The following is a 144,179-nucleotide window of genomic DNA, read 5'->3' on the forward strand; positions in this document are numbered from 1 at the left end:
TTTATAATACAAAAATGTTATTTGCCTTGTTCACACTCATTCTCTCTTGCCTGTTGGACAGAATTTTCCAGCAGCTTCCTGATAGACCGAATATAGATACAGATATCACAATCTAGCTGCCTTCTATTAAGTCAGAGAGAGATTTGCAAAAGTGCAAAAATAATGTGATTCTTCTCATCTTTTGAAAAGTAAAGTTAGTTTTTATTAAAATGTTATTGATGTTGCTGTGTAGTGGCTTTGTTATAGCTATTTTACATGGATTACTACATACTGTTAAAATTTCTCACTTCTAGTTCCTAATTTGCTGACTGTTGATAGATAAAACCCACATAAATAAAAGCTCTTTGGGGTCAATTTTTAAGAGGGAACTTAAACCAAAAATTCTGAGAACTGCTGGTGTCAACGGAACTCGGAGCCAGTGTATAAGCCAAGGAACATCAACACACATATCAGTGACAACCTTTCTGGCCAAACACCTTGTATCCATGGAAGGAATCCCTGGTGAACAATGTGGGCTGGGATGTGAGACCCTATCTCACCTCCTGCTGTCCAGGGGCATGATGACGGTGTTCGCTCTTCACAAGGAGGGAAGGACCATCTCATTGCAGAGCTTTGGTGCTCCTGAGTGGGCCAAGAAAGAGTGTGGCTGAGAGTGGAGGTGTTCAGGCTGGAGGGAGGAGCCGGAGGAGAGGAGAGGGGAGAAGAAGGGTGAGAAGGAGTGGGAGAGGAGAGGGGGGAGCTATGGGTACAGAAAGGGAACATAGGCCAGTCTGAAGAGGATGTGGGGCTGTCCTCAAGGATTGAGGGGTCACCTCCTCCCTCCCCATTGTATTGTTCACCCACATAGGAGAAGTGGCTTCTTCCTTGGAGAAGCCCTTCATTCAGTCAGTCAGTTCAGTTGCTTAGTTGTGTCCGACTCTTTGCGACCCTATGGACTGCAGCATGCCAGTCTTCCCTGTCCATCACCAACTCCCAGAGCATGCCCAAACTCATGTCCATCAAGATGGTGATGTCATCCAACCATGTCATCCTCTGTCATTCCCTTCTTCTCCTGCCTTCAATCTTTCCCAGCATCAGGGTCTTTTCTAAGGAGTCAGTTCTTCTCATCAGGTGGCCAAAGTATTGGAGTTTCAGCTTCACCATCAGTCCTTCCAATGAATATTCAGGATTGATTTCCTTTAGGATTAATTGGTTTGATGTCCTTTCAGTCCAGGGGATCATCAAGAGTCTTCTCCAACACCACAGTTCAAAAGTATCAATTCTTCAGTGCTCAGCTTTCTTTATGGTTAAACTCTCACATCCATAGATGATTACTGGAAAAACCATAGCATTGACTAGACAGACCTTTGTTGGCAAAGTAATGTCTCTGCTTTTTAATATGCTGTCTAGGTTGATCATAGCTTTTCTTCTAAAGAGCGAGCGTCTTTTAATTTCATGGGTGAAGTCACCATCTGCAGTGATTTTAGAACCCAAGAAAATAAAGTCTGTCACTGTTTCCATTGTTTCCCCACCTATTTGCCATGAAGTGATGGAACCAAATGCCATGATATTATTTTTTTGAATGTTGAGTTTTAAGCCAACTTTTTCACTCTCCTCTTTCACTTTCATCAAGAGGCTCTTTAGTTCCTCTTCACTTTCTGCCATAAGGGTGGTGTCGTCTGTACGTCTGAGATTGATATTTCTTGAAGCCCTTCAAGGATGCTGTAAAGGAAACCCAAAGCCACCCTATGGGAGGACTGCCACATATGATTTCAGTTAAAACACCTGGAAGGTAAAATGATTGTTTCCCAAATCCAGCCAGTGCCACAGTTCTGAGCAGGGATCAAGAATTCTAAGAACATTCATAAAAACAGATGCCACCAAGGGGACAGTCATCAGATGCTGTCACTTCTGTCTGCATTATTTTCTGATGCGACAGCTCTGCCCTCCATTAAAACTGCCTGAGGTCCTCTGTGACTATATTTTACTGCATCTGTTTACCCACAAACCTAAACAAGCCCTCTTAAAATGAAAAGCTCATGAATACTCATATTAGATGGAGTCAGGAGTTTCCTGAAGGACAAACCTTAATTAGACTCGGTTTTTAAAAACTTCTCCTGGGCTGTTTAATTATTAGAGCAAATGTCTCTTATATTGAACTTCTGTGTCACGTAGCCCGTGTGTCAATGTCCTTAATAAATTTCATGGTTTTTTTTTTTTTACAAGGTTACAGTCTTTGGAGAGCTGTCTCTATGTCTTTTTGAACCCCTCAAGACAGGACACTGAGGAGTATAAATAATCATTTTTAAAAAATTACACTTCTCCAACCTTGAATTTGAAATGTGAATATATGAATATAATAGCTCTGGAATCACTATGCAGATTTATGAGGAATATCAACTTAGGTTATATCCCAGGACCCAAACAGGCCTTTCTTTGTGTGGCCAGGGATTTGTTAAAGTTGGGATATAGTTTGGGAAAAGTATGATTTATAGTTAAAGTCATCTGAAAATCAATACAGCTGAAGATCTCTGACATAAGGGTCCCTTGCAGAGCTAGACATGAGTCTAAAATTGAGAAGATAGGAATAAAAATCAAATCTTGAGTAGCAGTAACTGAAAGTTGCAGGGAGGAGGGAAGATTCCTCCAACCTCCCCACTGTTTAAAGATGGGCTTGTTTGTTTTTTAAAAAAACAGCCAACATAATTCAGCTGGAGGAGGTAGAAAGCATTGTCTACTCCCCGTTTCAGTAGAAATCGATGGACTTCAGCTCGTGTAATTGTCCCCCCTGCGTTTAATATTTAAAATAAAATCACTCTGATCGCTTGCATTACTGAATGCATTTCTGGGTCTGCCTTGGTGTCTGTGGCTAAACAAGTATTAATTAGACCATCAGCGGAGAGCTTGGGAGAAGCGGGAACGGGAGGGATGGAGGCAGAGCTGTAAATTCAATGGCCCTGATTTTGGATGATGACTGCAACTTGCCCGGTGGAGTGAGGGAGTCCTAGGGCAGGTGAAGTGCAGCTCCTAGCAGCATCCCATCTGCATTACGGTCGAGCAGGGGGCAGAGAAGCCCAGGCTCAAAGCCAGCTGCGGACGCCACCTCCCAGCCGAAACGCTGGGCGCAGGAGGACCGAGGCCCGCGCAGCTACAGCAGCAAGAATCCCCCCCCCCCCTCCCCGCCCCGCCCCACCTCCCCCAGGCTTTTTAGGGGGAAGTCTCCAAAGCTCTCGCGTCCTCGCCCGGCTCTCCCAACCCTCGCCTCTCCCAGCCTCCAATCAGATCTCGTCAAAATCATTCAGGGGCCCCAGAAGTGGGGATGCAGAACGCAGGTTGGGGGTGGGGGTGCGCAGTGCACGGAAAATGCCCCGAGAAGCAGCCGGGCTCCGGGAAGGCTGAAAGCCTGCAGGGACGGACTTGGCGAGGGGAGGCGCAGACTCTTAAACTCCTTGAGATGCTCGCTGCGTTTTTACGATTCCCTGCACTTCTCTCTGACCCCCACATCACCCTTGGCAGCCCCCACCACTGCGGGGCTGGGGAACACCTGCGGGGCACCTGGTGCGCGGGGCCAGGGAGCCCGTTCAGGCCCTCGCTGCCCCTTTAAGGGTTCCCGAAACTTTCCCCTCTGGTATCAGATGAGCCTCGTCACATCCGTTGGCCGCGGCAGCGGGGCGCGTTCCGAGGAAATTGGGGACTCGAGTTTCCCGGGAAAGAGGCGCCGCCCGAGACGAGCGAGGGTGAACGGGGCCAGCCTGAGGGGACCCGGGCGCACCTCGTGCCTCGCTTTGACCTTGGCCGGGGCGGGGAGGGGCCCAGCCCTTGTGGGGCAGCCGCCGCCCGCCAGAGGGGGCAGCGGCGACCAACTTGCAGAACTTGGCGCGGGCTGGGGCGGCTCCGGCGCCTCCTCCTCCCGCTCCGGCCGCGCCTCCTTCTCGGTCCTCCTCCTCCGGTCCGCCGCCGCCGGCCCCGCTGCGCGCCCAGCCCTGCCCCACAGTCCCGCACGCCGCCGAGTCGCTGAGCCGCTGTCGCCGGACGGGACGGGCCCGGCCCAGCGCGCCCCCCGAGCCCCGCCGCGGGCATGGGCGCGCTGGCCCGGGCGCTGCTGCTGCCGCTGCTGGCTCAGTGGCTCCTACGAGCGGCCCCGGCGCTGGCCTCCGCGCCCTTCACGCTGCCTCTCCGGGTGGCCTCGGCCACGAGCCGGGGGGCTGTGCCTACCCCGGGGCCCGGACCCCCCGCTGAGCCCCGCGCGGACGGCCTGGCGCTCGCCCTGGAGCCCGCTGGGGGTGCGGCCAACTTCTTGGCCATGGTGGATAACCTGCAGGGGGACTCCGGCCGCGGCTACTACCTGGAGATGCAAATCGGGACCCCCCCGCAGAAGGTAGGTCGGTGCGCGCTCGCCAGCCCTCTCCGACCGGGCGCCCTGCAGCCAGAGGCTTCTGGGGGACTTTTGGGGGCGCCCAGCTGTGCCTCCCCCGCAGCTTAGAGTCTCCCATAAAGCAGCAGCAGCTGTCCCCGGAGAGAAGATCTTGGGGACCCAGCGGGGCTCCAGGTCGGGAGTCGGGGCGCGCGCACTCGGGATGCGGAGCTGCCCAGCCCCGGCGCAGCTGGGGTGCCTGCTTCCGAACTTGATAGCTCTTCCTCACCATGTGCCTGCAAGGCGAGAGACCTATAACTTGCCTCTAACGGCATTGCCCCTGGCGAGTGACACCTCTTTTCAGCGAAGAGACTGTTCGGTGGGCCCAGGGAGCGATGCTGCCGATCCGGGGGAAATCACTTTGCGCTAATATTCCAACCCCCACCCCCGTGCTGTCTCATCGCTCAGGAGGCTCGTGGCCAGCCTCCAACGGCGCAGTACCCCTTACAAGGGATTCTTGCTTTATCTCAGCTCAAAGTAACGCTGTCTTAGCAGGCTGGCTCGCTGGCTGCCGGTGGAAGGAGCCGTGCTTCCACGGCGCCACTTTGCTCTCTCCGAGTTGGCTTGTCAGTTTCCTCCAAGCTGCCCAGCGGCTCCAGGCTGCCTGGGCCCTCAGCACCGATGGAAGAGTCTATGCACGTGTATGGAACGTGCTAAATGCAGTAAAGGGACTGGGAAGAAAACATGGGCTGAGTCAGGCTCCCGGAGACCAAGTGGTCTCCCAATGACAAATTAAAATCAAACTGCGATCTTATCCTGATTTTCAGTTATTAGCACTTTTTTTGTAGCAAGAAACCCATGTGCCCAGGCCCGGTCATTTTAAGAAAAACCAAATCCTAGGAGTAGATTTGGCTCCCCTCCTCCTTCCAAACTACTCAATCTGTGTTTTCAAGTCAAGTTTTTCTTATCGATCGAATATGCTGTCTGAAGATGCTTTATTTTTATTTTTAACATTGTCATTTGGCTTTTAATTCAGCTGTGATTCCTCCATAAATAGCACATACTCATGACTTCGGTGTAATTCTAATTAAATTATTCAAGACTTTCTTAAGAGGAAAGACATGCCATGCTAATCTCTTTAAAAAAAGAAACCCCACTGAATAACTTCTATACTTGTTTAATTAGTTGAAAAGAAAAAAGCCTTCAAAAATGTATTGCGGCTCAAAACTTTGATTCTGGTTGCCTTTCATCTAAGGGCTGTTTTTGGCATCTCCGGTGGAGGGTGGTTGGGGGGCAGTGGGAAGTCGAGGGGGAGGGAGTCAGCTGACAAAGCTTAACTTGGCCAGGAGAGGTTGGTACTGGTGAAGGCCACCACGTGAGATCATGCGCTGGCAGTGAGAGTCTGGTACATTTCATTTTTCAGGAGATTTCGCTGAGATATTGAGGGTGAACCTCTCTTGTGGCCCAAGGATAATCTTTTGGAACAAATAATCATTACCACCTGGGAATATGTGTCTTGATGTTTTGAGTGGAAGAGAATTTTTTCAGCTATAGCAACCTACTCCAGTATTCTTGCGTGGGAAATCCCTTGTACAGAACTGAGTGACTCAACAGCAAAAATTAATCTGGGCAATGTGGGTCCTGACACCCAAAGTTAAGTTCAGTTCAGTCGATCAGTAATATCTGACTCTTTTTGACCCCATGGACTGCAGCACACCAGGCCTCCCTGTCCATCACCAACTCCCAGAGTTTACTCAAACTCATGTCCATTGAGTTGGTGATGCCATCCAACCATCTCAACCTCTGTTGTCCCCTTCTCCTCATGCCTTCAATCATTCCCAGCATCAGGGTCTTTTTAAATGAGTCAGTTCTTCACATTAGGTGGCCAAAGTATTGGAGTTTCAGTATCAGTCCTTCCAAAGAATATTCAAACTGATATCCTTTAAGATGGACTGGCTGGATCTTCTTGCTGTCCAAGGGACTCTCAAATAATAGTTTGTCTTTATTAATTAGTCCAATCACCTTTACTCTAAAATGACGAAGTTTATTGAATTAAGAAGAATGCATTGAGTATCTTATGCTGCTGTCTTTACTGAGGCCAAGGAAGTAGTTCATTCAAGGTTACTTCTCAGTTATACATTCTCATGTTTCCAGGGAAGGCTCTTTTTAACAATCCAGATTTAATTTTTACATTTGATGGGAAATGAAATATTCTGTGCCTTTTCCTTGGCCTGATTTAGTAATAAGCTGCTTTATAGCAGAATTCATGTGTGCTCATTCCAAATGCCTACTGTAAACTCTTAGGTGTTAATGACAAGTAAATCAGAATTCATTCTGTCTGCCTCCTCCTGAAACATCTCAGACCACTAACTGGGGGTCTATAACAGGCAAGAGGGGGCAGCTGTGGGGTGACTTCTGAACTTAATGGAAGTTTTTCTGCTCTGTTAATTGCCAAGAGTCCTGCATATGTGCTCTGCTGATTTTCTGAAGCCTAAAATAAAACTTGCTTAGGTGGAGAGAAAAATGGAGTTGTAGATTCAAGAGAATCTTTTGAAAATAAAGGGGTAGTCATGGATCGTGTGGAGGGCTCCCCTTGTGGCCAGCACCCTGTTACATGCCTTACAGGTGCCTTCCCCAGGAATCCTCAAAAGGGCCCCAAGTTCTTACCCCCATCTAGTAGACAGCACAGCTGAAGCTTGGAGTTGAGTGGCTTTCCCACGGCAGTGGGACAAGGCAAAAGCAAAGCTCTAGAAAGCACCACAAGTTGAACCCAGGCCGTTGGACTCCAGAACCCAAGTTCTCAATGACCTGGCAAACACTGGGTCCCTTCCCTTCCTCCCTTCTGACTTATTTTCTTTGGTTTTGGGCCACTTGTTTTTCTCATCAACCAGAGATCCCCGAACTGTGCACCCTCAGGTATTAGGAACTTAACATATGACCCAGACTGGACTCTCCCAGCCCCAGCCACCTCTCCGTTCACCCCCTTCCTTCAGGGTGATGCTCAAGCCTCAGCATCCTGAATAATTGGATCCAGGTATGCATGGGAGAGACCGTACAAGAAGATTCAGCAGGAACCAGAGCCCCATGCTCCTTGCTCTCTCCTGGGAAAGGCTGGGAATGTGCTCAGTCCCTGGGTGCATTAATCAAGAGCTGGGGTCCCTCTTTCGGCCTGACACCCTTCCAAGACATCACAGGCGTCCACCCGGAAGCACGTGGGTGAGCAGCCCCACGTTGGCATGGAGATGAGAGCTGGGGCTCTGATACCATTACATGACTTCCTTCTAACAGGAGAGAACCAGCAGCTGCTTGAACCATGTAATTTGGTCTTATTAATAATAATAATGGTGTTCTAAAGTGATTATAATTACAGCAATTTCCATTATTTTTTTAAAAAAGACTTTCATGCTGACACAATAAATCCAACCAGAGAAGCTAAAGGTCTGAGGCTTTGTACCTGGTAATGGCTTCAAAAAGGCTTTTGGGTTTCTGTTGAAAGATTTTCTGTCATCTCCACTAATATGGATAAAACAGACAGCAAAGTGATTTTGGGGTTTAAACATTTGAAGGTAAAGAGCTCACGAATTATTAGGGGATGCACATTTCAATCATAGCACATGGGCTCATTGGCTTCTCAGTTCACAGTTACCTGAAAGATTTTGGACTGAAGATATGATATATCCTTCATATACAATTTAAAGGTTTGCCTTTTTCAGAATAAGCCACCCAGTGTCCCCAAATTACATTAAACTCACTTCAGGGGAGGCTGGAAAAAGACCAGCAAGAAGAAATTTGATGGAGCAAATTGAGAAGGTAAATGACTAAAGACAATGAAGCCAGGATGGATGACTTGCCTGGAAAGAGCCAGAAACCAAAACCAGGTTCCCTCTAGCTCCTTGAAGTGGGGGAAGTTGCCCTTCCTGAGCTTTGGAATAATAATTCAACATCAAAGTTCTCATTACAGAGGACTGTGAAATACCCAGCCCAGGAATCTGCTCCAAACAACTTGGAGAGGCAGAATCTGAGAAATTGTTAACAACTGTGTATTGATAGCTAACCTTGATTTCAGGCTGATTGGGTGCTGAACACCACGCTAAGCATTTTGCCCAGATTACCTCATTCTCACTTTCAACAGCCCTGTGAAGTACGTACAGTTGTTTGAGTCGGTTTTCAGACAGGGAAACTGAGGCCCAGAGAAGCCAGGTTATTTGTCCGAGGCCACGTTGGTGAACAGCTGGGCGGACTTTAACCATCAGGTCTGCCTGGGTCCACAGTCTGAAGATTTCGCTGCTCTGCATGCTGCTATTTGAAATGCAGTGACTCCCCACCCCCCCCACCAAAATGTTTGTTTGTTTATTTGGCTGCACTGGGTCTTGAGGCATCAGGGATCTTTAGTTACAGCATGTAGTTGTGGTGTGCAAACTCCTCGTTGTTGCATGCAGGATGTTGAGTTGTAAATCTAGTTCCCTGATGAGGAATTGAACCTTGGCCCCCTCCAATGGGAGCATGGAGTCTTGGCCACTGGACCACCAGGGAAGTCCCTGCAATGACTTTTATTTTTAAAGAACCACCTTCATTTGCCTGTGAATGACTTGGGCATAGTGGGAAGCACCCTGGAGCCACTGCCGTGTCCTGGGTCCTAGTGGTGTTTCATACGTGACGATAGGCAGGTGACAACCTCCCTGTGCTTACCCTTTCCCATTTGTTGATAATATTTTAAGTTTTCTGCAGCTTCTGTAATGGAAGAACACAAACTAGGTGACTTAGAACGATAGAAACGTACTCTCTCACAGTTCTGGAGGCCAGGAGTTCAAAATCAAAGTGTCAGCAGGACTGCACTCCCTCCAAAGGCTCTGAGGGTGGATCCTTCCTGCCTCTTCCAGCTGCTGGTGGCTCCAGGCAGTCCGTGTTGTTTCTTGGCTCCTACTTGTATCCTCCCATCCCTTCCTCTGTCTTCCTGTAACATCACTCCCCCACCCCAGACCCCTTGTGTGTTTCTATGTCCAAATCGGCCTCCTCTTATGAGAACAGCAGTCATTGGATTAGGACCTGTCCTGACCCAGTCCAACCTCATTGTGACTTGATTTTAACTCTCAAGACAGGTCATGGGTTCAGGGTTTTAACATTTCTGTTTGGTGGTGGTTCAGGGGGACACATAATTTAATCCACTCAAGTTCATTCTAAGTTTATCATTCTGTGGATCTTTTTTCTTTCATTCTCTCCCATCTTTTAATTGCCTATTATTTTAATTTGGAATTCAAGTGTAATTTTCATCAAAGGCTGCAGCACATGGTGGTTTTGGCGCTATGTTGACACAGAGTCTGTGACACGATATTGCACTGTGGGACGGGGCAGGAGGTCGAGGAGGGGAATGTTTGGGGTTATTTTCTGTATTTCATTGTCCGTTTCCTCACTAGAGAGTAATCACTTAAAATTTTAAAACGCCTCTTGTCATGTTGCATTAATTCCAGAATTGCTGGAATCATTGCATAACCTGGGAAAAGCCCACTTAGGCAGGCTCCGATTACTGGTGTTTAAATACCTATGACTCACAGATACTCATGCTGTAAGCTTGCATTTCATGTCATAAAGACTTTGGAAGGCATCTGTCCTCCCCTTTCAATGGAATCTATGGGATACGAAATACACATGCTTTTCCGTGAAGCATCCACAGCCCTTTCTTGACTTCTGCCTGACTTGCTGTGTTGTCAGAAGGTGGCTTGACCTCCTCTGGGCTTCCTGTTTGCTCCTAGAATGATCGCTGAACCCAGTGTAGCTAAAACCAAAAGAGGAAGGTCTAGTTGAACCACTGCTAGGGTTGATTTCTTCTCCACGGTGGGCTGTGTCCACAGTGGACTGTGTTGGACCTGAGGAGAGGACTTTAGAGGTGACACAATTTTCCCTTCCCCGTGGGGTGGAGCAGAACACCTTGGGGTTTATTTTATGTCTCAGACACTGAAAGGAGCAGGTCAAGCCTTTGGATTCAGGGTCCACCTGGGCTGAGGTTGGGGGTCATGGCTGCTGACTCTCACCCCGGCCCCAAGCAGAGGGCAGCAGAGGGAGGCATTGGTCTTATCTGATGGTGAGCAAGCCACTGCTCCCTTGAGCCTAAGAGCCCCCATTTAGGATGAACAATGGGCCTTCTGCATACACTTGGCTCCCCTGCCATCTGTCACAGGTCCCTCCTTACACTCTCTCTGCTCTGCCTGCCCAGCCCAGGCTGGATGTTGACACTGGAATCATTGTTCGATAGTGACACTAGATACCACCTGGGAAATGGAACACACCTGTGAGGCAGGTGGGTGGCCCACCTGGGCTTCCATGCCTTGTGCATACATCGTGATGGTGCAGTGTGAGTAGGGCTTCCCAGGCGGAGCTACTGGTAAAGAATGTGCCTGCCAATGCAGGAGATGTAAGACACGCAGGTTCAGTCCCTGAGTTGGGAAGATTCCCTGCAGGAGAGCATGGCAACCCACTCCAGTACTCCTGCCTGAAGAATCCCATGGACAGAGGAGCCTGGTGGGCTACAGTCTATGGGGTGACAAAGAGTTGGATTGCACACACACACGCAGTGTGAGTAAGGGTGTGTGTGCCATATTCTGGGCCATTTCCCAAGCTGTGGGAAATGTGTGTGTGGCACATGGTTGGACTGGCTGTCACGTGGCTTCCGTTCCTCATCTCCTGGCCCAGATGGACTATTTGACTTTTTTTTTTTAATCTATCACTACTTAATAAAAAAAATAGTATTTTTTTTTTTTTTTTTTTGCTCTTGGAGTTCTCAAAGAGTAAAGAGACTATTGGAGGGATGACATCACTACAGGGGAGAAACAAAGCTAGTAGGTTTGTTTCTGAGTTAATGCTTGCTGCCCTGCACAGGTATCAGGTTGCGTGTTTCCGAGTTTTATTATATGGTGCATCATATACCTGTATGTGGAAACACACAATCTCAGTCCTGCCAGTTTAGGAAGATGAAGAGGACTGTCTGCAGTGTTAAGGGGTGGTGCCCTGGGCTGGCTTCATCGTAAAGGGCAGTGGGAACCTCTCACTCCATCTCACACTCGTCTGAGGACACATGGGAGGATTTATACCCGGCCCTCCTAAGGACCCTGTAGGCTCAGATGGTAAAGAATCTGCCTGCGATGCAGGAGATGCAGGTTCAATCCCTGGGTCAGAAAGATCCCCTGTAGAAGGGAATGGTTACCCACTCCAGTATTCTTGCCTGGAGAATCCCCATGGACAGAGGAGCCTGGTGGGCTACAGTCCATGGGGTCACAAAGAGTTGGACAGGACTGAGCTACTAACACAACAATAGCAGGGACCCTGTAGACCTCCAGCCCACCTCAGCCCTGTGCTGGATAAATGGCCTTCTTGGGAGGGGGTTGAAAACTGCTTCAGTTTGTCTGCCCTGCCAACCCTGTGCCAGAAGCCCAAGAGAGCAACCACAAAGCAGCCCCTTCAGAAAGTGGCACCATGGGGGGAAAGGGTGGAAAGCATCGAATCCAAGTTTTCCAGGCAGCCTCAGGGGAGCGGGATAATCAGCTCTGACTCCCTTTCAAGGCAGGATGCGCTGCCGGAATGCAGTTGGTAAGCTGCTGCTTTGTGAAGGAGGTGTGGATTCCCCAAGCCGCAGAGGGAACGTTCAGAGCCATCTTCGCTACATTGAGCTGTCTCCTGGGGAAATTCATTAGCTTTTCTCAGCCTGACAAGCCACCGTCTCCCGCTTGTCAGCCTTGGGGAATTAGGCGTTTCTGGTGCTGGTCCCGGAAAGTTTGCTCGCCAAATACGGGTGTGGATGAGCAAGTTCTCCAGCTGCTTGGGCCTCAGTTTCCTCACCTGTAAATTAGGGGATTGGACCAGAGGACCTGAGATGCCTTCTAGAAGCCCCAACACTCAGTGATTACAATCTGTTTTGTTTGTGAGCCCTTCCGATAGCTCTAATTTTCAGCAGCTGCTTACAGGTGCATCACGTGGGGTCTGTGAGGATGTGGAACCTGGTTCAGGCCGTGGGAAGCAGGCAGGCCTCGTGGTGCTGGTTGGAAAGCCAGAGCTGGAGTCCTTGCTTGTAAACCAGCTGGCCACGGAGGGTGGGGTGGGGACCAAACACACCTGGCTGTTGTTTAGTCACTCAGTTGTGTTCGACTCTTCTGCAGCACCATGGACTGTAGCCCTCCAGGCTCCTCTGGCCATGGGGCTTTTCAGGCAAAAATACTGGAGTGGGTTGCCAGCTCCTACTCCAGGGGGTCTTCCCGACCCAGGCAGATTCTTTACCACTGAGCCACCTGGGAAGCAAGCACACTTTGTAGAGTTGGTTAAAAATTCAGATTCCCAAGACCCAGTCCAGACTGACCGGACAGGACAGTCTGCACCGAGGCCTGGGAGTCTGCCCTGGATTGCATCTCCCACCCCCACCCCTTCAGTGGCCGGCCTGGTCTCAGCCCTGGGATGCTGTTTGCAGGCCGTGACAGAGACAGTCTCCTCTGCCATGTGATTTCCTGAGCGGAAGCAGCAGGTTCTTTCTTCTTCCTGAAGCCTGGTTGTTTAAGTGTGAGGTAGCGCTAGTAGTAAAGAACCTGCCTGCCAACACAGGAGATGTAAGAGACATCCCTGGGTGGGGAAGAAAAGCCTGGGTGGGGAAGATCCCCTGAGGGAGGAAATGACATCCGACTCCAGTATTCTTGCCTGGAGAATCCCATGGAAGAGGAGCCTGGCAGGCTATCATCCATAGGGTCCCAAGGAGTCGCATATGGCTGGTTACTTAGCACGCATGCTGACTGTTTAGGAAATCTCTACCTCCAGAAAGTTGTGTTCCAGACGCTTGCTTGCATTTGGCAATTTGGAAAGGTGGTATGCACTTTCTGCAGAGCAAGAGCTCTAAAGCCCTGCTATTCAAAATTCTCTGTGCTGACTGCGTCCTTTTGAAATTTGCAGTCTGTCCTGAGCAGTAATTTGTAAATCAATGAAAATGAATTACTAGGAAAATGAAAGTTTAAGAGACATTCACATCTAAGCACCATATTTTAGATGATAAGATTCTGCAAACTTTTCTGTTTGCCAAAGTTTCTGGGGCTTCCTCACCCATCCTGTGGTTACCTTGTTGCCAACACGTATCCTTTCGTTTGTTTGATGGGTGCCACCATCTGGGCACTCTTCCAGCACAGATAAGAAGTTGTTACAATTGGTTCTAGTAACACTTGTTTTGCGGCCTGCTGTCTTCAAGAGGATAGTGGTCATTTTCACTAAAGCAGAAACTTCCTGGGCAGTCCAGTGGTTGGGGATTTGCCTTCCCATGCAAAGTTTGCAGGTTTGATCCCTGGTCACCAAGCTAAGATCCTACATGCCCTGGGGCCAAAAAGCCAAAACATAAAACAGAAACAATACTGTAACAAATTCATAAAGAGTTTAGAAATGGTCCACATCAAAAAAAATCTTTAAAAGAAAAAAAAAAGAAATGTGAGTGATGTGAGCATTGGCTTCTGGGCTTCCAGCCCTCTCAAAAGGTGCTGGTATCGAGCTTTATATCAGAGGTAGCAAGTAAGTCTAACTCAGTTCAGTTCAGTTGCTCACTCTTGTTGGCTCTCTGTGACCCCATGAATTGCAGCATGCCAGGTTTCCCTGTCCATCACCAACTCCCAGAGTTCACTCAAACACATGTCCATCAAGTCGGTGATGCCATCCAGCCATCTCATCCTATGTCGTGCCCTTCTCCTCCTGCCCGCAATCCCTCCCAGCATCAGAGTGTTTTCCAATGAGTCAAGTCTTCGCATGAGGTGGCCAAACAAAGTATTGGAGTTTCAGCTTTAGCATCAGTCCTTCCAATGAACACCCAGGACTGATCTCCTTTAGAATAGACTGGTTGGATCTGGCAGGTCAGGTCACAATCTGGGAAACTATGTCCTGCAGGGGTCACTGGGCAATCCATGGAGATATTTTTAAGTGTAGTCAGTTCAGTTCAGTTGCTCAGTTGTGTCCGACTCTTTGTGACCCCATGGACTGCAGCACACCAGTCTTCCCTGTCCATCACCAACTCCTGGAGCTTACTCAAGCCCATGTCCATCAAGTCCATGATGCCATCCAACCCTCTCATTCTCTGTTGTCCCTTCTCTTCCCACCTTCAATCTTTCCCAGCATCAGGGTCTTTTCCAATGAGTCAGTTCTCATCAGGTGGCTAAAGTATTGGAGTTTGAGCTTCACCATCAGTCTTTCCAATGAATATTCAGGACTGATTTCCCCTAGGATGGACTGGTTGGATCTCCTTTCAGTCTAGGAGACTCTCAAGAGTCTTCTCCAACACCATGGTTCAAAAGCATCAATTCTTTGTTATCAGTTTTCTTTATAGTCCAACTCTCACATCCATACATGACTACTGGAAAAACCATAGCTTTGACTAGATGGACCTTTTTTGTCAAAGTAATGTGTCTGCTTTTTAATATGCTCTCTAGGTTGGTCATAGCTTTTCATCCAAGGAGCAAGCGTCTTTTAATTTCATGGGTGCAGTCACCATCTGCAGTGATTTTGGAGCCCAAGAAAATGAGGTCTCTCACTCTTTCCATTGTTTCCCCATCTATTTATCATGAAGTGATGGGACCGGATGCCATGATCTTAGTTTTCTGAATGTTGAGTTTTAATCCAGCTTTTTCACTCTCTTCTTTCACTTTCATCAAGAGGTTCTTTAGTTCTTCTTCACTTTCTGCCATAAGGGTGATGTCATCTACCTGTCTGAGGTTATTGATATTTCTCCTGTCAATCTTGATTCCAGCTTGTGCTTCATCTAGCCCAGCATTTCACATGATGTACTCTGCATGTAGGTTAAATAAGCGGAGTGACAATATACAGCCTTGACATAGTCCTTTCCCAATTTGGAACCAGTCTTTTGTTCCATGTCCAGTTCTAACTGTTATTTCTTGTTCTGCATACATATTTCTCAGAAGGCAGGTAACGTGGTCTGGTATTCCCATCTCTTTAAGAATTTTCCACAATTTGTTGTGATCCACGCGGTCAAAGGCTTTGGCATAGTCAGTAAAGCAGAAGTATATGTTTTTCTGGAATTCTTTTGCTTTTTCAATGATCCAATGGATATTGGTAATTTGATCTCTGGTTCCCCTGCCTTTTCTAAATCCAGCTTGAACATCTGGAAGTTCATGGTTCATGTTCTGTTGAAGCCTGGCTTGGAGAATTTGAGCATTATTTTGCTAGCATGTGAGATGAGTGCAGTTCTGTGGTAGTATGAACATTCTTTTCATACTGTTCATGGGGTTCTCAAGGCAAGAATACTGAAGTGGTTTGCCATTCCCTTCTCCAGTGGACCACATTCTGTCAGACCTCTTCACCATGACCCGCCCATCTTGGATGGCCTCACAGGGCATGGTTTAGTTTCATTGAGTTAGACCAGGCTGTGGTCTGTGTGATTGCCTTTCTTAGGGATTGGAATGAAAACTCACCTTTTCCAGTCCTGTGGCCACTGCTGAGTTTTCCAAATTTGCTGGCATATTGAGTGCAGCACTTTCACAACATCATCTTTTAGGATTTGAAATAGCTCAACTGGAATTCCATCACTTCCACTAGCTTTGTTCGTAGTGATGCTTCCTAAGGCCCACTTGACTTCAGACTCCAGGACGTCTTGCTTTAGGTGAGTGATCATACCGTCGTGGTTATCTGGGTCATGAAAATCTTTTTTGTATAGTTCTTCTGTGTATGTATTCTTGCCCCCTCTTCTTAATCTCTTCTGCTTCTGAGATGTTTTTGGCTGTCACAATTTGGGGGGTGGCACTGGCATCTGGTAGGTGGAGCCCAGCAATACACAGGACAGAGCCCCTCCCCCAACAAAATATTATCTGCTTCTAAAAGCCAGGAGTACCAGGGATCTGAAATCCTGGCAACTCAGCACTGCCGCTCAGCAGGCCTGGTAGTGACTGCTCAGAGCAGTAGGGAGACGGTCCGTCAGAAGCATCCGTGTGGGCCGGAGCGGGCTGTGGCAGCAGGCCTGTGCTTGTGGGCCTCTTGATTGTTGCAATGCCATCTTGTTCCTAATGTCCTAGTTCTTCTTGCCAGATGCTGTAAGGCACTTCTAACTCAAGTGCCTGGGGATTGAAGAGATGAGAGAATCTTGAACTAGATTCAAAGGATGAGCATGATTTATTCCTTCATTTGGCATATTTATTACACACCTACTGTATACCAGGCCCTATTCCAAGCCCTGAGATGTGACAGTCAACTCCACCAAGACAGCCCTTGTTTTCCTAGGATCTATGTGCTTACTGAGAAGATAGATTGTAAAGACAGTAAACAGAATGTTTGGTGATGGGCGTGGATAAAGACCCCTTTTGAAAGGGGGCCCACGTTCCAGGATGAAACCAGACAGGTGAAGGCTGTGGCCGGAGAGCACACAGCACCAGCGTCCTGGGCCGTGGGGAGTCACTCTGATGTGCCCGGTTTTTGATGCAATTCCTCATTCATCTGTTTTTTTGTTTTTTTTTTTTTTAAGAGAAATTTCTTGTTTTCTTTATTGTTAACAAAATTTCCTCAGAAACATAAAGTTTTGTTTTTTTAATTTTAATTTTTTAAAAGTTTTTAATTGGAGTATAATTGCTTTGCTGTATAGCACAGGGGGCTCTGCTGGTAGCTCTGTGATGACCTAGAGTGTTGGGATGGAGGAGGTGAACTTGAGAGGGAGGGGATATATATATATATATGGAGCTGATTCGAAGAGCCGACTCATTGGAAAAGCCCCTGATGATGGAAAAGATTGAGGGCAGGCGGAGAAGAGGGCGACAGAGTATGAGATGTTTGGAAGGCATCATTGACTCAATGGACATGAGTTTGAGCACACTCTGGGAGATAGTGAAGGACAGGGAAGCCTGGTGTGCTTCAGTCCCTGGGGTTGCAAAGAGTCAGACACAACTTGGCAACTGAACAACAGGAAGAGCTGATTCACCTTCATCTGTTTTTATTTTTTTTAATATAAATTTATTTATTTTAATTGGAGGTTAATTACTTTACAATATTGTATTGATTTTGCCATACAACAACATGCATCTGCCACGGGTGTACACATGTTCCCCATCCTGAACCCCCCTCCCTCCTCCCTCCCCATTACCATCCCTCTTCATCTGTTTTTTAATTGTGCTTTGAGATTCAATTTTATTAGAGCAAAGGCCTTGCAAAGTGTGAAAACGTTACTCTACATGCTTTAGGCCAAGGGTGTGCAGGGTGTGAGGAGTTGGGGGAGGGGAGTTAAATATGTGGAGGAGAGTTTCTGAGTTAGAAAGGGAAGTTAAACTCGGGGTGCCTAGGAGGAGGCAGGGTGCAGGCAACCACTTAGATGGTGCCTTGGGTTGGGTTCCCTTGGAAACAAAGAAAGGATGTGAGGTGGGCAGTTCACTTGAGAGGTGATTCCAGGAATGGTGCACAGGGGTTGGGGCAGTGCGGAGAGGGGAAGTGTTGGGAGGGAGAGGTTACAGGTGTGGGTGGTGGGCTCAGTCCCCCAGGATCTCTTGAGAGGGAATGGTGCCTAGACTCAGCTGTTCCAGTTGAAGGGAGAGGGAGCTGGGCATTTATCGCCCACTCCTGTGGGTCCTGGGTAAGGGCTAACAGAGGTTGCGTTTGTGGTCCTGCAGCCACTGGCAGAGAGGCTGTCAGGCCGCGTCCCAGGAGGCTTCAGGGGCACAGAGCCATTGGCATCAGCACGGTGTGCTGTGGCCACTACACCCCTCCTGCCTGTAACCAAGGCTGGCCCAGGCTGGGCTAATATGTGAGGAATAAAAAAATGATTATTCTCTACCACCAAATGCACTTAAGAGCATCATTTTGGCTCAGGAGTCACAAAGCAGAGTTTTAAAGCTCTGCTTCCCAAATCCTAACTTCCTGGAGCGTTCTAGAATCTCACTCACGAAAGCCTCTCTGAGTCAGTCCGGAGTGAGCCTCTGATTGCTGTGTGTACTTTGAACTTTTTTCTGGAAGAGGAAGATGTGACTTGTAAGCACTGGGACAAAATGGTTGGGGGGCAAAGGGAGATTTTGTTTGAGGTTAAAAACAACCACAAAACTTCCTTTGAAGATCAAATGCTCTGAACATAAGGATTTTCAAAACCCTTTGAGTGGCCGACGCCTTGTGATGTGGAGGAGTGGGGCTGCCAAGGTCACGAAACTGCCAAGTTCCTGGTCCATGGACACTGACATGTCATCTAACCCATAACCACGCTCACACAAGGGTGGCCCCCATGTGTGTTTAAGAATTCCCTATGTGACCGTTTGCTTATGGTCTCTATAACATCAATTGTTTAGTATACACAAATTGCAAAAAATATCAAATGTTTTCTGTCATCCTTTGATCAGCAAGTGTATGTGCATTTTGGCTCATTCATCCTGTAAGATGTGACTTCCATTACCCCTCCTCCTTGCTCACTCCACCCAAACAGGAGACACTGCAGTGCCCAGTGGCTGGGCTGTTGGTAGAGGTGGGGTCCTTACCTTCCCCTCCATATCTGAGTGGGCGCTGCAGTCGGAACCAGCTCATCTCTGCCTCTTTGAATGCTCACTGTCCTAGGCTTATGAACCATGAGGCTGGCTGCAGAACAGAAATCCCAGTATTTATGTTCAGGCCTCCAGGGAGGAAGGGACCTGCTGAACCTCAAATCTGGGCCTCATGCTCCAACCCAGATTCACCAGAGCTCTGTGGGGCGATTTCTGGGGGTCAGTGCAGCCAGTGGTCACTGGTAGTCACTTCTCATTTCCTGTGGCTCCTTTGGTCAGCACCACCTCTGATCTGTACCTAAAAGTGAGTAGAGAAACTCCACTTTTTTCTTTATTATTGAAGTATAGTTGATTTACAATATCATATTAGTTTCAGATGTACATCATAGTGATTCAGTGTTTTTTACATATTATACTCTGTTAAATGTTATTATAAGATAATGGCTATAACTCCCTTTGCTATACAAAATATATCCTGTTGATTATCTATGTTATATATAGTAGTTTTTAATCTCTTAATCCCTTTCCCTGATCTTGCCCATCCCCACTTCGCTCTCCCCACTGGTAACCCCTGGTATGGTTTCTGTATCTGTGAATCTGTTTCTGTTTTGTTATATATATTCCTTTGTTTTGTTTTTTAGATTTTACATCTAAGTCATATCATGCACTGCTTGTCTTTCTCTGGCCTATTTCACTAAGCATGATAGTCTCTAGGCCCCTCTGTGTTGTTGCAAATGGTCAACCAAATTTCATTCTTTTTATGGATGAATAATATTCCAGTGTATGTGTGTGTGTGTACGTACATATGTATACACACATACCACATCATCTTTATCCATTACTTTGTTGATGGACATTTGAGTTGCTTCTCGATCTTGGCTTTGGTAAATAATGCTGCTATGAACATTGGGTGCTTGTACCTTTTCAAATTACTGTTTTTGCTTGCTTTGGACATATGCCCAGGAAGGGGATTGTTGGATCATATGGTAATTCTGTTTTGTGTTTTGAGGAGCCTCCATACTGTTTTCCATAATGGCCATACCAATTTACATTCCCACAACAGTGTACACAGGTTTCCTTGCCTCTACATCCTTGCCAATATTTGCTACTTGTAGACTTTTTGATGAGGGCCATTCGAGCAGGGGGCTTCCCTGATAGCTCAGTTGGTAAAGAATCTGCCTGCAATACAGGAGACCCCAGTTCGATTCCTGGATTGGGAAGATCCACTGGAGAAGGGATAGGCTATCCACCCCAGTATTCCTGGGCTTCCCTTGTGGTTCAGCTGGTAATGAATCTGCCTGCAATGCGGGAGACCTGGGTTTGATCCCTGGGATGGGAAGATCCCCTGGGGAAGGGAAAGGCTATCCACTCCAGTATTCCAGCCTGGAGAATTCCATGGACCCTATAGTCTACCAAGTGGCAAAGAGTCAGACACGGCTGAGCAACTTTCACTTTCACTTTCATTCTAGCAGGTGTGAAGTGATATTCATTGTGGTTTTGCTTTGCCTTTTTTTGATGATTAATGATGCTGAGCATATTTTCATGTGCCTTTTGGCCATCTATATGATTTCTTTGGGTAAATGTCTATTCAGGTCTTCTTCTCATTAAAAAAAATTTATATTGAGTTGTATGAACTGTTCATATATTTTTTATATTAACCCCTTGTCATAGTATTGACAAACATTTTCTCCCATTCTGTAGGTTGTCTTTTCATTTTGTCAATGGTTTCCTTTGCTGTGCAAAAGCTTTTAAGTTTAATCAGACACTATGTGTTTATTTTTGCTTTTATTTCTTTTGCCTCAGGAAATAGATCCAAAAAAAAATACTGCTATGATTTATGCCAAAGAATGTTCTACTTGTGATCTCTTCTAGAAGTTTTATAGTTTCAGGTCTTACATTTACAAAAACAGTCTTACAAAATAGTCTTGAAACTATTTTGAGTTTATTTTTGTATATGGTGTGAGGAAATAGTCTAATCTCATGTTTTACACGTAGCTGTCCAGTTTTCCAAGCACAACTGGTTGAAGAGGCTGTCTTTTCTCCATTGTGTATTCTTGCCTCCTTTATCATAGTTTAATTGACTATAGGCATAGGTGCATTTGTTTATTTCTGGGCTCCCTATTCTGTTCCACTGATCTGTGTGTCTGTTTTTGTACCAGTACCACACTGGTTTGATCACTATAGCTTTATAGTATAGTCTGAAGTTTGGGAGGGTGGTTCCTCCAGCTTTGTTCTCTTCTTAAGATTGCTTTGACAATTAGGGGTTTTCTGTGATTCCATCTGAATTTTAGGACTATTTGTTCCAGTTCTGGGGAAAATATCAAAATATCATTTTGATAGGGGTTGTATTAAGTCTGTAGATTACTTTGGGGAGTATGGCCATTTTGACAGTATTAATTCTTCCAATTCAAGAACTCTGGATGTCTTTCCATTTCCTTTGTATCATCTTCAGTTTCCCTCATCAGTGTTTTATAATTTTCAGAGTATAGGTCTTTCACTTCCTTGGTTAATTTTTTCCTAGGTATTTTATTCTTTTTTATATAATTTTAAATTGGATTTTAAAAACTTTCTGCTAGTTCATTAGTGTGTAGAAAAGCAGCAGATATTTGTACATTAATCTCATATCATTCAACTGTGCTGAATTCATTCATTAATTCTAATAGTTTTTGTGTGTGTTTACTTTAGAGTTTTCTACATAAAGTACCCTCAGAGTCTTGAAGCTAGCTTTACATTACCTTTTGCTTTGATGCTGTTAATAAGCCTAATTCAATTGTGATTTCTTATTTTTGTATGTGAATTAAATAAGAGATAAGCAAGAGAGTTTCAGAAAAATATCTATTTCTGCCTTATTGATTATGCCAAAGCCTTTGACTCTGTGGATCACAATAAACTGTGGAAAATTCTTCAAGAGATGGGAATACCAGACCACCTGACCTGTCTCTTGAGAAACCTATATGCAGGTCAGGAAGCAACAGTTAGAACTGGACATGGAGCAACAGACTGGTTCCAAATAGGAAAAGGAGTACGTCAAGGCTATATATTGTCACCCTGCTTATTTAACTTATATGCAGAGTACATCATGAGAAACGCTGGGCTGGAAGAAGCACAAGCTGGAATCAAGATTGCTGGAAGAAATATAAATAACCTCAGATATGCAGATGACACCACTGTTATGGCAGAAAGTGAAGAGGAACTAAAAAGCCTCTTGATGAAAGTGAAAGAGGAGAGTGAAAAAGTTGGCTTAAAACTCAACATTCAGAAAATGAAGATCATGGCATCCAGTCCCATCGCTTCATGGGAAATAGATGGGGAAATAGTGGAAACAGTGTCAGACTTTATATTTTTGGGCTCCAAAATCACTGCAGATGGTGACTGCAGTCATGAAATTAGAAGACGCTTACTTCTTGGAAGGAAAGTTATGACCAACCTAGATAGCATATTCAAAAGCAGAGACGTTACTTGGCCAACAAAGGTCCATCTAGTCAAGGCTATGGTTTTTCCAGTGGTCATGTATGGATGTGAGAGTTGGACTGTGAAGAAGGCCGAACGCCGAAGAATTGATGCTTTTGAAGTGTGGTGTTGGAGAAGACTCTTGAGAGTCCCTTGGACTGCAAGGAGATCCAACCAGTCCATTCTGAAGGAAATCAGCCCTGGGATTTCTTTGGAAGGAATGATGCTAAAGCTGAAACTCCAGTACTTTGGCCACCTCACGCGAAGAGTTGACTCATTGGAAGAGACTCTGATTCTGGGAGGGATTGGGGGCAGGAGGAGAAGGGGACGACAGAGGATGAGATGGCTGGATGGCATCACTGACTCGATGGACGTGAGTCTGAGTGAACTCTGGGAGTTGGTGATGGACAGGAAGGCCTGGTGCGCTGCAATTCATGGGGTTGCAAAGAGTCGGACACGACTGAGCGACTGAACTGAACTGAAGTGTGATATTATTAGACCTGGTATTCTGAAACTTCATGATGGCGCGTCTTGTTTATGCTGGAATTCTTGGTGCGTCTCTTCAGTCTAGAATTTCATGCCATTCAGTTCTGAGAAATTTTTTTGTAACTATTCTCTCTTTTGGACCTCCTGTTATCCAGATGCTGCTCCTTTCTGTGTGGTCTCTCCTATTTCTGATCTCTTTGTCTTTTGATTCTACATTCCATATTCATTTCTGCTATCTTAATTTTCAAGAGCAGTTTCTTTTCCTCTGAATGTTTCTCTTTTGGCTGTGTCCTATTCTTGTTTCAAAGTTGCATTACTGTGAGAAAAATTGTGATTTTTTTTTTTTTTTGAAGTTTTCTTTCGTCTTCCTGCCTTGCCTCTGTTTCTCCTGGGCTCCCTCTATCAAGGTGTTTGTCAGTGTCTCTGTATCTCACCTAGAGGCTTTCCTCAAATATCTGGTGGTTGTGGCTGTCTTTTCATATTTAAAATAGAAACATTACGAGCCTGATTGGAAGTTAAAGTTTGTGTGTACACAGAGTATGGGGAATATTCCCATTATGTGCATCTGTGTCTAGTTTTTGAAAGATGGCAATGGTCATGATTCTGTTTCCTGACCTGTGGCAGATATTTTCAGTTGGGTGATCAACCTGAAACACCTTCCCAAGTCTTCTTTCTCCAGCCTGAATCTTTTCACTGTCACTTGCTTTGTGACTAAGGACACAGCTATGGATAGTGGGACTTAAAGTGGTTTCCTGGGGGATTTCAGGGGCAGTGTGTGTTTTCTGATAAGGGTGGCAGGTGTGGCCGGGATTATAATTTCTCCTCCTTCCTGCCTTTGATAAAAATACAAGACTTCTAAAAGGGTTAGCCAAATTCTGACTTTGAACAAGAGGTCAGGGGTAAAAAAACAGAGATCTGATACTGACTTTCCCTGGGATGTTGATCTACTACCAACTATTTCAAAAGACTTCTTGATTTGGAGAAAAATAAACCCCTACTTGTTTGATCTGCTCTAAATCTATAGTTTTCTGTTTACTTGCAGCCAAAAGCATTCTGAATGATGCATCATCATCATCTTACATTTTGTTATTGTTGTTTAGTTGCTAAATCATGTCCAACTCTTTGTGACCCTATGGATTGTAGGCCTCCAGGCTCCTCTGTCCCTGGGATTCTCCGGGCAAGAATACTGGAGCGGGTTGCTGTTTCCTTCTCCAGGGTATCTTCCTGACCCAGGGATTGAACGCTGGGTCTCCTGCTTGGCAGATAGATTCCTTACCATGAGCCACCAGGGAAGAAGTTTGGGGGGTGGTAAATTGTAGCTTAATAATAATTAAAAACTAGTTTAAGACAATTTGTCCTTCTTTTCCTTTCCTTGAACTCTTCAAAGAAGAGAGGAGCAAGTCTAAAAGTCTTGTCACTACCGTCTTTATTGCTGGTATGGACGAGGTGCTTATTTTCAGTGGGCACGGTGTGCCCCTGTTACAGGAATCTAGACCTTGGTCACCGCAGAAGGACCCCACCAGAGAGGACCCCCAGAGGGAGTTTGTATGTGGTGTCCCAAGGGTCAGAAACTAAGGCCTGTGGACCAGATCTGCTTTTTTCTAAATAAGGTTTCATTAGAATGCAGCCATGTGATTTGTTCACGTGTTGTCCAGGGTGCTTTCATGCTCCCGTAGCAGACTTGAGTGCATGAAATGGAAAGCATATTGTCCAAGAGTGAGATGTTTACTACCTGGCTCTGTGTGGAAAATGTTTGCCAACCTCTGTGTCAATTGTCAAGTGCTAGAGACTAAGGAGGGAGTAGTAAGTGGCCAACGGGCTAACAGTGGCCCTGCCTACACCAGGAAGCTGCAGGTGGGAGTCCATGGTTGGGGTGGAGAGGAGGAGACAGTGGCTCTGAGGAGACCCCTGAGTGTCTACATCAGCCACATTCAGAATCTGCCAACGATGAAGCCAAACAAGAATGTTCGTGCCCATGACCTCGCCACGGCCTCTGTTTCAGTCCTGGAAAAATCAGAGGCACCGTTGTAATCAAGATGGGGAAACAGAAACGAATAGAGATAAATCCAGCCACACCTCCCCTCCCCTTCTAAACCGTGAGCCTAAGGCAGGCCCTTAAGGGTGCCAGACAGAAAATTCGATGTTAAACAGGACAGGACTTATATACCTAAAAATAAATGTATTGCCACAAAGCTCTTAGAAAAATATAGCTTTGGCCAAGATTTCATTCAAGGATGGGAAAGAGCAATTTACAGAGCTCATTTGAAGGCATTTGTGTTACAAGAGAAGTTTCTATTAAAATGCTACTCCATCCTACAAAAACCACAGAGGGGAGTTTGGAAATGACTAGGCAAATTCATATGTGTTTGCCCTTTGACTCAGAAACCCACTCCTAGGAATTTACACAAAAGATGTTGTTGTTCAGTTGCTAAGTTGTGCGACCCCATGGACTGCAGGATGCCAGGCTCCTCTGTCCTCCACCATCTCCCAGAGTTTGCTCAAATTCACGTTCATTGAATCGGTGAAGCTATCTAACCATCTCTTCTTCTGCCTACTTCTCCTTTTGACTCCAGTCTTTCCCCGAATCAGGGTCTTTTCGAATGAGTCGGCTCTTTGCATCAGGTGACCAAAGTATTGGAGCTTCAGCATCAGCACTTCCAATGAATATTCAGGGTTGATTTCCTTTGGGATTGACTGGTTTGATCTCCTGGCAGTCCAAGGGACTCTCAAGAGCCTTCCCCAGCACCACAATTTGAAAGCATCAATTCTTCCACACTCAGCCTTTTTTGTAACACAAAAGTTACCTTCGGCAAAACTATGAAAAGTAACTCACAAGGCTGTTCTTTGTCATGTTGCTTGTAAAAGCAAATGATTGGAAATGACCCAAATGCTCCTGGGAAGGGGGCTGGGGGTGTGAACCATGGCACTTCTGTCCATGGAATGGGAGGCAGCAGCAAGCAGACAAGGATGCTCTTAAAACCTCACATGAGGACAACAAGGTGGAGAAAAGAGAGGGCAGGGCGCATCTAAGCAAGTGGGTCCAGATCACGTGGGTACCTCTCTCTCTAGAGATTGCCCAGGACAGAAATCTCCAGTGATGGGCAGACTCTGCAGCCAGATGAGCATGCACTCTGCTCTCTGGCATGTGCTGCTTACAGCTGCTGCCACCGTTTTCAGGCTGTAGTACATCATCGGTCTGGTTTGTTTATGAAAACAAGACCTCTGACGACAAATTACTTGCTTTTATTTCCCAGAAAGCCACAGTTCCAGATTTCCTGACTTTTATTGCAACTCCAAGTGTCCATCAGCAGCATGCCTTTAATAGATATTGAAAGAAATAATGAATATAATTAATAAATGTCCTTTAAGGGATATTTTAACCCTGAGTTGGAAACAACCTTTCCACAGGAGCTCCTGCAATGGAGAGTCTTTTTGAAGATGATTTTTCTTTTTATGGCTGTGCTGAGTCTTTGTAGTTGCTCGAGGAGGTCTCTAGTGGTGGTGCATGAGCTTCTCATTGCAGTGGTTTCTCTTACTGCAGAGTACGGGCTCAGAGCACAGGCTCAATATTTGAGGTGCACGGGCTTAGTTTCCCTGTGGCATGTGGAATCTTCCCAGACCAGTGATAGAACCTTATTACCCAGGCATTGGCAGGCAGATTCTTATCCACTGTGCCACCAGGGAAGTCCAAAGATAATAGTTTTAAATGTTTCCATCATGATTTGATTTCTACTACCAAAAGTGATATGTTTGCTACCTATAAAAATAGTTTGGAATAGTTAACCTAGAAACTGAATTTCCTACCTGGGTAAAAATCTTGCAGAGAATTTCAGCTGTTAAAAGAAAAAACGACCCACTAAAGATAGATTGTATGTTCTGGTTAGTTTGTTGGAGCTACTGACTGCTGTTAGGGAAGATGAAAGTTTACCATTCATTGTCCCCATTTTACAGATGAGTAAGCAGAGGCACAGATATTCCCAGTGTTGAGGCAACACACTGCATGAGGCCAGAGCCAGGATTTCAAAAGTGGTGGGCTATTCCCACACCCTGTGCCCTGAACCACTTTACCAAGCCGCCTCTTAGCATGTAAGTTAGAGGTATATTCACATATAGGGGTTGAGTACTCAAATATTGGGCTTCCCTGGTGGTCCAGTGGTAAAGAATCCACCCGCCAATGCAAGAGAGGCAGATTTGATCCCTGGATTTGGAAGGTCCCCTGGAAAAGGAAATGGCAACCCACTCCATTGTTATTGCTGGGAAATCCCATGGACAGAGGAGCCTGGTGGGCTCCAGTCCATGTTGTCATGAAGAGTCGAACACTACTGAGTGACTGAGCATGCAAGATCAGATATATTTTCCTGGATGGGGTGGTTTATCCAAAACTTCCCAGAGTCACTAGTCTAAGTATTCTGGAGCTTTGTAAGGGACAGTGGACCTGATTTGATTCTAGAGGAACTGCCCATTGCTGAGCTGAGCCAAGGTGTCTGGTCCTCAGCCAGTTCTTGGAAAAGCACAGATGCTCAGAAAATAGCCTTCATGCGTCCACTGACACTTGGCCTTCTGGAGAATGGACTGGCTGCCTTCTCTAATCAGCTCGTCTGCCAGGGCAGTCCCAGAATAGAATTATACAATTGAAAGCTTTATCTAAACCATAAATATCAACTCCCAGAGGCAGTCTGTGTGTGCTTATTTCCCCCACTTTTCAACTAGCTGGGAGGAGTTACACCTCTTGAGTTTCAGCAGTGCCCACTTGTTTTATGCAGTGCTGAAGAATTGATGCTTTTGAACTGTGGTGTTGGAGAAGACTCTTGAGATCAAACCAGTCCCTTGGACTGTAAGGAGCTCAAACCAGTCAATCCTAAAGGAAATCAGTCCTGAATATTCACTGGAAGGACTGATGCTGAAGCTCCAAAATTTGGCCACTTGATGTGAAGAACTGACTCACTGGAAAACACCCTAATTCTGGGAAAGATTGAAGGCAGGAGGAGAAGGGGGTGACAGAGGATGAGATAGTTGGATGGCATCACTGACTCAATGGACATGAGTTTGAGCAAACTCTGGGAGATAGTGAAGCATGCCACAGTCCATGGGGTCGCCAAGAGTCAGACACAGCTGAGTGGCTGAACAATAGCAACAACTTTTTCATGGGCCAGTCTCAGAACTCAAGGTGGCACCTGCTCCTCTTCTTCGGCCTTTGTGTGTGGGGAGGTGGGTTGGCTCCACAGCCCACTCACCCCATTCCTTTCTGCTGCCAGTCCTGCTCTCCCCACACCTTCCTCCAGTGGAAGCCAGAGGAAGGAGGAGGCAGAGGAGGCCAACAAGGAGCAAGGTGCTGGGGATGCATCTTCGAGTGGTGGGGGTCCTGCCCAGTGCACAGCACGAGGCATCTGATGTGGACACCCAGATGAAAAGGCATCACCCAGGGACTCAATGGGCAGGGAGTTTTCCAGGGATGGTCCTTCTCTCCTTCATCAGGGTGGCCAACATCCATAACTGTGCCACTCAAACTCCCCTTTCTTCTGGCTTCTGAGTGGGCTCCTGACTTGCCTTCAAGCCCAGATGGGAAGGTGCCCCTGTCCATCCTTCCAGGCTGGCCCTGCATCCAACCTTCTCCCAGGAAGCCTGAACCAGAATCCCCTTTCTTCCTGGGCTCTGGTGGCCAGGATATCAGCATGGCTGGTGACGATGACAGTGAGAGCGAAGCTTTGTTTGGATGTCTGTTGAGTGTTTAAATGCAGGCCTTGGTTTGGTTGGTTTGTAGTGAACAGACTGAGCTACAGAGACTTAGCCAAGTTTCCCATCCGTCTTCACCACCATCTCCTCCTCTTCTGGATATCAGCGTTCTCATGCCCACAGGGGCTCAGATCGACACTGTGAGAACTGCAGGGTCTCGGGGCTTTATGCACAAACTGTGCTGGCCCAGTCCCCTGTTATTAGCTGAACAGTGTCCCCAAGACTCATACATGGGAACCCTGACCTCCAGGGACCTCAGAATGTGACTGCACGTGGAGATACAGGGCCTTTAAAGAGTGATAAAGTGAGGCTGTCAGGATGGCCTTGATGCCCTCTGACTGGGATCCTTTTAAGATGAGATGAGGATACACAGATGTTGGGGAGCCCATGCATAATGGGATGACCATGTGAAGGGGTAGCAAGAGGGCTGACATCTGTTAGCCAAGGAGAAGGGCCACAGGAGAAACCAGCCCTGCTGGCATCTCAGACCCCAGCCTCCAGGACTGTGAGATCAGGAATTTCTGTTGTTCCAACATCCAAGTCTGCAGTATTTTGTTCTGGGTGCCCCAGCAAACAAATACACTTTGCTTATGTCCAGCTCCCAGTGGGGGCGGGATGCACATGCTCACTCAGATTCTACGGGCTTCCGGTGTTCCTGGCCTCCCACGTTCCCCATCCCGTCAGGGAAGGTCATCTTCTTTTGGCAGGAACAAGTTGAGGGGAGGGCTTTCTGGGATAGAATTGTCCCTGTGCAGTAAGAGCCCACCTGCCATAAAAAATACTTGTCCTGTGAAGTTGTTTGTTCTTCAGTAATTGAATGTTAATATGCCAGAAACAAGCTGAACACTCACTGTGGGCCGGGCACCACTGGACTCTCTTCTCACACTGAAGGCAGAGAAACGCATTTAATAGAGTTAAGTTTGTTTTTCACAAATCAAGACACATCCACTCGGGGGCAAAATCGTGACATTTGTGTGAATCAGAAAATGACGGCTTCTTTTATAGCCAGGTATTCGAAGGCTAAGATCATCTCACTGCCTGCCCTTCTGAGCACTTGAAACAGAAAGGATTGGGATGTTCTGAACAAAACCTGGCACTTAAGAGTCTGAGGCTTTCCGCTGTGACTCTTACGGTCTCATCTCTGTCTGGGCAGTTCATTGATTTCCAAGCCTGGCAGCCTCCTCGGGGAGAGGAGATTTAAGACTGAGCAGTTCAAATCTCCATTCTGTCCAGAAACCAAGAGGTGTGGCGGGCAGGCTCCTTAGGCACGTGCTAATGCTCCGCATTGAGGCTGCTAAGACTCTTCCTATAAATCAGAGTTCAGGAAATGGTGTGGGAATGTTTTTTCCGAAGTCTACACTCACTCTCATTTCTTCATGAAATCCATTTTGTCAGTGAAGGAGATGAAGTTTGAGTTAATTTTGGCAGTTGCAGACCGTTGCCCATATTTTCCAAACTCGCAAGCCCAGCATTTTTTAAGGATTATTGTCAGGGATGAAAACCTGATTGTTTTAAAACTTCAGTAGGATGCTAGCAGTCAGAGGCCCTGATTAGACAAAGCAGGGTATACTGGAGTGCCAAGAAAAATCTTTATCAAGTGCATATCTCATTGTATGATGTTGGCTTTTCTAGAGTTTTTAATGTTTTAGGGAACTGTGAAATCATGTAATACAAGTTTTACTATGAGTTATTTTCACAGGTCTTTAGGCTTCCCTGATGGCTCAGATGGTAAAGAATCTGCCTATAATGCAGGAGACCTGGGTTCGATCCCTGGGTTGGGAAGATCCCCTGGAGAAGAGAATGGTAACCCACTCCAGTATTCTTGCCTGGAGAATGCTATGGACAGAGGAGCCTGGCAGGCTAGAGTCCATGGGGTCACAGACAGTAGAGCATGACTGAGCGACTAACTCTTTGGGCTAAATGGGCAGGTGTGGCTGCAGTTCAGCGTTTGCTGTGTGTATTAAGACGTGAGTAATGCTGATATGTATGGAAATTGATAATTAGATGGTTGATTGGTGGATTGTTGGAAGATGGTATGAAGGCTGGATATTAACTTTCAATGGGACCCTGAGACGCTCCCATGGTGGGGAAGTCATGTCATATGACCAAGGCTTAGAGAATTCCAGGGGGATATACTTCCAACCCACCCAGCATCCCAGAGGAAGTATGCCATGGGCTCCATATAGAGCACACTCTACCATACTTCAGATATTTAATAAGCGGGTTCATGGGAGCGGGCTTTCCTGCCAAGATCTGGCAAGGTCTCCTGGGCAGCAGTGAGGACTGTGAACTATTTAGTTGCCTGGAATCTCCCTGAGGACAGGCACCGAGTTTTTCTGGCTACTCCTTCATCCTAGGATGGAGCATCATGCCTGGCCCAGGGTAGGTCCTCAAAAAGTATTCCCTGAATTAAACCGAGAAAGAAAGAGCATTCCAAAATGAATGCCCTGAACCTTGGACAATTCAGAACCTAAGGTAATGAGCTGCTGTCACTGAAGTGCCTGGCAGACACATGACTACCTGTCAGCATGGTTCTAGACAGCTGTGCTACATTACAGAGAGGCTGTAACACCTTGTTGGTCCCCATACCTGGCTGATTGTTACTCACCTGGGTCCTTGTTAAGAGTATTGAACTCCAGGCTCCATTCTCTGAATTGGAGATTCCATATATTTAATTCCTGGAGTGATTCCAGTGGACAAAGCAATGGCCCCTGAGGTTCATTTCAATTCTTCAATTTTGTATTTCATAATAAAAGCTAGTAACCGAGTTTGGTCATTGTTTTGTTAAGGCCGTTGCTATAATTCACAAGTGACTAAACACATTCAGGAAATACATGATGTCCCTGTTCTGGGCATGGAGGATACAGTAGTGAGCCATGGTAACAGCGAACTTGCCTCCTCAAATATCACATTTTAGTGCAGAAAGGCAGACAAATCAAGTAAATGCTCTGTATTTGGATGGTGTGGTGGTGGAGGTTTAGTCGCTAAGTCATGTCTGACTCTTGAGACCCCATGGACTGTAGCCTGCCAAGCTCCACTGTCCATGGGATTTTCCAGGCAGGAATATTGAAGTGGGTTGCCATTTCCTCCTCCAGGGGATCTCCCTGACCCAGGGATCAATTGCTATGCAAAATATTAAAATATGGGCAAAGGCACACAGTGGGTGGGAAAGTGTTGCTAATTTGTATAGGAGAGCTGGGGAAGGCACCTCGGACCAGAAGGTGAGACCTAAAGAAAGAGGGAGTGAGGTTCTGGGAAATCATGTTCCCGGCAGGTGGAGCAGTCAGTGCAAAGGCCCTTCTTGAGAAGAGTGTGTGCTTGCATTGGGAGGAACACCACAGAGTCTCCAGTCAGGCGCACAGTGGGTTGTGGGAGAGGAGGTGAGAGAAAGGTGGGTTGCATGGCCGTGGATGAATGTTACATGGCTTACTAGGTGAGTTAGGAGTTCAGTTTTGGAAAAGTCAAACTGAGATGCCTTTTGCAACATCCAAGGCGAGCGTCCAGTAGCAGCTGAATCTGTCTGGAGTTTAAGCTAGAGGTTCCAGATAGAGACCTAAATTCGGGAGTCACTTGGCCAGAGGAGATGTGTAGTCTTGAGACTGGACGCAATCACTGTGGGCTCCAATGACTGGTGCTGAGACACCCCTAGACTTTAGAGACTGGGGAGGTCAGGAGGAATCAGCCAGAGCCCTGAGAAGGAGCAGCCACGGAGGTGGAAGCAGATTAGAAGATGGTCTGTCCAAGGGAAGCAAAGCCTGGGACAGGGAGGGAGTCTGATGGTTGACTTAGGCACGTGAGGGTAATGGTTAATGGGGAGAGGATCTGTTTCCATGAGTGGTGGGTCCAGTGAGAACTGGAGGAGAGGATTTGCTGTCAACTCTTTTAGGGGCTTTATTGTAAAAGAAGTGCAGAGGAATAGGACTGAAGTGGGAGGAAAATGTGGGGTGAAAAAAGTTGCGTGTCATTTTTATTGATGGGAAATAATCACAACCTGCTTGGAAGTGGGTGGGAGTGGTCCAGGTAGAGGAGAAAAAACCTGAGGATGCAGAGAGAGTTGGGGGATTTGGGAGTGTGTTGTCGTGAGTGGGCGATAGGGTGGATCCAATGTCCATGGAAGAGGCTGGAATTAGGAAGACATGGATCTGTCTCTACTTTTTCAACATCTGTCATAGTGAATGATGATACGCAAGAGCTCTCACTTGTGTGTTGGAGATTTTGCCAAGGTTAATATGTTGCAATTTCTTGCCAAGTCTTTGTTTCTTTGTCATCTCTAAAATGTTCTGGAATGTTTTCGTGTGTCTGTTCTGTACCCTAATTAGGAAAACATCTGTATTTCACTGGCACAGATTGCAAAAGAGGAGTGCATCCGTCATTTCTCTTCTGGGCTAGCATTCTTTCAAAGTATCTGGACACCACAAAAAATGTGGAAATTTAATGTCTTTCCTGAAAGGAATTTACTTGGAAAGGCTTTAAAAAATCTTTTTAGCAGAGAATGATATCTTTGATCACCATATGCCTATTAAAATACATTTTTCTCATAGGTTTAATAAGGGGAAAAAAATCAAAGCCTTTGATGAACCACATAGAAATAGACTGTTTCTTAAATGGCTGGACTGAAATTAACAAAGGGTAGCGAATCTGAAAACAATGGCTTTTTTGTGTGTTATACATTCCAAGTTTGGGCCAATCAGATCAGCATGCAAAGATGTTCTGCTAAGTGGAGATAACATTTTAGATTTTAAGAAGACATTGTAAAGGCTAGGTCACAGCATTCCACCTGGCGATGAATATGAAGACCCTTAGATTATCAATCATTACTGTTAACATACCCACATACAGTCATCGCTGCTGCTAGAAGGCGCCGTACCCTTGTGATACTTAAGACACAAATCACATTTCCTGCTTTCAAAGCACTTAATGATAGCATTGCTTAATGCATGTACTTTGTGACCCCCATGGACTATACAGTCCATGGAATTCTCCAGGCCAGAATACTGGAGTGGGTAGCCTTTCCCTTCTCCAGGGGATCTTCCCAAACCAGGAATTGAACCAGGGTCTCCTGCATTGCAGGCGGATTCTTTACCAACTGAGCTATCAGGGAAGCCCATGTTCACAGAGTTTATTTCAAGTAAACCTGGAGAGGATAACCTCACAGGACCATGTGGCAGGTCTGTTTTAGATCCAGTGAAGTTTTGATGTAATCATCTGTATGCATAATGAAAATTAATAAGATTGGCAGTCCATTTCCCTACTAGGAAATTTACTTTCCTAATTCTTTTGTGTTTTACACACTATTAAAATTGATTATAGTATCTTGATAAATATCATCATAAACAGAGGGAATTTTTTTTTTCCTTTAAGAGTATTGATTGGCATGAGAAACGACTTAGACAGTAAACATTTAATTCAGGGGAAAAACCTCTAATTAGTCATCTATAGTTCCTTGTGCTTTATTCCTCTCCAGTCCTATAGCCAATTCAACAGACACTGAAAATCATTATAAAAGAGAAGGCTGGTCTTTGGTGTGAATGTTAGGTGATGAATTCCATAAGGAACCCCATATCTTCTGTCTTCATCCCCAGTCATATGGTCACCACTCATTAAATATTCATTGGGGAAAAAAAAAAGAATCTTCCCAAGAGAACTGAAACAGGATTTCAAGGAGATATTTGTACATGTATGTTCATAGCAGCATTATTCGCAATAGCCATAAGGTGGAAGCAACCCAAGTGATCGCCGATGGATAAATGGACCAAAAATAAATGTGGACTACATATGCATGGGAATATTATTCAACCTTAAAAGGCGCTTACTCCTTGGAAGGAAAATTATGACCAACCTAGATAGCATATTGAAAAGCAGAGACATTACTTTGCCAACAAAGATCCGTCTAAGTCAAGGCTATGGTTTTTCCAGTGGTCATGTATGGATGTGAGAGTTGGACTGTGAAGAAAGCTGAGCGCCGAAGAATTGATGCTTTTGAACTGTGGTGTTGGAGAAGACTCTTGAGAGTCCCTTGGACTGCAAGGAGATCCAACCGGTCCATTCTGAAGGAGATCAGCCCTGGGATTTCTTTGGAAGGAATGATGCTAAAGCTGAAATTCCAGTACTTTGGCCACCTCATGTGAAGAGTTAACTCATTAGAAAAGACTCTGATTCTGGGAGGGATTGGGGGCAGGAGGAGAAGGGGACGACAGAGGATGAGATGGCCGGATGGCATCACTGACTCGATGGATGTGAGTCTGAGTGAACTCCAGGAGTTGGTGATAGACAAGGAGGCCTGGCGCGCTGAGATTCATGGGGTCGCAAAGAGTTGGACACGACTGAGTGACTGAACTGAACTGAAAGGGGAAGGAGATTCTGACACTTGCTGCCATGTGACTGAACCTTGAGGACATTATGCTGAGTGAAGTAAGGCAGTAGCAACAGAATAAATACTGAATTCTATTTACACGAGGTCCCTAGAGTAGTCCAATGTATAGACACAGAAAGTTGAGTGGTGGTTGCCAGGGACTGGAGAATGGGGACTAGCGAGTTAGTTGTTTAGTGGGCACGGAGTTTCTTTCTTTTTTTTTTTTTAAATTTTTTATTTATTTGTTTTTGACCATACCACTTAGCATACAGGATTTTAGTTCCCTGACCAGGGACTGAACTGATGCCCCCTGCAGTGGAAGGACAGTCTTAACCTCGGGACCACCAGGAAAGTCCCTAGTGGGAACAGAGTTTCTGTTTGAGATGAGGAAAAGTTCTCGAGATGGATGGTAGTTATGGCTGCACAGCGATGTGAATGCTGAACCGTACTTTTAAAAGTGGTTAAGATGGTAAATTTCATATTATATGTACTTTGCAATTTAAAAAATTAATCTAAATGCCTAGAATAATAGTGAGTGCTAACCACTTTATAATAATAGTAACTTGAAAATCTTGCCTGTTGCTGCAGTGAGTATACATGCTTTATTTTTTCACATTTACTGAAAATTGTAACAATATTTGAATGTCAGGAATCAGAAGGAAGTTAATCCTTTTTCTTTTTTCCTGAAAGTTCAGATCTGAAATGTCTTTCTTTCTTTTTTTTTTTTTTTTTTGAAATGTCTTTCTATTTGCAGTTATCAACTCTTGAGCAAAAGTGAAAATTTAGTGAAACTCCAAAAGTGTTTTAAGAGTTAAGACATTACACCTTTGATGAGAATCAGTTTAAACTTCTTTGGAAAATGTGCAGAAAGAACCAACTTTTAGCTAAAATGATGTCTCCTAAAATCCTTAGCAATGTATAATGGGTTGAGGGGATGGCTTTAGTTATTGAAGGCAGGAGGAGAAGGGGACGACAGAGGATGAGATGGTTGGATGGCATCACCAATTTGATGCACATGAGTTTGAGCAAGCTCTGGGAATTGGTGATGGACAGGGAAGTCTGGCGTGCCACAGTCCATGGGGTCTCAAAAAGTCAGACACGACTGAGAGACTGAACTGAATTGAACTTGAGGAAAAAGGATTAACTCACCCATTATTAGTAGCTTCCCTTCTTGGCCCCTCCCCCCACAATCACCAAAATATGGAGACAGATCTGCTTTTGTCCTTTTTAATAGTGCTTTCTGAGAAACCGTTCTGCATGAATTTTCCTTTCTGTGGGAAAAAGGATCATTATGTTTGTTGGCGTCAGTGAATGAGTTCCATCCAGCCTTGTGACTCTCATCTATGTCTGTCTAAACATCCTCCTTCGGTGTTCAATCACTGGGATTGCATCCTTGTGTGACCTCAGAGGCTGAGGGAAACTCCACAGCCCAGGGAGTTCCCTGGGGCCACAACATCTCCGTAGAAAAGGGGCCCCCTCTGTTCTTTCTCTGCCTTCCTAGCCCCGTCTTGGGTTTGCCTGCCAAGAGGGAGGGGCTGGCCAAGCAGCTGGAAGTATCCAGCCTACCTGTCTCTTGAGTGAGAGTGCATTCTCAGTCCTAACTAATGTTGGACTCTATCACCCTGTGAACTGTGGCCTGCCAGGCTCCTCTGTCCATGGGATTCTCCAGGCAAGAATACTGGAGTGGGTTGCCATTTCCTATTCCAGGGGATCTTCCTGACCCAGGGACCGAACTCGTGTCTCTTTCGTGACAGGCGGATTCTTTACCGCTGAGCCACCTGGGAAGCACCCATCTCTGAATATCCTCTTGCAAACATATAAGCACTTTCTGGCTTCTGGCTCCTACTTCCAGAAGCTTAGTGGACATGAGGCTGCTTGCAGCCCCTCCCCTTGTGGTCCAGGTTCTCTGTCCAGGAGGCAAAGAATCAGGAGCTGGCTGTTTTGACCATCAGAGACAGTGCCACCATGTATAGCCTCTCAGCAGACAATCAAGTGCCTTCTTGAGGTATGACACGAGCTACTCCAATAACTCTGAGCCCAGGGGCGAAGTGGCTCTGGGTTCTGGCCCTGACTCTGTGGACCAGGGGCAGCCTTGGGTGTGTAATCACGCCTCGACTCATGTGCATATGTTGTCTCGATTCTCAGCAGCATAAATGGAGGCTGGAGCCTTGGGATATTAAGTGAAATGGTTTCAGGAAGGGCAACCCCTTCCAGGGCCCAAGAGTGGGCTCTTATCTAACACTCAGAAATGAATTGTTGAAGGAGACACACGAGCTGACAAAGCAAGAGGTTTTATTGGGAAGGGCACCCGGGTGGAGAGCAGTAGAGTAAGGGAGCCCAGGAGAATGGCTCTGCCACAAGGCCCACAGTCTTGGGTTTCATGGTGATAGGATTAGTTTCTGGGCTGTCTTTGGCCGATCATGACTCAGAGTTCTTTCTGGTAGCACCCACGTTGCTCAGCCAAGATGGATGCCAGGGAGAAGGATTCTGAGAGGTAGTCGGACGTGTGGTGTCTCCTTTTGACCTTTCCCAAATTCTTCAGGTTTGTTGTGGCTTGTTAGTTCCAAGCTCTTTGCCAGGACCTCCTGATGTCAAATAACTCACACGGATGGTTGCAATGGTTCCCAGGAGGGTGGTTTTACTCAGTGTGCTTCCCCTAACGAAACAAACCCAGGGTTAACACTCACGTGTAAAGATTATCAACTTAAAAAATATTCACAACCTAAAAGTCAAGAGTTATGATTTATTCAGTGGGAATGTTTAGAACTTCAAGCCCAGGAGACAGCATCTCAAGGAGCCCTAATATAATTGCTCTGTGGAGGTGAGGGGAAGAGCCAGGTTATATAGAAGTTTTGCATCAAAGAGCAAGTATTCTGAACATCAAAAGATTATTGTTAATTAAAGAAGATCAGATAGCCCAAGTTAAGGAATTTAGTGCTTTTCTATGTTGGGAAGATCCCCTAGAGGAGGAAATGGCTACTGACTCCAGTATTCTTGCCTGAAAAATCTCATGGACAGAGGAGCCTGGTGGGCTACAGTCCATGGGGTCGCCAAGAGTCTGACAGGACTGAGCATTCATGCACACACCTCTGTATGACAAGATACAAGAGTCTAGGCTCACTGAAATCTTTCCTTTCTTCTGCATCTCAGCTATCCCAGGCCAGAATCCTGTATTTTTCACATCCTGAGCTCCCTTGGGGCTCCCCATAGGGAGTGGCTACAGCCTGGTGGCTGCTGATTCACAGTTATTCTTCTCCTTCTTGAGTGCCCTCTGGGCTCACCAGCTCACATAGGAGGGCTGCAATAGCTGATGACTGTGACATCCTTGTTTGCTGATATGGCAAGAAGTATTCCACTTCTCAGGATGGAACCCAGAAAGGGAGACCCCCAGATGCAGCTTTGTTAGGGAAGCAGGCTTAGAAGATGGTCTTCTCTCCTTTCTCAAATGTACCTTACTGCTGCCACTACACCACTGTTAAAATTTGTCCTTGGAACCTGGGAGATGGTGTGACTGGGAGACCCAGAACTCACTAAAACCCCTTGAGGGGGACTTGGACCGCAAGACAACCCAGATCAGAAAGCAGAAGCTAACCTCACTTAAGTCTTTTGGGACAGAATGGCCTCAGTGATGCTTGGGCATCATTCATGCCTTCAGCACCCTCTGTTGAGCACTTACTGTGTGCCAGGTCTCAGAACTCGGGACACAAAGCTAGGAGTGAGCGGGCCGGAGGAAGGGGAGAGAGGAACATGATCAGTTTTAGGAACATTCTGGAAGTAGAATAGAGAAGACACCCAGGCTCCTGGAAGTGGAGGCAGGAGGGAAAGGTGGAGCCTGTGCACTCAGGTGATGGAGTGGCCGCTCGCCAGGGTGGGGCAGAAAAGGCAGGGTGAGAGAAAACCACACTCCTGGCCCTGGGATTAGGGCGTTCCTGGGTGTATCTCTGCCTTGTTCCAGCTGAGGGCAGGTGCTACACACACCAAGCACCCCCAGATGTTTTGGGTTATGTGCGTGTCAGCATCACCTGCTGCAGGACCAGCGCTGTGCGTGGGGGTTCTGCAGCTTGTGCTTATCACTTCTGGGCCACATCCAGACTCACTGCAGTGCAGAGACGTGGAGAGAAAGCCTGGTGAGGAACTGGACGCCTGTCATGTTTGGCACAGTGGTGTATTTGAGAAGTCAGCCCTGTAGCAAGAGAAAAACAGCATCAGGCCACCCTTCTTTGAGAAACTGAAACACCCCTATGTGCCAGCCACTATTTTGGATGCATCACATATGTATGAGGGGCATCTCGTGTGCTCCTCATAGCAACACCTTTTCATCTTACCTTGGATATCATCTGTCCTTGGATGAGGACACCAAGGGTCAGAGGTTAGGTGGTTTACTTAAGATTCTGCAGCCAACAGGTGTGTGAGCTGAAAAAAAGCACAATGTATACATTGAGAGTTATGTTTTATTCAGCAGACAAAACTGGGGACTTAAGTTCTGGAGAAGACTCTTGAAAGTCCCTTGGACAGCAAGGAGATTAAACCAGTCAATCCTAAAGGAAATCAACCCTGAATATTCATTGGAAGGACTGATGCTGAAGCTAAAGCTCCAATACTTTGGACACCTGATGCAAAGAGCTGACTCATTGGTAAAGACCCTGATGTTGGGAAAGACTGAGGGCAGGAAGAGAAGGGGACAACAGAGGATGAGGTGGTTGGATGGTATCACCGACTCAATGGACATGAATTTGAGCAAGCCCTGTGAGATGGCGAAGGACAGGGAAGCCTGGCATGCTTCAGTCCATGGGGTCACAAAGAGTCAGACATGACTTAGCGACTGAACAACAACAAAGCCTGGGACAGAGCATCTGATGTCACTCTGAGGGACTGCTCCGAAGCGGTGTGGGGGAGTCAGGATAAATAGGAGTATTTACAACAAAGACCAGATTGTCAGGACATCAAAAGATTATTGTTAATTAAAGAAAACCAGGTATCTCAAGTTAAAGAATTGAGCACTTTTCTATATATGGGAAGGTGTAAGAGTCTGGGCTCATGGAAATCATTGCTTTGATATGCACCTCAGCTATCTGGGCTTCCTTCATAACTCAATCAGTAAAGAATCTGTCTGCAATGCAGGAGACCCGGATTTTAACCCTGGATTGGGAAGATCCCCTGGAGAAGGAAATGGCATCCCTGGAGAATCCAATGGACAGAGGAGCCTGGCAGGATACAGTCCATGGGGTTGCAAGAGTCAGACATGACTTAGCGACTAAACCACCAGCTACCTGAGGTCAGGATCCGGTCTTCTCTCATCCTGAGTCACCTCAGGGAGCACTGCGGGGTCAGCTGCCACAGTTGTTGGCTTGATCACGGGCACCATCTTCCATCATGAGTTCCCTCAGGGCTCACTGGTGGGGTGGCTATAACATGATGATCTGATGGCCACAGCATCATTTGTTTACTGATATAGTATGCATGCGTGATAAATCATTTCAATTGTGTCCTACTCTTTGTGACCCCATAGCTCCTCTGCCCATGGGATTTCCCAGGCAAGAAAACTGGAATGAGTTGCCATTTCCTTCTCCAGGGGATCTTCCTGGCCCAGGGATGGAACTCTCATCTCTTATGTCTCCTGCACTGGCAGGTGGGGTCTTTACCACTAGCACCACGTAGAAAGGCCTCCTGATGTGACAGGCAATAGTTTTCACTCATAGGAGGCTAATCTAGGGTTCAGATCCAGGTCTACCAGAAGCTAAAGCTGATATTTTTCATGTTATTCTCCTTTAGAGAACATGTAGGGTGTTTCCTGGGACCACAGGTCAGAAGTGAACTGGAAGCCCTCCTCCTGTGAGTGGGCATAATTGCAGCATATTTAAGGGCATCTGCTATGGGTGTGTGATGAAATCTCCCCCAACCTGAGAAATCCAGCCTTTCCACTCATCCTAACAGGGATGGGTTGTTCAAAAAGTTAAAAAATTCAATCACAGAGGAGGCCCTCCCTCTAGGAACTGCCACATTTCCTCAGCGACAGATTTCAGCTGCAGAGGTAGTGGCAGCTCCCGCGTCCAGGAGGATTCTGATCTGGGGGTGACTTTTCGTTTCCTAAAACAGGGACCCTCACACCAAGCTCCCTTCATCCTACCACTTCCTCTGCCAGTCTCAGCCTGCCAAGCCCGACGCAGTCAGTGAAAAAGTGCTGCTCTATTCAAATCAGCGCAGGTGATGCCCTGTCCCTCCCCCAGCATTCCCTTGGAAGTTAAGAGTTTCCCAAAAGGAGCCAGGGAATCCATCCACAGGACTCTGGACTGTGTTTGTCTAGGAAGAGCCCCGTCTGCAGGAGGGAAGCAAACACACATACACGTGCATGCGTGTGCACTCACACACAGAGCCTGAATAGGTTGATTATCAAGTCCCTCGTAGCTTCTATAACATCTGTTTGTGTTAAGTGGATCCCTTTGAAAATGATTTTTTTCCCCTTCTCTATAAAGGCAACCTTAATTTTAGAACATGGAGAAATGGTGAGTGGCAATTATTTTTGCTTCCTTCAACAAGACGTGTTTCAGTAAATGAGCTTCATTTCCAGAATTGAAGCCCTGAAAGAACCTGATTAGCAAGATCGGCACCCACAATCACGTGTAATAACTGTGGGCAAACAGCCCTGCGGAGCCGGGACGGGAGGACCCCACTGCTGTGGGTTCTGCTTGCCGGCAGACTTCAGCAGATGGGCTGCTAATGTAATTAGGAATCGTTGTGTGAAATGAGCCATTATTTAAATTATCTGCTAATTTTCCTATCTATTAACCTGCTGAAAAAGAGGCAGTGGTATCTGAGGAATCTCAGGCTGCTAATCACTAACGAGATGAAGAGCCCATTCTTCACTTTAATGCAACCTTTCACCTTATTACAGCAATTAGCAGATGGCTTTCTGGGGGGTTATTGCCCAGAGCATCAGCCGAAGATTGAGAAGGGACATTGGGAAGACACGCACAGTCTACATGTTTTCACAAGTGGAGATATTTGGTCTCTGGGGTACGTGAGGCAATGTTTGTGTGAGCCAGCCTTCCCTGTGTCTCTCTACCCCAGACACCAGTGGGAGCAGAGCATTGAGGCAGGAAGGAGGAGAAGACTAGTAATACAGAGCAGACCCACAGGGACTCCCCGAGGCACAGGGCGCACTCAGAGCTGTCCACCTGGGGAGCAAGGAAGTGGAACCTTCATCAGCTGTTGTGTGTTTGGGTTCAGGGCTGCTCCCAGGAGTGAGCGCTCATTCTTGTATTTCAGATCTCTCCTGGAAGCTGGAGAGCTTTTTGGGGGAGGGTGGGTACAATTAAGGCTTTCCTGGGTCCTTCTCAGTAAAGGAAAAGGACCCACACTGTACCCTGGATGTTGGAAGAGCCCCAGCAGCTGAAGTGAGTGTTGGGGCACACAGAGAGTGCCAACACCACCACCATACCCACCACCCCCTGCCCTTGGCCACCATCTCATTCCTAACTCTGGTTAGTCTTGGGTATTTAAAAGGAAACGTGTGATTATTTTATATTGTTGTTGATCAGTTGCTCACTCATGTCTGACTCTTTGTGACCCCATGGACTACAGCATGCCAGGCTTCCCTGTCCTTCACTATCTCCTGCAGTTTACTCAAACTCATGGCCATTGAGTTGATGATGCCATCCAAACGTCTTATCCTGTGTCTTCCCCATCTCCTCCTGTCCGCAGTCTTTCCCAACATCAGGGTCTTTTCCAATGAGTCAGTTCTTTGCATCAGGTGGCCAAAGTGTTGGAGCTTCAGCTTCAGCATCTGTTCTTCCAGTGAATATTCAGAACTGATTTCCCTTCAGATTGACTAGTTTGATCTTGCAGTCCAAGAGACTCTCAAGAGTCTTCTCCTGCACCAGAGTTAAAAAGCATCAATTCTTTGGTGCTCAGCCTTCTTTACAGTCCAACTCTCATATCCATACATGACTACTGGAAAACCCATACCTTTGACTAGATGGACCTTTGTTCTCAAAGTGATATCTCTGCTTTTTAATAGGCTGTCTAGGTTTGTCACAGCTTTCCTACCAAAGAGCAAGTGTCTTTTAAGTTCGTGGCTACAGTCTCCATCCCCAGTGATTTTGGAGCCCAAGAAAATAAAAGTTTGTAACTGTTTCCATTTTTGCCCCACCTATTTTCCATGAAGTGATGGGACTGGATGTCATGATCTTAGTTTCTTGAATGTTGAGTTTTAAGCCAGCTTTTTTGCTCTTCTCTTTCACCTTCGTCAAGAGGTTCTTTAGTTCGTCTTCACTTTCTGCCATAAGGGTGGTGTCATCTGCATTTCTGAGTTTATTGATATTTCTTTCAGTGATCTTGATTTCAGCTTATGATTCATCATATATCAACTGGGAAGTCAAGTTAGCCACCTTTGCCAGTTCTAGGAAAAGCTCAGTGAAGTCTGTGCACAGACGTATCAGGAGTTTGGCCTGGCAAACTCTCTCCAGCTCCTTGGCAGTCTCCCCTTTTTCATCAGCTTTCCACTTCTAGGTGGAGCTCGTGTGAGTCCCCTCCCCATCCTATGGACCAGGTGATTAGCAAATTCCCATTATGGAGATGACTCCAGAGACTAAGGAAAAGGGGTCTGCCCTCAAGCAACTTACAAGCTCCCTGAGAGAAAAGACGTGGGCCTGGGAGAAATCAGAGGCCAGTAGAAGGCATCAGAAGAGTGAGGGGCCAAAACTCAGGGCCCAGTGGTCAGAGGGGAGAGGGATGGATCAGGGCTGGCACTGAAAGACCTTTCAGAGGATGCAGGACTGCCTGGGTCTCAAAGGCAGCCCTGTGTGTGGATTGTGGTTGAATTCTGCCAGCTGGCAGAGAGTGTGAGAGGTGGCATATTATTGTGTCAGAACAAAATGGAGGAAAGTAAAATCCCACAAGATATGCCTTTTTAAAAACAAGAAAGCATTGTCTAGGCACAACAAGGCATGGGGATAAAGTCCTGACTGTCCCCAAGAACGTCCCTAAAGGAATCTTCCTGGAGAGTCTGTTGGCTTCAAAGTGCTCCAGGACCAGCCCTCGGCCGGCAGTTCCTTGGGATATCACAGGGTTTGTGTCAGTGGCCACCAGTGACTGACCTGACTCCCCACCTCCTGTTGAAAGTTGTGTGTATAATTACCATGTGTGTTCAGTCATGTCCAACTTTCTGTGACCCCATGGCTGCGGCCCACCAGCCTCCTCTGTCCATGGAATTTTCCAGGCAAGAATACTGGGTTGCCATTTTCTTCTCTGGGGAATCTTCCTGACCCAGTGATTGAACCCTCATCTCCTATACTGTAGGCAGATTCTTTACCATCTGAGCCACCAGGGAAGCCTAAAAACAGGTAGTTTGACTATTTTAGAGTCTTCATATGAGATCGTGTAAGATTTGTCCTTCTGCGTCTGGCTTATTTTACTCTGCATAATGTTCTCTAGGTTCATTTATTTGGGTACATATGGTAAGATTTCCTTCTTTTTTTAAGGCTCAGAGTAGAATGGTGGTCTCCAGAAGGGTGGAAGGAGGCAATATGGGTGTTATTAGTCAAAGGTATTGGAGAAGGCGATGGCACCCCACTCCAGTACTCTTGCCTTGAAAATCCCATGGATGGAGGAGCCTGGTGGGCTACGGTTCATGGGGTCACTAAGAGTCGGACACGACTGAGCGACTTCACTTTCACTTTTCACTTTCATGCATTGGAGAAGAAAATGGCAACCCACTCCAGTGTTCTTGCCTGGAGAATCCCAGGGACAGCAGAGCCTGGTAGGCTGCCATCTATGGGGTTGCACAGAGTTGGACACGACTGAAGCGACTTAGCAGCAGTGAAAGGTATGGCTCAGACTAAAAAGAATCTACCTGCAATGCAGGAGACCTGGGTTTGATCCCTGGGTCAGGAAGATCCCCTGAAGGAGGAATAGCAACCTACTCCAATTCTTGCCTGTAAAATTCCATGAACAGAGGAGCCTGGCAGACTACAGTCCGTGGGATCACAAAAGAGTCAGACATAACTGGGCACGCGTGCGCACACACACACATCTGCCAGTGAAAATCTCTGAGTCCCTGACTTTTTCATTTATTCAACAACTGTTCACTGAGCATCTAGGAAACGCTGGGCACTGTCCAAGGTGCTGGATGCATGAAAGATGATGAACCACAGGGGGGCCCCTGTGGTTGGCTCACTCTCATGGGGGTGCCCCATGCTTGGACGCTCTCTGGAGAAGATATACTGGAGTGTGTAAAAGATGCACAGTGGGGACCTGCTTCCTCCGTGAAAGAGCCCCTGGAACCCCAATGTTGGCAAAGAGATTGGAGCAGTGAAAAGCCAGCGACTGTCAGAATGCTAGACCCTTGCTCTTTGAGAAGGCAGATTTTTGTCCTCGTTGCTATATTCTGGAAGAAGTGGAATGTGGTTCTATAGGAGGCTGCTTGGTATAGGGAAGGAGCTGGGGACTTCCAGCTCTCAGCAGCATTTCTTCTAAAGCAGGGATGATGGTTCATACACGCTTCTGATTCATTTTCAGTTGTGCTTCGAAAGTGCAGTGCATTTCCCATATTTGTGTGTGTTTTCTGCATCCATTTATGGGGTTGAATAATGTCCTCTGGGGTAAGACTATATTTGCAGTTTGAGTTGAACCCAAGGAGACCGGAGGTGATGCTGGAAGTTCTGCAGATAAGGACACAGCAGGGGATGTTGTGTGTGTGAAGTGGGGCAAGGCGTTCGGGGGAATGGTGCACTAAGCCTTTGACTGTCCATGCTTTCAGGGTGGATCCTATAAAATTTAGAGGACAAGTGACTGTATTTTTTTTCCTTTGTGATTAAGACTAGGAGTTACAAAGAGAAAGTCATGGTCCTGGCAAGAATTCAACGTGAAAAATGTCTATTTCCAGGTCATCACACAGAAAAAGGTGTTGGCGGCTCAGAAACATTACTTGAAGCCCCACTCAAAGTGTTTACTGCTCCCTAGAAATCCATTCCTTGCCTGACTCTGTGGCTGCCTTGTTTACTCTCCTCAAATCCTGTCCTCTAACAGCAGCCAAAGTGATGACCAACTTGGCCGAGCTGTGACTCCAAACTGAATTTTCTTGAAGTCTGGCTTGTGCTGACACAGCTGGGGAGTATGACTGTGCCCAACGCCTGGGCAGTTAGAAGTCATCTGTGTAAGATAATGCTGTCTGTGTTTTGCTGTGACTTTCTCTGTTTTGTGTCGCCCGCCTCTGCAAGGGGGGACCATGTGCTGCGAGGCAGAAGTAAGGACGGGGGTGTGTGGAAAGGACGTGCTTCTAATGTGATGCAGAGGCGGCGGGTGGAATTCCATACCCGGCAAAGCAGAGTGAAATGTCTGTAGAGCACGTCCCTGGTCACTGGGGCCATTATGCCCAGGAGAGTAGTCCTGGGTCTGCTCTGCCTGTGGCTGGCTATGTAGGAGCATTGGTGTGGATGTGGGATGCCAGCCTGGGAACCTGGGCTTCCAGGCAGCTGGTCTTTCCACACACGTCCTGCTGGGCTTTTGGGTGTGTGTTTTTCAGAGAGACCCAGGAAAGACTTGTAAAAATGGCATGCTTTCATGAGTTGTCGTGAGCCTGGAATTCTGGGTTTGTTTTTGTTTTTTTCTTTCTTGTTCATCTCTCTACTAGTTTCACCTAAGCAAATTAAAAGTTCATCCTGCCTTCAGGAACCATTTAAATCCAGGATGTGAAATCAGAGCTGAGAACATAGGCCATGTGGGTTACATGTATTATTAAGTCAACTTGGACTGTCTGCCGTCAGGACAATGGGCTTCAGTCCAATGAAGGGTGAGATTCTGGACCTTGCTGACTGCCCATATGTGATATTATGATTTATGTGAAGAAATACATATTTATACAGAGAAATATGTATTTGGTCTTTGTCTCAGTTCCTGGCACAGGGCACCCTTGGAACTTCCTCAATAATAGGGGTGATAAAGGTGCCTTTGTTTTCTATAACAAGTCCCTTTCAACCATACCTGAGGTGTGTCATTGAGATGGCTTTTGGAAAGTCCCAAAGGATGGGGAGCCAACCCTGAGAGTAGAGAGCTGGAACTTTCAGCCTCATTTCCAGGGAAGGGAGAAGAGTTGAAGGTTGAATCAGTCATCAGTGGCTCATGATTTAATCAATCAACCCAACAAATGCGTGTTCAGTTACTTCATGTTCTGTTTAGTTGTGTCCAACTCTTTGCAACCCCATGGACTATAGCCCACCAGGCTCATCTGTCCATGGGATTTCCCAGGCTAAAATGTAGGAGTGGGTTGCCATTTCCTTCTCCTATATACTTTTAATTGTGTTCTGTCTGAAATCAATGCAAACACCTATGTAGTGAGACCCTTCAACTTTTATAGTGACTATGTGTTCATAAATGGAATTAAGAGAATTCATTTCCTAAAGTTGCAGTGCATAAATGGGTATTTACTGTCTCTCAATTCAGTATGAGAAGCCCAAAAACATGTTGAGGAGAAGAAGCCAGAACCTCCTGCCAAAAATCCCACATGATGCCATTTATATAATGTCCAGGAACCAGTGAAACTTGTCCATGGTAATAGGCATCAGAGAGTGGTTGCTTCTGAGAAACAATGGGGATTGACTAGAAAGGGGCATAGAGGGGCCTTTGGGGAATAACAGGAATTTCTGTGTCTTGGTTTGGGAGAACACCATGTCAGAACTCACCAGTGGAAAATCCAAGATCTTTCATTTTTATTGTATGTAAATGATAATTCATTAAAACTTAAAAAAAAAAGTGATGCCTCTGACAGTTGTTTCCAGGTCCTGTGCAGCAGAGATGAGGGAATACCCACTGCCAGAAGGTGTCTGGGGAGGTGTGCTGGGTGCGTGGGGTGGAGGTGGAGGTAAATGAGGATTTTCAGGTGAGATTGGAAAGGCAGGAGGAGGGCTGCCCAACCAAGTGACAAACCAGCCGACAGTCCAGGGTGAGAAAGGGCTCTGCCTGGTTACCAAGTACTGCTGGCTGGAAAATGAAACCCCACTTATTCCACTGAGTTTATCTTCTTTTAAGGTTTGGTGGGTATCTGAAGTTAAACTGATCTCTGCCCTTGCAAGCTTCACAATGGACTGTGTTTGGAATTCAATTTTTCTAGCAGCTTTTTAAATATATTTCTAATCCATACGATTTCTCCAAGTAACAAATTGTTCTCAGCACTTAAGGTTTAAGAGAAGTATTCAAGAGTGTTGCCCTAAGCAAGTAACCTAATGGTTTCTCTGTTTTTCCCTTAAAAATAAAAGCTGCAGATACTCGTTGACACCGGAAGCAGCAACTTTGCCGTGGCCGGGGCCCCACATCCCTATATCGACTCTTACTTTGACGCAGATAGGTGAGTGATGGGTCTGTGCCTGGTGGGGGGCGGGCTTGGGGGCACCAGATGGATGCTTCAAAATACACTGGGAGATGCAGCCGAAAGCTGTTTCATTTTAGGGAGGACATGTTCATGTATATATCTGTGTATGTATGTGTATGTACAAGTATCTGTGTGTATGTGCATATAGTGGTGTGTATATTTGTGTATGTATGTATGCATAAGTGTATGTGTGGGTATCCATGTGTACATGCATATGGTGGTATGTATATTTGTGTATATATGTGTGTGTGTGTTTGTGTATATGTAGATATATGTGAGTACGAGCACATTTGCTGTTGTTCAGTTGTTGTCATGTCCGACTCTCCGACCTCATGTACTGTAGCACAGCACCAGTTTCCTCTTCCTTCACTATCTCCCAGATGTTGTTCAAATTCATGTGCATTGGGTCACTGATGCTATCTAACCATCTCATCCTCTGCCACCCTCTTCTCCTATTGCTTTCAATCTTTCCCAGCATCAGGGTCTTTTCCAATGAGTTGGCTCTTCACATCAGGTAGCCAAAGTATTGGAACTTCAGCAACAGTCCTTCAGTGAATATCCAGGGTTGATTTCCTTTAGGATTGACTGGTTTGATCTTCTTGCAGTCCAGTGGACTCTCAAGAGTCTTCTCCAGCACCACAATTTGAAAGCATCTGTTCTTCGGCACTCAGACTTCTTTATGATCCAACTCTCACATCCATACGTCACTCCTGGAAAAACTGTAGCTTTGACCATGCAGACCTTTGTCAGCAAAGGGATGTCTCTGCTTTTTAATATGCTGTCTGCGCTGTCATAGCTCTTCTTCCACAGAGCAAGCGTCTTTTAATTTCATCACTGCAATCATCATCCACAGTGACTTTGGAGCCCAAGAAAATAAAATCTGTCACTATTTCCACTTTTTTTCCCTCCTATTTGCCATGAAGCAATGGGACCAGATGCCATAATCTTAGTTTTTGACTGTGGAGTTTCAAGTAAGCTTTTTCCCTATCCCCTTTCACACTCATCAAGAGGCTCTTCAGTTCCTTTTCACTTTCGGCTATTAGAGTGGTATCATCTGTATATCTGTGGTTGTTGGTATTTCTCCCAGTAATCTTGATTCCAGCTTGTGATTCATCCAGCCCAGTATTTCGCATGGTGTGCTTTCAATTCAGCTCAGTCACTCAGTCGTGTCCGACTTTTTGCAACCCCATGGACTGCAGCATGCCAGGCTTCCCTGTCCATCACCAACTCCCAGAGCTTACTCAAACTCTTGTCCATAAAGTCAGTGATGCCATCCAACCATCTCATCCTCTGTCGCCTACTTCTCCTCCTGCCTTCAGTCTTTCCCAGCATCAGGGTCTTTTCCAATGAATCAGTTCTTTGCATCAGGTAGCCAAAGTATTGGAGTTTCAGCTTCAGCATCAGTCCTTCCATTGAATATTCAGGATTGATTTCCTTTAGGATGGACTGGTTGGGGCTTCTTGCCGTCCAAGAGACACTTAAGAGTCTTCTCCAACACACCAGTTCAAAAGCATCAATACTTTGGTGCTCAGCTCTCTTTATAGTCCAACTCTCACATCCATACATGACCACTGGAAAAACCATAGCCTTGACTAGATGGACCTTTGTTGGCAAAGTAATGTCTCTGCTTCTTAATATGCTGTCTAGGGTGGTCATAGCTTTTCTTCCAAGGAGCGAGTGTCTTTTAATTTCATGCCTTCAGTCACCATCTGCAGTGATTTTGGAGCCCAGAAAAATAGTCTTTCACTGTTTCCATTGTTTCCCCATCTATTTGCGATGAAGTGATAGGACCGGATGCCATGATCTTAGTTTTTTGAATGTTGAGTTTTAAGCCAGCTTTTTCACTCTTGTCTTTCACTTTCATCAAGAGGCTCTTTAGTTCTTCTTCACTTTCTGCCATAAGGTTTGTGTCATCTGCATATCTGAGGTTATTGATATTTCTCCTGGCAATCTTGATTCCAGCTTGTGCTTCATCCAGCCTGGCATTTTGCATTATGTACTCTGCATATAAGTTAAATAACCAGGGTGACAATATACAGCCTTGATGTACTCCTTTCCTGATTTGGAACCAGTCTGTTGTTCCATGTCGAGTTCTAACTGTTGCTTCTTGACCTGCATACAGACTTCTCAAGAGGCAGGTCAGGTGATCTGCTACTTCCATCTCTTTAAGAATTCCCCACAGTTTGCTGTGATCCACACAGTCAAAGGCATCAGCATAGTCAATGAAGCAGATGTCTTCCTGGAACTCCCTTGCTTTCTCCATGAGCCAATGAATGTTGACAATTTGATCTCTGGTTCCCCTGCCTCTTCAAAACCCTGCTTGTACATCTGGAAGTTCTTGATTCATGTACTGCTGAAGTCTAGCTTGAAGGATTTTGAGCATAACCTTGCTAGAATGAGAAATAAGCACAATTGTACAGTAGTTTGAACATTCTTTGGCATTGTTTTTCTTTTGGATTGGAATGAAAATGGACTTTTCCAGTACTGTGGCCACTGCTGAGTTTTCCAAATTTGTTGGCATATTGAATGCAGCGCTTTAGCAGCAGCATCTTTTAGGATTTGAAATAGTTCAACTGGAATTCCATCACCTCCACTAGCTTATTTCATAGTAATGCTTCCTAAGGCCCACTTGACTTCACATTCCAGGATGTCTGGCCACACCATCGTGATGCACTTTAGATCAGATCAGATCAGTTGCTCAGTCGTGTCCGACTCTTTGTGACCCCGTGAATCGCAGCACACCAGGCTTCCCTGTCCATCACCAACTCCCGGAGTTCCCTCAGACTCACGTCCATTGAGTCAGTGATGCCATCCAGCCATCTCATCCTCTGTCGTCCCCTTCTTCTCCTGCCCCCAATCCCTCCCAGCATCAGAGTCTTTTCCAATGAGTCAGCTCTTCCCATGAGGTGGCCAAAGTACTGGAGTTTCAGCTTTAGCATCATTCCTTCCAAAGAAATCCCAGGGCTGATCTCCTTCAGAATGGACTGGTTGGATCTCCTTGCAGTCCAAGGGACTCTCAAGAGTCTTCTCCAACACCACAGTTCAAAAGCATCAATTCTTCAGTGCTCAGCCTTCTTCACAGTCCACCTCTCACATCCATACATGACCACAGGAAAAACCATAGCGTTGACTAGATGGACCTTTGTTGGCAAAGTAATGTCTCTGCTTTTGAATATGCTGTCTAGGTTGGTCATAACTTTCCTTCCAAGGAGTAAGCGTCTTTTAATTTCATGGCTGTAGTCACCATCTATAGTGATTTTGGAGCCCAGAAACATAAAGTCTGACACTGTTTCCACTATTTCCCCACCTATTTCCCATGAAGTGGTGGGACCGGATGCCATGATCTTAGTTTTCTGAATGTTGAGCTTTAAGCCAACTTTTTCACTCTCCACTTTCACTTTCATCAAGAGGCTTTTGAGTTCCTCTTCACTTTCTGCCATAAGGGTGGTGTCATCTGCATATCTGAGGTTATTGATATTTCTCCTGGCAATCTTGATTCTAGCTTGTGTTTCTTCCAGTCCAGCATTTCTCATGATGTACTCTGCATATAAGTTAAATAAACAGGGTGACAATATACAGCCTTGACGAACTCCTTTTCCGATTTGGAACCAGTCTGTTGTTCCATGTCCAGTTCTAACTGTTGCTTCCTGACCTGCATACAAATTTCTCAAGAGGCAGATCAGGTGGTCTGGTATTCCCATCTCTTTCAGAATTTTGCACAGTTTATTGTGATCCGCACGTCAAAGGCTTTGGCATAGTCAATAAAGCAGAAATAGTTTTTTTTCTGGAACTCTCTTGCTTTTTTGATGATCCAGTGGATGTTGGCAATTTGATCTCTGGTTCCTCTGCATTTTCTAAAACCAGCTTGAACATCAGGAAGTTCACGGTTCACATATTGCTGAAGCCTGGCTTGGAGAATTTTGAGCATTACTTTACTAGCGTGTGAGATGAGTGCAGTTGTGCAATAGTTTGAGCATTCTTTGGCATTGCCTTTCTTTGGGATTGGAATGAAAACTGATCTTTTCCAGTCCTGTGGCCACTGCTGAGTTTTCCAAATTTGCTAGCATATTGAGTGCAACACTTTCACAGCATCATCTTTCAGGATTTGGAATAGCTCAACTGGAATTCCATCACCTCCTCTAGCTTTGTTCATAGTGATGCTTTCTAAGGCCCACTTGACTTCACATTCCAGGATGTCTGGCTCTAGGTGAGTGATCACACCACCGTGATTATCTGGGTCGTGAAAATCTTTTTTGTACAGTTCTTCTGTGTATTCTTGCCATCTCTTCTTAATATCTTCTGCTTCTGTTAGGTCCATACCATTTCTCTCCTTTATCGAGCTCATCTTTGCATGAAATGTTCCTTTGGTATCTCTGATTTTCTTGAAGAGATCCCTAGTCTTTCCCATTCTGTTGTTTTCCTCTATTTCTTTGCACTTAGTGGTGTGTATATTTATGAATATATGTATATTTTTGTGTATGTGTAAGTATCTGTGTGTATGTGCACATGGGGGTGTGTATATTTGTGTATAGATGCATATATCTGTGTAAGTGTAGGTATCTGTGTATATGCATATGATTTCACGCTTAGTATGCATATGATTGGAGAAGGCAATGGCACCCCACTCCAGTGCTCTTGCCTGGAAAATCCCATGGATGGAGGAGCGTGGTAGGCTGCAGTCCATGGGGTTGCTAAGAGTCGGACACGACTGAGCGACTTCACTTTCACTTTTCACTTTCATGCATTGGAGAAGAAAATGGCAACCCACTCCATTGTTCTTGCCTGGAGAATCCCAGGGACAGGGGAGCCTGATGGGCTGCCGTCTATGGGGTCGCACAGAGTTGGACACAACTGAAGCGACTTAGCGGCAGCATGCATATGTACATACACACAGTGTGTATATAAACACAGTGGTGTGTATATTTGTGTATACAGGTACATATCTGTGTAAGTGTGGGTATCTGTGTACATGCACATATGGTGTGTATATTCGTGTATACAGGTACACATCTGTGTATGTGTGCGTATCTGTATGCACATGCACACTGTGGTATTTACATTTGTGTGTGGTGTGTGTGTGCGGCATGATGCACTGAGTGTGTGCATCCACTCCAAATGAATCCATTGCAGGATTCTCCTAACAGCTTTGGTATGTTCTCATGAGCTCTGCTTTATAGACATTCAAGTCAAACTTGAATATTTTGTGGTCAGACCTGAATTGCAGAAAGCTCATGACCGTCTGACATTTGTTGAGCCCCCCTAATCCTCTCGAGGAGGTGGCCTGAGCAGGGCAGGGCTCTGAGTGTGAGATCTGAGTATGAAACTGTTCCAGGCAGTAGTCTGGCATTGCTTGGAAAGCCACCTTTGTGTCACCTGAAGTTTGGTGGCATCAGTCAAGGTGTGGTTTGGTGAAACCATGTCTGTGCTGGGAGGTCTCTGTGGTGAGAGAAATCCGTGACTCACTTGGAAAGAACACACTGTGAGCTCAGAACACTCAGGCCTGAGACGGGGCTCTGAGCTGGCAGCTGTGGGCGGGGCTGTGAAAAGGAGCAGAACCTGGATGGAGATCTGGATCCAGGCCAGCTCTGTCTGTCCAGGTCCCTAGACTCAGCCCTAGGAAGCTTCAGGCGGTCCTGATGTGTGTCACTGTTCATCTCTGGAGGAGCCCACGGGGTCAGAGTCACTCTGCCCCAGATACTTGTTGCTGCCCTAAATGTATGCACGTTTTAATTTCATATCCATTTTTTGTGACCCTAAAATTTAGACCCAACAGATAAAACCAGTAAGCTGCCACATGGTTTGCAGTTTAGGCTCGTGAACAAGCGTGTCACATTTCCTTGCTACCAGTGCTCTCTGTGTCTTTCCTTTCCCACTTTCTTTTCCCATAGTCTTTTGTTTCAGGGAATAAATCCTATCTTTTTTGAGGGGGAAAAAAAAGAAAGGAAACACAGGAGAGAAAGTAACAACTGGGGAGGTTTAACAAATCCCCAGCAGCATTAATAAGGCAGGAGTGCCCATCTCTTCCCCCATGCATCTTGGTCTTTGTTTTGGTGGGACAAAGAGACCACCTGTGTGTCCAACTGGAGGGAGGGATGGCTGGTGCTTCATGGACTCCTCCTTCAAGGACCTTGGAGCTTAGGTTATGACTCAGTGTGTTGATAACCTTAGATCACTGAAATTCCAGGTGCACCTCCAGGCTCATGATGCTTTGTGAAGACAGATGTGAGCCCTGGAACTATTCTTGGGACTTCAGATGCTTGTGAAGTGGGGCATGGGCTGTGCAGCCAGGGAACAAAGGCTGGCTGATGAGCCCCCAGCTACCCTTTGCCCTTTCCCCACTCAAACTGTGATCCATCCAAATCCTCTGCCCCAAACAGCCCCCTCCCCTCAACTACTCCATCATGTGACAGATTTTGGAGTCAGTCCAAACCTGTCATTTTTATTCACATAGCACAGGAGGTCTGGGAACCAAGAAAGTGGCCCAGGTTCAGGCTTCTGGGACAAGAGGTCTGCAAACTTCAGCCCTGGGAGCACCTCTTTATAGTAAGTGTTGTGTTCGCTCTGAACCAAAATGCAAATGTAATAAAACTTATCTTCACGTGTAATTCTAAATGCCCTGACACAATCTCCAGGGATTGGGGGTGAGTAAAAGGAATTAATTTATTGCAGTGATCAGCACCACAATATGTAAACACGGTCACATGAAGCTGGGTGGTGCAGGAGGCTGTGAGCATCCCTCTGGCCATGCAGTGCCCTGTGCAGACTGACAAACTGAATTAAAATAGAATCAGACACTCAGAACAGCTTGGTTTAGTCATGTCAGTTTTCCAGATCAGTGAAGAATCTTGGTATAGTTTCCTCTACAGGATTACCTTCTTCAATCTACATAGTAGCTGCATACCTAGAAAATGCAAAGTATATTAAACTGTGTAGAAGATGTTGATCTTGGTGGTGAAGCAATCCTAGCCCCATTTTTTCCACTACAAGATTCTTCCTGGTCCATACATTCTCCAAGTTTCTCCATGCCTACTGGGGTTCTGCCTGCCATAAGACAGAGCGGACATCCTTGGAGCTCAGATACATCTTTAACAGGTTTCCTCCCCAGAGCAGTTTTGTTTTCCATCACAGATCTGTAGACACATGATACAATAGAAGAAAATAATAGTACAGCATAGTAAAGTCAAGTTCAAGTAATGTGTATATCTACCTTTTAGATTGAAATGTGCAAATCTAACACCATGGGTGGATATTTTCTTGGTTCCCAGACCTCCTATGCTACATGAATAAAAATGAGAGGTTTGGACTGACTCCAGAATCTGTCCCATGATAAAGTGGTTGAGGGGAGGGGGTTGTTTGGGGCAGAGGATTTGGACAAACCACAGTTTGAGTGGGAAAAGGTAGCCAGGGGCTCATAAGCAGGTAAACAGCACAGCCAGTGGTCAGTACAAATCAGAGTGTGCTTGCAACGCAGTTACCCTTTTGCTGGGTTTCCTTGATTGCAGGTAAAGAATCCACCTGCAATGCAGGAGACACAGGAGATGCAGGTTTGATCCCTGGGTCAGGAAGAATCTCTGTAGAAGGGAATGGCAACCTGCTCCGGTGTTCTTGCCTGAAAGGTCCCATGGACAGAGGAGCCTGGTGGGCTGCAGGCCAAAGGGTTGTCACAAACAGTACCTGACTAACCACACAGTTTGCTATGCAGATGCAGATATGGAAGCATTCAAGGGTAAACACTAGTCAACATTCCAAATACTGGGTTCAGTGCCATTTAATATGTGTACAATATTTAATCAACGGTAGACAACTGGCTTCTTTCTCATTTGCCTTTGACTTTGTTCATTGCTGGCTTGAACCATAATTTTCTCAGCCTTAGTAGGACACAGCCTTCTAACTTTCCTATTAGCCAGGTTTGAGTTCAGGTTTCAGGTGGCTCCTGTCTTTCATGCTTAAAGATTGAGCTCCTCTGCCTCCTTTGCACCTGATTTAATGTGAAGACTCCTGGGAACATTCGTGACTCCCATGATGGCTAGCCCTGCCATCCTGCTAACCACACAGGAGAATTCGGAGCTCCCTCCTAGCTTTCTGAGCACCTGAGGGTCTCATCTAGATATTTCTCCTTTGTGAGCAAACAGAGAACTAGCAGAACCTGCCAACATGCAGGGGAGGCCCCAGACTCCCCTGCTTTGTCAGTGCCGCCCCCACTGGCACCTCCATTATTCAGACTTCAGCCTGCCTTCTCATTTGCAAGTATTGTTGAAATTTATTTAGTACCTTAAAACATGACCTGCTCTGGCCTTCTAGCCCTGATACTGCCTTTCTTATAAAGAGATCTATTCTCCTCCTACCAGTGCAGGAGACATGGGTTTGATTCTGGGTCATGTGGAACCCTGGAGAAGGAAATGACAACCCACTCCAGTATTTTTGCCTGGGAAATCCCATGGACAAAGGAGCCTGATGGGCTACAGTCCATGGGATTGCAAAGAGTTAGACATGACTGAGCAACTGAGCATGCATTCATTCTTCACCTGGGCTGCTTCTTAACCAAATCAAATGTGAAACATCACATTTTGAGTTTTAGGCAAGTTCTATTCAGTCACCTGCATTTGTCACCAATACAAACACACGTGCTTTGCAGGTTCAATCCTTGCTTTGATTTATGCTAACCTTTCTCTCCTTTGTTCTGTTTTTCCTAAATAGTTCTCATAGGTTTATGTCAACACAGATGCATTATTGTTAAGATATGAACTATGAACATAATTTATATAGTAAATTATATACAATTAAGTTGCCTGATGCTTTCAGCTCACTTTACAGTTGGCCTAAGCTACACCTTCCACCATGGTATTTGATGGAAGCCGAGAGAATGTTCTACTTCCTCTCTCAATTTTTGACAAAGGTTTCTTTTCTGAGATGTAGCTTGCTGCCTTGTGATGTTTCTGTATTTGCTTGTCCCTCTGATCTCTCTTAGTTATAATAAGGTTTCTGGTTGGGTTTGTCAGCCTCTGATTCAAGTCCCCCAGTCTCTGGATATTCAGGTTTAACGCTTCCTGAAACATGTCCCAGTAATTGGAGATTTGACTTGGGGTTCTTTGACAAGATCTCTTTGATTTATGGAATCAGACATCAGGCTACCATCAGCCATCTGTGCAGCTTTGTCCCATCAGAAGCACTCTTTTCCTGGTGGTGAATGTTCCAATGAATTACTATACAGCAAAAAGGCAATCATGTATCTTTTTAGGTGTACTTCTTTTTTAGCCAGTAAAATAGTCTCCATCCAAGTGGCTTGATGAGAGATTCAGTATACTCATCCCCCTGACCTTATACTAATCTATTCAGAAATTAACTATATTTTCACTAAAATGTCTCCCCCTCCTATATTCCATCTGGGGTGCAGTTCACAGAGTAGTTCTGGCAAAAGAACAATTTCTTGTCTTCAACTGATGCTTATGAGTAGAGTTGGGATATTAGAAAATTATGCAGGTTGTTTCCTTAAGGAGGCTGACCCGGGCCCTTGAGATCTCATGCTACATCTTTCCATCTGTTGATGACACACATTTTTCTTGATTATTTAGATAATTTCTTAAGTTTGTCCAGGATGGGTCTTGCCATATTGGGGCCCTGAAGCATTTGCCATTGTTGAGTATGTTGATGACCCTCCAGCGTGAGCAGAAGCCCCTGGGCTGGTGAGTGGCCCCACTGACTCTGACATGGTCACTTCCAGACCTTGGAAGAATAAGACAGGTATCTGGTCACCTGGTCCAAGTCCCTTATCCCTGAGGTAGAGTCCAAATTCTGAAATGTGCAGAAGGCCCCCGGGGAGGTCTCAGGCAGAATTTTCCAGGCGACTGAACATTCTCTTGGGGGCTGGTGGTTTGGGGGAGCCAGAGTCAACTGAAGGATTCAACTCTTTTGATCTCTGCCCTCCCACCTCCTCCCTGTATATGTTCTGAAAACAAAGTGGGTTTCTTTAAATTAATAAAATGTTCTGTGGTTCTTCTCTTCTCAGTTTGATTGATTTCACTTTTCAAGCCTGCATTCCCTTCAGACTTGTATCAGAGGCAGAAAGTCTCCTGAATTTGGTTCGAAGTGATTCTGTGGCTGTGGGTGGACTCTTTCCTAGCTACTCACATCCTTGATGAATGGCTGTTTATACGCACCCAGAATGGATGCTGCAAAAAAGCAGCATGTCTGGGGTTCACTCTCAATATAGTTAATTAATGTCCGAAGCAGCTGAGAGCCAAAGCATTTTAGTGCCAAGAGGTGGGATGTTAGGACATAAACATGGAGAAATGCGTAGTTTTTAGGTCTAGTGCTGAAACCTACGCGTTAATAACATTCAGAGCTGCTTGCAATTCATCTCTGGGGTTTTTGCTCTTTGAGTTCGAGGAGCCCAGGGAATATGAGCTAAGAATTACTTTTTTCTCTCATTATCTAGAACTGTGCTTTCTACAAGGGTAGCTACTAGACACAAGTGGCTATTTAAATTTAAATTAATTAATGTTAAATACAGGCTCATTCTTTAGTCAAACTATCCAGATGGTCCCTGACTTCAATGGTTTGAATTAGCTTTCAACTTTACAATGGTGCAAAAGCAATACACATTCAGTAGAACCTGTACTTTGAATTTTGAATTTGTTTTTAATTCTTTTATTTAACATTAAGGAAATTGAGACCTATGGACCAGAGTTTCTTAATCTCAGCACTACTGACATTTTGGGCTGGGTGATTCTTTATTGTCGGGGGCTGTCTCGTGCATTTGAGAATGTTTACAGCATCCTGGTTTCTGTTCCATTTGATGCCTCTCACACAGCTGTGACAACCAAAAATGTTTCCAGACGTTACCAAATGTCACCCGGAAGGCAAAATAGCCTCTAGTTGGTAATCACTGTCGTAGAAGCTAAATCCAAGTTCAGTCATTGGACAATGCAACATTAAAATCCAAGTTTGGTGCTTTTTATCTCACTTTCAATGGACTTGTTCCACCAATTCTATGGAAACTTTTGTACTCATGGTGGTAAGATGGCTGATGCCCCTCCAGATATCACATATACATTTCCAGCAGGAAGATAGGAGGCTAACAAGTAACAAGAGGCAAGAACATTCCTCCTAAAGTGGCCATCTTTTTACTGAGAAGGAATGCCCTCCCTAGTGACTCTTCCTACATAGCATTAGTCAGAAGTGTTTGCATTTTGAATTTTGCTTCTGCCAAAGCTGGCAGGAGGGGACAATCCTGTCTCGTGATGCTGGGAAACAGCAGCCAAAGTTCCCTGTCAGCCCTGTGATCATGAGGGTAAGCAACTGATATATTGACAGCCGTGAGGACCCAGACAGACATTCCGCTTTGTTCACTTTCAATTTAGTAATCAGTAAATTAGAGGAGATATTCAACATTTTATCATAAGCTAGGCTTTGTGATAGATGAGTTTGCCCAACTGTAGGCTAACGTAGGTGTTCTGAGCACCATTAAGGTAGGCTGGGCTGAGCTTAAGATGTTCAGAAGGTTCAGTCCATTAAATGCATTTTCAACCTAATGATAATTTCAACTTGCAATAGGTGTATCAGGATGTAACCCCATTGGGGAAGATCTACAATCACATTTCAGGTGCTTTGTAGCCACCTGTGGCTACTGTATTGGAAGCATAAATAGAGAATATTCCTGTCATTGCACAAGCTCTATTGGACAGCCTTGGTCCAGAACACAGAAGAACTCCATCTTTTAGAAACCTGGAAGGCTCTTCCCCTCCCTGCACCATTTCAGCCAAGTCTTACCTGAGACTTGCCCCTTTTCCTGGAGGTTGCTGGACTTCACAGTGAAACAGTTTTGGATATTCAGAAAGATTATAGGAACAATTTTCTAGGAAAAAAAGCTTACATTTTCTAATAGCAGCTCGTAGATTGAATAAAGGTAGCAAGTGATTAGATAATTATAATAATAGCAGCTACTTTTGTTGTGTACCTGCTGTGTTCTGGGGTTTTGTTCTAAATAGTTTACAAAGAGACTCACAGACCTAGCAAATGAACTTACGGTTGCCGGGAGGAAGGGATAGTTAAGGGAGTTTGGGAAGGTCATGTACACACTGCTATATTCAAAATGGATAACCAGCAAGGACCTACTGTATAGCACAGGGAACTCTGCTCAGTGTTATGTGCCAGCTTGGATGGGAGCGGGGTTTGGGGAGAGAATGTGTGTGTGTGTGTGTGTGTGTTAGTTGCTTAGTTTGCGACCCCATGGACTTAAGCCCACCAGGCTCCTCTATCTATGGAATTCTCCAGGCAAGAATACTGGAGTGCATTGCCATTGTCTTCTCCAAGGAATCTTCCTGACCCAGGGATCAAACCCAGGTCTCCTGCATTGCAGGCAGATTTCTTACCATCTGAGCCACCAGGGAAGCCCGTGGGGGAGAATGGAGATGTATATATGTATGGCTGAGTCCCTTTGCTGTTCATGTGAAACTGCCAAAACATTGTTAATCAACTCCAATAGAAAATAAAAATTTAAAGTTTGAAAATAAAATACCTTAAATAATGATAATATATTCATTCAAATAATAAATGGTTTATAGTATTAACTCTTTTAATCCTTAGAATTAACCCTGTGAAGTGTGGTGCTATATTGTCCCTACTTTTCGGTGGAGGAAACTGAGGTATAGAGAAGTTAAATACCTTAGCCTGGAGTCACACACAGCTCCTAAGTGGTTGAAGTGCTACTTGACCCCAGACAGCGTAACCCCAGCTGCCTCCCACATCTTTGTAAGTGGCACCAGAGTATCCAGAATGTTCACCCATGAGGGAAATAGCAAACTGGTCAGTACACTGCAGAGGACATTCTGCCTAGAAGGGTAGCCTGGTTAGAAGGGCAGCCTGGTTCATGCTCTTCTCAGTGACCTCAGCAGATTCTAATGAGTTTTCTGTAGGCTCACCAGGCTTCCCTGGTGGCTCAGATGGTAAAGGACCTGCCTGCAATACAGGAGACCTGGATTCAATCTCTGGGTTGGGAAGATCCCCTGGAGGAGGGCATGGCAACCCACTCCAGTGTTCTTGCCTGGAGAATCCCCATGGACAGAGGAGCCTGGCCGGCTACAGTCCATGGGGTTGCAAAGAGTCGAACATGACTGAGCGACTAAGCACAACAAATTAAAAACAAACAACTTCTCAAAAGAAAGTCATGGCACTATAGACTGTTTGGTGGGGATAACTGATCTTCTAGATGAAGAATTGGTAAATTAGGGCTGGCAGGCTACCTCCAGCCTGCCGCCTGTTTTCCTAAGTAAAGTTTTGTTGGAACATGGCTACACATGTTTGTTTAATATGTCACCTGTGGTTGCTTCTTCCCTAGCAGAACAGAGTAGGTGAAATGGAGATCATGTGGCCCACAAAAGCTGAAACATTTATTTTCTGGCCCTTTATAGAAGAAGCTCACCAGCCCTGCGGTGGACCATATTCTCTAGGCCTTTCAGAATAACTAGCCTCTTCTGTTAGCTATAGTGCTAATGTTTTGAACTTGAAGAATGACCCTAAATTATCAGAAAGGATTGACATTTCAGTATTTTCATTGCTTTTCAACCTAATGTGTGCAGCCCCTGCTGTGTGCCAGGCATCACTGAATTGGTGCGGGCACTCAGCCCTGGCACGAAAACACTAGTCCTCAAGTGCCTGCATTTCAGTGGTCTGACGATGTGCTTTCTGTAAGTGATTTCTGATGGGTCCCTTAGCACTCCATGTACCTGGGGTCCATTCACGCTTACTTTTCTGCCTGTGCTTGCTGTTGTCAGAAGACATGTGTACACAAAATGTTCACTCAGTGCTGCTCCCTCTTTAAGATTGTGGTGGAGTTAGCTAAAATAGTCAGAAAACATTAAAATTAAACATCCTTTGTATTTCATATCCCATTATGGAGTTAGAATAAATTAAATTTCTCTAAAATGTGTCTGCCAGACATTTTAAAAATACCTTTTTCCTCCTGATTATAAAAGTTATATATGCAGAAAATATGGAAGGACCTAACCACAAGAATGAGAGTTCCCCCACAACAAAACCCCACCACCCAGAGGTAGCCCTGTTAGTATCTGAGTGTAATAATTTTTTTGAAGAAGATTCTGCCACATACACAAAGGTTTCTTTTATCTTAATTTTTCTCTGTCATTGAAAATGTCTTAGTCAACATCATTTTCCAATACTACATAATATTCCATTCATATTTGTGTACCATAATTTACTAAACTGTTTCCTTTTTTACTGGGCATTTAGGTTGTTTCCAGCTGTTTGCTACTATAAATAAAACATAATAACTGTCTTTGTTAATGAATCTCTATTTGCATCATGGGTGTTTCTTTAGGGTCAGATTCTCAGAAGTGCAGTTATTGAATTAAATAGACCTAATATGACCAACCTAGATAGCATATTGAAAAGCAGAGACATTACTTTGCCAACAAAGGTTCGTCTAGTCAAGGCTATGGTTTTTCCAGTGGTCATGTATGGATGTGAGAGTTGGACTGTGAAGAAGGCTGAGCGCCGAAGAATTGATGCTTTTGAACTGTGGTGTTGGAGAAGACTCTTGAGAGTCCCTTGGACTGCAAGGAGATCCAACCAGTCCATTCTGAAGGAGATCACCTCTGGGATTTCTTTGGAAGGAATGATGCTGAAGCTGAAACCCCAGTACTTTGGCCACCTCATGCAAAGAGTTGACTCATTGGAAAAGACTCTGATGCTGGGAGGGATTGGGGGCAGGAGGAGAAGGGGACGACAGAGGATGAGATGGCTGAATGGCATCACTGACTCAATGGACGTGAGTCTGAGTGAACTCCGGGAGTTGGTGATGGACAGGGAGGCCTGGCGTGCTGCGATTCATGGGGTTGCAAAGAGCGACTGAACTGAACTGAACATTTTTAAAGTTTATAACATGTACCCCCCAAAATTCATATCATCTGTGACTTAACTTCCTCTCTGTCTCCCAACAGTACCATACTAGGTCATATAACCCTACAGCAAAGACTTATTATCATGGGTTAGTGTTCAGAGATTGAATGTTAAAGTGAAATCTGTAGACAAACAGGTACATTTACAATGATCCCACTGGTGGTTGGACACTTCTCTTAGGAGTGTGATTGTTTTCCTAAGGGAACCGTGGTTTGAACACAGATATTTGCTTGGAGATGTCCCTTGGCCTGTAGTCCAACAGCGTTGTCAAGCTCAGCTGGGTAAGAATGACCTTACAGGACTGGACACCCCAGGGCCTTGACACCTGCTGCTCTCTCTCTCCAGGACGTCCCCCTGCAGAAAGTCCCATAGCTTATTGTCTTCACGCAGGTCTTACATAAATGTCACTCTCAGAGCAGCCTCTGTGACTACCACGTCTCTCTTCCACCCCTCACCCGCTCTCTTCCCTGGGTGGCTCTCATCACTCTATCATTGCTTGGAACTCTAGGTGTTCATTTGTTTACTGTCTGTCTCTGAAATCCCAAGCACAGAGCTTCCATTTGCCCCATCCATTGTCTGGTCTTGTTCGTGTTGTTCTGTCTCAGTATCTCTTACCTTTAGGTGTTGTGCGGTTGTTTCAGTGACTTGTATCCCAGCTTGTCATTAAGGTCACCCTTCTGATATGGGGATAATCAGCTTGGGGACAGATGGATGGCCTTGAGAAGGAACCTGTGATGCCAAGAGGTCATAGGGGCCATGAGGAAGGCTGGCCCTGGTGTTGGGGGGTGTGACTTGACTTTTATTCATCACACTGGCCGTTTGTATGAATTTGAGTCTGCAGCCACTTTGGGCACAAGCTACTGGCCCTCCTTCTGGGGCTGGTGGCCCCTCCCTGTGTCACAGAGCAGGAGTGCAGGGTCCCCCAGAGCCGGAGGGACAGGCGGACCCACACTTGGTTGTGGCGTTCCAGTTAAGTACAACACCGGACTTACGGGGGATACGTGGGCTCAGCAAGGAGTTAAACTCGGGTTACATGTAGACCCCAGTACTCCCTCACAGGTGGCACAGAAAAGGTCAGTGCCCAAATGTCAGTGATTATGTTGTGGGAAATCATGCCTTGTGAGCACGAGGACTCTTCCTCGGGAAGAATTGCTGATGCACACCTTCCTCGCTTAAAGCAGCTGTCTTGACGGCCATGTTGTCAGAACAACAGCAGGTGGACAGAGCACAGGACACAAGGCCTCTTCTCTTTCTCCAGGTCCAGCACGTACCGCCCCAAGGGTTTTGATGTCACTGTGAAGTACACGCAGGGGAGTTGGACCGGCTTCGTTGGGGAGGACGTGGTCACCATCCCCAAAGGCTTCAACAGTTCTTTTCTTGTCAACATCGCCACCATATTTGAGTCAGAGAATTTCTTTCTGCCTGGGATTAGATGGAATGGGATACTTGGACTGGCTTATGCTACCCTGGCCAAGGTAAGAATGATGGGTGGGTCTACAAACATCAAATGATGGAACAAGATTCTGCAACCAATCACTGGAGGGGCCAGCAGAGGGGTCCAGGCTGTCCAAGACAGTCAGTGAGAATCACATGGTTAAAAGACCAGTGTTCACAGGATTGATTAGACCTCTAAGCATTTTGAAATTTTAAGGTAAATGGCAAGATTCTTTGAGCCTTCCCATAAGATATTCCCATGGCATGGCTTTTTTCATTTGTCTTTTTCTGTTTATTTTACTTGTGTAGTTGATAAATGTTAACAGAGTCTGAATCCCTTTGATCGTGGTGCTTGTTTAGGAGTTTTTATTAGGGCAGGATTAAGAGAAAATACATTTATTAAATTCATAAAGGGGACTTCCAATGCAAGGGATGAAGGTACGATCCCTGGTCAGGCAACTAGGATCCCATACACTGCACAGCATGGCCAAAAAAAGTCTTTAAAAAATAATATTCACATAGAAGAAGCCTCAGGATGATGGTGGAAACTCCGCAGGAAGAGGTGTCCCGCCAGGCACGGAGCATGACACTGCTTTCCCCTCACTCTGGAACTGGGGCCCAGACACCTGCAGGCATACCCTGCGGATCGCCAGCCGGTCGAAGCAGCGATGCTTCGAGGAGAGACGGTGAAACCTCACCCTCATCAGCATCAGGACCATCACTAAACAGGGAAAGACAGCACAATTCTCTGTCCTTGGTCCACCCAAAGGAAGCAATGATCACATGTGGGAGGAGGGGGGTGGGCTGGGAAGGAAAGGATGCCAGGGGCAGGCAGATCCGACAACCCGATGTGGCCCCTGGGCCCCGAGAGGCCAGGGTAGGTCAGTGTACACGTGAGGAGAGGTCACCCCTCCTGGCCTGTAACTAGGCACCCTGGCTTGGCTTCTCCTTGTTCAGACAGACTTTGAGCCAGCGCTAAGTGTGAAACAAAGAATTGTGGGGGTAGAAACTCCTGTTTTCTCTTTGGAAGGATGTTTGCTCCAGCTCGAGTTTACTAGCAAGTGATGCAGGCAATGAGGTGGGGGGACACGGGGGTGTTTCCCACACTGTAGTTTCTTAAGGAGAAAGAACAACCCGTGACCCCTGGACCGAGACCATTACAAGATGTCCTTCCGTGGAGTCTCAGGACCTCCCCAGAAGGCAGACTTCATAGGCTCACATTAGTCATGTGTGGACAGAGGGTTAGAGAGGTTTACTCCTTGCCGAGGACTATTGGAGCACAGAGTCCTGTCTGAAGAGCCCAGATGGACTTTAGAGCTCAGCGCCATTGGGCTTTCCAGGTGGCTCAGCAGTAAAGAATTTGCCTAAAATGCAAGAGATGCAGGTTCAATCCCTGAGTCTGGAAGATTCCCTAGAGAAGCAACCCACTCCAGTATTCTTGCCTGGAAATCCCACGGACAGAGGAGCCTGGCAGGCTGTAGTCTATGGGGTCACAAAGTGTCCGACATGACTTAGCAACTGAACAACAACCATAAGAAAAGTTTAATATGAGTTCCCAGACTTGTAACAACTTCCATTTCTAAATACTTTTCACTGACAGTTGACTACATGTTTCTTCTTGTGACTTCAAAAATAAAAGATATATGATTGACTTGATGATTATTTGGGAGATGGTACCTTAAAGCTAAATTATCTGGAATTAATAATACACGAAACTTCCTCAAGAATTGACTGCTTCGGGTTTTTTGGGATGTCCAGACTCCCCACAAGACTTTTTATCTTTTCATCTATGAGATTTCAAGATGGCCAACAATTGGCTTCATGTTCCTAGGTTAGGGGAGACCAAAGCAGGATTTACAGGAAGTGGAACATGGCTAGAAACAGGACTGGCAGGGCGGTCTGGGTTGGTGACCCAAAGTCATTTCTGAAATAGGTTCCATGAGCACCCAGTGGGGGTGTCAGAGTGTGCAGGGGCCCCCAGCTGATGCTATCTGCTCCCCCACCAAAGATGTGGTTATGGCCACCTGCAGGGTCTCAACCTGCTGAATCAGGTTCTCTACTGGACCTGGGCAACTGTGTGCTTTTAAACCTTAAAGGGATCCTAAGTCCTGCTGAAGAATGACTTGGTGCAATAATAATAGATCCTGTCGCATGTACCGGGCACTTTTCCAAGCACTCTGTATGTACTGACCCATTTAAGCCCCAGAAGAGCTCTGGGATGTGACTGTGATCCCCATTTTACAGATAAGGAAACAAAAGGACAAGTCACACAGTTTGCAGATCAGGGGTGGAGCCAGGATTCAATTCCAGGCAGTGTTTACCTGGCTGCTTCTCATGAAGGCAGACACAGGCTGGGTCATCACCAGACCCAACCTGGTTTCTAGAGGGGGCTTGTCTCCTTCCTTGACCCAAACACAAAGTGTTTAGGCTACAATTACACATAGGGATTGGGGCAAATTCTGCCAGAATCCACAGAGGCTGGGAAAGAAGTGATAGGAGGCCAGATATGAAGGAGCTAAATAAATAGGAAGGTGTCTGCCTGATCACACTGCTGTCAACGCCTCCAGAATTAGAGTTTCAGTTCCTACAGATTATAAATAATCCTTCCCTATATTTACTGTGGATGGCCAGAAGATGCCTGGAGCATCTAAGCTGCTACAATTGTTGAGTTTTCATCAAGAACAAACCATTCATAGTAACAAACTCTAATCTCTCCCAGTTGTCAAAGCCAAAATGGAGACATGGATCTATGACATTCTTTCCTCACCACCAGCACCTATGACCCCCCTCCAGTCCCGCAGCTAAGACCTGTTCACAGACCATCCTTCCTTTTCAGTTCTAGAGAAATGGGGTTGCTCTCTGAAGGCATGGTTACATGTAAAGAGGCACAGAGGATGTTACTGACATATGGCAATGAGGAGTGATGGGCTTTTTAAACTGCAGGACAATAGCATCGTTCCTTTTCTGATCACAACAGTAGCATTATTCCTTTGCTGGTCACCAGAGTTCAGCAGACAGCCGGCAGAGCTAAGCCTCCTCCCAGGGGTCTGGGATGTGAACTGTTCCCTTGGGTCAGGCACCTGTCATTTGCATGATGGACGACTATGACTGAAAGGGGTAGGAAAAAAAAAAAACAACCTTTTTCTGAAGCTGCAAAGGCAGCTCCTGGAGACCCTGTTCTCTCCTTACTCCAAAATGTCTAAGATTAGATTCCACCACCTACCTAGGTAACCCATTTCTGCATCTTCTCACGCTGGCTTCACGAGGTGGTCAGATGATAAATGGGGCAGCCACTTCACAGCTTCAGGAAATACTATCTTATCTTCCCAGCAGAGACACTGCCCCAAAAGGAAAAATACCAAGTCACAGGGAGTTCTGTTGGAGGTTTCCGAATTAGTGGACTTAATCATGAGCTTGTTTATTTCTTAACCTTGAAAATATTAAATAGAAACGCCATATTGTACACCATGCCTGACCCCTGCACAGGGGGACCCCTTGTCTACCCTGGAGTCCTTAATCAGCTGCCTTGTTTCCCTGCTCCTTCTGCAGCCTTCAAGTTCTCTGGAGACCTTCTTTGATTCCCTCGTGGCACAAGCAAAAATCCCCAACATCTTCTCCATGCAGATGTGTGGGGCCGGACTGCCAGTAGCTGGATCTGGTACCAACGGAGGTAGTCTTGTGGGTATCTTTTAGTCTTAAAGGGGGGAAAAAATCAAAAACCAGTGGGGCTATTCTTCCTGCTTTATTAAGACTCTGATAGAAATATTAGACACATAGAGATACATGGGTGCTGTGAAAGTTTTGATAATCCTTGTTTTATAGCCTTAAAAATGGATAAAATTAGGTTTTTAATCTTTCCTAAGCATCCTGTTATCTAATAAAATGATTCTCATTGCTTCCCCAAATTCCTTTAAAGCTTTTTTTTTTTAATGTTCCTTTGAAAGGTAACTGATTTTGTTGGGTGTTGGAGGGAGGGGCATATGAGGACCTGTAGGGCAAGGTGGTAGGTCGGCTGTGCTCTGGGGAGTGGGGCCTGGGATTTCATAAATTTGTTGGAGAGACAGGAGCACCTTATGCACAGAAGTACATACACATGCATATACACACATGTTACACGTCTTATACATACACTATACCCATCTTGAGTTCTGAGGAAGAGCACAGAGAGATAAGAAAGCCTTCCTAAGTGATCAATACAAAGAAAGAGAGGAAAACAGTAGAATGGGAAAGACTAGAGATCTCTTCAAGAAAATCAGATATCAAAGGAACATTTCATGCAAAGATGGGCACAAAAAAGGACAAAAAGAGTATGGACCTAACAGAAGCAGAAGTTATTAAGAAAAGGTGGCAAGAATACATGGAAGAACTATACAGGAAAGATCTTAATGAACCAGATAACCATAATGGTGTGATCACTGACCTAGAGCCAGACATCCTGTAGTCTGAAGTCAAGTGAGCCTTAGGAAGCCTCACTACAAACAAAGCTAGTGTAGGTGATGGACTTCCAGCTGATCTAGTCAAAATCCTAAAAGATTATGCTGTTAAAGGGCTGCACTCAGTATGCCAGCAAATCTGGAAAACTCAGCAGTGGCCACAGGACTGGAAAAGGTCAGTTTTCATTCCAACCCCAAAGAAAGGCAATGCCAAAGAATGCTTAGACTACCACACAATTGCACTCATCTCACACGCTAGCAAAGTAATGCTCAAAATTCTCCAAGTGAGGCTTTAACAGTACCTGAACCATGAACTTCCAGATGTTCAAGCTGGATTTAGAAAAGGCAGAGGAACCAGAGATCAAATTGCCAACATTCATTGGATCATCAAAAAGCAAGAGAGTTCCAGAAAAATATCTACTTCTGTTTTATTGACTACGCCAAAGCCTTTGACTATGTGGATCACAACAAACTGGAATATTCTTCAAGACATAGGAATACCAGACTACCTTACCTGCCTCCTTTGTATGCAGATCTAGAAGCAACAGTTAGAACTGGACATGGAACAACAGACTGGTTCCAAATTGGGAAAGGAGTACCTCAAGGCTGTATATTGTCACCTGCTTATTTAATATATATGCAGAATATATCATGTGAAATGTCAGACTGGATGAAGCACAAGCTGGAATCAAGATTGCCAGGAGAAATATCAATAAGCTCATATATGCAGATGACACCACCCTTATGGCAGAAAGCAAAGAACTAAAGAGCCTCTTGATGAAAGAGGAGAGTGAAAAAGCTGGCTTAAGACTCAGCATTCAAAAAACTAATGTCATGGCATCTGGTTTCATCACTTAGTAGCAAAGAGATGGGGAAACAGTGGAAACAGTGACAGACTTTATTTTCTTGGGCTCCAAAATCACTGCAAATGGTGACTTCAGCCATGAAATTAAAAGACGCTTGCTCCTTGGAAGAAAAGCTATGACCAACCCAGACAGCATATTAAAAACCAGAGACATTACTTTGCCAACAAAGGTGTGCCTAATCAAAGCTATGGTTTTTCCAACAGTCATGTATGGATGTGAGAGTTGGACTATAAAGAAAGCTGAGCACCAAAGAATATGATGCTTTTGAACTGTGGTGTTGGAGAAGACTCTTGAGAGTCCCTTGGACTGCAAGGAGATTCAACCAGTCCATCTAAAGGAAATCAGTCCTGAATATTCATTGGAAGGACTGATGCTGAAGCTGAAACTCCAATACTTTGGCTACCTGATGGGAAGAACTGACTCACCAGAAAAGACCCTGATGCTAGGAAAGATTGAAGGCAGGAGGAGAAGGGGACTACAGAGGATGAGATGGTTGGATGGCATCACTGACTCTATGGACATGAGTTTGAGCAAGCTCTGGGAGTTGGTGATGGATAGGGAAGCCCGGCGTGCTGCAGTCCATGGGGTCACAAAAAGTCAGATATGACTGAGCAACTGAACTGAACTGATACATACTTACACACATGTGCATGCACACATACACATATGCACATGCACACATGTGTGCACACATATACACACTACACAAGCATACATCATATACACATATGCTTACACAAGTGCACACACTTACACATGTACACACAAGTATATACACATGGCTATGCAATGGCACCCCACTCCAGGACTCTTGCCTGGAAAATCCCATGGACAGAGGAGCCTGGAAGGCTGCAGTTCATGGGGTCGCTGAGGGTCGGACATGACTGAGCAACTTCACTTTCACTTTTCACTATCATGCATTGGAGAGGGAAATGGCAACCCACTCCAGTGTTGTTGCCTGGAGAATCCCAGGGACGGGGGAGCCTAGTGGGCTGCCGTCTATGGGGTCGCACAGAGTCGGACACGACTGAAGCGACTTAGCATAGCATGCACATATACACACATACTTGTGCATACATACACACATAATGCATGTGCACACTATATTCAGTTACGCAGAGATTTACGTAATACATACTTGCACGTGCATACATACATGTACATGCACAGATGTACACACAAACCTACACACACACACACACAGCGAAACAGAATGGATGCTGGGTACATGCCATATCCCAAGTGTCTCCCTGACGGGCCTGCACCCAGCCGTCTACAGTGGGAGACGAAGGGGAGAATGCGCATGCGGGGCCCCCAGGGCAGTGGTGCTGACCCCTGTGCTCTCTGCCTGCGAGAAACAGCCTTGCACGTGTTTTCAGCACCCTGTTTTTTTACCACCTTTTCAGAGGAGAGGGGTGATGTTACCAGATTTCCAAAACAAAGTTTTGATTAGAGAAGCTCTCTTGTTCCTCTTTCCATGCAAATATGTGGGTCAGGAAGTCATCCTTTGTCTTCCGAGGAACTAAATTTTGTCAGTCTGTGTGGTTAACCATTTTATTGCATTTCTTTGCCCACGACTGGAATGGGGTGGGGAGGATCTCAGTATCAGAAAGCTGGAACTGTATGCATTTCCTCTACATAAGAGAAATTATCAAAGCATCCTGATTAGAGTGGGACTCTGATCTTCCAACACATGGCCCCAGAATGTTCCTTGTTTGATTTCCACACCTATGCATTTGTTTATAACATCCTGTTAAATTGGAAGTACTGATTCCAGTGAAGTTTTGCCTTATAAGAGCATGCTTCTCATCAGAAAAACAAGTATTGTATGTTAACACATATATATGGAATCTAAAAAATAGTATTGATGAACCTATTTGTGGGGAAGGAGTGAAGACACAGATGTAATGCATGGACTTGTGGACACGGTGAGGGAAGGAAAGCGTGGAATGAATGGGAAAAGTAGCATCAACATGTATACACTATCATGTGTAAAACAGATAGCTGGTGGGAAGTTACTGTATAACACAGGGGGCCCAGCCTGGCGTTCTGTGATGACCTGGAGGGATGGAGTAGGGTGAGGGGAGGGAGGCTCAAGAGGGAGGTGATATATGTATAATTATGGCTGATTTGCCTTGTTGTACAGCAGAAACCAACACCACATTGGCAAAACAGTTTTCCTCCAATTAAAAAATAAATTTAAAAAGCAAAAAAGCACACTTCTCTGTGTGACTTTGTTATATGGCTATATTTTCTTTCTCTTAAATACGTAAATATTTTCCTTCCCAGGTCCTAGGTGGAATTGAACCAACTTTGTACAAAGGAGACATCTGGTACACCCCTATTAAGGAGGAGTGGTATTATCAGATAGAAATTCTAAAATTGGAAATTGGAGGCCAGAGCCTTAACCTGGACTGCAGAGAGGTATTTCCACTCTTATCTCTTTGTGTCTCCTTGTCTGCGTGTGCCTGGGCCATTAAATTTGCATATTTAATTCAGCTAGTACCTGAATATGAAATCAGACTGTGCGTTACATTGCAAGATAAATCAAAAGCTCATGACAATAAAAGTTACAGGGCCTTGTTGTAGATAATTTTATATCAATGACCCTCCCTCTAATTGCTTCCCTTCAATTCCTTCTCTTGAAAAAGAGGAATTAGCATGAAATGATGAGTGAAAAAAGTTATATAGAACCACATCATCCTGGCTTGATGGTCCCTGAACTCTGTTCAAGAGAGTAAAGTAAGCAAGGTTTTTATCAGAGTAAAAGGGGACTAAAAATAAGCAAAATGAAACCAGAAATTCATCATCAGCTTTATCCTCCATCCACATCTAATTCCCCATTTCCCCCCCAGGACACAGTTCTCACTCAGAGAAACATTATGACCTAAAGATGTGGGTGGCTGATGGTGCTAAGAGGAGGCAGAGCTGGGAAACCGCATCTCTCGTTAACCTTGTTCACACCTCTCACTGCATTTTGGCTTATTTGTGGCACATAATGACATGATTGTGATGATCTCCAACATTTTCAGAATTGTTTTTAAAAACCACCAGCATTTCATCAGCATTGATTGTATTTGTACCTGTCATCATTGCCTTTCACTTAAACCATCACATTGTACCGTGAGTTCTCATATAGAGATGCCTCTGCAGAAACAATCAAAGCTTGATAAAGGGATGGTCCAGTCCCCTGGGATGGTGTTTCTGTCCAAAGTCTACAAATCTGTTTATTGTCAAAAGGCATTTATTTGCCAGTGAAGAGTCCAATGGTAGAATCAGATGGGCTGGCCTAAAATAAACTACAAACTCCGTGTATGTGTGTGTGTGTGTGTGTATTGGAGAGTATAAGCGCCTTTGGAGGTTTGATTCTCATATTCTTCGTTCTCTCCTGCCCCCCTTCCCAATCTGCCATCCTTGCCACAATAGAGAAAACAATAAAAGTGCTATCGTCCTACTCCAACATTTCAATATACAAGCTTTCCTTACACACACAGGCATGATAATTTTGTGAACAGACAAAACTGTATTTAAATTAGAGCTTTACACTTGAAAAGAATATGAATCAGTTGCTGTATTTCAGTTTCTCACAATTCTTCACTCCTCCCACCTGCTGCCTAAACAAATCCTTACTTCCTTTTGACCTGATTGGTGTATTTGGTCATATGACTCAGGGATTTGCTGTGGAAACAGGAGGATTGAATTGCCCATGGCTCACTCCATCCCCTGGCAGCCTTGCTCATCCAGTTGTGTCACTAGAGGCTGGGTGACTTCTTTGGTCTTGGCCCACTGACCTCCACCTTTTCAGTCAGCCACCTAAAGAATGAGGTGGGGGCAGGGCTGGCAATGTCTCTGTGTTGTAAGATTCTCTTATTGAATGGGGCTTTGGTGCCATTCTAAATGAAATATTGGGTATCTGTTGAAAAACCATCCTTCCTCCTCTTTCTCTGATAATGAAGTAATACAGAGTTGATTTTGCATGATTTACATAAATAACATTTAGTGTTTCATTTCAACCTCTAAAGACAAATGGGTCTTCCCTCTTTGGCAGAGGCGGGGGTGGGGGTGGGCGGGGAGGGTGGTGGTCCTCTATGGAATCCAGCCACTGCTGAATAAGAGAAAAGTCCTGAATTAAGCTGTTGATTTTGGTGATATCACTGCCCTTTTCTGGCCTCAGTTTCTTTATCTATAGTGAGAACACTGGGTGAGGAAGTTCTTGGTTCCCAAGTTCTGAGAATATGAAATGAACTGTAACCACCAAGGAGGTCCCATGGCTACTGAATACGTGTATCACAGAAGCAGGTGATGGCAGGCTGGACCGTGCATTGATGTGGGTGCCTGTTGCTCACGTGCCTTCTCCCCTGTTCTAGTACAATGCGGACAAGGCCATCGTGGACAGTGGCACCACGCTGCTGCGCCTGCCCCAGAAGGTGTTTGACGCCGTGGTGGAGGCTGTGGCCCGCACATCTCTGGTGAGTCCCCAGAATGTTCGATGAGTCTCGGAGGTCACACCAGGCCAGGACCACATACTGGGGAGTACCACTGTGTTTTCTAACAATTCCAATCCAAGGGTTTGGAAGGCTGTTTTAATGATTATTTCTTAAATTCACGATCTTATTCTTGGATGGTGGTGGTGTTTAGTCGCTGAGTCATGTCCAACTCTTGCAACCCCGTAGCCCGCCAGGCTCCTCTGTCCATGGGATTTCCCAGGCAAGAATAATGGAGTGGGTTGCTATTTCCTTCTCCAGGGGATCTTCCCAACCCAGGGATCAAATCTGCATCTCCTGCATTGTAGGCGGATTCTTTACCACTGCGCCACCAGGGATTTTCACTTTATTCTTTGATATGAACCAGCAAATAATTCCTTCACTTTAATCTCAGAGGTCTTGGATCTAAAGATGCAATGCCTTTCAGTATTTCAAATAATAATGTAGTTGCTATGGCACTTTTTTAAACTATGGAAAAATAAACCACTTGGTAACACATTAAATAGTAAACCAGGAATGTGTTTGTAGCTTTTTAAACAAACCAAAAATTATGCTCCCTTTTTGGCCTTCATCCAAGCTATGCTGGGATTTTTAACTCCTACTTCTGTAACAAAGTATGATTCACAGAAGACAAAGGTCAGTCCACCAATATAGCAATTATTTTATGGCCATGCTTTGAAATACCATTAAAATCCTGGTAAAGGACAGCATGCCTTGAGGGCCTGGTTAACAGTCATCCCAGTGTGACCCCAACATTCAGTTCGTTCAAGCACCAGGATGGACCACAAAGCATTGATTGCAAGGACCACAGCCTTGGGGGGCAGATGGACTTGAATTTAATCTAGTGTCTGCCACTTATTAGCTGAGTGCCTTGTGGGGCAGGGGCTACTCTTGTGCCCCCTGAGGGCCTCTGTGTTCTTATCATGGCTTGTTGTGAGGGTTTAGGGTAACACAGTGGGTGTTTGGTCAAGAAGTACTTCTATTTAATATCTAAACCATGGTGCTACCGCTATTTGTTTGGATGCAACATAAATATTTCTCTCAGCTTCTTGGGTATCTTCATAAGCGTCTGTCCATGCAGGGCCACTCTTACAAGGTCACCCAAAAAAGTCTTTCTGCTGATTCTGACTCCAGTGGGGCTGACAGTCCCACGACTCCACTGGGCTGTGGCCAAACCCAGAGACTGATGGATGGAAGAGACACAGCGGTTACTTTGTCGCAGGTGATGTAGCAGAAACAGAGAAGAAAGAGCAGGCTTTTGGTTGTCCTGGACCAAAACTTCAAAAGTCTGAATAAAAGTGCTATGGGAAATGCAGCAGGCAAATCAAAAGAACGCAGAGGGAAAACCAGAAGAAACATCGAGGTCCTTTGTGAACTGCGAGGTCAAGAGTACAGCGGACAAAAAAGCCAGAGCAAACCTCTACCTTGTCTAATATCTGCTGAATCAGAAAAAAAGTGGCAACCAATGTTTTTAGTGCCTTAAATTTAGGAAACTGGCTGAAAACCAGACCCTGCTGGAAATACAGAGCAATATGCTGCTTTTCTTCAGAGTAAAAAATGTCCTCAGTGAAATTAACATGCACATCTTCAAATTTAATATTCTGAGCTGTCAGGGTTTTACCCACCATCCCAAGGACACACTGGCAGCACCAGCATGTGACTCCAGCAAGCCCATGACCAGCCTGGGCCTCTGCAGGTTTCATGACTTCAGCCAGAAGCAGCGGGGCTGTGGCGGAGGGGCGCTAGCATGCCTGAGGTCAGCACAGCGTGTGTTCAGCAGTGCCTGACTTTGTAAGAAAAGCACGAGGTGGAAGGAACGAGATTACGAAATGTGTTTGCCTAATCTAAAATTATCCTCTGGTTTCAGTGCCTGCATCAGGAAGGAGAGGCCTGGGAGGATGTTTGTCTTGAGCAGGGAAAGCTCAACAAGGGGGGATGCTCTCTGTCTCATGTGCATGGACCGGAGATGTGCCTGAGCTTTCTCTCTGCTGGGTTCATCTCAGCTGGCTCTCTTCACTTGGGTTTTCTTTCTTAGTTAAGCAAAGAGCTGGCTTCAGAGAGGTAAATACCGTACAGATGCTGGGCTCTGTCTTTGGGCCTGGATTGTTTAGATGGGATTTTAGAAATGAATAGTTTGTAGGTCTATAGTTCTTTTTAATTACTGAAGTTAATTCACAATGTTGTATTGTTTTAAGTGAACAGCAAAGTAATTCAGATATACATAGATATAGATATGTACAGATAGATCCTTTTTCAGAGTCTAGAGTCCATTGGACAACAAGGAGACCAAACCAGTCAATCCTAAAGGAAATCAACTCTGAATATTCATTGGAAGGACTGATGCTGAAGCTGAAGCTCCAATACTTTGGCCACTTTATGAGAAGAACTGACTCACTAGAAAAGAGCCTGATGCTGGAGAAGATTGAGGGCAGGAGGAGAGGGGGCTCGACAGAGGATGAGGTGGTTCGATGGCATCATTGACTCAATGGACATGAGTTTAAGCAAACTCTGGGAGATAATGTAGGACAGGGAAGCCTGGCATACTGCAGTCCATGGGGTCTCGAAAAATCAAATGTGACTTAGCGACTGAACAACAATACAGGTTATTACAAGATATTGAATACAGTTCCCAGTGCTATATGTTAGTCTGTTTTTAAATGAGCCTAGTAGGGAGTTTTGTGTTCGATGGGAACCTGGGCTCCCCGCCTGTTCAGCTGTGATGCCCTTTTTGGCTCAGGCCCAGTGCTTCTCCATCTGCAGAATCCAGCAGCAGGATGATACCTTCTGTAAACTGACTTTTGACTTTCAACTCTCTGATCTGAGTGTACAGACTCTCCCCCAGGATATAAGGCTTGGCCCCTCAGAAGCCTTCCAGACTCACAGGCACCACTTTGGAGGCAGACGGTCCCCTACCCACTCCTGCACTGTGCCCCTTAGGCAGATTACTTGGCCCCTCTGAGCCTCACTCTTCAACTGGAGATTGGAACCCTTCGCCCCCCATGCAGGCCCCACCACCCTTCACTCTTCCTGAAACCCAGCAAGGTGACCACCCCTCCCCCTCTCAACTCATCCAGCAGGGAGTCCCTGTGATACACATTTCAAACTGACTTCACTTTTATAAAATGCACAAATATTGGGTTGGCCAAAAAATTGGAACTTGTTGGCCAACCCAACACATTAAGGCATTAGAGACTTTGCAGGTCAGCACTGCAGTGGGTGAAGAGACTGCAGGCCCTTCCTCCTGGTGGTCTGCCCTGAGGAGGCGGCTCCTGCCCTGCATGGTCCTGAACAGGCAGCTCTCACCATGTATTCATCTGGGGACACCGTGTTTTTCTCAGTTGCTGTCCTCCTTGACCTCCGTAGCACCCATGCTTACCTGCCTTATCTGTTCTCTCGGCTCCCACAACACCCTCCTCTTAGAACTTCCTCCCCACCCTGTGCCCTGCTTCATGGGGGTCTCCTTTGCTGGCCCGTTTCTCAGGGTGGGTCCTGCACCCCCTCCCTTCTCCCTGTACCTTCTCCTAAGTGATCCCATCCACAGCCACACCATCACTTCCCACCCATTGGTCATTGACTTTCAAATGCTTCTGTCTAGCCCAGGCTGACTCCCTGGAGATTAGATTCAAAGAAGTGACCTACACAAATCCTGCTAGAATGCCTTAATCACATCTCACATGCTCAGATCCCTGATAACTGATCTCTGATAAACGCCTGATGGTGCCCATGGGTCCCTCCCAGCTGTAACTCCTGCCCCTTCCTGTCCTTAGAACCAGCCTCCATAGCCTCATGGTGTCCCGTGGGACAGGTTCCGTGCTCTGCCCGCCCTGACACTCACCTACTGCTCAACTTAGCTCATGTACTTCTTCCTCTGGGACCTCGTTGGACACCTCTTCCTTCCAATCAACCTCTTCTAGCGCCACCTCACATCGACTTCACATCCCCCGCCCCATGCCCTCCTAGCTCCACCCCTGTCTCATGCCCTCCTAGCTCCACCCCGGTCCCATGCCCTCCTATTTGCCCCCCATCAGGTGTCCTCTTAGCTCTGCCCCATCACAGGCACCTCTGCTACTGACCTGAGTAGGGCAATGTACTGGGTGTGTGGAAAGAAACCCATCCGACACAGTCCTTCTCTCTGGGAGCTGGCAGGAAGAGGGCAGGTCTGCTCTTAGAGACCACTGGATCTGGTGAGAGGGCTCAGGAGTGATTTGTAATTAACTTACAGATTCAGCAACTAGTGGACAAGCGTGATCGGCTTTACCCTTCCGCCCCCTGATGAGAGGCATCAGTGAACATTCTGTGTTCTTGGTCATTCACTTTTTTCTCTCCAAGAACATTCCCTGTGTCTTTCCTGTGGGCCAGGTTTTAGGACTATGGAGAGGAGATGGGGGAGCCGACAGCAGACCTGTATCCTTAGAGGAATCAGGTTCTCCTGCAAGAAACAGAAGTTAACCAACCACACCAATAAATGTAAAATTATAACTGCTATAAAGAGAAGCGCTAAGGAGGAGAGATACATGGTGGGATACAAGCACTGTGGGGGATAGTCAAGGAGGGCTTCCTGGACAAGGTGGAATTGGAGTTGAGATCTGGAGGAGAAAAAAGATGTTCCAGAAGAGCAGAGGGTCACCATAGGGCTGTGTACCAGGAGGAAACTTACTGGGCTTGGGGAATGTATAGGGAAAGTGATGACCAAAAGGGCTTAGAGCACGTTTAAAATCTGATCTCTCTTCTAAAGGGTATTGCCTACACAGTGTGACTCTGGGTGAGTTATTTCACCTCTCTGAGCACTGGTTTCCACTTCTGTAAAGTGGAGGGGGAGCTGTTACTGCACTGATATGGATGTTGAGGACTAAGGTGCCTGTGGCAGGTCTAATATCAGTAAATAATCCACATGCCTGGATAATTTTACTAATTTTTATTTTTGTCATCACCATCACTCTTCCAGAGGACTGATGTCTCCGCTTTGCTGTCCAAATTAAACAGAGTTTATCGCCGTGGGCATCTGGCAAGGTGACGAGGAGAGCTGGGAGCTACTTCCTGTTGATGTGCCAGACTTGTCACTGTTTGTCATGTGATCTTGTTTTGTCTAGATTCCAGAATTCTCTGAAGGTTTCTGGACTGGTTCCCAGCTGGCATGCTGGACAAATTCTGAAACACCTTGGTCTTATTTCCCTAAAATCTCCATCTACCTGAGAGACGAGAACTCCAGCAGATCATTCCGTATAACTATCCTGCCTCAGGTACGAATGTAGATTTGTGCTTTTGTCTTTTTAACATGAAACATGCAAAAGTAAAGCACTTCATGCATAATATATGCATTTCGATATCACATATGTATTAGGTAATGATTGCTATGATAATGCTGCATAACAAGCAACCGTAAAACACAGCAGCTTTCATCAGTGGGCTTTTATTCCTGCTCGTGAGTCTGGGCAGGTCTGCTGGTCTCTGCAGGCACATGTCCCTGGTCAGCTGGTAGTTGGCGAGGGATAGGTTGGCCTCGGTTTAGGATGGTCTCAGGTGGCCTCACTTGCATATCTGGTGTCTTGGTTGATGGAGAGATAAGACCATTGTCTCTCACCATCCTGGCTCACAGGGTGGCAGCAGGATTCTGTGAGACAGAAAGCAAACACACAGGGGCTCCAGAAGTCCAGCCCAGAACTGGACTCCTGGCACCGTATTTCCCAAACCAGGCCAAGGGCAGCCCAGGTTCTCGAGGGGAGGATGGAGATGCCAATTCCCAATGGCAAGAACTGCAAGGCCGTATCACAAGGGTGTGCCTACCAGGAAAGGTCAAGAATTGAGGACACTTTTGCAATAAGTACCAATAACACCAATATATGTTTAGTTCCAATTTATTTATAAACAGAAACTAAAACTGGATGCTCAGAGATGAAACTATGCATTTTTCCATATTCAAGCAATCATTGACTCCTCCTTCATCCTAAGCATCTGTCCTCGCCCGTCTCACCTCTCCCTGCTCTCTCCATCCACAGAGCCCTCACTCGCATCCCCTCTCACTCCCACCTCAGGACCCACCAGAGTGCCCTCCACACACCCCCACCCTCTCTTCCTTCCAAACCACTGCCAGATTCCTCCTGCTAAGCCGCAGCTCTCCACCCCACTACTGCCATCCTGGAGACTCGCCACTGCAGCTTTCCTTGACCTCACAGGACCCGCCGTGGTTCTCCAGCATGTTTCCTGCTGAACCCTTGACCTTCCTTCCCCTCTTGGTGGCTGTCCTCCAGTGCTGGGCGCCTGCTCCATCTCCTCACTTTGCTTCCCCTCCACTGCCTGAAATGCCCCCCTCCTCCCCACTCCCTCTGTGTATCCACATTCTTCCCATCCTTTAAGACCCAACGCAAACAACTCTTCTTTGTTGAACCTCTGCCGAGCAGAATGGTCCACTTGTGAGCTTGCCTTGCAAACTTATAATGCATGTTTTCTAGTCCACTCATCTGGCCCGGAATCATATCTTCAGGGTTGAGTTTATGCTGTTGCCTTTTTCATTTGACTTCTTTTTTCTTTATTTGCACACACACTTATATTTCTTCCCGCATTAAATTATTAATTCCTTGAAGATGAGATTCAGAGATCATCTTTCCTTTTCTAACACTGCTCTCTGGTGAGGGGGTGGTGCATAATAACTGTTTGTTGAATGGACAGATGAATGCGTCTTTGTTGCAGTTTGGTGAATTTGAGATAAAGGAGTGGGACTGGGGGATAGGAAAGGAGGAATAATTTCAGAAGAAAAAAGGAAATGATAAATATTGCCTTTCCCCTGTTCTCAATTTTATATGGAGAAGTGCATTCCAAAAATGGAGAGCTGTTAGGGTTAGGATTGAAAGCTTTAAGAGAAATAACAGCCCAACAGAGGACACAGACACGGAGCCGGAGGCTTGAGTTACACTCGCAGCACTGCCCTTGACTCACTCTGTAACTCTGAACGGTCACTTCTCCCTTTCTGTGTGTGTCTCTTTAAGTATAAAAAGAGAAATAATAATACCCACCAAAGACATTTTCAGAAGACTGCAATATCCCTGGATGAACAGCACTGCGTAGGGTGATGTGAGAATGATATGTTTTCAGCACCTTTAAAATTATGTGCTCTTTGTGATTAAATTTTGGTCAGGCCACCAGCAAAATGTGGACATTATTTCACCAGTGTGGTTTGTCACTAAACTTGAAACCCAGCTTGAGGACAGAGGTAAATGTGAGCTGGAGAATAAATGGCGTATGGGTGAGTCGACAGTCAGGGACTCTAAGCAGCAGGAGGAAAGCAGGCTCGCAGGGTGAGGTCTGTCATTACATCCAGAGCAGGCAGTAGCCATCTGAGCTGAAGATCCACTGGGGCCCATCAACCGCTTTCAGGACCAAGTGCTGGATGAGCGTGAAAAGATAATGAAGGAGGTCTGGGAGTATTGCATTTAATTTGCACATCTCTGCATAAGAATTCAGTTTTATTCTCACTTATGAGACTGTAGATATCTCTTGGTTGACTTTGACATGTCCACATTTTCAGTCTTTTAAAATCTGCTCTCCCCTGTTGTCCTGATTTCTTCTTCATCATCCCCATCCCAATTGCTTTCCATTGCCTTGATGGGAAAGGATGACAGTCAGGAACCATCACCTGATGAGAACCTCATGAACCCCATATTCTAGTAACACACCCTTGGGGACAGCGCTGGGGGCCTCCCTCCCAGCCCTACCTGATTGAAGCCCTTCCTGACATTCAGAGCAATCATCAAGGCTCCTGGTCACCCAAATCTTAGAATGAGGTCCCTACCCAGGACCATCCAGGCATCAGCAGCAGTAGATCGATGATCGGTTCTAAGTGCAGAAGAGTCATGTCAAAAAACAGAGTGCCTGTGCCCAGCTCTATTTTCCAAAACCACATGGGCTGAATCCTGTGTGTGTGTGTGCTTAGTCATTCAGTCATGTCCAACTCTTAGAGACCCCATGGACTGTAGCCTGCCTGACTTCTCTGCCCATTGGATTCTCCAGGCAAGAATACTGGAGTGCAAGGCCATTTCCTTCAGGGGATCTTCCCAACCCAGGGATCCAACCTGGTCTCCCCCATTGCAGGCAGATTCTTTACTACCTGAGCCACCAGGAAATCCTATTTGGCTTATTTTAAAAAGCATCCCCGGCCTACAGGGAAATTCTGATTTTTTTTCATACAATCCTAAAAACATAAATAGTTTCAACCTAAATACCACCAGATTGTCTATTTTGTGCTATTTAAGTTTGAAGGCAAGCATTTTACTCTGAGACCTAGCAACACTGGAGCTTTCTCAACATGTTACAAAATTTACAGTCTGGAGTTTTTACTGGAAATCAATGGGGACACACGCAGAAAGGTCAGAGTGAAAGATACAAATTCAGTTTGCATCATGTTTGTGTCAGTGTCATCAGTTGCATTTTATTTGGTGGTTTGGGGGGCTTTTATTATGGAATTATTTTATTCAAAGGTAGGAGTGTGTGTGTGTGTGTGTGTGTGTGTGTACTCTAGGACCTGCTTATAGGGCCTTAAATAGAAGTGTTTTAGTAGCAGCTAAATACATCCACTACCTTTTCTTAATTTATATTGACCCTCAGGAGAAGTTGTCTATTTCATTACACTGATCAAGCTCATCCATTTAACACACACTTACTGAGGCCCTACTGTGTGCAGGACATATACGAGATACCTAGGAGCCAAGAACAGAGTTGAAAATAGGACGATTCCTTGCCTTGAAGAAGGGTTTACAGATAGACAGCAATCAGTGCCTGGTTTAAAACTGCTGTACCTGCCCCCTGGACATGGCAGCTGGTTGATGTCCAGTGGGTGATGACTCCAGAACCACCCATTTGGGCCCTTGCACACCTTCCTGCCTGGAGACCCCCTCCCTCTTGTCTTCGCTGCACATGGCAAGTACACCGACGTTCATCTTCCTCATGCGTCACTTTGATCATGCGTGTTTTGATCATGCAGAGAACATGTTATTCATCTTTGTATTGCTGGTACCAAGGACAGTGTCCAGGCCTTATGAAGTGTTCAGTAAGTCCTGAGCAGATAGGTGGTAGGTGGATGGATGGACAGATGGATGACTCCTAGATGGGTGTACCTGTGTACAGTCAGAGGTGCTGTGCATGCTCCTGTACTTCAGCAGGTTCCTCACCAGGCACATGGTCCCAAGTCCTGGATGGCAGGGCTGGTATTGTCTTCTCCATTCTCTGCAGCTCCGATGGCACCTTGGAAGGTCTAAGCACACAGCGACCTCAACAGTTCTGTGATGTTGCCTGATCTGGGCTTTTTCTCTCTTGCTCTTTCCTCTTCAACAGCTTTACATTCAGCCCATGATGGGGGCTGGCCTGAATTATGAATGTTACCGGTTCGGCATCTCGCCTTCCACCAACGCACTGGTGATTGGTGCTACCGTCATGGAGGGCTTCTACGTGGTCTTTGACAGAGCCCGGAAGAGAGTGGGCTTCGCGGCCAGCCCCTGTGCAGGTAAGTGATGCTCCCGTCAGACAGGGAACCTCGGGAGAGCACCTGATGTCAGATAACTGACTTGGAAGCAGGTCTTGATGACAAGTCAATGCTGTTGAATTGTTTCACTCATGCCTGTCATCAACAATCAAATTCTTTGCAACAGAATGTACTGTGCAGGTTGCAGAAAGGAATCAGAATAATTCATGCCAAACTTTTAGTCCAGTGCTGTTGTTGTTTTTCAGTTACTAAGTCATGCCTGACTCCTTGAGATCCCATGGACTGCAACATGCCAGGCTTCCCTGTCCTTCACTATCTCCTAGAGTTTGCTCAACCTCATGTCCATTGAGTAGATCATGCCACCCAACCATCTCATCCTTTGTCATCCCTTTCTCCTCCTGTCCTCAATCTTTCCCAGCATCAGGGTATTTTCCAATGAGTTGGCTCTTCGCATCTGGTGGCCAAAGTATTGGGGCTTGAGCTTCAACATCAGTCCTTCCAATGAATATTCAGAACTGATTTCCTTTAGGATGGACTGGTTTGATCTCCTTGCTGTCAGTGCTGAGCACACAGCAAATGCACAATGAATGTTAGTCATTATAGTCATCTCTCATATTAAACTTAAAATGGATCTCATACCAGGAATAATAATACTTTATGGGACCTTGGGGATGAATTACAGTCTTTGGACAATGAAAGCAAAATGAATAAAAAAGAAAATTCATAGATAAACTGTGTATATATTCTTCTTCAAAGATATCCTCATTATGAAATAAGAGTTAAATGCCTGTCATTGCTATTTTCTGAATCCTAAAATCTTAAAACTAAGGAGTCCGTTTTTCTCATTCAATGTTTTTGAGGAGATGGTACGAGGATGACACAGCAGTATTATTCAGTGATGTCTAGCTTTACAACTGGGTGGCTCTTCAGAAAGACCAGGAGAGCACAATAAAGCTGATAGGGTGGTTAAACCCATTCCACTAGGAAACGTCTGTAGAGTAAGCAGTTTGCTTGAAATGGAGTGTTCCCATAGCACACGGTTTAGAGGGAGGATCAGGTACTTCTGACTAATAGCCGAAGCTAGCAAGAAAAAGGCAGATATCAGTGGCAGGAAATTGAATTGCTAGAGGGATGAAGAAAGCGTATGCACCAGGGTAGAGGCTGGGAGAGATGTTGCACTAAAGATAGGGTTTCAGAGGATGGAAAACATCCCACTGCATTGAATTCGGGTTCAGGAACATCCTTGAGTTGTGCTGATATCATGCTAAAGGTGATTGTTCAGTCACTCAGTCATGTCTGACTCTCTGTGATCCCATGGATTGCAACACACCAGGTTTCCCTGTCCTTCACTATCTGCCAGAGTTTGCTCAAACTCATGTCCATTGAGCTGATGATGCCATCCAACCATCTCATCTTCTGTCACCTCCCTCCCTTCAATCTTTCCCAGCATCAAGGTCTTCTCCAGAGAGTGGGCTCTTCACACCAGGTGGCCAAAGTATTGGAGATTCAGCTTTACCATCCATCCTTCCAAAGCATATTCAGGGTTGATTTCCTTTAGGATTGACTGGTTTGATTTCCTTGCTGTGCAAGGGACTCTCAAGAGTCAGCACCATAGTTCAAAAGCAATTCTTTAGCGATCAGGGGAAGAACAAGAAATGTGAAGTAGATAAGAACTAACAACAAAAAGATAAAACAGAAGAAAATTGAGGGTTATAGTGAAATACATGACTATTACGTAGTGAAGGAAAGAAAATATGAATTTGATTAAAAAAAAATAGCCTTAAACATTAGCTGTAGCTGTAGGACTGATAGGGAAGCTGCCGACCATCCTGGTAGCCTGCACTTGAACCAGACCTTCACTTTGACCTAAGACAAGTGGAGATATTTGGAAGGGAGTGAAGGAGGTGAGGGTATACAGGGAAAATGCCAAATGCTCACAGGTGACTTACTCAGGAGGTGAGGTTTCAGTTTTTATTTCTTACTGTCTAAATTGCTAAATCATGGTTGTAAAATAGAGGCCCAGTAAGTAAAGCAGGTAAGTGATGCTTCATATTCTCATTTCAACAACACTGTTTATTCCCACTAAGTAAAATAACAATATGGAAGACTGAAGATAAATAGCAAATAGAAAAATTGTATCTGGACTTTGTTGTTTAGTCTCTAAGTCATGTCCTACTCTTGCGACCCCATGGAATGTAGCCCACCAGGCTCCTCTGTTCATGGGATTCTCCAGGCAAGAATACTGGAGTGGGTTGCCAATTCCTCCTTCAGGGGATCTTCCCGACTCAAGGACCAAACCCATGTCTCCCACACTGGCAGGCGTATTCTTTACCACTGAGCCACCAGGGAAGCCCATCTGGACTATAGGCCACTTCATATTCTCTATAAATAAATCATCCCACCCCATGTACAATTTGATGTCTTGCAGTATATCTTAAATACCACCGTGGATTTCTTTGACTTTGCCTTAGTGAATAGACTCGGCTCCTTGAGGCTTGTCACTTTTTCAGTCATGAGTAAATGTTTACCTTTCAGGTGTGTATTCACCCTTTCAACCAGCTAGATTATCACTGAAAGAGTGCTTTCTCTGCAACCTGAAAGACTACTCTATCTCCCATGACCCTTTGCCTTCTTCAACCCAGAGGATCTAAGAAATAGAGCAACTTTCTCCACAATTTCTACTCTCTTGTTAAATACCATTAAAGTAGAGGCTACTCTGGCAACAGCCATTAAATTGTCCACTTAATATAGCAGAGAGCATAATCACTGCATGTTTCTGAGTGAATTTCTGTTGGAAATAGTTTAATATTAAGCATCTCTAAGTAGAGCGGAAATGGTATGGACCTAACAGAAGCAGAAGATATTAAGAAGAGGTGGCAAGAATACACAGAAAAACCAAACAAAAAAGATCTTCATGACCCAGATAATCACCATGGTGTGATCACTCACCTAAAGCCAGACATCCTGGAATGTGAAGTCAACTGGGCCTTAGGAAGCATCACTATGAACAAAGCTAGTGGAGGTGATGGAATTCCAGGTGAGTGATTTCAAATCCTAAAAGATGATGCTGTGAAAGTGCTGCACTCAGTATGCAAGCAAATTTGGAAAACTCAGCAGTGGCCATAGGACTGGAAAAGGTCAGTTTTCATTCCAGTCCCAAAGAAAGGCAATGCCAAAGAATGCTCAGACTACCACACAATTGCACTGATCTCACACACTAGCAAAGTAATGCTCAAAATTCTCCAAGCCAGGTTTCAACAGTACATGAACTGTGAACTTCCAGATGTGGATTTAGAAAAGGCAGAGGAACCAGATATCAAATTGCCAACAGCCACTGGATCATCGAAAATGCAAGAGAGTTCCAGAAAAATATCTACTTCTGCTTTATTGACTATGCCAAAGCCTTTGACCGTGTGAATCACAACAAACTGTGGAAAATTCTTCAAGAGATTGGAATATCAGTCCACCTTACCTGCCTCCTGAGAAATGTGTATGCAAGTCAAGAAGCAACAGTTAGAACTGGACATGGAACAACAGATGGTTCCAAATTGGGAAAGGAGTACCTCAGGGCTGTATATTGTCACCCTGCTTATTTAACTTATATGCAGAGTACATCGTGTGAAAAAGTGGACTGGATGAAGCAGAAGCTGGAATCAAGATTGCCGGGAGAAATATCAATAACCTCAGATATGCATTTGATACCACCCTTATGGCAGAAAGCGAAAAAGAACTAAAGAGCCTCTTGATGAAAGTGAAAGGGGAGATTGAAAAAGTTGGCTTAAAACTCAATATTCAGAAAACTAAGATCATGGCATCTGGTCCCATCACTTCATGGCAAATAGATGGGGAAACAGTGAAAACAGTGACAGACTTTATTATTTTGGGCTCTAAAATCACTGCAGATGGTGACTGCAGCCATGAAGTTAAAAGACGCTTGCCCCTTGGAAGAAAAGCTATGACCAACCTAGTTAGCATATTAAAAAGCAGAGACATTACTTTGCCAACAAAGGTCCATCTAGTCAAGGCTATGGTTTTTCCAGTAGTCATGTATGGATTTTCTTTCTAAAAAGAAAGCTGAGCGCCGAAGAATTGATGCTTTTGAATTGTGGTGTCAGAGAAGACTCTTGAGAGTCCCTTGGACTGCAAGGACATCCAACCAGTCCATCCTAAAGGAAATCAGTCCTGAATATTCATTGGAAGGACTGACGCTAAAGCTGAAGCTCCAATACTTTGGCCACCTGATGCGAAGAACTGACTCGTTGGAAAAGACCTGATGCTGTGAAAGATTGAAGGCGGGAGGAGAAAGGGACGACAGGGGATGAGATGGTTGGGTAGCATCACCGACTCAATGGACATGAGTTTGAGCAAGCTCCAGTAGTTGGTGATAGACAGGGAGGCCTGGCCTGCTGCAGTCCATGGGGTCACAGAGAGTCAAACATGACTGAGCAACTGAACTGAACTGAACTGAAGCAGAGCTACATTCTTCCCTGCATTTCACCATGCATTCTTTGTTAGGTGTTCTTATACAAGTTTTGTTGCTTTTTTTTTTTTTTTAATGTATTTAAGTTCTTGGTACTTAAACATTAGATTTTACCAGCTGTGGGAATATACTCTTTGTCTCCTCTTTAGTGCAAATTGTTTAGCCATTAAAGTAATTACATCCCTCAGGGCAGCAATTAGGAGCCAGACAGTGGAATAAAGTGCCATAGTAAGTGGAAGAGATATGCTGCCTTTCTTTTTTATTTTTTAAAGTGTTTAAGTAATAACATGTTTGAAATGAAATTTTTTCAGTTGCAAGGAGCCATATATTATGCACATACTTGGGAACACCCAGATGTAACAAATGCTAACGTTTTGTCATATTTTCTTCAGAAATTCGTTGTAGAAATAGATAAATATAGCCAACACCCTATCCCACTGCTTTCCCAGAATTACTCCTTATGCTGAAATTTGTGTATATTCTTTTCATAATTATAGCATGTTTATAACTTCACTATGTGGCTCTAAGTATCTTGGATTAGTTATCTATTGCTGTGTAACAGTTACCCGCAAATTTAGCAGCGCTTCACAGCCTTGTGCAGGTGCTGAGGGTCAGGAATTGAGAGGGGGCTCAGCTGGGTGGTCCTGGCCCAGAGTCTCTTATGGGGCTGCAGAAACCTGAAGTCTAGAGGAGCGCTTCCAAGCTCACTCACTTGGTTGTTGGCCAGAGCCCTCTTTCCTTGCCATGTGGAGCTCATCACTGGCCAGCCCAAATGTTCACAAGGCAGGGCACTGATCACGCCAGAACAATGACCCCAGAGAGAGAGAGAGAGAGAGCAAATAGAGTCCCTGACATGAAACCACGGCCCTTTTATAATCTAATCTTAGAAGTTTGTGTCGTTTTTTAATCTATTGTTTAATCTATCACGTAAGCCTACACTCTTGGTCACACAGAACCACCTTGGTACTATATAACCTGGCAGAGGACTACATGGAATAAATATTAAGCAGCCGGGAATCACAGCAGGTCATCTTGGAAGCTGCCTACTCAGTTCAGTTGCTCAGTCGTGTCCAACTCTTTGCAACCCCATGGACTGCAGCACTGCAGGCCTCCCTGCCCATCACCAACTCCTGGATCTCGCTCAAACTCATGTCCACCAAGTCAGTGATGCCATCCAACCATCTCATCCTCTGTCGTCCCCTCTCCTCCCTCCTTCAGTCTTTCCCAGCATCAGGTCTTTCCCAATGAGTCAGTTCTTCACATCAGATGGCCAAAGTATTGGAGTTTCAGCTTCAGTGTCAGTCCTTCCAATGAATATTCAGGACTGATTTCCTTTAGGATGGACTGGTTGGATGTCCTTACAGTCCAAGGGACTCTCAAGAGTCTTCTCCAACACCACAGTTCAAAAGCATCAATTCTTTGGTGCTCAGCTTTCTTTATAGTCCAACTCTCACATCCATACGTGACTACTGGAAAAACCATAGCTTTGATTAGACAGACCTTTGTTGGCAAAGTAATGTCTCTGCTTTTTAATATGCTGTCTAGGTTGGTCATAGCTTTTCTTCCAAGGAGCAAGTGTCTTTTAATTTCATGGCTGAAGTCACCATTTGCAGTGATTTTGGAGTCCAAGAAAATAAAGTCTCTCACTGTTTCCATTGTTTCCCCATCTATTTGCCATGAAGTAATGGGACCTGATTTTTGAATGCTGAGTTTTAAGCCAGCTTTTTCACTCTCCTCTTTCACTTTCGTCAAGAGGCTCTTTGTTTCCTTTTTGCTTTCTGCCATAAGGGTGCTGTCATCTGTATATCTGAGGTTATTGATATTTCTCCTGGCAGTCTTGATTCCAGCTTGTGCTTCATCCAGCCTGGCATTTTGCATGATGTATTCTGCATAGAAGTTAAATAAGCAGGGTGACAATATATAGCCTTGATGTATTCCTTTCCCAAATTTGAACCAGTATACTTTTCCATGTCTGTTTTTAACTGTTGCTTCTTGACCTGCATACACATTTCTCAGGAGGCAGGTAAGGTGGTCTGGTATTCCAATATCTTGAAGAATTTTCCACAGTTTATTGTGATCCACACAGTCAAAGGCGTTGGCATAGTTAATAAACCAGAATTAGATGTTTTTCTGGAACTCTCTTGCATTTTTGATGATCCAGTGGCTGTGGGCAATTTGATCTCTGGTTCCTCTGCCTTTTCTAAATCCAACCTGAACATCTGGAAGTTCACGTGTCACATACTTTTGAAGCCTGGCTTGGAGAATTTTGAGCATTACTTTGCTAGTATGTGAGATGAGTGCAACTGTGCGGTAGTCTGAGCATTCTTTGGCATTGCCTTTCTTTGGGATTGGAATGAAAACTGACCTTTTCCAGTCCTGTGGCCACTGCTGAGTTTTCCAGATTTACTGGCATATTGAGTACAGCACTTTCACAGCATCATCTTTCAGGATTTGAAATAGCTCAACTGGAATTCCATCACCTCCACTAGCTTTGTTCATAGTGATGGCTTCCTAAGGCCCACTTGACTTCACATTCCAGGAATCTTGCTCTAGGTGAGTGATCACACCATCGTGATTATCTGGGTAGTGAAGATCTTTTTTTCTATAGTTCTTCTGTGTATTCTTGCCACCTCTTCTTAATATCTTCTGCTTCTGTTATGTCCTACCATTTCTGTCCTTTGTTGTGCCCATCTTTGCATGAAATGTTCCTTCGGTATCTCTAATTTTCTTGAAGAGATCTCTAGTCTTTCCCACTCTATTGTTTTCCTCTACTTCTTTGTATTTGATCATTTAGGAAGGCTTTCTTATCTCTCCTTGCTCTTCTTTGGAACTCTGCATTCAGATGGATGTATCTCTCCTTTTCTCCTTTGCCTTTCTCTTCTCTTCTTTTCTCAGCTATTTGTAAGGCCTCCTTAGACAACCATTTTGCATTTTTTTCCCCGTGGGAATGGTTTTGATCACCCTCTCCTGTACAATGTCACGAACCTCCATCCATAGTTCTTCAGGCACTCTATCTATCAGATCTAATCCCTTGAATTCCTTCTCCAAGAATACTGGAGTGGGTTGCCATTCCCTTCTCCAGGGAATCTTCCTGACCCAGGGATCAAACCCAGGTGTCCTGCATTGCAGAAAGATTCTTTACCATCTGAGCTACCAGGGAAGCCTAGAAGCTGCCTGCTGCTGCTGCTAAGTCACTTCAGTCGTGTCCGACTCTGTGCGACCCCATAGACGGCAGCCCACTAGGCTCCCCCGTACCTGGGATTCTCCAGGCAAGAACACTGGAGTGGGTTGCCTTTTCCTTCTCCAATGCATGAAAATGAAAAGTGAAAGTGAAGCCGCTCAGTCCTGTCCGACTCTTCGCGACCCCAGGGACTGCAGCCTACCAGGCTCCTCCATCCATGAGATTTTCCAGGCAAGAGTACTGGAGTGGGGTGCCAATGCCTTCTCCGATCATGTTTGCTAGATTTTCCAGTTTGAATGAGTACAGGTCATTCATTGTGACTGCTGTGCAGCTTCCCATTATATAAGTATACCCAGATCATTTAGCCAGTCCTACCTTGATTAACCCTTGGGTTGTTTCTGATATTTCAGTTATAAACAGTACTATGCCAAACATCTTTGTGCACATGGATGAGACCTTCTGTAAATGGAATTTGTAGGTGACTTGTATGCCAGCCTTCAGGATTACTGGGTGCTATCATATTTTTCTTGGAAGCAGCTGGACTACTAGAGTTATACAAGAATTTTCATTCTGTCAAAATATTACCATATTCGTTTCGTTTTATTTTTGTCAATACGTATGTAAAATAGTGTCACATTTAAATTAATATCTCCTAAAATTACATAACTTTTGATATGTCTATGGACTGTTTAACCTTTTTATCTGATAGTGAATTTTTCTGGTAGCAATTTGTGCACATTTCTCTATTTAGTTTTTATTGACATGCCTAAGTTCTTTCTATATTCAAGAAGCTATTTTTCTGGGTTATATGCATGGCAATTATTTTCTCCTAATCCCTCTGGCTTTTCTTGGGTTTGGTCCCTTTTATTTATGCTTTTTAATTAGTGAAATAGACTTTACTAATCCCTTTTTAAGGCTCTTATTCAGTACTTTTTTTGAGAAATTCTTCCTTACTCTAAAAAAATAGAAATTATTTTTCTTCTAAAGATATGATATACTTTTGTTTCATCTTCGTCTAAAATGTGAAGTAGAAATCTAGTTTTTCTGAGGCCATTGAATTTTCTCAGCATCATTTTTTGCTTATATGCTTTTCCAAACAGTTTTTTTAATATTTCACTGTGAAAATTTTCAATATTCAAAAAGAGTAAAAGTAATAAAATAATGTTCTGCATACCAACCATCTGGATTTAATTTTAACATTTTGCCACATATTGGTATATGTGTGTATGTATGGTTTGCTGGGAGAAGGCAATGGCAACCCACTCCAGTACTCTTGCCTGGAAAATCCCATGGATGGAGGAGCCTGGAAGGCTGCAGTCCATGGGGTCGCTGAGGGTTGGACATGACTGAGCGACTTCACTTTCACTTTTCACTTTCATGCACTGGAGAAGGAAATGGCAACCCACTCCAGTGTTCTTGCCTGGAGAATCCCAGGGACGGGGGAGCCTGGTGGGCTGCCATCTATGGGGTCGCACAGAGTCGGACACGACTGAAGTGACTTAGCAGCATGGTTTGCTGAACCATTTGCAAATAAGTTGCAATGTTTTGGTATTTCACCCCTAAATATTTCATTATTCATCTCAAAAATAAGTATATCCTACTACATAATCATATCAATATGAAACCTAAAATGTAACAGTACTTACCTAATATCGTGTAATATCTAAACCATTGTCCAGTTTCCCCATTTGAAGGCCAGTTGTTTTATAGAATGGATCATAGTCAAATTTATTGGAGTATTTCTTGATGGTATCATTTAATGTTTGTTTGACATCATATTCAAATTTCCTGTATACTTGAACTTCAGTCTAAAGGCTTGATTAGATTCAGGTTAAATATGTTTTGCAAGGTACCTACTAAACGTTAATAGCATCTTTGCCATGTGTATATATCTGGGTCTATTTCTGAGAATTCTGTTCTGTCTCAGTAGGGACAGTTTTGTATCCTTGTGCTATAACATATGGTTTTAATTCCTGTAGGTAAAAGAAGACTCACTGTCTTGTAGGGGTTCGACTCTTTCTCCTTATTCTTCTTTAAAATTGTGCTGTCTACCTTTGTTGTTTTATTTGGCTTGTCAAAATCTCTGAAGAATCATACCAAGATTTTGGTCAGAACCATACTGAATTTTTAGGTTAACTTAAGAAGAAATCAAATCTTTACTGTATGAGTCTTTTCCCCATAAATGTGCTAAATCCCATTTGTTTAGGTAATCTTTCATGTCTTACACAAATGCTCAGTAGTTTTCTCTAAACGGGTCTTAACATATATACTTATTACCTCTCTATTGCTATGAGATTATTTAAAAATGTACATTCTAATGGATTGTTTGGCATACAAGCATTCAATTTTTTTTGTATATCAATCTTCTATTAAGCGACCTTGCTGGGTTCTCCTTTTTTAAAATAGTTATTAGAGTCACTTGGATTTTCTTTGAAAAGTTATATAATCAGCAAATAGTACATTTTTATCACTTCTAATCTTTTATCTTGTTTTTATTTTGTGGTGCTTTTAGAGGCAATATTGAATAGAAATGGTAATGAATATTTTTCCTTAACTTAATGGGAGTAATTATTATATTTTACCATTGAGCATAATATATGGGATAGGTTTGTGGAATTCCCTACTAATCCTCAGTTAAGGGATTCCAGTAGTTTAGTATGAATGAAAAAAACCACTTGACAGTTTCTACTAATGTTAAACAGACTCCTACTCAATGACTCAACAGTTTCCTCTTAGGAGAAAGGAAGATGTATGTCCACTCAAAGACGACCAGAAACAGCTTTATTCATAAAACCGACCAAAGTACTGCATTCATTTAGTTGTTCTGTAAAACTATCATTTCCTTCTAACTAAGAACAGCCTCCTACAAAAGAGAATGGGTAAGCAAATGGTCATCTTTCCACTCAGTGTAACACTAAAAGTGAAGTCGCTCAGTCATGTCCGACTCTTTGCAACCCTAGCGTTTTTCTTTTCACTGAAGAATGTACTTTAGGATTTCTTTTATTAAAATTTGTGAAAGGTATATTTTATTTCACCATTTATTTTTTTTAATAATTTCATTTATTTATTTTTGGTTGCCCTGGACCACAGGCTTTCTCTAGTTGGAGTGTACAGGCTTCTCACTGCGGTGGCTTCTCTTATTGGGGAGCACAGGCTCTAGGCACGCGGGCTTCAACAGCTGCAGCACATGGGTTCAGTAGTTACGCTGTGCACATCTAGGGTGCTTGGGCTGTAGTAGTTACTGCACACAGGCTTAGTAGTTGTGGCTCGTAGGCTCTAGAGCATAGATGCAGAAGTTGTGGTGCACGGGCTTGGTTGCCCTGTGGCATGTGGAAACTTCCTGGACCAGGGATTGAACATGTCCTCTTTATTTGCAGGCAGATTCTCATCCGCTGCACCAGCAGGGAAGTCCTCACCATTTCTTGAATCATAATTTAGCTACGTATGGAATTTAGGTTGGCCATTTTCCCTTAGTGTTCTGAAGATGCTATTCATTATGCTCCTGCCATCATTATTGGCAGTGCGTTTCCATCGTTACATCTTGAAGGGTAATCTTTTCTTTCTCCCTGGACAATGTTGAGAGTTCTTTTAATTTTATATTTTTGGTGTTCTGAGTTTTCACCATGATATATCTAGATGTAGGTTATTTTATTAGCTTGCTAAAACTCATTGTACTCTCTGATTCTGATAATTTATGTTTTTCATCATCAACCCTAAAAAATTCTCAGTAATATCTCTTCCATTATTGCCTCATATCCATTCTTCCTATTTTCTTCTAGTCTTCTATGAAATAAATTTTGGAATTTCTCATTATTTCCTACATATCCCTTGACCTTTTATTCATATTTTTCTCTCTTCATCTTTGCTGAGTTCTGTGTGGGCTCCTCAGATACATCTTATATTAGCCTCGTTCTCTCTTCAGCTGTGCTTAATCTGTTTAACCTATTCTGTAAGTTTTTAACTACATTGACTGTATATTTCATTTCCAGAAATGCTATTTTGTATTTTCTCAAATGTACTAGTTTACTTTTCTATCCAATCCAATGAGTCACTCAGTCGTGTCCAGCTCTTTGCTACCCCTTGGACTGTAGCCCACCAGGCTCCTACCTCCATGGGATTTTCCAGGCAAGAATACTGAAGTGGGTTGCCATTTCTTCTGCCAGGGGATCTTCCCAACCCAGGGACTGAACCCGGGTCTCCTGCATTGCAGGCAGACTCTTTATTGTCTGAGCCACCAGGGAAGCCCAAAGTCAATCATATAGATTACATAAACTCTTCCCTTATTATTAATTTTTGAGCATCATGATCTGTTGTATGGGTGTTTCCTAATTTGTTTAATCCTTATTGATAGATATTTAGATTATTTCTAAACTTTTGTTGTTACAATGATGCTACAATGAACACCATTTATATATGTCTATTCACACATAAGAAAGTATACCTCCAGGTTGGATTACTAGAAGTAAAATTACTGGGTTGAAGGGTGTAGCATTTGTAATCTTGATGGATATTGTCACATTGCTTTCTTAACAGGTTATGCTTGTTTATACCTGGCTATAGTAGTTCTCTAGCAATGTATGTGATGGCCTGTTTCTCCAGTCAGACTCACCAACATGGTGACCTTGGGGAATTTTGCCAGTCTTATGGGTGGAAAAGATTATCTCAGTGTGGTTTTAATTGTATTGCTTTATATAGGTGAGGTTGAGTTTCTTTTTATATATCTAAAGGCATTTGTTTTTCATTTTCTGTAAACTATCTACGCTGATCTTTTCCCCATTTGTTTTTTGTTGGGTTTTTAGTTTTTTTGTGTTAATTTGTAAGAGCTCTTTATGTGTACATTTGTCTGGAGGGGGCAAAATACACTAAAATTCATATCTCAATTGTAAATTATTCTTAAACTTTGCTTCTGATGAATTTTAGTGTAAAAACTATTTACTTTTATGCATTTAAGTATATCAGCCTTTTGCTCTAAGGTTCTTGGGCTTAATGTTCCATTTCAAATTATCTTCCTCACTAAAATTATTCTGTGAGTTAAGTACTTTTACATCTGGTTTCCCCTGGCATAGAATGTATAGATTAAATATTTTCCCCCAAGATGACTACCAGATTGTTTCTATAACATTTATCAAATGATCTATCTCTTCTTGACTAATTTGAAGTCCCACTATTATTGCATACCAAATTCAAATAAATACTTGAGAAATATATATTTATTTCTGGACTTACTATTTTGTTCAGTTGATATGTTGTAGAGTATTATTTTCCTTTTGTTCTTTTTTTCTAAACTTCTCTGCTATTCTTAATTTTCTTTTCCTTTATGAACTTTTGAATCAGCTTGTTCAGTCAAAAAAAATAATCTTGTTGTTTTAGTGAGCTTTTAATCCCTTTAAACGCAGCTATTGTATAATTCAAGCAGATTGCTGTATTTTCTAACGTTGAAGGAGAACTCATCTCCCTGTTTTTGTGTCTGCTGACTGTTCTCTCATGGTGGATTTGTTTTCTCACTTGGTTTGTAATTTTTTTGTTGTGAACTTATCTTTGGTGAAAGTGAAAAGTGAAGTCACTCAGTCATGTCTGACTTTTTGTGACCCCATGGACTATAGCCTACCATGCTCCTCGGTCCGTGGGATTTTCCAGGCAAGAGTACTGGAGTGGGTTCTCATTTCCTTCTCCAGAGGATCTTCCTGACCCAGGAATCAAACCCGGGTCTCCCATATTATAGGCAGATGCTTTACCGTCTGAGCCACCAGGGAAGTTCATCTTTGGTGAAAGTGCTTTTATTTTCCCATCTGAGAGACTTCAGTGCACTTTGGTTTGTAAAAATGTTCCTATAAAGCAATTTTGCATTTTTCTGTTGGGTGTTTTCAAACCAAGTATAGGGTTTCTATACCAAGTTGTATAAATTTATATGTCAGCCATGCTTGAGGTACTGGTTTGGAGGTTCCATTTCTCATGGAAGAATCTCTCTTCCCTTCAACTTCTACCCCTTCTCAAACCTCAGACAGAGTCAGGCTTACTTATTGGTAGAGATTTTCTGGCTCCCTGTACCGATGGGCCAGACTTTCACTGGCATCTCAGCTCTAGTACCTCTCTCCTTGGTGCTGGCATCAAGCACCACCACCACCACCCCGCCCCCTACTTTCTGGGTATTGAAACTGCAGCACTAGGGTCTGTTTCTGACTTCAGCTGCATATTTTAAATTGAGCGTTGTTTTATTCTCATTTCTATGTGTTATGACAGGAGAAAGTTCTACCTTTGCATCAACCAGCACTTGAAAAATCTTTGGGAACTCCCCTTTCCCCTGCCCTGGGTCTTATTTTGGTTTTCATTATAATCTGTGTTTGTCAAACACCACTTAGTTTCTGGGATTAGACTTCTCTATAAGGGATGGGCTGAGGCAGGAAGGAGAGCAGTGAGTAGGAGCTCTTAGATTATAACCTCTTGGGGAGCTTTTTAAAATATGCATGCTCCATAGCCTCACCTCCTTCTGTAGCCATGCTGTATCAGAATGGTGGTGGGTGGGAGGGTGATGGGTATTTTGGAAAAAGACCCCAAGATGCTTCTGTTCTGCTGCCCCTGCTTCTCCTCGACTCACCCTCCACTCCTACGGACAGTCACTATTCTAGTCTCAGATCAGATAAACAAGGCAGGAGTCACAGTGAATCATGGAGCAGGCCAACCGGGGTCTTCAGCACAGTCTCCCGTGCCTGGAATAGGTATGAGGCACTGCAGGACTTTCAACTGCCTCTCTGTTGCCTGGGCCAAGTGTCCTAAAGCTAGGAAAATAATAGAGTGCTAAAATTGACAACTTTCTCTTAATGTATCCAAAGCTTCTGAAATACCACCCATCTCTTTTTATAGATTGAGACATTTAGCACCCAAGAGCTGTATAGATTTCAGCTTAGAAAATCTGAGACACATCATGGATTGTGGCAATCGTTTCACTGTGAATTTTCTTTGCTGCAGGTTGAAATTGGATCTTCTGGTTCATGTTTAAAAATAGGAAAGTTAGCTGTTAAGAACAGAGTCTCAGAGATACGCCTCTGACATTTACATAGAGTACAACCAAATGATGCCAAAGCCAAGGGCCCCCAAAGACATAGATTAGGCAGCCCTGCTTCCTCACTTTACAGAAAAGAACAACGAGGCTTCGGGATAGTAAACGACTTCAGGTAGTTGCAAAGCAAGGTGGTACTAAATCCATTACACCTGTCCTGTAAGCCAGGACACTTTTCTAGTAAACCATGTCCACTCAGAACACATCTCAGTACTGACTAATCCATCCATCAAAGGGGACAAGTCACTTTGTTTTGTATGCTATGATGGAAAGGACCTGACCATGATAAATGTTATAGCTGGTAAAGGAGATATCTTCTTCAGACATTCATTATCAACTAGGTCCTCACCTCCTAGGCGATAAGACGAGAAATACATGATTAAAATTTTAACCCAAGACTTTGGTGAAAGAATTTAAAATAACAGTGTGTTAACAGCTGACATTCCGTAAACACTGGCCTTACTCCAGGCGCCATGCTAAGTACTTAATTCCTGTTCCCTTGATTATCCACACAACAAGGACTGTGCTGTTATTATCTTCTCTTTACAGATGGGGAAACTGCAGGGCAATGAAGTTAAATAACTTGACCAAAATGACACAGCTCATAAGTGACAAGTAGGATTTGAACCCCAGGGACCATGCTTTTAGCTACAGTATACTATGGCTTCTCAGGACATCAAACCAGTCAATCCTAAAGGAAATCAACCCTGAATATTCTTTGGAAGGACTAATGCTGAAGCTCCAATACTTTGGCCACCTGATGCAGAGTCGACTCATTGGAAAAGACCCTGATACTGGGAAAGATTGAGGGCAAGAGGAGAAGGGGGTGGCAGAGGATGAGATGGTTGGATGGCACCACTGACTTGGTAGACATGGAGTTTGAGCAAACTCCGGGAGACAGTGAAAGACAGGGAAGCCTGGCATGCTGCAGTCCATGGGGTTACAAAGAGTTGGACACGACTTAGCAACTAAACAACAAATGAAGTTAAAAGTTCTGAGACCAAAGAATTAATAGTATGTGTAATATATGTGTAAGGAGTCGGACACGACTGAGTGACTGAACTGAACTGAACTGAATATCTGTGCAGGCTTTTCTGGGAGTGGCATTTCTAGAAAATATCCTCTAGATGTTGTTTATTTATTATTCATTTATTTTTAAATAAATAATAATTTTTGACTGCACTGGGTCTTAGCTGCTACACACAGGCTTTCTCTAGTTGCAGCAAGCAGAGGCTACTCTCTAGTGGCAGTGTGCAAGCTTTTCATTGCGGTGGCTTCTCTTGTTCTGGAGCATAGGTTTAGGGCACTGGCTTCTCTTGTTCTGGAGCATAGGTTTAGGGCGCTGGCTCAGTAGTTGTGGTGTGGGGGTTTAGTTGCCCCACAGCATGTGGGATCTTCCCAGACCAGGAATCAAACCCATGTTCCCTGGATTGGCAGGCAGATTGGCAGGTCACCATTGGACCACCAGGGAAGTCCCAGATGTAATTGAAAATCAACTTTCCTTTAGTGTTGAGTGCTATGGTCAGATACTCAATCATGTCCAGCTCTTTGTGATCCAATGGACTGTAGCCCACCAGGCTCCTCTGTCCATGGGATTCTCCAGGCAAGAATACTGGAGTGGGTTGCCACTTCTCCTTCCAGGGGATCTTCCCAACTCAGGGATTGAACCCGCATCTTTAACATCTCCTGCATTAGCAGGCAAGTTCTTTACCACCTGCAAAGCCCTTCATGTTGAGTAGCTAGTTAGCAAATGAGAAGTCTGTTGTCTCCAGATGATACATTATGTCTGACAACTTTAATGGGTGCTAGTTCTCAAAAACTTTTTAAAAGATACATAACTTTCCTGATTATAAGAATGACACACGTACATTAAAGAAAGTTGGATGATTTTTTTTTACTATTTTTATTGTATTTATATATATGTACAGATGGTCCTAGACTTAAACGATGGTTTGACTTGAGATTTTTTGACTTTATAATGGTGTGAAAGCCATATGCATTCAGTAAAAAGTTTACTTTGAGGTGTGAATTTGGATCCTTCACTGAGCTGGCGATGCTTGTGGAGTGCTGGGCTGCGGCAGCCACAGCCCCCAGTCAGCCGGGTGATCACAAGTGTAAATAACTGATATCCTTAGAACTGCTCGGTACCCATAGGTGCTGTTTTCCACTTTCAATACAGTATTCAATAAATTACAGGAGAGGTTCAACCCATTGTTATAAAATAGGGTTTGTCTCAGATGATTTTGCCCATGTGTACATGCTCAGCCTTTAAGTTGTGTCCGACTCTCGCAACCCCGTAGACTGTAGCTCACCAGGCTCCTCTGTCCATGGGATTTCCCAGGCATGAATACTGGAGTCGGTTGCCATTTCCTCCTCCAGGGGATCTTTTTGAACCAGGGATCAAACCCAGGTCTCCTACACTGCAGGTGGATTTTCACCACTGAGCCAAGTGGAAGCCCTGATTTTTCACACCTGTAGGCAAACGTAGGTGTCTTGAGCACAGTTAAGATAGTCCAGGCTAAGCCAGGGTGTTCAGTAGGTTAGGTGTATTAAATGCATTTTTGATTTAGTGATATTTTCAACTCACCATGCTTTTATTGCGATGTAACCCCATCATAAGTCTAGGAAGGTGTGTGTGTGATATGAAAAAGTGTATAAGCTTGGGCATTCCACTTAAAGAACAATGCTAAAATCAATTGCTAGGAACCTTACAGATCTGGGGTTGGTTTTGTTTTTTCTTTTTCATCCTAAATGCAATCATTTTCACATCTGTTATTCTTTGATGCATTTTTTGACTGCCTTGTTCTTTTGATTTTTTTAAAAATGTTGTTGAGATATGAAATGAGCCGTTCACATTATAGGGTTCAATTTGAAAAGTTTTACATAAGATGATAAGTATTTCCATCAAGCCCCCAAATTTCCTTGTACTTTTCTATCTACCCCCTAGACCTTGCTGCCCCCCAACCCCAACCCCAGATAGCCCCTGCTCTGCCTTCTGTCACTACAGATTACTTTTTCCTTGTTAGAATTTCATATAAATGAATCATAGCATGCATTCCTTTTTGCCTGGCTTCTTTCACTCAGTGTAATTGTTTTAAGATTGACTTCTTTTTGTTTCATGTATCACTATTTCATTCACTTTTATGCTGTGCAGTACTCAGTTGCTGCTGCTGCTAAGTCGCTTCAGTCGTGTCCGACTCTGTGCAACCCCATAGACGGCAGCCCGCCAGGCTCCCCCATCCCTGGGATTCACCAGGCAAGAACACTGGAGTGGGTTGCCATTTCCTTCTCCAATGCATGAAAGTGAAAGGTGAAAGTGAAGTCGCTCCATCGTGTCCAACTCTTAGCGACCCCCTGGACTGCAGCCTACTTAGTTGCACAGATATAACTGGTTTACCCCCTTTCGCCTGTTGATATTTGGGTTATTTCTGGGTTTTGGGGGCTGTTATAAATTAAGTTGCTCTGAAAATTAGTGTCGAAGTCCTTGGACATGATTTTCATTTCTCCTGAGAAAATACCTAGAAGTGGAATGGCTGAGTCATATCAATGGGATGTGATTTTCTCCCTAAGAAATCGCCAAACTGTTTTTCAGAGTTGACTGCATCATTTTCCATTCCCACCAGCTGTGTATGAGTGTTTCAGTGCCTCTGCATACTCATCAGCATTTGATATGGCCAGTCTTTTCCATTCTAATAGGTAGCTGCTGCTGTTGTTTAGTCCTGCTCCAGAGGATCTTCCCAACCTAAGGGTCAAACCCATGTTTCCTGCATTGCAGGTGGATTCTTTACCACTGAGCTACTGGGGAAGCCCCTAGTAGGTAGGTAGTAGTGTCTTATTGTGGTTTAAATTTGCCTTTCCCTAATGGCTAATAGGCTTTCCCATCTTTTCATGTGCTTATTTGCCATTCACCCATCTTCTTCGGAGAAGGCAATGGCACCCCACTCCAGTACTCTTGCCTGGAAAATCCCATGGACAGAGGAGCCTGGTAGCCTGCAGTCTGTGGGATCGCTAAGAGTCTGGCATGACTGAGCAATTTCACTTTCACTTTTCACTTTCATGCATTGGAGAAGGAAATGGCAACCCAATTCAGTGTTCTTGCCTGGAGAATCCCAGGGACAGAGGAGCCTAGTGGGCTGCCGTCTATGGGGTCGCACAGAGTTGGACACACCTGAAATGACTTAGCAGCGGCAGCAGCGGCAGCATCTTCTTTGGTGAAGTATCTTTTCCAGTTTTCTTGCCCATGTTTATACTAAGTTGCTGTTTTCTTGGGCTTCCCAGGTGGTGCTAGTGGTAAAGAACCGCCTGCCATCGCAGGAGATAAAAAGACTCAGGTTTGATCCCTGGATCAGGAAGATGCCCTGGAGGAAGGCATGGCAACCCACTCCAGTATTCTTGCCTGGAGAGTCCCATGGACAGAGGAGGCTGGCAGGCTACAGGCCATAGGGTCGCAGAGTCGTGCTGAAGCAACTTAGCACACACACTTGTTTTCTTATTTTTGAGTCAGAATTTTTTATATTCAGAATGCAAATCTCTTGTCAAAAATGGGACTTGCAAATATTCTCTCCCAATATTTTCAGCCTCTTAACATTGTCTTTCGAAGAGGACATATTCTTAATTTTTATGAAATAAGACTCAATCAATGTTTTTCTTTTATAAATTGTGTATTTTGGTGTTATAGCTAAGAAATTTTTTGCTTCACTTGATGATGTGAAGATTTCCTCCTATGTTTTTTCTAAGCATTTTATAGTTTTAGAAATGTTTCCAAATATTTATGGATTTTCCAGTCATCTTTCAGTTGCTAATGTCTAGTTCCACCATTGCCAGAGAGCACACTTACTATAAGTTGAATCCTTTTCAATGTATTGAAAGTTGTATTGTGGCCCAGGAAATAGTCTATCTTGGTAAATATTCCAAGTGCTCTTGAAAACTGCATATTCTGTTGTGTGGGTGGAGTATTCTATAATTATTAAGTTAGGTGATAGAATTGTTCAGGTCATCTATGTCCTTTGTTATTTTCTATCTATTTTTTAGAAAAGGAATTTGAAATCTCTTACTCTCTTTGTAAAATTGTTTCTTCCTCCTTACACTTTTACCATTCTTATTTTATGTATTTTGAAATTCTGTTATTAGGTATAAAAACATCTAGTATTATGCCATGTTTATGAACTGAACATTTTATCATTATAAAATTACTGTGTTTATATGATAGTACTCTGCTCTGGATCTCCTCTGTCTGATATTATTATATGCTCTCTGGGTTTCTTTTTATGAGCATTGGCACGATACATCTTTTTAAATCCTATGACTTTCAACATAATTGAGTAGTAACATTTAAAGTGGGTTTCTTGTAGGTAGCATATAGTTGGGTCTTGCTTTTTATCCAGTTTGACAATCCCCATTTTTTAACTGGAGTGCTTAGACCAGACATCAGCAAACAACAGCCAGTAGCTAAATCTGGCATGTGACCTGCTTCCATATGGCCCATGAACTAAGAATGGTTTTTACATTGTTAAATGGTTGTTAAAAAATCAGAAGGAATATGTGATAGAAACCATGTGTGACCCCAAAAATTAACATGTTTACAGTCTGGTCCTTTACGGAAAAAGTTCACAAACCCCTAGTGTAGGCTATTTATATTTCATGAGATGATTGATATGGTTGGATTTGAGTCTGTAGTCTTGCTATGTGTTTTCTCTGTCTCAGCTGTTCCTTTTTTCTCTTTTTCCATCTTTTCTTGAATTAAGTATTTTTATCTCCTCGGCTAGTTTACTAGCTATGACTCTTGGCTGTGTTATTTTAGTGGCTCTAGGGTTTGTAGTATCCATTTACTTTATCACGCCTACCACTTCCTGTAGTAAACAAACCTACAAACTGTCCTTCCCTTTCTTGCCTTCTGTCCTTTCTAGAATATTACTATCATGTATATTTTACAAATCTCCTGTGCGTGAATGCTAAGTCACTTCAGTTGTGTCCAACTCTGTGTGACCCTATGGATTGTAGCCCACCGGCTCCTCTGTCCATGGGATTTCCCAGGCAAGGATACTGGAGTGGGTTGCTGTGTCCTCTTCCAGGGGTTCTTCCCGACCCAGGGATCGAACCCACATCTCTTATGTCTCCTGCATTGGAGATTGTGTACATTCTCCAATTGGAGATTAGAGTACATTGTGATTACTTTTGCTTGAATCAGTCAGTTATCTTTTTAAATATTTAAAGTTAGAAATAAAGATTTTACAATTACCTACATAATTACCATTTCTAGTGTTCATTTCTGTGCGTAAACCCCTGTTTCCACCTGATCTCATTTTTCTTCTGCTGGAAGGGTTTCCTTTAGTGCATTTGATAGTTCAGATCTGAGGTAATGCTTTCTTTCTTTTTTTCAGTTTTATTGAGGTATAATTGACAAATAAAAGCTATGTATAAGGTGTACAACTTGATGTTTTGATATCTATGTATATTGTAAAATGATTTATTGTTGTTTAATTGCTCAGTCATGTCCAACGCTTTTTGACCCCATGGACTGTAGCCCACCAGGCTCCTCTATCCATGGAGATTCTCCAGGAAAGAATACTGGAGTGGGTTGCCATGCCCTCCTCCAGGGTTCTTTCCAACCCAGGGCTCGAACCCACATCTCCTGCATTGGCAGGCAGGTTTTTTTGTTGCTGTTGTTTTACCACTGAGCTCCCGAGGAACCCACTGTAAAATGATTACTCAAAGTAGTTAACATATCCATCATCTCACATAATCCTTTTTTCCATTTTTTTTTTTTTTTGCTGGTAGTAAGAACACTTAAGTACACCCTCTTAGCAAATTTCAAGTCTACAGTACTGTTAACTACAGTCACCATGCTGTACCTTAAATCCCAGACTTACTCATCTTGCATAACTAAAACTTTGCCTCCCTTAACCAATATCTTCCTTTACCTGTACCCCCAGCCCCCAGCAACCACGGTTGTACTCTCTGAATCTATGTTTGACTTTTTCTAGATTTCATATGTAGGTGGATCGTGCCGGGTTTGTCCTTCTGTGCCTGGCTTATTCCACTTAGCAGTATTCTCCAGGCTCATCCATGTTGCCCAGATGGCAAGATGTCCTTCTAAGACTGAATAATATTTCAATATGAATACATGAGTGTATGTGTGTGTGTCTGCTTATGATAAATTCTTTCAGCTTGTATATGTCTGAAAACACTGCTTTATCTTCACTTTTCATAAATACTTTTGTTTGGGATAGAATTCTAGGCTGGCTGGGTTTCTCCCCTTCGTACTCTAAAGATATCACTCCACTGTCTTAGAGCTTGTATAGTTTCTGACATGAAATCATCTACAGTCCTTTTCTTTGTTGCTTGGTACATAATATTTCTCTCCCTCTCTTCTTTAAAGATTTTCTCTTTAACACTGGTTATCAGCAATTCACTGGTGTATTCGTGTTTCTTGTACTTGGGGTTCTCTGAGTCTCTTGGATCAGTGGGTTTATAGTTTTTATCCCATTTGGAAATTTTTTGGTTCCTATTGCTTCATATATTCTTTCTGCCTCCCATCCTCTCCTCTTATTTGGGTGGTTGCACAGTTGACTGATTTTCTATTTTTTTTTTCAGTATTTTACTTTGTTTCATTTTAATCATTCATATTGCTGTGTTTTCAAGTTCACTTATCTTTTTTTCCCAATGTGTAACCTGCTATTAACACCATCCAGTATATTTTTAATCTCATGTAATGTAGTTTTTAATCCCTAGAAGTTTGATTTATGTCTTTTTTATAGTTTGTATTTTAGGACTTGCCAGGTGGCACAGTGGTAAAGAATCTGCCTGCCAATGTAGGAGACACAGGAGACGTGGGTTCAATCCCTGGGTTGGGAAGATTCCCTGGAGAAGGAAATGGCAACCCACTCTAGTATTTTTGCCTGGAGAATCCCATGGACAGAGGAGCCTAGTGGTTATAGTCCATGGGGTCACAAAAGAGTCGGACACAACTGAGCACACGTCTCTATTTAATGTGACTAAGAGATCAGTCCTGGGTGTTCTTTGGAAGGACTGATGCTGAAGCTGAAACTCCAATACTTTGGCCACCTCATGCGAAGAGTTGACTCACTGGAAAAGACTCTGATGCTGGGAGGGATTGGGGGAAGGAGGAGAAGGGGATGACAGAGGATGAGATGGCTGGATGGCATCACTGACTCAATGGACGTGAGTCTGGGTGAACTCCGGGAGTTGGTGATGGACAGGGAGGCCTGGCGTGCTGTGATTCATGGGGTCGCAAAGAGTCGGACACGACTGAGCGACTGAACTGAACTGAACTGAATATTTTGTCTATCATTTCCTAAGTAAAATAGAGTAATAATAACTGACTTAATACAATTTCTTTTTTTTTTTTTTTAAACAATTTCTACAATTTCTAATAATCCTATCACCTGTGTTATTTCTTCCTAAAGTTTAATTTATTAATTTTTCCCTGTTATGAATTTTTCTGTTCTTTGCACCTTGGTAATTTTGTATAGATGACAGACATTGTGAATTTTACCCTGTTGGGTGCTGAATACTTTTGTGTTCTTTAAAATACTCTTGAGATTTGTTCTGGGTCACAATTAATTTCCTCATAAAGAGTTTGATCCTTTTTTGTCTCGCTTTTAAGCTTTATCAGAGGCATCAGAGTAGTGTTAGTCTAGGGATAATCTTTCCTACTACAAAGGAAAGACCTTTAGTACTCTTTAAGTACCCTTAAAGAGTGAGTTTTTCTGGGTTTTTGTTTTTCACTGTGGGAAGCAGTTAAACAGGAAATAACTGGCCACAATCATTATTCTTATGTGAGCATAAGAATTATTATTGTTGTGTGAGCTCACATGATTCTTGTGTGAGCTCCAAGCACAGTTTCTTTTCATCCTTGCAAGTGGTTCTTTCACTGGCCCTCATTCATTTTAAGGTCAGCGCTGGGCTGACGGCTCCAGGGAAGTGCTCTGGGGATGTGTGGGGTTTCACTCTCTCCTCTGCATCTCGCTACCTGCAAACCCCAAGAGCCTTTGCTTCTCTGGGTTTCTGCCTCTGTCCCCCCAACTTGGGTGACACCCTTGACTGTTCCACTGCCCAGAAACTCTCTCAGTGTAGGAAGAAGGGTACCTGGAAGGCTGGCTCCATCTGTTTCCATCCCTCAGGGTTTACTGTGTCTCTTTACCCAAATTTTAATATCTTCAGAATCTTTTTCATATTTTTTTTGGTCTATTATTTTAGTTGTTTCAAGTGGAAGGGTAAATCTTGTCCCTCTTCCATCTTGTCTGGAAACAGAAGTGGTTTCAAGTGACTTTTCATTTCTTGGTGCTTTGTTCTATTAAGATATTATCTTTCCACTAAGCATGTTTCATTCTCATAATTGCTTGTTAAAGCTTCTCTATTTATAAAGGAAATGAATCTTTGAAAAGACAAATGGCCTACTGTGGAAGGACATTTGCAACAAAAGAAAGTTTTTTACTATATACATGACTCTTACAAATCCATGAGAAAAAGATAGGAATTATAATAGAAATGGTCAATGAGGGTATTTTTCCTTTTTTTTTTTTATTTTTACAACTTTTTTTTTTTAAAACTTTACATAATGTATTAGTTTTGCCAAATATCAAAATGAATCCGCCACAGGTATACATGTGTTCCCCATCCTGAACCCTCCTCCCTCCTCCCTCCCCATTCCATCCCTCTGGGTCGTCCCAGTGCACCAGCCCCAAGCATGAGGGTATTTTTCAAATGGGCCCCCAACTAGTAATCAAAGAACTACAGACATGGTTTTGGATTGAGAACCATCGTTCTTCCTTATAGATGCTGATGTTGGTAAGAGTGTGAGAAGTGGCACCCCAGCTTGTGTTGATGGGCATGTGTGTAGTGTCTCAGCCTTTCTTGTGTGTATGTTGTCAGCATATATCTAGATGCCTAAAAGTGAGTGTACCTTGACCCATAGTTTTACTTTATTAATTCATTCTGAAACAAACTATGAATAAGGGCAAAGACTTAGGTACATGATGTTTCATATGTCAGTGTTCACAGTAGTGGAAATATTAAAAACCACTTAAATGGACTCAAAGATTGGTAAGCAGATTTGATACATCTATAATATGGTTTTTGTGTAATCATAAAAACAGCATGGTTGAAAATTAAATGATATGTAAAGACATATCACATATAAAGTGAAAATACAGTGTATGGAACAGCATGATTCCATCTTTGTTTAAAAAGTTGATGCCTTTGATTATATTCAAAAATGTCAGTATTGGCTATTTCTGAGTGGTAAATTTTGAGTGTGTTTTTATTTCCTTGTTTACTTACAGTTTCCAATTTTTTACCATACTATCCCTTTGTAATAAAGGTTATTTTTGTTATGTAACAATGTGTATGCTCAGTCGTATACAATTCTTTGTGACCCCATGGACTGTAGCCCACCAGGCTCCTCTGTCCATGGGATTCTTCAGGCAAGAATACTGGAGTGGGTTGCCATTTCCTTCTCCAGGGGATCTTCCTGACCCAGAGATCTAACCTGTGTCTCTTGCATCTTCTGCTTGGTAAGTGAATTCTTGACCCACTGAGCCATCAGGGGAAGCCCTTGTTATGTAATGTTTGTTAAATGCTCTAGGGCTTCCCTATGGCTTGGATGGTAAAGAATCTGCCTGCCATTCAGGAGACCCAGGTTCAGTCCCTGGGTGAGGAAGATCCCTGGAGGAGAACATGGTAACTCACTCTAGTATTCTTGCCTGGAGAATCCCATGGACAGAGGAGCCTTGCGGACTACAGTCTACAGGGTCACAAAAAGTCTGACACAACTGAGTGACTAACACTTCACTTTTCTTTCTGTCGTTAGCTGAGGATGGCTGTAGGCACTTGAGCATCTAGACGAACAGAAGGCCTGCATCCCTCTCTTCAGAGATGTTTGCACGTTCTGTTTCCTGCTTTTCTGTCCCAGCACTTTTAGAAAAAGTCAGGCATGCTACATGCTAAGTTACTTAAGTCATGTCCAACTCTCTGTGACCCTGTGGACTGTAGCCCTCCAGGCTCCTCTTTCCGTGAGATTCTCCAGGCAGGAATACGGAGCGGGTTGTCATATTCTCTTCCAGGGGATCTTCCTAATGCAGGGATCAAACCCACATCTCTTATGTCTCCTGCATTGGCAGGCAGGTTCTTTACCACTAGCGCCACCTGGGAAGAGAAAAAGCCATGGATCCGTATTAACAGAATCCACATCTGTAGTAAGAAAAAGCAACCGCTTTGCAAATTATTCACATTTGTCTTTTCCCTCACTTTAGACCATACCTTTAAAGGCTGTGATTCCATTATTATTTTGACTTTTTCTTCCCTCAGTAAAAAAAGATCTTACTGGGCAGGCCTTAGGATCTTGAGGCTTTACCTATAGGAAAATTAAATGCTTAGCAGTCAGTTTAAATGGGTTTAAATGAGTCAGTTTAAATGAGGCCTTTTTCTTTTTCCAAGTAAAACTTGGGATGCCAAGTAAATTCTATACTTGGAAAGGAGCAGATCAGTCTAGTACAGACAAATGAAATACTAGTGATCTCCAAACCTGCTTTGGGAAGTCCTTCTCCAGGGAGAATGCTTTTCAGGAATCCGTTTGCAAAGTAATGGGTAAAATTGTAGGTGTTTTGGTTTGTTTTGTTTTTTTCCCTTATTACCAACTATGTCCTAAATCCACTGGTATACTCATTTAACACTCTTTTTATTTTATTTTTTTCACCTCAAGGCATGTGGGATCTTAATTCCCTGACTAGGGATTGAACCCACTGCCCCTGCAATGGAAGTGCAAAGTCTTAACCACTGAACCACCAGGGAAGTCCCTCATTTACCTCTGTTGATTCTGGGCACTGTGTACACTGGAGATGTGTACAAGTGTAAGTGTGGGGCAAGTATGTGGTGGGGAAAAGTCTCCTGGGCCAGGCTGACCCTGCTGGTCTTGGAACCCATCAGGAGTGTGGGTCAGGCTGATGTAGGCATGTTACCTACTATGGAATCTACCATGGAGCAGGAACTCAGGGTGACTCCACAGGGTAAATCCCCATGATTCTGGCAGGTGCAGCTGAGTTTTCTGTTCTAGATGCTTCTTACTCTTCCTTGCCCATCTCCACTGAGGGCGCACAGCCACGCGACTCACCAGCAGGCTCTGAGTGGTACACGCTCACCTGCCTGGTGCTCCGTTCTGTCGTGAAGGACCTGATGCTTCAGTGTCCTTCCGCACATTGCTCTCTGCCATGTGGGTTCAGCACCTGCAGACCTTGAGACACGCTGTCACTCCAGCAAGAAGGGGACTGGACCCTCTGAAGGCACACGGCCACTGAGACCTCCCTGGTGTGTGCTCAGACTCTGGGGCCTTTGGAACATGAGAGCCAATGTGACTTGACTGTGGCTGATAAAGCAAACGGTTGTCTCTTGTGTCATGTAACAGAGATGACTGCTCGTTTCATAGCTGCGGCTTTTCCCCCTTCTGTCTCCTCAGAAATCGCAGGTGCTCCGGTGTCTGAAATTTCTGGGCCGTTCTCAACAGAGGACATAGCCAGCAACTGCGTCCCTGCCCTGCCGTTGAACGAGCCCATTTTGTGGATCGTCTCCTATACTCTTATGAGCGTGTGTGGAGTCATTCTTCTCGTTTTAATCACCCTGCTGCTACTTCCGGTCCGGTGTAGGCATCACCCCCGAGATCCCGAGGTGGTCAACGATGAGTCCTCGCTCGTACGGCATCGCTGGAAATGAAAAGCCTAGTGACCGTGAACTCGACAATTAAGACGATTCAGTGCAGCAGGCAGGGGTTATAAGGCAAGGCTTCTTCCTGTGCGCACTAGTCTTAAATCTCTGTTTTGCTCCCAGATGCCTTCCAGATTCACTGTATTTTGATTCTTGACTTTACAGCTTCCTCTTTCTCCCCTACTTCCAAGGAAAATGATAATAAAAAAGCACCTCATTCTTAATCAAAACAGAGTGAATTGGGCTTCAGGCTTTATGTAGCTGGTTATGCCAAACTATTTGGGTGTGCCACCCCCCACCTCCCCCCCCCCAAAAAAAAAACCACACAAGCCTTGGCTTGTTCTCTTTTCCCTTCTATCTCTGGAGAAATAAGTGCATATTCTTTATAACTCTTCTTAGCTAATGGGAAGCTTTTTGTATTGATCACATTTAAGGGTATTTTGTACCAGGATCCATCTGTGTCAAAGTGATACAAAAAGGTTTGCAATATGACAGCAGGAGAAGTAGTCTGGGGCCTGATGATAAAAAAACATCCTGCCCCTTTCTGAGTTGGAAGGAGAGCATCAGGCCCCTTTTCTGGGTCTCTCTGGGCTATGCCGGTGTGTTCAGTCGCTTCAGTTGTGTCCAACTCTTGGTGACACTATGGACTGTCGCCCGTCAGGCTCCTCTCTCCACGGGGTTCCCCAGGCAAGAATACTGGAGTGGGTTGCCACGACTTCCTCCAGGAGATCTTCCTGTCCCAGGGATTGAACTCACAGCTCTTGCATCTCCTGCATTGGCAGGGGGGTTCTTTACCACTAGCACCACCTGAGAAGTCCTGGGTCTCCCTGTGATCTGAAGACGAGCTGGACTCTACTAGGAAGAGATGATCACTCAAGTCTTCACCAGCCTCTTCTAAAGACAGAAAGCCTTCAAATGCAAAGGAAGCCTACTCTTTGTACTCAATACTTGCATAGTACTATGGGTATGAAAGTAAAAACTACCTCTGTCAACACTTGGCCCAGGGTCCTGTGCCTGGTGAGGGTACAGGCAGCCTGGTTCCAGCCATTGCCCCCACCTAAAGAATCCTCTTTCCAGCAGGAGAAACGCAATAGGTGCTGAACTGCAGATCAACCTGGAGATGTTCTGTCACGGAGCTGGTTATCATCACATACGCTTACTCTTACCCAAAATGAATAAACACCGTATGAAGGAGAAAAACAGATTCTCTTTCACTAGCTTAATTGTTTCTTTTCCAGGTCTCCCCTGAAGGTAGGTTGCTGATTATTCTTTTGGGAAATAGAGACATGGCTCAGTGCCCATATCCCTGACCAGCTCTCCGAGGATGTGAGGGAATTTCTACTTTTTCCTGTACTTTGGAACCGTGAGCTTCTGTGCGCAGAACCGCCAAGGCTCAAGCACACCCAGCTGAAACAGCTTGACCAGGTGTGACAAGCAGCTGACCTGCATGCTTCTTCCCTTTGGCATGTTCAGTCTTTGGTGATGAGTCAGGTGTGCGGTGGTTTCCTTATTTGGGGAACTCCACACTTGCTAGCATTTATTTGAGGACTTTGGCAAAGAAAAGCAGAAGCCTTTAACTTGAGGTCATTACAAGAAGGGTTTAAAGGCAATATCCTTTCTCTTGCTGTGTGCCAAGTTCAAGGGTCCCTTTGCATCACTGTTGGGGTGGGTCAGATATACACTACAAACCCGGAAGGGCTCACTGAAGCATCGCCTCTGGCTGGGATGTTGTTCGTGTTCCTGTGGATGTTTCAGTCACCTGCCTGGTTCACTGTCTCCCCAAGTCATCTCCATATTGAGAAATAGATGACCCTGCCAAAGATGACTGTGCCGGAGAGATGCAGGGCCATTGATATGTGTCTTAGTGTCCTCGCAGACACTAAGTGGGCCCCAGGGCCACTCAGTCTTGTGGCAAAGGACTGAGTTACATCTTAGAACATGGATCTTCTGTGTTCTTTAAGATGCCTTCAGATGTGGCTGTGGTGAGAATGGGGCCCTCTTGAAATGGGATGAGAACAGGACATTGTCATCAGAAGTTCATTGCCATTTCCATCCTCAGCTAGTTGAGAGGTAATAGTTTCAAAATACATTTCAGAGATAGAAATCTCTGGGAAGTCCAATTCTCTTTTTGCCCTCTTGGCTTTTTCATGGGTTCCTGTTTGGTGGTCCACTTTACCTGGACGTGAAGGTGACACCCCTTGACAGTACCTTCCCCTTGCTCTGAAAAACCCAAACTCCTGAAATAAAAGGAGGTGATTGTATATACGACCCGGTTAATTCTGCTGCTTATTGCTTTACTCGGGCATCTTCTGTTTCATTTGCCCGTGTTTGGTTTCTGAGCTGGAGACCGTCTCTCCTGCCACCAACTAGCAGGCATGGTTCCCAGAATACTTGATAATAGCAAGTTAGATTTCAAGCTTGGGTGTTTGAATGAAGTTTGCTATAATGCTCTGTATTTCCTATCACATTTCCTCTACCTTTTCATCTGAGATGTCAGTGGATGTGACATTTTAATGGAAATACTGAAATTACAAAAGCATAACTTAGCAACAAGAATGAAATAGACAATTGAAATTGGGACGTTTTCCTGGCGTGCCTTGCTGCTGAAAATTGGACTTTGAGTCAAAACCCTGTTAGTGACACGCACCTCCTCCAGTTATGTAAATTGATCCTTCACTTGGCAAACCTTCAAGCAGGCTTGCTTTGAACAGGAAAGGAGATAGCAGCCCTTTGGGGGTATCATTTTTATCAGGCAGCACACTGTGGAAGGGGCTGGAAGATGGTCCTCTCCTGAAGGATGCAAATTAGCATCAGGTTTTTGTCAAAACCTTGTCAACTCTCTGATAGAAAAAGGATGTTTTTACGTGAACAATGTATTTTTTTAAATAGGCTGATGCTTTATATTCTTGATGAGTTATTCAGAAGCCTGAAATGAAACCCTGTTTTCAGAACCTGAAACTGTTTATCAAAAATAGCAATGAGATGGGGATTGATTATATTTTTTCCTCTGGAATTTAGAAGAACTGCAACCGACTGGTGTGTGATCACCATGGTGAACTATTTTGTGTTTCTTATGAGCCAAAACACAGGGACCTGGTGTTAAAGAAATAGATTCCTGGTGTGTGACAACAGGGACGGTCTCCCTGAACACAGCCCACTCCCAGACTTTTGTAAGGATTTTTCTTACCTGCTTATGTGAAATGCAGACTTTTTGGTCCGAAATAAATTTGGGGTCAGTTACAGTTCAAAACCGTGAAAGTAACTCCCAGCAATGAGGCATTAACAACTTCACAGAGCTTTGGGCCGTAGATTCTGCAAAGCAGTTTTCCTTTGGAGATTCCATTATCTCCTTCAAGAGAAGCAGAAGGACTATTTCTTCATTTAATAGGGTCTCCTCTCAAATGGAAATTTGTCAAATTCCTCTTACCAGATCCCCACTGGGGGAGTTGCCAGGCATGGTTTAGTGCCAAATTCTAGCCTGGTGTCACCTGATGTCATTAGAAATAAATCACTGCCTGACAGCCTGTTCCATAAACAGCAATAATTGAGTTTCACAGACTTCATCCTTATTAGCAGAAAGCAAATAATTGAGTGGAGTCCCAGTGCATTTTTCTCTTGCATAAACTTATTAGAATTGATAACAGAACTGTTCAGAGGGAATACTTGCCACTAAGGGTGTTATCTCTTTTAGGCAAAACAACTAAACACCAACCATAAAATGTAAAATGATGAGTTTTGCCAAAAGAGACACTTAGATTTCTGGGGCCAAGAAAACTCCACACAACAGAAGTTGTTGTGTACAGTTTCCGTGGGTTTTAAGAATTTCAGATTTGAACTTGTGGCAGTTTTTCAATTAAATAGCAAGATGGAAAAATACATTTTGAAAGTGAGGAGGGGAAAATACAAGTATAATCGAAAGTATGCTAACAAAATAAACGGAATTAGCTCTTTTGGAAAATGGCTTCAGTTCCAGGAATCAGCAGATTTCTTTTACTCTTAACATTGCTGAAGCCATGGGAGATGTGATTTATTTCACACAGCTGAAAACCCCAAACTTCAAGAACGTTCAAACTGGAAACGTGTCAGATGTCAGCACAGAAACACAGAAAATGTGGCCCCTTACACTTGCTTGGCATTACCTGATCCAGGTGAAGACTGGTTCATCCAAGGAACAGGGAGTAGGTGCTGGCTGGGACTAGGAGAATTCTAGAACCTGGGAAGGGCAATGGGAATAAGAGGTCATATCCCTTGGTCAGTAGATGATGGCCAACATCTGGACGAACTGAGAACATCCCAGGATGTTGTAGGAAACTCATTTCCCCCAAGTTTGGGGTGCAGCTTACTTTCTTAGGAATTTTCCAAAGGAACCTCTCAGGATGTACAAATTTGTCAAAGAGAAACTTGCTTTGGAGCCATCGCCTCTGTTCTAACACAACTGGAGAGATCTGAACTCCCAAGCAGGACATGATCCTTAGGTTGCAGGTTCAAGGTCATGCCCTGGGAAGTTCATGGGACGTGTTCAAGAGTCTGAAGCCAAAGGGAGCTGGTGAAGTTTAGGATCTGAGCATCCGGCCAAGTTCACTGACTCAGAATCCTGCAGCTTCATGAGCACATTCCTTCTCCAGGGATACCTGCTGTCAGCGACATGGAAGAAAGGCTTGGGGGCAGCAGAAACCTCTTTCAGGGCACCTGGACACCAGCATCCTCACAGGTCCACACTGGCTTTGAACGTACACATCCTTGTCAGAATTCGGGCAGCTCTGGACTCCCCAAGAGATGCTAGTACACAAACCCAGCTTTCAGCCTTGGTAAGAATGCCTTCCTGAGGGCGAGCGGAGACAGCCTGATGCCCCAAGTCAGCAACACTGTGGGATGTGGTTGTGAGAGCAAAGCCAGGCCTCCTAGTGATGCAGTGTATCTTCAAAACCTCTAGTTACTGGTATTAAGTACAAATGGGTTGCCATTTCCTTCTGTAGGGTATCTTCCTGACCCAGGGATCAAACCCGTGTCTCCTGCATTGGCTTTGGATTCTTCACCACTGTGCCACCTGGGAAGCCCTAACGCACAGGTGTGCCCCACATATATCTATCTGAGTAGAATATTTTGCCAATGTAGATTTATAATTATAACTTATATAATTACAAATTATAGATTTATAAAATAGATTTTTGAATAAAAACTTAGCTGTCATATTGATGATGTCATTAAAAGGAAACTTGAAATGTTGAAAATCTTTGGAACCTAGCCTAATTTGACATTGATATTTTTCCATAGAACTTCCTTCCTTCCGGTTGGAATAATTTTACTTTTTTTATTCATGATGCACGCATGGATCAGAATTACCTGAGAAACTAGTGTCTAAAAAGGGCTTATTTTTTCCTGTTTTTTAAATGTTAGGTGCAGAGGTAGTTGAAAGTTTCCTGATATAACTAAGGTTTTAGCTTGCTTCATTTCATGTGTTAGAATAAAATTTCACCTGCACCTCACATTCTGGTAGTAACACTTCTGAGTGAAAGTTAAGAAAACTTTTCAAAAATTATCTTTGTGAGTTAAAGAAAAATAAGCAAAGCTAATTAAGAATCTATTCACTTGTAATGAGAATCACCAAAAATAAACTTTGGTAACCCCCGTTTCTTTTACAATTTGGTGTTCTTTGCTGCTAGTGGTGACTTGGAATGTTTATTTTATTTTTTTTTTTCCTAACTGTGGATATAATTTTACACATCCTTATCAATGAGGCTGGAAATTTAGGGTTGGAATTAGCATAATGAGAGGGGGAAAAAATGGATGAGATTTACCATGTGCTAATAAAAGATGAAGCTTTGTAATCTAGAATGATGTATTTCCTACTATGTCTGTTAATTTGCACCATTAAATATACTTAAAGTTTAAAATCCCTATGTTCAATCATGTAAAGCAGCCACTGATTTTTTCTCCAAAAGGGTGACTTTTCTGCACCAGCAGTGTTTATGTTTTGGCTAAAGAGTTGAAAGCCTTGTATTCTTAAAAAAAAAAAAAAAAGTCCTAAAAGTAGTGCTTTAGAAAATGTCTTTCATGTGTGTATCTCAGATTTTCATCCTTCAATACACAATTCATACGTGTCACTTGTATTTCTGGAAATGCTTCAGGTTATTTATATTTATTTCCCTTTTGGAATATTCCTCTATTTTTAATATATCATGTTGATTTAAATCTATGTCACCATAGGACCAGGAGCAGGACTGTAGAGGTGTTCATGTCATCTGAAAAGAGGTTATCTTAGTTACTGATCAGTCTCCAAATTGTTATACACCTCAAAAGTGGAGTTTTCTATAATAATCTTATTTTTCTACCTGTCTGTTCCACCAATTTGAGATGTGCACCATTGAAAAGGAAATAAAAGAGCTGATTTGTTTGAATAACTACTACTTCCAACTTGTTGGGTTTGGAGTTTTTTTAACACTCAGTTCAAGTCACATTTCTGAAGTTACTGTCTGCAACGTGTCATGGTCTGCTTACCTGCACTACTTTATGTGGGTTCCTAGAAAATGTTCAAGATAGAGTTGAATGGAGGGTCCATGTCCAACCCTTAAGGTGTAAAATATGCTGGAAATTGGAGAAGAATGAAATACTTCAGAATGTGAGAACCATCCTGGGGAGTGGTGGAGAGAAACTACCTGTAGAAAATACCCCCAACAAATACATTTAAATGATCTCAAGGATTGAACAGGGCTGTCATGTGGGAACTGAAAATGGCCGGACCAGGAATACTCCTGCCGGAGATGGGGCGGAGAGGGCGGGTCTCCAAATGCTGCAGGTGAGAAGATAGCTCCAAGTCACGTGCCCGGGAAAACACAGCAAAGGGTTTGCCCTGGTAGTGGGCCCACCTCCGAAAGCAGAGCTGCTTCTGGGCTGCACTTTCCTGCCCAGGCGCAGTGCTCAGTCACGCCTTCCCGAAGCCTAGGGATCCAGCTGAGAGGGGTGTGTGCCAACTCCCGCCAAGCACAGATACCTCATGGAGACGGACATCATCCCTGAGCCGTGGGCAACCCTTTAGATAAGCAAACTTCTTTCAGTGACTGGACACTTTTTGGTTGACAATGGGCTTCCCTCATAGCTCAGTTGGTAAAGACTCCACCTTTAGTTCTTTCTCAAGGACTATAGATGGGCTGCCCTGGTAGCTCAGCTGGTAAAGAATATCCCCGCAATGCAGGAGATTCCGGTTCAATTCCTGGGTCAGGAAGGTCCGCTAGAGAAGGGATAGGCTACCCACTCCAGTATTCTTGGGTTTCCCTAGTAGCTCAGCTAGTAGAGAATCCGCCGGCAATGAGGGAGACCTGGGTTTGATCCCTGGGTTGAGAAGGTCACTTGGAGAAGGGAACGGTTACCCACTGCAGTATTCTGGCCTGGAGAATTCCATGGAGAATTTCCATCACCCAGGCAAGGGGAAAAAAGAGGGGGGTAGGGTCAAATCCGGAGAAAGCAATGACACCCCACTCCAGTACTCTTGCCTGGAAAATCCCATGGATGGAGGAGCCTGGTGGGCTACAGTCCATGGGGTCGCTAAGAGTCGGACACGACTGAGCGACTTCACTTTCACTTTTCACTTTCATGCATTGGAGAAGGAAATGGCAACCCACTCCAGTGTTCTTGTCTGGAGAATCCCAGGGACGGGGGAGCCTGGTGGGCTGCCGTCTATGGGGTCGCACAGAGTCGGACACGACTGAAGCGACTTAGCAGCAGTAGCAGCAGGGTCAAATCATTAGTAGGGGAAGCAATAGTTACTGAGGAAACAGAATAGGAGGCTTAATATCTCATAATAAAGGAGATGATTAGAGTTCAAATTTCACTTTTGTTTTCGATTCGGGTTTCCTAGGTTTATCAGTTTAGCCATTCTCAGAGGAGGGTGGCACGGCAAATGCTATTTTGCATACTTGCCACTAGGTGGCAATGTTGTGAAACTTTGTGGAATGACGTTTTGTGCTTTTTTTTTTTTTTTTTTTTCTTTCATCCTGGCTGGCTTTCACAGACAACTTTTATCCAGTGTGTCTGTGGTTAAATTACATACAGCAACTATCAAGCGTGTCCACGCCTCCATTTTTCTCTAACATAGAACCTGCCAAGTATACTGGCTAGATGTGTAATCAATCTTTGGGGCAGTGTCCAAATACCTCCAGTCGTGGCCGGTTTGCTCGGCTGAGTTACAGGAAAGTAAACTCAATCAGGCAGATGCTAAAAAGTCCCCAGGTCCTCACTGTGGTGGCTGAGTCCAGACTGGAAAAATCAGCTTGTCTGATTACCAGAGCCATGATCTCAAACATAACTACTGTCTTTGAAAGGTTAAAAATTGGAAATTAAAAGGAAAGCTATTTTTTTTTTTAATATAGAAAGTTACTCTCTTTTAATTTTTTTTTTTAACCACACCACAAGGCCTCCAGGATCTTAGCTCCCTGACCAGGAATTGAACGGTCGCCACTACAATGTTAGTTGCTGAGTCGTGTCTGACTGTTTGAGACCCCATGAACTGTACGCCTCCAGGCTCCTCTGTCTATGAGATTTTCCAGGTAAGAATACTGGAGGGGGTTGCCATTCCCTTCTCCAGGGGATCTTCCCGATCCAAGGATCGAACCTGGGTCTCCCGCATTGCAGGCAGATTCTTTACCATCTGAGCCACCAGGGAAGCGCCCCCTGCCTTTTTTTTTAATATGGAAAGTTGCTCTTAAAAAAAAAAAGTTTAACCGCGCCACAAAGCATGCAGGATCTTAGTTCCCCAACCAGGAATCCAACCCGCTGCAACGGAAGTGTGGAGTCTTAACCACTAGACCTCTGGGGAATTCCCATGAAAGCTATTTTTATTTTAAATTTAAAAAGGATATATGCTAAGATAAAACTGCTACCAAGGAAAATATTGAGGAAGATATTTGTCACAAATACAAGGACAGAAAATAACATTTATAGAATGCAAATTCTGGCATCTTAGGTGCATTATGACATTTCATCCTCAGAATGGCCCCAACAGGTACACATTGTTACTAAAAATATTTTTTAAACCCTGGCTTGGAAGGCAGAGAGCCCAGAGAGCACAGATTCAGAGGAATCAAAGGGGACAGAGAAAGTGAGATCTCAAACCTGAACATGTCGAAGTGGTAAATAAATAAAACTGAAAGGGTCCTTCGCATGTAAAAACTGCATACAAATAATCCAGATATTCTGATGCTTTGACATCTGTGTCCTGTTGACCTGAAGAGACTGGACTTCTGTGGTTGGCCAGCTCCCAGAGTGAGCAAGCAACTCAGCTGCAAGCAAACAACTCACCTGGGTGTGTGTCTCTCAGATGCAGAGCAACTAGAGCCTGCACCCCTAAGGTCTCCTTTATCCTTCATGGACTCTCATACTCTGGGCCACCACCCACTGCCCCAGTCACCCCTGGGTTGGGTGACACAGGATTAAGGACAATCAGTGCTCCAGAGCCTGCTGAACTTAAGTCTAGGCAGCCCTAAACCTATTCACCCCACCTTGCACACTCCTTCCGGTACAAATAAATGCTCCTGCTCTCTCCCTTCTGCCTCCCTGTGCACCCTGCCCCATCCTGGTGCTTCCTGCGTGGCCCGCATGGGATGCTGTGCCTCCTGTCTCTAGGGATGTGAGCAAAACAAACTTCTTCCTTCACGACAGTTATTTCTGCTGCTGCGTGTCTTAACTCATTAAAACAAACCCCAGATAGCCTTAAATACCAAAGAGGAACATGAGAACCTGAGAGAGAAACATGCAAAACCTATGACTAAAAGCTGACAAAAGTGGTCAAGAAACATGAGTGTTCAGGTTTAATGATGTATGCAAAACGCTTCAGTACCTAAAAATCAAACAAACAAGTTCTTAACAACAAACAGCTGCCTAAGAGGTGACAGTCTCTGCTTTGACTGATGAGAAGTACAAACTGGAAGAAAAGAATTTGGTAGAGCCCTAAAACATCCCAGTCATCCCTGAATCAATATTTTAGAAACATATTCTAAAGAAACAGCAGTGTGAACAGACCAGGAAGCAGTGTACAGCGAACAAGAAAGCAATTTGTGGAATAATATGCCAATACGACATCCATTTTAAAGAGAAATGTGCTAATATGAATGTGAGAGGATAAAATATGAATCCAGTGTGTACATGAAATCCATACGAATCTGTCACCCCAAGAAGTGAGGATCTGGGATGAAAAGGGACAGCTTATGGGTTTTTAAACTTTTTTATTCAAGTAACACATTTACATCACTATTAAAAATGCAGGTAATAAAAAAAAAAAAAAAAAAACAGTGGTCACCTGCCTCACCCCTGCCCACCCTTAGATCCTGCTGTGCAGAGGCAGCCCTCAGTCTTGTTTGCCCTGGTATTTACTTCCTTGTTTTTTATCAATAAATGATGTATTCATGCTGGGTTTATTACATGATCAGAGCTGATCCTGTTGATTGGATCACAGCCAGCCTGAATATTTTCTGAATTCTGACATTTACTAGGGCCATCTCTGCCCCTTTCTGATTCTACATATCTGCTTCCACATCTGTGTCTACTGTTCTAGTTATGTCACTGTTGATAGGGTTTTAATACATATATATAATGTTCTGTGTTCAGTCGTGTCTGACTCTTTGCGACCCCATGGTCTGTAGCCCGCCACGCTCCTCTGTCCATGGGGATTCTCCAGGTAAGAATACTGGAGTGGGTTGCCAGGCCCTCCTCCAAGGGATCTTCCCAACCCAGGGATCAAACCCAGGTCTCCTCAGGTGGATTCTCTCTGAGCCACCAGAGAAGCCCAATATAATTAATTAATATTAATATATGATTACTAGGTAATATAGGGCTTCCCTGATAGCTTGGTTGGTAAAGAATCTGCCTGTAATGCAGGAGACCCCAGTTTGATTCCTGGGTCAGGAAGATCCGCTGGAGAAGGGATGGGCTACCCACTCCAGTATTCTTGGGCTTCCCTTTTGGCTTAGCTGGTAAAGAATCTGCCTGCAATGTAGGAGACCTGGGTTCGATCCCTGGGTTGGGAAGATCCCTTGGAGAAGGGAAAGACTACCCACTGCAGTATTCTGGCCTGGAAAATTCCATGGACTGTATAGTCCATGGGGTCACAAAGAGTTGGACACAACTGAGTGACTTTCACTTTCACTTCAATAGGTAACATATCCCAGTTAGTCATTTCACTAACATTGTTGTTGTTCAGTCACTAAGTCACATCCAACTCTTTGTGACCCCATGGACTCTAGCACACCAAGCTCCTCTGTCCTCCATTATCTCCTGGAGTTTGCTCAAATTCATGTCCATTGAGTCAGTGATGCTAACCATCTCCTCCTCTGCCATCCCCTTTTCCTTTTGCCTTCAATTTTTCCCAGCATCAGGTCTTCATTAGCATCATCCAATGAGTCAGCTCTTCATATCAGGTAGCCAAAATATTGGAGCTTCAGCTTTAGCATCAATCCTTCCAATGAACATTCAGGGTTGATTTCCTTTAGGATTGACTGGTTTGTTCTCCTTGCATGTAACATTATCAAGTATATATTTTCCTAGATATCCTCTGGAAATATTGGATAATATTTCTTAAATCATCCTTTTGAGATATGTTTTTGGAATCATGCTAAATTTATGGATGAATTTATGGAGAATTTACATTGTGACAAAACTGAGCCTTCAAATTCAATGGAATGGTGTAATCTTTGTCATTGGTCACATATCTGAGTAAAGTTTATTTCGTGTAGATACATGCCTATTTCTTGATAACTTAATTCCCAAGGTTTGGGATTTTCTATTATCATTATGAGGATATTTTTTTATATAACATTTTAAAATTGGTTACTGCCAATGCAGGAGACATAAGAGACGCAGTTTGATCTCTGGGTCAGGAAGATCCCCTAGAGGAGGAAATGGTAACCCACTCCAATATTCTTACCTGGAGAATCCCATGGACAGAGGAGCCTGGCGGTCATCTACAATCCATGGGGTTGCAAAGAGTCGGACAGGACTGAGCATCTGAGCACAATATATATATGAAAACATGTATCTGCAAATATATCTGAAAATGCCTTTTTTCTATGTCCAATAATTGACCACATCAGTAAACTATTATTTCTAGCAAGTTTTCTTCCCTGCTTTAATTTTCTGGGGGGTTCCAAGAAGAAAACATTATCATCTGCAAGTGATGGCAATCTTCAGTTCAGTTCAGTTCAGTTTAGTCGCTCAGTCATGTCCGACTCTTTGCAACCCCACGAATCACAGCACGCCAGGCCTCCCTGTCCATCACCAACTCCCGGAGTTCACTCAAATTCATGTCCATAGACTCGATGATGCCATCCAGCCATCTCATCCTCTGTCATCCCCTTCTCCTCCTGCCCCCAACCCCTCCCAGCATCAGAGTCTTTTCCAATGAGTCAACTCTTGGCATGAGGTAGCCAAAGTATTGGAGTTTCAGCTTCAGCATCAGTCACTCCAATGAACACCAAGGACTGATCTCCTTTAGGATGGACTGGTTGGATCTCCTTGCAGTCCAAGGGACTCTCAAGAGTCTTCTCCAACACCACAGTTCAAAAGCATCAATTCTTTGGCATGCAGCCTTCTTCACAGTCCAACTCTCACATCCATACATGACCACTGGAAACACCATAGCCTTGACTAGACAGACCTTTGTTGGCAAAGTAATATCTCTGCTTTTCAATATGCTATCTAGGTTGGTCATAACTTTCCTTCCAAGCAGTAAGCGTCTCTTAATTTCATGGCTGCAATCACCATCTGCAGTGATTTTGGAGCCCCCAAAAATAAAGTCTGACACTGTTTCCCCATCTATCTGCCATGAAGTGATGGGACCAGATGCCATGATTTTAGTTTTCTGAATGTTGGGCTTTAAGTCAACTTTTTCACTCTCCTCTTTCACCTTCATCAAGAGCTTTTTAGTTCCTCTTCACTTTCTGCCTTAAGGGTGGTGTCATCTGCATATCTGAGGTTATTGATATTTCTCCTAGCAATCTTGATTCCAGCTTGTGCTTCCTCCAGCCCAGCGTTTCTCATGAGGTACTCTGCATATAAGTTAAATAAGCAGGGTAACAATATATAGCCTCGATGTACTCCTTTTCCTATTTGGAACCAGTCTGTTGTTCCATGTCCAGTTCTAACTGTTGCTTCCTGACCTGCATATAGGTTTCTCAAGAGGCAGGTCAGGTGGTCTGGTATTCCCATCTCTTTCAGAATTTTATCTCCTTTCTAATATCAATGCCTTGTTTTTACATTTTCTTTTTAAATGCCTTCTGTGGCATATAGCACAATGTTTAAGCCAGTTTTTTTAACTTAATTTTTAATAAGTTATACATTCTCAAAGTTCAAAACTCAAAACAATAAATGGTGAAAAATCTCCTTCCCACGCCTGACACCTCATCTGCTTAATTTCAACAACTTGCCTGCTGCCCCCACCACCTCTGCCAAGGCGACCTGATAAGAATGTGCCATGTAGCCTTCCAACTTATCTTTAGGCACAGATTGGCATGTATTCTTATGTTTCATCTTTTTTTCCATAAAAAAGTAGCAAACTACAAACACTGTGCTGCTTTCTTCCAAAAGAAAGAAAAAATTCACCTAGTTTACTTTGGCGATGCGCACCAGACGTTTTTCCAGATGCCTCATTCTGTGTGTAACCAGTTCCATGTTGACAGCATCTGGGCTCTCTCCCATTTTGCTCCTAGAAAGTGAATAACCTTATACAAACATCACTAAGGGGGAGGGTCCATCTAGTATCATTTCCAGGAAGGGAACTGCTGGATCAGAAGACACTACCCTTGTCATCCTTGCAAGCACTGTCCAACTGCCCTTTCTAGGGATTAGTCGGGTTACACTCCCATCAGTAACTGATGACTGATGACCTTTTTCCCTGTTCTCTCATCAGGAAGTTGAGTATTAAGCTTTCGAATTTTTGCCAGGCTCAAAAGTGGAAAATGATTTCTCTGCATCTCTGCCTGCATGCTCAGTCATGTCTGACTCTTTGAGACCCCATTGACTATAGCCTGCAAGTCTCCTCTGTCCATGAAATTTTCCAGACAAGAATATTGGAGTGGGCTGCCATTTCTTACTATGGGGGAATCTTCCCAACCCAGGGATCGAGCTTGCATCTCTTGCATCTCCTGCAACTCTTGCATCTCCTGCAAATGATTCAGTGAAGTTCTAATTTGCATATATTTATTATGAGCAACTTTAGATATCTTTTCCTATGTGTAAGAGCCAGTTGGAGTTCTTTTTCTATGAATTCTTCAACTCTCTTGCCCCTTTTCCTACTGGGTTTCTGGTCAGTTTCTGGGGAATCCTGTATTTGGCGTCATGTTACAGGGTTCATATATGGAGGTCTCTTTATGCTAGTTCTGCAACTTCAGCAAATTACTTAACCCTTCCAGCCTGAATTTCCCAGTTGTGTAATGGAGTTAGTAATTCTGCATCACAGGGTTGGTATACAGCTTAACTAAACTAAGCTTTTTAAGTGCTCAGGTTAATGTCTGTCACATTAGAAAAACCATATGTGATAATTAATGGAAATTAACAGTTGCAATTTTTATTTCCAGTTTGTCATGTCTTCTGGCTTTCCTTGTGTCCATTTTTTTTTCCTTTCTGTTTTTGCTTTTGAGAAAAGCGCATACACACATATTCAAACTTACTAAACATTTTTTACTATGTCTTTTGGATTTGAGTCTATTAGAAAAGCTTACCCAATTTCCAGTATGCTTTTTCCAGTACTCATGTATGGATGTAAGAGTTGGATCATAAAGGAAGATGAGCACAGAAGAATTGATGCTTTTGAACTGTGTTGTTGGAGAAGACTCTTGAGAGGCCCTTGGACTTCAAGGAGACCAAACCAGTAAATCATAAAGGAAATCAATCCTGAATATTCTTTGGAAGGACTGATGATGAAGCTTCAATACTTTGGCCACCTGATGCGAAGAACTGACTCACTGGAAAAGACCCTAATGCCGGGAATGATGGAAGCAAAAGGAGAAAGGGCGGTATAGGATGAGATGGTTGGATGACATCACCGACTCAATGGACATGAGTTTGAGCAAGCTCCTAGAGTTGGTGATGGACAGGGAAGCCTGGCATGCTGCAGTCCATGGGGTCACAAAGAGTTGGACACGACTGAGCAACTGAACTGAACTGACCTAACTTGCAACTTTATAAAGAAATATGTTTTCTTCTAGTGCATTTATGGCTTGTTGTTTTTTCTTAAAAAAAAAAAATTCAGTCTTTAATCCATATGGAATATATGCTTGTGCAAGATGGGGGATATGGTTTTTCTGTTGGATGGTTTACCCAGTTATATCAACGCTGTTAACTAGTTCATCCTTTCCACTGATTTAAAATGACATCACATGCTTAATTGTTGTGTGTGTGTGTGTGTGTCTGTTTCTGAACTTTCTTTTTCCATTTATGTTTATTCTCCATTGGTCTGTCCCATTGCTTGTGAGAACTCTGCTATTTAGGGTTTTAAAACTTTATCCTATGTTTTAATATTCATCATGGCTACATCACTCACATTACCCTTATTTTTCAAAGTTTTCCTGGCTGCTCTTATTTTTTCATATCAACATTTGAATTAGCATATATTGATGCCCACAAAGTACATATCAGGACTTTATGGAGATCATATATAATTTAACAGAGGGAGACTGACACCATTCTAACATTAAGATAGCCTATCCAAGAAGAGGAAATGTTTCTATATGTTCATTACATCTTCTTGTTCCTTCAGAACATTTTGAAAATTCCTTGATAAAAGTCTTTCCAATTTCTTATTAAATTTATCTCTAGGTATTTAGTCTTTTTGTTGTTGCAAAAGAGATCTTTTCTCCCATTTTCTCCTAACTGGCTGATTTTTTCTGAATATGAAAGCTGATAATTTGTGTATTAATTTTGCATGATGCTATCTTCATGAATCCCTTTGAGCCTTTCAGTTGAGTATTTGATATTTTGCAGATATAAAATTAGTGATGGTATCACATTATTCTTTCCAATTTTACATCTCTAGTTCCTTTCGTCTGATTACAAATCTAGTACTTTTAGTAGAGGGCTAAATAGTAGTGGGTACCCTTATTTTGTTCTCAACTTTAAAAACAGACACTAGGACATGACTGAGTGACTTCACTTTCACTTTTCTCTTTCATGCATCGGAGAAGGAAATGGCAACCCACTCCAGTGTTCTTGCCTGGAGAATCCCAGGAACAGGGGAGCCTGGTGGGCTGCCGTCTATGGGGTCGCACAGAGTCGGACACGACTGAAGTGACTTAGCAGCAGTGGCAGAGAAAGATACAACTTACTATGTTGAGGAAGTATCCATCTCTGATGATTAACTTTGTGCGTCAGTGTTTCTGCAAAAGTATTTTTAGGTGATTTTGTTGTTGTTCAGTCACAAAGTCATGTCTGATTCTTTGCAACCCCATGGACTATAGCACACCAGGCTCCTATGTCCTTCACTATCTCCTGGAGTTAGCTCAGATTCGTGTAAACTGAGTCAGTGATGCTCTCTAGTCATCTCATCCTATGTTGCCCTCTTCTTCTTTTGTCTTCAGTCTTTCCCAGCATCGGGACCTTTTCTAATGAGTCGGCTCTTCACATCAGGTAACCAAAGTATTGGAGCTTCAGAATCAGTCCTTCCAATGACTATTCAGAGCTGATTTCCTTTAGGATAGACTGGTTTGATCTCCTTGCTATCCAAGGGGCTCTCAAGAATCTTCTCCAGCACCACAATTCAAAAGCATCAATTCTTCAGCACTCAACCTTCTTTATGGTCCAGCTCTCACATCCATACACGACTACTGGAAAAACCATAGCTTTGACTACATGCACCATTGTCAGCAAAGTCATGACTCTGCTTTTTAATATGCTGTCTAGCATATTTGTCATAGCTTTCCTTCCAAAGAGCAAGTGTCTTTTAATTTCATGGCTGCAGACACTATCTGCAATGATTTTGGAGCCCAAGAAAAGAAAATCTGTCACTGCTTCCACTTTTTCCCTTTATATTTTCCATAAAGTGATAGGACTGGATGCCATGACCTTTGTTTCTTGAATCTTGAGTTTCAACCAGATTTTTACTGTCCTTTTTCACCCTCATCAAGAAGTTCTCTTTTTTAGGTGATATTAACATTTAACAGTGAATGCTGAGTAAAGCACATTACACTCAGTAATGTGATTGGACTTGATCCAATCAGTAGAAGGTGTTAGGAGAAAAAGACTGAAGTCCGTGGAGAAAGAGGGAACTATGCTTCAAGACTGCCTTCAGGCTCGAGCTGCAACATCAGCTTTTCCTTGGGTCTCCAAATTGTAACCCACTTTGGCATTCTTGCCTTGAGAACCCCACGAACAGTATGAAAAGGCAAAAAGATACAACATTGAAAGATGAACCCCCAGGTCAGTAGTTGTCCAATATGCTACTGGAGAAGAGTGGGGAAATAGCTTCAGAAGGAATAAAGAGGCTGAGCCAGAGTGGAAACAATACTTAGTTGTGGATGCGTCTGGTGGTAAAAGTAAAGTCCAATACTGTGAAGAACAATATTGCACAAACCTGGAATGTTAGGTCCATGAATCAAGGTAAATTGGAAGTGGTCAAACAGGAGATGGCAAGAGTGAACATCAATACTTTGGGAATCAGTGAACTAAAATGGATGGGAATAGCGAATTTAATTCAGATCACCATTATATCTACTACTGTGGGCAAGAATCCCTTTGAAGAAATGGAGTAGCCTTCCTAGTCAACAAAAGAGTCCAAAATGCATTATTTGGTTGCAATCTCAAAAATGACAGAATGATCTTGCTAGGCTTCCAAGGCAAACCATTCAATATCACAGTAATCCAAGTCTATGCCCCAACCATTAATGCCAAAGAAGATGAACAGTTCTATGAAGACCTACAAGACCTTCTAGAACCCAAAAAAAAAAAAAAAAAAAAAAAAATGTCTTTTTTATCATAGGGGACTGGAATGCAAAAGTAGGAATTCAAGAGATACCTGGAGTAACAGGCAAGTTTGGCCTTGGAGTACAAAATGAAGCAGGGCAAAACAGACTTTTGCCAAGAAAACACACTGGTCAAAGCAAACACCCTCTTCCAACAACACAAGAGATGACTTTACACATGGACATCACCAGATGGTCAATACTGAAATCAGACTGATTATATTCTTTGCAGCTGAAGATAGAGAGGCTCTATACAGTCAGCAAAAACAGGACAGGGAGCTGACTGTGGCTCAAATCATGAACTCCTTATTGTAAAATTCAGACTTAAGTTGAAGAAAGTAGGGAAAACCACTAGACCATTCAGGTCTGACCTAAATCAAATCCAAATCCAAATTTGTGTGTGTGTGTGTGTGTGTTTAAAGTGTGCACTTTATTGAACTGGTCTCAAGTCAGTGTACAGGAAAGCCCTGGCTGCCTCTGCACCTCAACCTGCTCCCAGGGGGACCAAAAGCCTTCATACATCTCAAGTTGGGGGACAAAAAAAGGGGGCCATGATGGCTGGCCATTCAACATAAAACAAACAAAAAGAACAAGTATTAAGGCAAAGACTAAAAATAATTTTTTCTTTGGAGTACATAATTTACACAAAAGCGATGCTATCACCTCCCCTGTGTGGACTCGGGCGAGGACTGGCTCCTTCTCTTTAGGGAGAAGTGGGGTGGCTTTTGGGAAGGCAAAGGACTTCCTATAACAATGTTATCTCATGATATTTGGAATGACTATTAAAAAAAAAACAGTACAATCCAAGTCCACTGCCACATTGTAGAACTTTGGGGATGTTCGATCCAACCAACTGCTGTCACCTTCACCGTTTCAGTTTTTAAATCCTGAGTCAAGCGCCAAAAAAAAAAACAAAAATTAAAAAAGACACAAACAAAACAAATAAAGCAATGTCAATCTCATCTCGTTTTCTGCGCAAGCTAGGTTTTGTCAAGAAAAAGGATGTAACACAACTAACAGTCCGCCTAGAAGCATTTACAGTGGACAATGGAGGGGCCAGACTCATGGTACTCCTGCTTGCTGATCTACATCTGCTGGAAGCTGGACAGCAAGGCCAGGATGGAGCTGCCAATCCACACGGAGTGCTTGTGCTCAGGGGGGCGCGATGATCTTGACCTTCATCATGCTGGGTTCCAGGGCAGTGATCTCTTTCTGCATCCTGTCTGTGATGCCGGGGTACATGGTGGTCCTGCCAGACAGCACAGTGTTGGCATAGAGGTCCTTGCAGATGTCAACGTCACACTTCATGATGGAATTGAAGGTAGTTTCGTGAATGCCGCAGGATTCCATGCCCAGGAAGGAAGTCTGGGAGAGAGCCTCAGGGCAGCAGAACCATTCATTGCTGATGGTGATGACCTGCCCGTCCGGCAGCTCGTAGCTTTTCTCCCTGGAGGAGCCGGAGGCCACGGTGGCCATTTCCTGCTCGAAGTCCAGGGCGACATAGCAGAGCTTCTCCTTGATGTCGCAGACGATTTCCCGCTTGGCCATAGTGGTGAAGCTACAGCCATGCTCCGTGAGGATCTTCATAAGGTAGTCTGTCAGGTCCCAGCCAGCCAGGTCCAGATGAAGGATGGCATGGGGGAGGGCGTACCCCTCATAGATGGGCACCGTGTGGGTGACCCTGTCACCGGAGTCCATCATGATGCCGGTGGTGTGGCCAGAGGCATCAGGGACAGCACAACCTGGATGGCCACGTACATGGCGGGGGCATTGAAGGTCTCGAACATGACCTGGGTCATCTTCTCACGGCTGGCCTTGAGGGTTAAGGGGGCCTCAGTCAGCAGCACGGGGTGCTCCTCAGGGGCCACACGCAGCTCGTTGTAGAAGGTGTGGTGCCAGATCTCCATGTCATCCCAGTTGGTGACAATGCCATGTTCAATGGGGGTACTTGAGGGTCAGGATGCCTCTCTTGCTCTGGGCTTCATCATCCACATAGGAGTCCTTCTGGCCCATGCCCACCATCATGCCCTGGTGCCAGGGGCACCCCACAATGGAGGGTAAGACGGCCTGGGGAGCATCGTCACCCGTGAAACTGACTTTGCACATGCCGGAGCCTGTTGTCGACCACGAGCGCGGCAATATCATCATCCATGGAGAACAGTTGCGGTGTCCACCAGCGGTGAAGATGGAGCAGCGAAGGGAGAGGCCTGTGCTGGTGGGGCGGACGCAGACTTGCGTGGACATACAGTGGAAATTACAAAAAGATTCAAGGGATTAGATCTGATAGATAAAGTACCTGAAGAACTATGGACAGAGGTTCATAACATTGTACAAGAGGAAGCAATCAAAACCCTCCCCAAGAAAAAGAAATGCAAAAAGGCAAAATGGTTGTCTGAGGAGGCCTTACAAATAGCTGAGAAAAGAGAAGCGAAACACAAAAGATAAAAGGAAAGATATACCCATTTGAGTGCAGAGTTCCAAAGAATAGCAAAGAGACATAAGAAAGCCTTCTTAAGTGAACAGTGCAAAAATAGAAGAAAACAACAAACTGGGAAAGACTATAGCTCTTTTCAAGAAAATTAGAGATACCAAAGGAATATTTTATGCAAAGATGAGCACAATAAAGGGCAGAAATGGTATGGACCTAACAAAAGCAGAAAATATTCAAAGGAGGTGTCAAGAATACACAGAAGAACTGTACAAAAAAGGTCTTAATGACCAGGATAACCACAATGGTATGATCACTCACCTAAAGCTAGACATCCTGGAATGGGAAGTCAATTGGGCCTTAGGAAGCATCACTATGAACAAAGCTAGTGGAGGTGATGGAATTCCAGTTAAGTAATTTCAAATCCTAAAAGATTATGCTGTGAAAGTACTGCAGTCAATATGCCAGCAAATTTGGAAAACTCAGCAGTGGCCACAGGACTGGAAAAGGTGAGTTTTCATTCCAATCCCAAAGAAAGGCAATGCCAAAGAAAGTTCAAACTACCGTACAATTGAGCTCATTTCACATGCTAGCAAGGTAATGCTCAAAATCCTTAAGGTAGACTTCAACAGTATATGAACTGAGAACTTCCAGGTATACAAGCTGGATTTAGAGAAGGCAGAGGAACCAGAGATCAAATTGCCAACATCTGTTGGATCATAGAAAAAGCAAGGGAATTACCAAAAAAAAAAAAAAAATCTACTTCTGCTTCATTGATTATGCTAAAGCCTTTGACTGTGGATCATAACAAACTGAGAAATTCCTAAAGAGATGGGAATACCAGACCATCCTACCTGCCTCCTGAGAAACCTGTATGCATGTCAAGAAGCAACAGTTAGAACCAGACATGGAACAGCGGACTGGTTCCAAATTGGGAAAGGAGTACATCAAGGTTGTATATTGTTACCTGCTTATCTAACCTATATGCAGATTATATCATGTGAAATGACAGGCTGGATGAATCACAAGCTAGAATCAAGATTGCCAGGAGAAATATCAATAACCTCAGGTATGCAGATGACACCACCCTTATGGCAGAAAGTGATGAGGAGCTAAAGAGCCTCTTGATGAAAGTGAAAGAGAGCAGTGAAAAAGCTGCCTTAAAACTAAACATTCAGAAAAACTAAGATCATGGCTTCCAGTCCCCTCGTTTCATTGCAAATAGATGGGGGGGAAATGGAAACAGTGGCAGATTTTATTTTCTTGAGCTCCAAAATCATTGTGGATGGTGACTGCAGCCATGAAATTAAAAGATGCTTGTTCCTTGGAAGAAAAGCTATAACAAAGCTAGAGAGCATATTAAAAAGCGGAGATAGCACTTTGCCAACAAAGTTCTTTACAGTCAAAGCTATGGTTTTTCCTGTAGTCATGTATGGATGTGCGAGTTGGACCATAAAGAGGACTGAGCACCAAAGAATTGATACTTTTGAGCTGTGGTACTAGAGAAGACTCTTGAGAAGCCCTTGAACTGCAAGGAGATCAAACCAATGAATTTTAAAGAAAGTCAACCCTGAACATTAATTGGAAGGACGGATGCTAAAGCTCCAATTCTTTGGCCACCTGAAGCTCCAATACTTTGATCCAACTCATTGCAAAAGATTGAAGGCAGGAGGAGAAGGGGGAGACAAAGGATGAGATGGTTGGACAGCATCACTGACAGCATTGGCACATGAGTTTGAGCAAGTTCAGGGAGATGGTGAAGGACAGGGAAGCCTGGTGTGCTGCAGTCCAAGGGGTCACAGAAGCGACTGAACATATCCATTTGAAATAGAGCAGGACCCTATGGTCCTTCCCTTCCCTCCATGCCCTCTGCCTGCCTTTCATCTATGGAAAACTTTAGCCAGAGATTAATTTTAATCAGAGAATTGAGAAATGTGGAAACAAAGGAAAACAATCAAAGGAGACTAAATAATAATAGTGTAGTCATTAAGCATAGTCAAAAACCTTTAATTTTTTCTCAAGAGCTATAGATGGGCTTCCTTGGCAGCTCAGTTGGTAAAGGATCCTCCTGCATTTTGGAAGAGCTGGGTTCAATTCCTGGGTTGGGAAGATCATCTGGAGAAAGGAATGGCTACACACTGCAGTATTCTGGCCTGGAGAATTCCATGGACTGTATAGTCCATCTGGACGCAAAGAGTCGGATACGACTATGCAACTTTCACTTTCATAGATAATATTCTGAGCCATGTCCTGTGAGCTGTCCTATAGATACCAAAACACCAGGTAGAGAATTTAACTACATGATGACCAGACTGTACCCAGGACATGAGCTGCCACACATCCAAGAACTGGCTGCAAAGAAATAAGAACAAATGGACCCTGGAACTGAATATTAACTGTACCTAAACAACCAAGATGATGTTGGTCAGAGCACTGATGACCAATTTGAAGATGACTTAGAGATGACTGTGTTGTGTCTGCATGTAGACCCTCCCCCAATCTGTCTATAAAAACTCTCATCCCCTGTTTGTCAGGGTGGGGAGGAGTCAGCCTTTGGACAGATGTCTACCAGCCTTCCCCTCAGGTGCCGGCATCTGAAATAAAGCCAACTTTCCTTTCCATCAGTCTGGCCTGTTTCTTGGCGTTTGAGAGGTGAGCAGCCAGACCCACACACCTCTTTTAGTAATATATTGAGTTGGTGATGCCATCCAACCATCATATACTTTGTCGTTCCCTTCTCCTCCTGCCCACAGTGAACTCAGGATGACTCTGTGCAGACTGTCTGCTGATGCATGGGCCTCTGCTGGTTATTTGGCCTGAGGCTTATCAGCACTGGAGCCTGCAGCCTGTCGAGTGGGTCCAGGTCTTGGTCCAAAATGTGGACCTTTGAGAGAGCTCACTCCAATCAATATTCCCTGTGTCTTCCACTACCAGTGTCCTTGCCCCCACAGTGAGCTATTGACCTTCACCTCCCCAGGAAACTGTCCTTAGGGAGGTGGAGCCCAGGTCCCCATGGAGGTACTGCTTTGTTTGGGGTACCAGTGCACATGAGACCTGTGCACACCCTCCAAGAGTGGATTCTCTGCTTCCCCCAGCTCTGTGGGGGGTCTTTACTCAAGCCCTGCTGACCTTCAAGGCTAAATGCTCTAGGGGCTCTTCCCCTCAATGCCAGACTCTCAGACTGTCTTGGAGGGCTATCTTTCTATGGGAACATCCCTTTGTAGTGTGTGTGGGTTTAATGCTTTTTGGCACGAGGGCTATTTTTAGTATAGATGTCTGCCACCTCTTTTCTCAGTGTGTGCTGGCCATTCCCCCTTGGTAGCAGGTGTGACGGACATTGTGACCAGAGCACTGCATACTGAACGGGGCCTTTTCTTTGCTTTATGGGTGTCACCACCTTATCAGAGGCAGGATCTGCTCCCTAGTTGTTGGAATCGAAGCCCTCAGATCTGTTTCTTAGCTGTGTTTCTGATCTAAGGTGTGAGGCAGATGGGACTGGAGCACTCCCACAGGGAAAGAAGGCACTGAGTATTCCTGTTGCTGTTGTTCAGTCACTAAGTTGTGTCCAACTCTTCGCAACCCCATGGACTGTAGCATGCCAGACTTCCCTGTCCTTCACCATCTCCCTGAATTTGCTCAAACTCATGTCCCTTGAGTCGGTGATGCCAACCATCTCATGCTCTGTCTTCCCCTTCTCCTCCTGCCCTCAATCTTTCCCAGCATCAGGGTCTTTTCCAATTAGTCGGCTCTTCACATCAGGTGGCCAAAGTACTGAAGCTTCAGCTTCAGTATCAGTCCTTCCAATGAATATTTTCTTCAGGATTGACTGGTTTGATCTCCTTGCTGTCTAAGTGATTCTCAAGAACCTTCTCTAGCACCACAGTTCAAAAGTATCAATTCTTTGGGGCTCAGCCTTCTTTATGGTCCAACTCTCTCATCCATACATGTCTACAGGAAAACCCATAGCTTTGACTATACAGACCTTTGTCAGCAAAGCGATGTCTCTGCTTTGTAATACACTGTCTAGGTTTTTCATAGTTTTTTTCCAAGGAGCAAGTGTCTTTTAATTTCATGGCTGCAGTCACAGTCCACAGTGATTTTAGAGCCCAAGAAAATAAAATCTGCCACTGTTTCCATTGTTCTTCCATCTATTTGCCATGAAGTGACAGGACTGGATGCCATGACCTTAGTTTTCTGCACATTGAGTTTTAAGCCAGCTCTTTTTTTCACCTCTGGAGCACTCTGTGGGAGTGCTCTGTCATGTCACCTTTCACCCACTGTGCAAGTTCTCTGATTACATGGTTGTTGGCACAGCTCTCAGCCCCATCTAAATCATGGCTGTGCTGGCAAGTGGCCCCGGCGACTCTCAGGAGTTGCTTTCATCAGGTCACCAACACAGATTCACTGAAGTCAGATTCCAGGATCACAGTATCATGGCTCTGCACCCACTGTGGGCACTATGGGGGCAGCACAGTTTCTGGCCTGGCCCTGACCCCATGTGTACATGCCCATAAAGTCTACAACTGCTAAAGATGACCCGTCTTGGCTACAGGAGCTACTCATTGTCCCTTCACATGTTCTGTGTGCTCAGTCACTTAGTCCCGTCTGACTCTTTGTGACCCCATGCACTGCAGCCCACTAAGCTCCACTGTCCATGGGACTTTTAAGGCAAGAATACTAGAGTGGGTGGCCATTCCCTCCTCCCCAGCAGATGTTCTATAGGTGCTAAGTTTATAAAGCTGGCCATGGGGGTGGCAGTTTGCACAGCTGAGAGAAGAGATTTCAACTTTTCTTCTTTAGTTACATGGCCCCTGGGGCTCAGCTGTGGGTAACCCCACCTCTGCATGTGGACCACCCACAGAGGTCTGCTTCCCAAGGCTGCCATGGAGCACAGGAGTCTGCCCCAGAGAGGAGGGGGCGTGGAGGCAGTGGTGGTCAGGGTCGAGAGAGCATCTGCTCTGATGGGGACAGGGGTGGAGGAGGAGGCAGCAGCAGCTGGGGTCATGAGAGTCCCAGTAGGGGCTGGTCACGCAGGGGGGCTGGTGGCCACGTGCATGAGGGAGCTGGCTCCAGCACCAATAGGTCACGTGGGGGAGCCTGTGGCTGGAGGTGCAAGAGATTGCAGGCGCTGGTGGGGGACTTCCCTAGTGGCTGGGGAGGCAGGGGCTGGGATGTGGGGACAGAGGCTGTAGTGGAGGCCCCCCCCTCCTCCTTGCACATCACTTGACAACGGCGCTTTCTCCACAAGCATTCCTGGTTGTGGAATGCCTCATTCCCATCCCCCAAGGCTGTCTCTTCTCAGCCAACAGCAGGGCCCTCCCCGGGTCTGCTCTCCAAATCCCATGTTCCAGCACCAGCACCCCCTGCCCCAACCCAGCCCTGTGCGCACCAGTGAACACATCAGACTGGGGTGTGCAGGGCCGTGGCACGCCCCTCTGTGTGGGTCTCACCCTGTCCTGCCTGCCGTGGACCAATTGCTTTACTCTCCACTGACTGCCCCTGATGTTCCCCTTCTGTCCTGACTGATCACCCAACTGGTGAGGGGGCTCCCCCGCATAAGGGAACCTCTCCTCTCTTTTCCTGACTGATCACCCCACCAGTAAGGGGGCTCCTCCACACAAGGGAACTTCTCCTGTCTTTGAGCTCATGCCCCCAACAGGGACACAGGCCCTGTCCCACTTCATCTCCTCTTTCTTTTCCCTTTTTCTTTCTTACCCGGTTACGTGGGAATCTTTCTTGTCCTTTTAGGTCCTCTGCTAGTGTTTAGAGGGTGTTCTGTGAGAATTGTCCCATATGTAGATGTCTTCTCGATGCATCTGTGGGGGGTGGGGGCAGGGACGGGCAGGAGATGAACTCCACCACCTCCTACTCCACCATCCGGACTCTTTTTTATTTGCCTCATTTCTGTCTACTGTGTTCCTGTTAGGTTTTATTGAGCGTCTGTTTTCTCTGGGGCTTCTCTGAGTGACTCCATCTTTTTTTTCCCCAGGCCTTTCTTGAGTTTGATCAGCTTGAATTTTATTTCCTCCAATGAGTTTGTTATTTCCCCTAATCTTTGCATGTCTTCATTATGGGCCTTCTTCATGGAAGGAATTGCTTCAGTGAATTGTTTTGGTTTAAAAAAAAAATTGTGATGAAACACGTACTTCCATTCTCTACCTGCTTTCCAAAGACCTTTTTCAGGCGAGTGTTCCTCATTGGATGGTAAGTTTTGTTGCTTTCTTTTTTTTGATTTCTCTTTTTTAATAACTGCTGCTCAAAATTCTGCTTGAGTTGTGTTTTTAAATTGCTCACTCGCTCACCATGAAACTGGAGACCAGCTTATTTGCAGGAGGTACCAATGGGGAAGCAAGTGTAGGTTTCACCCAACCTCCAGTTCTCACAATTCTAATATTCCCTCTTTCTCTGCTGCCAAATACGTGGACTGTTTTCTGGAAATGTGGAATGTGTGTGTGCTGCTTCTCCCAGGAGTACCCCCGGCTCTGGCCCCTCTCCTTCACTTTCCCTTGTTGATAAGAAAGGACAGGCTTTCACACTTAACAGTGAGCCACTCCTGTGGGGAAATGAACTCTTTTTGGTGTCTTCTGAGTTGGGTGCTGCTGGAACTTGAAATCACTGGTCATCCTTTATCATTCCATTCCTTCCCTGTGGCCTCTGCCCTCTCTCAGCTGCTTCTGGAAGCTTCTCCACACTCTTTCCACCTGTAGCTTCTCCCTCCCTCCTACTTTCACTAAAAATGTAAGGTTCAGGGAGTGCGGTTCATTTGTCTTATTTTTCTGGTTTCTCGTCTGTGATTTCCCAGAGAAGCAGAGGGTGTTTGCCATCTTACATGACCATGTTCATACTGAAACTCTGGTCTTCTAGGATTTTTTTTTTCTTTTTTCACTTTTTTGTCATTTTTTGACCATGCCATGCAGCATGTGGGATCTTGGTTCCAAGCTGGGATTGAACCCATCCCCGTGCAGTGGCAACTGAGAGTCCTAATTACTGGGTCACCAGGGAAATCCCTGATTTTCCATTGTAATTGTATACATTTTTATATCATTTAAGGTTTTTGTTTGCTTGTTTCTTTGTCTTTTCTACAGGAATGTTGAGTTTGTTTATTTAAATGTTTTTAAACTCTTTAGTTGAAACTTGGGTAAAGATTTAATACAAATGTAATGCTGTGCTATTCAAGGCGGAAAAATTGGAAGACCTACATGTCCAACGGAGAAGGCAATGGCACCCCACTCCAGTACTCTTGTCTGGAAAATCTCATGAACAGAGGAGCCTGGTAAGCTGCAGTCCATGGGGTTGCTAAGAGTCAGACATGACTGAGCGACTTCATTTTTCACTTTCAAGCATTGGAGAAGGAAATGGCAACCCACTCCAATGTTCTTGCCTGGAGAATCCCAGGGACGGTGGAGCCTGATGGGCTGCCGTCTATGGGGTCACACAGAGTCGGACACGACTAAAGTGACTTAGCAGCACATGTCCAACAGTAAAGAAATAAAGTAATTCTCACACATTCATAGGGTGGAATACTCAGCAACCATTAAAAATATACAGGCAGACCTCAGAGATGTTACAGGTGTGGTTCTAGACCACCATAATAAAATGAATATCACAATAAAGCAAGTTACACAAGTTTATGTTTACATTATACTATAGCCTATTAAGTGAGAAGTAGCATTATGTCTTTTTAAAATATCCATGCCTTCCATAATTAAAAAATAATTTATTGCTAAAAATGCTCACCATCCTCTGAGCTTCATGAGTTGCAGAAAGAGCATCAAAGATCAGTGATCATCACTGATCACAAATATCACCATAACAAATACAGTAATAATGTGGAAACTTTGAAATGTTGCAAGATTCATCGAAATGTGACCAAGAGACATGATGTAGGCAAACGCTATCAGAACAGCTGTGCCAATAGACTTGCTTGATGCAGGAGGCCCACAAACATTCACTTTGTGAAAATCACAGTATCTAAGAAATGGAATGAAATGAAGTCTGCTTTCCTTTTAATAATTTAAAGGTTGGGAAATGATTATGTCATTCAGTTCAGTTCAGCCGCTCAGTCATGTCCAACTCTTTGCAACCCCATGGACTGCAGCACGCCAGGCCTCCCTGTCCAACACCAACTCCTAGAGCTTGCTTAAACTCATGTCCATTGAGTCGGTGATGCCATCCAACCATCTCATCCTCTGTTATCCCCTTCTCCTCTTGCCTTCAATCTTCCCCAGCATCAGGGTCTTTCCAATGAGACAGTTCTTCGCATCAGGTGGTCAAAGTATTGGAGTTTTAGCTTCAGCATCAGTCCTTCCAATGAATATTCAAGACTGATTTCCTCCAGGATTGCCCGGTTGGATCTCTTTGCAGTCCAAGGGACTCTCAAGAGTCTTCTCCAACACCACAGTTCAAAAGCATCAACTCTTCAGCGCTCAGCTTTATTTATAGTCCAACTCTCACATCCATACATGACTACTGGAAAAACCATAGCTTTGACTAGACAGACCTTTGTTGGCAAAGTAATGTCTCTGCTTTTTAATATGCTGTCTAGGTTGATCATAGCTTTTCTTCTAAGGAGCAAGCGTCTTTTAATTTCATGGCTGCAGTCACCATCTGCAATGATTTTGGAGACCAAAAATATATCTTACTAAGAAAAAAATTAAACTGCTATGCAGTGAAATTGATAATTTTAAATGCACATCCACGCTTATGCAAACACACACAAACACATTCAGAAAATATATAACATCAACTTGTTTGTGGAATCTAAAAAAAGATACAAATGAATTTATAAATAAAACACAAATAGACACACAGACACAGAAAACAAATTGATAGTTACCAAAGGGAAAGTGGGGCAGGGGTAAGTTAGGAGTTTGGGATTAACAGATACATACTACTACATATAAAATAAACAAACAACAAAGACCTACTGTATCAGACCTACTATATAGGACCTACTATATCTGTATAGGACCTACAGATATACTCAATATCTTGTATTAACCTATAATGGAAAAGAATCTGAAACATCTTATGGTAAACCAGAATGAACTTTTTGACCAACCCAATAGGTAGAACTGCATCACTATTCTGTACACCAGAAACTAACACATTCTAAATGAACTATACTTCAATAAAAGAAATTTTTTTAAAGAAGGATTTAAAAAAGAGAGACCAAAGACTAAAAAAAATGGAGCAAAAAGTCAGAGAGGTTATCTCTGAAAGAACTACAGTTAATTACAATATTCTTTTGAAAATTCTGTTTTCAAAACATATGTTGCTTTTAATAATTAGGAACAACCATTGAAAAAGCAACCTTGTGCATTGTTTTCTTCCTGTTCCACACTTGACTCTGTTCTTATTTTATTCTCTTAGTGGAGGCCAACCCTTCCCTTCCCCCTCCCCCCGACCAGAAGCCTGAGCAGGAAACCTAAGTCATTCCATGCCCTCCCTTTCCTTATTCCCCATTCAAATTGCTTTTGTTCCTACCTCCTAAAGAGCCCAAACCCCTCTGCATTCACCTGGATAGTTCCAGCCACCTGTCCTCTGGGCTCTTGAGCTGGTTCCCTTATTCGTCTCCTTGTCTTCAGCCTCTCCCAACCTGAACCCACCTTCCCTATGAGCTGGACCACTCCCAACCTAAACACTTCCATGGCTTGCAGCAGCCACAGGAGAAAAATCCATATGCAAGCACTCAAGACCAGCCCCAGTTTCACCTAACTTTACCTCTTCCAGGGCACACCTGTCACACTCCCATGCCTGGAACAATCATCAAGCTGTGTAATAATAGCTGGCACACATCAAACTTCAAACAACCAGAACGCACACCGGCCCATGCCAGCTGCTGCGGGCTGGCTAGATCTGCCCCCTTGAGAGTGGAATGCCTGAATAGTGGAGGAAGGGATTCAACCTGGCTCCCAGTTTCAGAAAGAACCAGTTCTAACCCATGCTAGAATAACAATTTGTCCCAGCTTAGGAATGTGAAAGGATAGGATCTCAGATTCCTGCCCGGCAACCATGACAGTACCCAGTCCATGTTTTGATGGTTTGAATAACATACTCTGTTACCTCTATGCTTTTCCCTGCAATTTCACTATTTCCTTGGTTCCTTCTGGTCACCTCATTAGATAGCTGGAGCAGACAGCATCCCCATGTTATATGAAGTGGAAGGTCTGTTGAGTCAGGGATTTAAATACTTTTCCAATGAAGCTATTCAAATTCACACTCCATTCAGCAGAGGATGAAATCAGTTGTCTGGCTGATGTTATTATCGTTATTATTATTATTTTAAGAATTTGCTAATTTTAAAGAGATCAAACCAGTAAACCCTAAAGGAAATCAACCCTGGATAGTCATTGGAAGGACTGCTGCTGAAGCTCCAATACTTTGGCCACCTGATGTGAAGAGCCTACTCATTGGAAAAGACCCTGATGCTGGGAAAGATTGAAGGCAGGAGGAGAAGAGGGTGACAGAGGATGAGATGGTTGGATGGCATCATCAACTCAATGGAAAAGAATTTGAGTGAATTTGGGAGATAGTGAAGGACAGGGGAACCTGGTGTGCTGCAGTCCATGGAGTCGCAAAGGGCTGGACACAACTTAGTGACTGAACAACAACAACAATGTCTTTAAAAGAGAAGAAAGTGAACCCAAGCAACAGAACTCGCCCTCCACCCAGGAACAGCAACATTGAGGTTTTCCTCTTGGTGCTTTATTGGGGAAACCCCAAGAGACTTTTTTAAAAGCTGGTAAATACACAGTCAATTAAGTCATCACAGGGAGGGGAAGAAGGAAGAGGCGTTTCCTTCAGTTACCGTTAAAACAAATCCAAGGCTTATCAATCTATTTGCTCATTCGTTGTGTCCAGTCATTGAACAAATATTGAAGGAGTGCCAGCTGAGACCAGCCCTATCCGAGGCCCCTGGGATTCCACTGTGAACAAGTCAGGGACCCTATCTATCCTCATGGAACTTGTTGTCTGGTGGAGAGAGGTTTACACTCCAGATGATAAGCCACTTAACACAAAAATGCTGAAAATACTGCCGAAAATGTCTAAAATACTGCTGGGCAGTACTCAGTGCTGCAGAGGAGAGGAAAAGTAGGGGAAGGGAGAGCAACAGGGAGGGGAAGGGCTGGTTTAGATAAATATCATGGCCCCCATCCCATCACCGTGGCCCATTTCCACAAAACCCCATGGGCTGCCCTTTTGTGGCTCCCCCACCTTCAAGGCTACCCTAGAGATCCATGCTCCATCCATCCAGCTCTCACCTTCACAAACTCTGGGAGAGGCCAGAGAGAGCCCCAGGGCTGGTCCTTCCAGGAGGCAGAGCGGAGGTTCAACAGGCACAGCTGTGCCCCACCAGCACCAAGTGGGAGTGTCTGCCACACTGTGCCCTGGTGGCACTGGCCCAGCCAGTTCAGTCCCTCTCACAGCCCCCTGCTCACCATTACCCCACTGGAGGCAGCCTCTAGTTCACACACCAGGAAGCATTAGCTGGGCGTGACTGTCATTTGCAAGGTGTCTAGAAGGAAGGGGTGGGAGGAACAGGCTGTCTCTATGACCCAGCTCCCTGATTATGAGCATCCCTTCTCCCATAACCTCCCTCATAAGCTGTCCCCACCCCGCCCCTCCCATCCCTCAAGACACACCCCAGGTAGACCCTCTTTCCTCCCCTCCCTGCCACGCCTTGACTAGCTGTGTTACAAGGGGTCACGCCCCTCTCCCCCCAGAGGCTTCATCTGGGTGCTTGGAGTGAATTCTTAAAGTCCATCCACGCTGATGCTCTGATTGAATGTCACCTAGATGCGGATGGTGAATTGCTATTTTATTCTTTTGTTTGTATATTTTGGCAGAGTTACACAGCTTGTGGGATCTTAGTTCCCCAACCAGGGATTGAACCTGGGACTACGGCAGTGAAAGCACAAGTTCTAATCACTGGACCACTAGGGAACTCCCAGTGAACTGCTATTTTAATAAACTAATTCTGTTAGAGTGAAGTAAGTCATAACAGAAAAACAAATATCGTATATTAACATGTATACATGGAATCTAGAAAAATGGCATGGATGAACCTATTGCAGGGCAGAAACAGAGATGCAGATGTAGAGAATGGACTGTGGTCACAGCAGGGGAAGGGGTGGGGGTGAACTGGGTGCATAGCATTGACATAAACACACCACCGTCTGTAAAATAGCCAATGGGAAGCTGCTGTAGAGCACAGGGAGCTCAGCTCAGTGCTCTGTGATGACCTAGATGGGTGGGATGAGGAGGAGAGAGAGCTCACGAGGGAGGGGATATATGTATACATACATCTGATTCACGTTGTTGTATGGCAAGAACCAACACAACACTGTAAGCAGTTATCCTCCAATTTAAAAAAAAATGAGTTAACTCTGTTAATAAGTGCTTCCAGAGGAAAGAAGCACGGGTGGCCTGATGGTGCTCTCAAAGCATCCCCTGCACAGTATCTCTGGGAGACCCCTGGACTGGCGGGGGTCTGCAATTCCAACAAACTCCTTCCCTGGTGGTGCAGGTCCTAGGTTGCCCACTGAGGGTCCGACGCCACGACAGCCTCTCTCCTGCCATCCTTTTTT

General features: G+C 44.4%; 1 protein-coding gene and 1 pseudogene across 1 annotated transcript; one reads left to right on the forward strand and one right to left on the reverse strand.

Moving 5' to 3' along the window:
- The first annotated feature begins 3,918 nt into the window (after window positions 1-3,918).
- Window positions 3,919-111,452, forward strand: BACE2 (beta-secretase 2). The gene is made up of 9 exons (XM_025292132.2): window positions 3,919-4,357; window positions 48,070-48,158; window positions 64,357-64,573; window positions 68,082-68,210; window positions 72,121-72,255; window positions 74,199-74,300; window positions 79,406-79,555; window positions 83,640-83,808; window positions 110,978-111,452. The coding sequence occupies exons 1-9, from the start codon at window positions 4,058-4,060 to the stop codon at window positions 111,229-111,231; spliced, it is 1,545 nt and encodes a 514-aa protein (XP_025147917.1). The 5' UTR covers window positions 3,919-4,057; the 3' UTR covers window positions 111,232-111,452.
- An 18,577-nt stretch (window positions 111,453-130,029) lies between these two features.
- LOC102397934 lies at window positions 130,030-131,313 on the reverse strand (annotated as a pseudogene).
- Window positions 131,314-144,179: the final 12,866 nt, after the last annotated feature.

This window comes from Bubalus bubalis, chromosome 1, assembly GCF_019923935.1.
Source record: "Bubalus bubalis isolate 160015118507 breed Murrah chromosome 1, NDDB_SH_1, whole genome shotgun sequence".
Taxonomy (NCBI): domain Eukaryota; kingdom Metazoa; phylum Chordata; class Mammalia; order Artiodactyla; family Bovidae; genus Bubalus; species Bubalus bubalis.

Coding starts and splice junctions, on each gene's coding strand:
- BACE2 (XM_025292132.2), top strand. CDS start 4,058: ATGGGCGCGCTGGCCCGGGCGCTGCTGCTGCCGCTGCTGGCTCAGTGG. Junction 74,301..79,405: donor CTGTGGCCCGCACATCTCTG/GTGAGTCCCCAG, acceptor TGTTTTGTCTAG/ATTCCAGAATTCTCTGAAGG. Junction 83,809..110,977: donor CGCGGCCAGCCCCTGTGCAG/GTAAGTGATGCT, acceptor CTGTCTCCTCAG/AAATCGCAGGTGCTCCGGTG.